Genomic DNA, 119,856 nt, shown 5'->3' on the forward strand with positions numbered 1-119,856 from the left:
AGTATTGACCACACAGAACTGTATTTAATTTCACTTATAGCATATGACCTCTGGGAATGCAGTACGAGCTCACTGAACTGAAGTGTGTGTCTGCCTCTATATGAAATGAGAAATTCACCCAATAAACACATTTCTGAAGCACGTGACTTCATGGTCCACTGGATGTGTTGTAATCTGCACCACAAACGTCTAAGGCTTATAGGGACAAATTCAGATTTGCATTGGTATGTAGGGCAATCATGTTAGTACAAAGTGGCATTTCAATTAGGGCTGTCAATTGATTTTAATGTTTAATCTTATGTAGGCTAATCAATCTAATCTAATCAATTGTTTATTAGTCGCACATCAAATTAAGCTGAGAAGTTACCCACAAAAGCTCATTTCAAGTCATTACTGTGACACATTAGAAAAGCATGTAATAGATATTACAAAAAGAAGCTTTTTATTTCCATTTTTTCAACTATCCCTTTAATTAGAGGATTTTTACATTTACATTTAGTCATTAAGCAGACGATTTTATCCAAAGCGACTAAAAAATGTTTTTTTTTAATTAATATAGATTTTTTTTTTAATTGTTTTATTAGTATGCAAATATGAAATATTTTTTATAGTGGTGTCAAACGATTAATTGCAATTAAGCTTACTCAAAAATACAAATTTTGTTTACATAATATATGTGCTGTGTATATTTAATATGTAACAACACGGTTATTAATCATGAGAAGTTTGATGTATTGCACATCTACAGTCAATGTGAACTTAACAAATGCAAAGTGATATTAAATGAAGATTAAGCTCTCTGACTGTGGAAGGTGGAAAAGTATGATTATAGTATTTGATCAGTGATTCACTTCATGTTACGTGGGCATTTCTGTTTGATCACTGTAGTCTTCAGCTTTCGTTGTCATTGTGACATGCACTGTAAAATTAATAAAAACATTTATTTATCAAATAAATTCAGCCTAGGTGACCCCAGTATTTTGAATGGTAGAGTAGAATGATATAATTTAATTAGAACAAATGACTCATGCATTATTAATTAATTAATGAAACATATTTTCGAAATGATTTAATAAATTCATGGTTTACGTCACTGTAAAACTGCATATTTTGAATATTTGTTATCAAAAAATCAAGGTTATTTAAAAATAAAATTCTATACAGTACTTTTAAATATTTTTGTCAAACGGTGTTCTCCGTGAGCCTCTGCAGCAGTTCCCAGACGGCAGATGTCCAGCACTGTCCGCAGACAGCTGCTCAACACGGTGCCGGAAAAACAGAAACTCTTTCAGGTATGATTGTCACTTTTCTGTAATACATTGTCATCTCTCAAATGATGAACTAATGTTCTTGTCCCATAAAGTCTTTGCTAATAATTTGCATTCTCCCTAAAGGCCTAACAGTGCATATTGTGCTCAGATCGTATTGTTTTGTACACGTTTGTGATTTATCATGTTTCATAGGTGCCTATCAAAATGTTGATTTATGTTTCATTTTTAGGAGGCCAATGGGATTCTGGTTCATCTGAAGGGAGGAGTCGGTGACACTGTTCTTTATTGTGCAACTATGGGTCTCACAGTACTAGGTATATAACTGCAGGGTGTTATGGGTAATTGCTGCAGTACATGGTTGCTTAGGTCCTACCATGTTACTGTGTGTTTGTAAGGGTGCTATGCATGCTGGGTAGTGCCCACACCCAATGTCTATATATGGTCTATTCTTCTCTGTACAAGCCGCATTATTTGATGTGATGTTTAATACGTGCCTTAGCAAGCACAGATATTTTGTTGAGTTAATAATCAAGATAAACTTTAATTGCTGATCATTTATGTGTCACTTTTCAGGAACGGCATATGTCATGAACTAGTAAAGGCAGCACTCCCTCAGAAGAAGGACTGATACCAGCTCCTCTCCTCATTTCTGTGATGTCATTAGCTTTTTACACAATATATTTATTCCTTAACTTGGAAGGTAAAAGGGACCAAATTGATTTGAATAAAAAAAAAACTATGGCCTTCATTAACAGACAAATCCTGATTGTTGCACTTTACTCATTAAAAATTAAAAGAGGTAAGAAAAGAAAAAGGAAACAAAAAATTGCATAAAGAAAATTATTTTAGGAAAATTATTATTTTCCCATTGCATATTCATTTCTAAAAGTGTACATACTGTCTGAAGTGAAGTGTTAATTGATGAGGGGTGTTTGTGACTCACGGCGCAGCATGTCTGTTTCTTGGATGTCTTTAAAGGTTCCTAAGAAACAAACAGCAATGTGTACTTTTTTTGTACTTCAAAACAATATGTTTTCAAGGCATATGAAATAATTTCCAAATGTGTGTAATATACATCAGAGAAATGTTTTCCCTACTAGAGGTTCAGCGTTGCAGGAACGGTTGATCATTTGAGCTGTGAAGCCTGTCTCAACATTGGTGGTCTATACTGTTATTCATATGGAAATTTACCCCATGCATTATGAACAATATGCCCTTTATGCCCTGATAAAAATGTCTTGGCTCATTGCAGAAGTTGGAACAGGTATGCAAATAATTGCATGCTAATTATAAAACTATAAAGCACAGGAGCATTGATTTTGCAAGCAATCTATAAGCACGAATAGATTTGTTAACTGTTCCTCACTAACAATTAGAATTAGGAGATGATCAAATTAAAAACAGTCCTGAACTCAGCTTAAAAAAAATAATAATTATAAACAATGATCAAAAATAAAACTCTACCTTGACTCCCAGTTGGCACCCATGTGTTTCTAAATGGCTAAATATTTATTTATCAGATTGGTAACAGAAAACTCTTCTTTTATGAATTCATAATGAGATCAATGGTGTAGTTTTGGAGGGGGAATGAGCGTATTAATTTATAAGTTGTGTTGAACATCTCCATCTGCTTTGTGTGTTACCCGATTCGACCACTAGAGGGCTACATATCCATATAAATGGTAATACATTGTTGAAAACTGAACTACGAGCTGAATTTCATGTCAACGGTACAGATGCTGCGATGATATAAGTACATAAACTAAAATATTATATATATACACACACACACACACACACACACACACACACACACACACACACACACACACACACACACACACACACATATATATATAGCTTCTGTTTTCTATTGCTGAAACACATTTATTCAAATCCTGATATCTGTGTGTAAAGGGTTTGGTGTTACACTTTATTTAAAAAATATATTTTTAAAACGAATATTTATAAACAGCTAAGATGTTCAAAAAATTAAAATAAAATAAAATAAAAAATAAATTCCTTATAAGCTTGATTTTCCAACCGAGTTAATATCACAGAGAGAACAAAAACACTGTAATATTATTAAACAAGTTTTAACCAACCACAAAAGTTCGTTCTTGTCACAATTAGTGACGTTGGCGTGAAGATATCACCATAGTTACCGCTGGCGCGCTTTTCGTTAGGACCGTTGAGCGATACATTGTAAACATAAGTGTAATTATTTATCAAGGCACTGTGTATTAACATGTCGAATTGTATACAAAATTATTTAGTGTAATCTTTATGTTATTTTGTTTTGCTATAGTTGTCGTTTGTGCTAATAACTAGGAATACGGTGCTAGGAATACCGTAAAATAATCATTTAATTGCTTTGTTGGTTATTTGTAACATCCTAACATTGTAATCGAGTTGTTTCATTGTGTGTCCGCAAAGGCTATATAATTTGTCCCGTAATAGCGGTTTCTTTTGATTTTCGTCAGGAGTATGTATTCCATATTAAGCCCTGCTGAAACTCGAAACACTGGTGAGTGACGTGCTGCAGGAATGCCGAAAATATGCGTGTCTTTCCAAAAGCGCATCCCAACACATCCTTCACACAGGCGCGTGACGTCAGAGCTCGGGGCTCGGGATCAGCCCCCTCTTAAGAAGCGCATTCTAGTCTGAGATCCCGTCCATTTGGAAACAGCTTTCACGAGCTGTGGGATCTCTCCTCTTCATCTCCATCACTGCAGCATCACGGAGAGCCTCTGCCTTTCTGAACAGAGCTTTGAAATCCCTTTGCATCTGGGCGAGTTTCCCCATCTTCATTCACCAGTTTTGTGATGTATTGAAAGTTTTTGGAAACTTTGGGGAGTTTGGTAAGTGCTCGGTTTTTTTCCGTTTATTGATTAACCTATTTAAATGTATTTATGGAGGAAGATGTTATTGCTCATAAACTTGAGACGTGGTAGATAAATGTGAAATCATGAATATGCACACTGACCCATTTTCAGCAGCTCTGATCACTTTTTCCACAGACGCTGTTTGGTGATTTCATTCCCCCCCCCCATCACTCTGTCTTTGTGCTCTTTTAGAGTAGAATGGGATGATACAGAAGTTTATTTACCTAATTCACTTAAATAATACAGGTAAAGTGGGACCTCTGGCAAAGTAGCTCCTTTCTCTGTACAGTGTGGTGGAGATCTAATATAAACACAATAAAAGGTTTCTGAGATGTGCTGAGTGTATCTGGCATCATATTTTAAAATAACTACAATAAAAATACAAATAAATGATCAAAAAGTATCCCACTTTACCTTTTTCACCACATGAAGAGGTTTTTAAGACTCATCTTTGATTATTCATTCAAATTTACTTGATTTCTTATGCTATTATAAAACCGAACCCAAAATAGGCACAATGTCTGTTAAAGGTTTGGTTCATGCATGTCCGTTCACCTTATTTGTTTTATTTTTTATTCTTTTAAAAATGATAACATTTTAAGTTTAACATTTGCATAAGACCAATATCTTTGTTCCTGTATGTCTTTTTTTCTTCTTCATTTCACTATACTTTTGCCCTAGTTGGTCCAAAATGGTTCTGCTTTGTGACAAATGCCTTTTTCAAAAGTGTAGATGTAGACTCTCAATTAATATGGGGTTGTATAATGACTGGAAAAATGTTGAGCAAAGTAGCATCACATCGCACTGCTTGAAATTAGTTTTGAAGAGTGAAAACAAATTACTCAGTTAAAACAACATGTACCTATTGTGCAATTATTTTGTGAGCTGCTTTTAACATGCAATATATGTATGTAAAACAGAGACCAAGCACATTGCCAAAGTTTCGAGGCAGAGCATGAAAATCAGGATGTGAAGTCTGAATCACAACAGGGGGCGCAGGAACCCTGCAGAAACGTTTTTCCACTCCTGATGTGTAGGATCCTAAATCAGGCAAATTTCCAGACAGTTGCAATACAGTCTATGAGCTCACAGTTTCCAACCTTAAACAGATGTATCAGCAGATTACATTGAGCATATGCAGTTTATGTCAATGTCACCTTTATTTATATGGCGCTTTAAACAAAATACATTGCGTCAAAGCAACTGAACAACATTCATTAGGAAAACAGTGTCAATAATGCAAAAATGATAGTTAAAGGCAGTTCATCATTGGATTCAGTTATGTCATCTCTGTTCAGATGTAGTTCTGTTTATAATAGTTTTTCCATTAAAAAGTTGAAGGGGATGTTTTTCTAAGACCCACAGTGAGTTATTTTACTTAGCGTCCTTGTTTTATAAATCATTTTCAAAATATTTGGACTATTAACCATGGAAAGCCAATTTTCTTGAGAAACAGCTAGAATTTTGAATAATAAAAAAAAAATTAAAATCAGATTTGAATGAGATCTCTTGCAGTGAACTATGCTGGAGTTGAGTGTATAGCCTTTTTTCGGATTGATTTATGAGCAAAGTGTGTGTGTAACTTGGTTGATTTTTCAGATCGATTGATGTTCTGCTGATACTGGGGTGAAGATGTCGGTCAGGCGTTTGGCAGCGGCCGCTCTCCTAACACTCACAGTACTCACATCAGTGAGAGCTCAAGGTAAAAAAAAAAGCCAACAAATCCCCCATTCACCCTGGTAGATTAAAAATACAACAGTTTACATCATAGTCTATTATATTTTAAAATATATGAATATAAATTGTACAATAACAGTTGTCTATTTTGATGTGTTCATTGTTTTTTAATTTTCTTTTTATTGTTTAATTTTCATTCTATTCATATGTCCATAAAAATGAACAAAAATCGTTTGTTAATGATTAAATATTATTAATAATAAATTCACATTAATGTGAATAAATGTGCATTTTGATGTGTAATGTCTCTGTTTAGACAAAGGACTTTTACTGTCCTAAAAGATTAGTTTTAAACATTTGGTGGTGTTTATGCTAGTGGAAATGGAAATGCATGATATCACAGGATATTTAATGACATCTAATTGTTTTTCAGCAGCTTATTTTTCCAGAAATCTCCACTGTAATGTTTTCAATAATGAGGTAGAACAGTCAAATCCAGCAAAGGTTTAGTATATGAATAGGACTTGAGGACCATGATTGGCTGCAGGATACATCTCAGCCAGAGATTCACATTCAACTTTTTCCTCTTGTGAAACACTTTTTAATGTATTTTAGTATTTATGTGCTTCAGTAACCAAGTTCTTTGTAGGTTTGAACAGTCTTAAATTCAGAAAAACTGCCATTTCCAATCATTGAATAAATAACGGGGCGTTAAAGCACACATCGCCATTGTTCAGTGGAAAATATGGAATATTTTACAGCTTTTATTTGAAAAAAAAAAAAAATATCTTGATGTCGAGGCCAAGTTTCCATTCTCCGCTTTCCGCACACTTAGGGAACAAAAAGACAAAATATGAGCCTTTTTTTTCTTAGGAAAGTGAGAGCAAGAAATAATTAGCCTTTTGCCGGCCCCTCCCCCAAAACGGCCATTGTCCAATCACACATCATAGCAACCGTTACTATGTGAGGCAGTTCCGACAAACTTTGACTCCAAGCAAGACGGTGAAGCGGTGCGCCCACGGTGTTTGTAAATCGGACACTAGAATAGAGCTGTAATCGGGCCTTAAAAGCCCGATTTCGGCCCGAGCCAATCAAGTACATTTTGATTGACAGCGTTTTAAAAGCCCGAACCCATTTACAGCCCGACATTATTCAAATGTACGCACGCACACAGCTCTTTTGCCTTTTATCAAGAATGAGTCATTTATACATGTTTTAACATAATTTATACATCACTAACGTAATAGGCCACTTGGAAGTTTGAACAAAGAAATAAAATAAGTCCTCTGTGACATCATAACATCACAGAACTCTAAATAACCCTAGGTATAGACTCATTTAGCCTATAAATAGGCCAACGCACCAATAAAATTTTTAATTAAGATAAATTCTAAATTAAGATGGGTATTTGGCAATAACGAAATTAATTAAGATAAAGACTCATGCCTTATTTGCTTCGCCATAGCAGCTGAAATTTAATAAAAGAATAATGCCAACATTAGCCTATATAGGCTAGCCTATATGTCTACATTATGCATTTAAGACTCAATTAGTATTTAGTTATCATTTTTAAAACCTTTACTCACCAAGATAATAATAAAAATAGCTACTCGCAATAGACAATAATAGACCATAACATATGAAAGAGAACTTTCCCGGCAGTGCAAGAGTGTTGCATTTGCAGTGTTGCATTTGAGGTACAGGTCATGGTGTTTCTCAGATTTCGCTTTTTTTCCCTCCACAGCATACTGTAACCCCTTTTGCCTCGATCTGGAGGATATCGCGGAGGTATTACTCACAAAAAGGTCACTGACATGCACGGGTATACCTCTTCCCGTCATGGCAATCTGTCGCGCTGGTCGTGTTTGACCATTTGTTTGTCGGAAGTAGCAACAGTAACTAAGGGGGGCGGGGCTCGGCGAAAGGCTAATTGTGTTTCTTCTCAATGCTGCATTATGCAAAAATAACAAAAGCATGTTAAACATGTTGCACAAAAAGAAAACTGGACAGCCAGACAAGTACCTTAACCAACACTCTCACTTTCATATTTGACATGATAATTATCAGCACAGCGAACTAAATGTTGTTAACTGATGCTCCAAAGAGCTTGAATTGGTGAATAGACGAGGAATTTTAGTTGCACCAAATTTAAAAAAGAAGAAGAAGGAAAATCTAGAATGGGTGATGAATGAGTGGTGTGTATTTGATCGTGGATGTGTGCGATAGTGGTTGTGTTGGACCCATTTGGAGTCAGAAATGGAACCGATTGTGACATCTGGTCGGCCAGGTTGGTAAATCTTGATTTTGGTGAGCCTGTTCCCGGTCAAGCTTAAGCCCTGGTCAAAATTTGACCAGAGCTGCGGCTTCACAAAATATTTTATTGTGATATTCCAACATGTGCATGACCCATATGTTCCACACAGATACTGACCTTCCAAACACAATACAACACAAAATACAAGAATATCACTTTAAAATATTTCCATGTCCTCTACATGTGCGTCTTGTACATGAAGTCCTTTAAGTCCCACAAGTTGTTGCAGACAACTTTTCATGTACAAGTGCATGAGTCCTCTAGTTCATCTAGTCTGGTGCATCCCGTATTGCATAACCTCTTGTAACTATCCTTTATCTTTATATTTCATTAAAGGTTGTCGTTGTGCATCCTTTTAAGCAGTTTGCAATGAAAAGTGACTACGTTAATGCAACTGCACTCAAAATGTGCATTTAAGTACTTTGTACAATCTATTCAAACAGTTCAGCACAGTGTGTTTGGCTGTGTTGGATTGACTGCAATGAATGCATGCAAGTCACAAGTTATGGCCCCATGTAATGTTTTGTCAAGGTCTTTGTGGAACGTGCTTTATGTGTCTATGCTTGAGTAGTCAATGGCCCTAAGGTCAGACAGCTCAAACAGATGTCATTTTGACCCAAAATGGCTGTCGTCCACTTTGTTCCATGTTGCCTTGAGTCCTTCCTCAACAGTGAACTTCACTGTTGGGATTTTGTCCATAAACGTGTGCTCTTATTCAATACAGCTTTTGGAATGGTTTCTTGGAAATAACTTGATTAACCTTCTATTTCCACAGTAACTCCTCCGTCAGACTTGAGGTTTACTATATTAAATGAAAACACAGTGCAAATGACATGGAAGCAACCGTTGTCAAGAATTGAGGGCTTGAGAGTATTAGTCACATCGGATACAGGTAGGTGAAAATGTAAAAGCACTGCACATGTTGAAATTATAGCGCCAGCATGAATCTATTGCAACCGATTGTACTTCTGTGATGTGTTTCAGAATGAAAATGTATATTCCACATAGGAAAATAAATGAAAGAACCATTTTTTTCCCAATTGGCAATGATCTGGATTCTAAAAAAGTTGACAGTCCATACCAAAAAGAAAGTGTAGTTTGAAAGTAGCTTTTGCCCTTATGTGGACTTTAAAGGGGTCATATGATGCTTTTTTAAAGAACATTATTTTGTGTATTCGGTGTAACAGAATATGTTGACATGCTTAAAAGTAAAAAAAAAAAAAAAACATTATTTTTGAAATACTGTACATTATTATAGGTCATCTATGCTCCGCCTCTCTTTGTCCCCCCATCTGATAAGCAGTCTGCACTGATTGGCCAACTGACCCAGTGCATTGTGATTGGCCAATCACCGCAAGCACTCATCAAAAAATGTAATGCCCCTTTCCATAATCGCAAACTTCCTCTTCGCCTAGATACATACAGCATCTCCCTGACATTATTGCTTCAGCACTAACTGTGTTACTGAAACCACGTCTTATTTCTTTGCTTGAACATTTGGATGGCATTACGCAAATATTTCCACATAGTGACGTAGACATGTGGGGTCGTTTTTGAATGAGCCATTTGAGGGTGCCGTGGCAGAGTCTTAACTTTGATAAAGAATATCTCTTTGGATTTGAGACTTTAGTCTTTGCAACTTTACAGATCTTCTTCATGCACCAAGAGCTTGTAACACTCCAAAGAGAATTTTTTTTTTAAAATCGCATCATATGACCCCTTTAAAGATCTGGGTAGTGCTAAGGGTTGTTCAGACCTGCAATTGTCGTCTTATAATCTACTGCCATTGTGCCCTTGAGCAAAGCACATAACCTCAAGTTGCTCAAGGGGAACTGTCCCTGTAGTAAGTGTTCTGTACAGTATGTTGCTTGAGATAAGAAAGCATCTGGTAAATGGCAAGTTACTTTTAAACTCACTGCTATAGGCAACCCTTGGGAAATGTGTTCTGGCATGCCCTTCAAATATGATTTAACATGGACTGTTACTCATCGCTTGTCTTGGGAAGTCATTAATGTTTGTCTAATCCAGCTCTTGTGTGTCTAGACTAGATTTATCTACTTATAAATTAAGGTTGGCTAGACGTTATCTTCATGTAGACTGTATATCATGATATGACACATAAACATTTTAAATACGAATGTTCCCTTCTCTCTGTAGAAGAGCCTGTTAAGGAATTCACACTTCCTCCAACCTCAACCAAAACCTCCATCAGAGATTTGACCCCCGATGTGGATTATGTTGTAACGATAATTTCATATTTTGGATCGGAGGAGAGTATACCAATCTCTGGTCAAATAACAAGTAAGTGGCAAGTCATCTTATTCCTTGAGTTTGTCCTTTAGTATATCATGTTGATGGTTCACACTTTCATGGAGGGCCTATAGGAAATTTTCAAATTGTGGTTTAGAAAAGTCTTTGAAAATTATTTTGTTTATTTCTAGGTTTATTTGGGGAAAATCCTTCTATACTTTACATTGTACACTTACATATTAGAAATGATTTCTTGTGATTGGAATCCCTATAAAATAGTTATATTATTTAGTTATATTATTTATTATATTTATAGATAAAATATCAGTATGGAGTAATCAGAAATGACTGGAGAAGGCATGGGAATTAATTGGCCAAAAGGCCTTTTAATGGAAGGAATTAATTTGCTTTAATATATTTATTTATTTTTTTGTTTCTGTTTTAGTCCAATCAAGTGGTTTTGAAGGAGGTACCAGGAAACCTCAGGTCTCCGATGCAGTCAGTAAGTACACACCTCCAGGCTCTTTCCATTGCTATGTGATCACTGCATTTTATCGGGAGTTTCTATATAAGTCATAATGCAAATGTGTAAATGTCTTTGTTTCTTTCCAAATTTATGACTCCTGATAATAATTTAGCTTGTTAGTCAGCATTAACTTTTCCAGACTTGACAAACTGAGCCAACATTTCCAGCATGAGTTTTGGGTGAGAGTTTGTAAGTGGCAACTTTGCCCCTTATTTGAAATAAAAAACCCAAACCCCTCGCAATGCAGAAAGTGGAAAGCATTACAGCTCTTCTCTTTACAAGAGTGCTGTGACCTCGTCCTCCAGATGAATGTGAACAGCTTTACTTTTCCTTTCTTACATTAAGCAGAAGTGGAAAATCCAACCACCCCTCACCCTCGCCCCAAATACCATAATGGTTAGTTAGCATGCCTTCTGCAGATGACTCGCTAACAAAATCCAGTTGTAACGCTCCAGTGCTTCCCTTCTGCTGGCGCAAGTGGAAAATAAGTGAATGTAATTACTGTAATAAAGTAAGGCAAGCTATGTTATGTAATCAATTTCCTGTCCTGTCCCGTCTGCTACAAAAGTTTGGCAACATCTCACCAAAGATGTAGCAGACACAATCCGTTCAAGGGCATAAAATCCCATGAATTGTGGTTGAGGGCAAATATGATTAAAAGAAGAGGAATTTTTCCAAACCGTGTGGAGGAATGGAATTCAATTATGGAGTTCAAGAGTGGGGGAAGGACAAGTGATGACTCGCCTAATAACATTATGAATAGAGACACACTCAGCCCATATGTCAACGAGGAATGAATTGTAACCAATGTCTATTGCATAATAGATAAATGTGGTGCTGTTATGCAGAATGTTCCCCTTCTTATTTGTACATGTAAATTTTTGTATGTTTTGTTTTAACACATAAACCTTTTCAACATTTATGACATGCAAATCCACTGAATCTGCATGATGTTATAATACTAAGATATTTGGTCTTTTTCTGAAATAGAAAAAGAGGTCAGAGTTTTGAGTTCTGTGCCAAGCTTAGCATCCTTTTCATAAATTCATCCCCTTTTCCAAAGTCCGATCTGTCTAGAATTTCTTAGGTTCTGACTTCTAACTCTTTTTCCCAGAATGCTCAGCAAGTGCCATTACCGACCTTGTCTTCCTGGTGGACGGCTCTTGGAGTGTCGGGCGGGAAAATTTTAAATTCATCAGCAGTTTCATAGCAGCCATGGCAGGCGCATTTGACCTCGGAGAGGACAAGACTAGAGTTGGTGTGGTTCAGTATAGCACGGACACCAGAACTGAGTTTAACCTTAACCAGTATTTCAAACGGCCTGAGCTGCTCAGAGCCATTAACAGTCTGCCATACAAGGGTGGCAACACCATGACAGGTACCAAATTCGCCCTTATGTATTCATACTGAAACCTGCAAATAATATTACTGCTGAACAACAAAGTTATAATGTGAGTTTCAAGTCTAAGTGATTCTTTTGGGATTTTTGTGCAGGCGAAGCCCTGGACTACCTGCTAAAAAACATGTTCACGGAGACTGCCGGTGCTCGTAAGGGATTCCCCAGAGTTGTTGTAGTTATCACAGATGGGAAATCTCAGGACCCGGTGGAGGGTTACGCCAAGAGGTTGAAGAATGCTGGAGTTGAAATTTTTACTTTGGGTATGTGGTCATTCATCACTGCTGTTTTTCATGGTCTGGATTTCTTCTGCATTCTCATAGGACTGGGTAGCTTTCAAGAAATCCATAAACATAGAAGAAATCATTGAAATTCTGAGAAATAATACATTTTTTATTATTTTTATTCAGGGATCAATGAAGCAGATGAGGAAGAGCTGAAAAAAATGTCTTCAACTCCCTACAGAACGCACGTGTACATGGTGCCAAACTTCGATATGATCAAAGCTGTGGAGAAATCGCTCATCACACAGGTGTGCACCAGTGTGGATGACCAGCTCAATTCGCTGGCTAGCGGCGAGGAAGGTAAACAAACAATAACAATTGTAAATCTGTTTTAGCAGGTTTATTAAACACAACCCAGAGCATCAAACACAACCCCATTTTTCCTCTTTTTGTTTATTTGCAGTCATTGAACCAGCATCAAACTTGCAAGTCACAGAGGTTGCGTCCAAGTCAATGCGGGTGACGTGGGATGCATCTATAGGGGAGGTGACTGGATACAAGGTGCAGATGGTTCCCATGCTGGCTGGCAGCAAACGTCAGGAGCTGTACGTTGGGCCGACTCAGACCTCTGTGAATGTGAGAGATTTGTCCCCTGATACAGAGTATGAGATCAGCCTGTTTGCACTCAAAGGTCTAATGCCCAGCGAGGCTGTTATGGCAATGGAGAAAACCCAGCCATTAAAATTATCGTTAGGTGAGGAAAAATCAGCACTATTTCAATATCCATTATATTCCATTGATTTAATAGCTGTTTGACCCACAAACCTTTTTTTTTTTTCTAGAATGCTCTCTCGGTGTGGATGTACAAGCTGACGTCGTTCTACTGGTTGACGGTTCCTATAGTATCGGACTGTCAAACTTTGCTAAAGTTCGATCTTTCTTGGAAGTCCTGGTCAACACCTTTGACATCGGGCCGAACAAGGTTCAAATCAGCTTGGTGCAGTACAGCAGAGACCCACACACTGAGTTCTACCTGAACACCCATCATGATCTGAGTGCTGTGGTCAAAGCCGTGAGATCTTTCCCCTACCGCGGAGGCTCCACGAACACCGGCAAAGCTATGACATACGTGAGAGAGAGGATTTTTGTTCCAACCAGAGGCGCTCGTGCGAACGTACCTCGAGTTACGATTCTGATCACCGATGGGAAGTCCTCAGATGCTTTCAAAGACCCGGCGAATAAGCTTAGGAACACGGATGTAGAGATTTTCGCAGTGGGTGTAAAAGACGCTGTCCGCTCTGAGCTTGAGGCGATTGCTAATTCTCCAGTGGAGACCCATGTGTACACCGTGGATGACTTTGATGCTTTTCAGAGGATTTCCAACGAGCTAACCCAGTCCATCTGTCTGAGAATTGCGCAAGAGCTTCTAAACATCAAGAGGAGAAGTGAGTAGTGTCCGATTTTACCACTAACTGCTGTTAAATTTGTTGGACTCTGGGTCTGGATGTGCATAGAACCATATGTCTCGAACTCTGGTTTTGCACCAATTTGTACTAAAGTTTGAAGGGTTGGTTTACCCAAAGATTAAAATTCTGTCATCATTTACTTACCCTAATGTTGTTCTAAAATCTTATGCTCAAGACTTTCTTTCTTTCGTGGATCACAAAAGAACTTATTTAACAGAATATCCAAGCTACTCATTCCAAACCAGCTCCAAAGCAAACAAACATCAAAGAGTTCTAGTTGTGTGATGTATTATAAATTCTATAAAGTCATACCATAGCTTGGCGTTGGAAAAATCTATTAGGTAATACATAGCCCCGAGTCTGTTATTTGTTGTAACCTTTTTTTGACAATAAACTGGGATTTGAACAAAGTTCTCTTAGTTAATCAAAGGGAGGTGTCTAATATATTTCGGTTCTGCTCTCTCTTTTAGGTCTGATTGCACCCAGGTCTCTGACCTTTTCAGAGGTGACCTCCAGGAGTTTCCGAGCTTCTTGGGTAACAGATGCTGTGGATGTGCAGTCATATCTGGTGCAATACAGGCCAGATGCCGATAAAGAAGCAGGCTACATCTCTGTTTCTGTGCCAGGAGACACCACTACGATTGCCTTACATCATCTTACTCCAGTCACAAAGTACGAGGTCAAAGTTTATGCCCAATATGAGAAAGGCGAAAGCTTTCCTCTGTCAGACTTTGAGACCACACTAGAAGGTGAGTATCTGTTCTATATAAAAGTTAGCTAAGCTCATCAGTATTGATGTTCCTTTTGGGACTTTTAAAGGAATGGTTTACTCAAATGTTGTTCTTTATGACTTTTTTTCTCTGTGCAACACAGTGTTGACAGTTTTTTTTAATACTGACCATTGTATCTGGTGTCTTTTGGAATAACTGTTGCTTTAAAAGTTGCACCTTTTTGTGACTCTTGTTTTTCAATTTGTGCAGAACAAGGATCTGTGAACAACCTGAGGGTGTCCGAGGAGACCACCAGCAGTTTCCGTGTCTCATGGGGGGCAGCTCCTGGTTCAGTGGTGCGGTACAGACTCACGTATGTCCCATACGACTCGGTCCGAGGGGATATCGAGTTGCTAGAAACTGCAACAGTTAGCCCTGAGACAACCATTGTTTTGCAGCAACTTTACCCACTTACTACCTACCATGTCTCTGTGGCAGCCGAATACCCATCAGGCGTTGGGCCACAGATGCAGATTGATGGAACGACCAAAGAAGGTGAATGGAACAATGTAGAGACTTCCTCTCCTAAATACTATGTCCAGCCAGGGTGATTGATCATTTGAAGGCATAATACCAAATTATTATGAGTCTGAATTCCTTTTACTGGAATTTTAATTGAGAAAGTGCCAGTTCAGATTTGTTTTAATTTATTTATTCAGGTCAATGTAAAATGTCCACAGTAAACTGGATTTAGATTTGTTTAAGAGGGATTCCCACTCATTCTTTCATTTTCATTGGTTATTTTCCAGGATTTTTTATATCAGAAAACTGGTGTAAAGTTTTGAGCAGCCAAACACCCTAAGTGAATGGAAAATCAAAGTTGATTTTGACAAAAACTCAATGAGACCTTTCCCAGAATTTCTTTCATTGAGTTGGCAAAAAATATCTGTTTGGATAGGCAGAACCTCTGGGTTCTTTATCAAGTCTGAGAGTAGTTAGTGTCAAAGCATTAGCCAGCTGCATCTTAAGAGCTGCCTACAGCGATGCAGCTGCAGTCTGTCCAAAGTTGTAATCTGCAAAGGATAAATCCCAGGTCATGACTTTTGACGCCTGTGTTAAAATGGAGTTTTATCTCTGCATTGTCTCTGTTCCAGTCAACAGATTCGTTTTCTAACTCCTATTTCATCAGTTTCTTAGTAAGTAAAAGTAAACATTTTTAGGAAGTGTGTAGAGATCAGACTTGTTACTTTTCACCTGGTAGATGATAAAACATCTGAAAAGCAACGTTAGACTTACATTGAAGGAGGGAGCATTAGAGTTACTTTGTTTTTAACGGCTTTCTCTTCTTACATCTGATAGAACGTGGCTCGCCGAGAGACCTGCGTGTTTCTGATGAGACAGTGTCGTCCATGCAGCTGTCCTGGGCTGCTGCGCCAGGAAGAGTCACTCAGTATCGCGTGTTCTACCAGCAAACAGAAGGTGGTGAGATGAAGGAAGTGTCGGTTAAGGGGGACACCACAGTGACCTTGTTAAAGAATCTCCAGCCAGGCACAGAATACCAGCTGGCTGTGAGAGCACGCTACTCCTCTGGGTTAGGAGAGCCACTGCAGGGCACAGGAACCACACTAGAAGGTATGGGCATGCACTTACAGTACATAACATTCCCCTAAGAAACACACAATATGTGCAATGTTATCTTGAGGACATAACCCATTTTAGGGGTAGTGTGGTGCAATGGTGAAAGCTCAGGGACTGTAACAGGAAGCTTGCTGGTTCAATCCCAACAAAGGAGAGAGCTGTGAGCCAGAACAAAAATCACACAAAAATTCTTCTGAAACCATAGCTAATATAATGTAAGATAGCTAAGAATGTAGCGAAAATTATGTGTACTACTTTTCTTTTTGCCAGTTCCTATTTATTTGAATTGTTGATCATTAAATATCATTAGTAAATGATAACATATGGTGGGATCAAACCAGCTAATTTCCAGTTACATGTACAATGTCTTTAACTCCAGGCTTCTGTGTGCTACTTTGGATAAATGCATGTGCAAAATGGCATTTAGCACTAAGTCTTCTGAGTACCAGAGGATAAATCCCAGACATAGCTATTGAACCCCCTGTGAGTGCATTGCAGTGCAAAATTTGAGTACTGTACATTTCTTTGGATCAGTTGAGAAAGTGCAGCCTTGGAAAGACTAGGGGCATTTTAACATCCTCGGCTCCTGTCAGAAAGGGTATACAAATAGGTTGAACAGAGTCGAGTGATTATACTGTTCCTTCTTTCATTCAGCCCAGATGAACAGTTCAAAGTTTTTTGGGGGATTCAGAGGATCAAATCTTAAACTACAGCAACATGGCTACAGTATCTGCAAATGAAATTACCTGGACAAAAACTTGCCCATGTTCTCAAATCACTAAATTCCAGTAATGTTATGTCACTGAACCTTCAGTGTCAGATTTGAGGGCCAAAGATCAGAGCCCAGAAGTAGTTAAGTGATGGAAAACCTGTTAAGGTGATAGTTTACCCAAAAATCTAAATTATGTCATCATTGAGCATGAAATAAGTACTCTGGGCTGTCAGTAGTACTCCTAAATGAAGACGTGTAGAGACCACAAATGTTTTCTGAAGCTATAACTCTTAATCTGTTTCAATCATGAGGACCTGGTATGGCTCAAATAAAATTATTAACAGTTTTTCTTGGTATGTTTGCTCAATTGTTTTTGTATTCACTGCCATTGCCCAGCTGATGGTCATAAATATGGAAGATGAGCATAAAGGCCATGTGACAGAAACAGATAAGCATCTGAAGACTTTTGGATATATTGCCTAAGTGGTGCTTTTTTGTCTGTTGTGGCGAGATATACGAGTTTGGAAAAACATGAGGGTGAGTAATTTTAGGATGAATTATTCTTTAAATGAAAATACCTGAGTTTGTTTTCGGTAGGTTAGAGATTTGGCCTGGGTTGTTCTCCTCTGTGGACCATGTAGTGGTTTGTGTAGCATGCAGAAGTCCTGTTATCAAAATCTGACTATCATTGGACAGACACTGAAGATTGTGACAAGGTTAATTTCAGTTCCTCCATCCATCCATTGAGATCTGGTCAGTGGGAGATGGACTAAATGAAGCTCTTTAAAGCAGATAGTTACATAAAGCAGGATCTATGCAGCTCTGGAGTAAAGAGTAGAGCAGTCACCCAGACATCTCAGTTCCTTCCTTTGAATCCTCAAGAGGATTTGCATAAAGAGGAGCATGAAGGACTTCCGTTCCTTCCCCAATCTGATGCAGGTCTGTGTTGACCAGGCTCTGGTCCCGTTTATGACCTAGCATGTCCATTTGTAGAGCTTTCCAGCAAATCACTGAGAATGCCTTGAGAGATTCAGTATAAAAAAGGGAAATGCTATGTGGCGCTATAATAGTTCTCATATTTCTTACTTAAATGTTATTTTTGTTGTTTTAAAGATGCATTTAACTAAAGAATTTTGTTTTATTTTAAAGTCAAAAGGGGAAAGGCAACCCATTGTAGTTCTAAAATAACTAGTTGAAATAAAATGTCTTTTAAAAAAGCTCTTCAGGATAATTGAAGTGACGTGCAAAATGACTTGTCTTGTATCTGCTGAATCCATTGCTCTAAAAATGTGTCTGTGACATCACTGAGTGAAAACCATGAAACTAAAATCAGCTGTTTTGTTTCACCATCTCACAGAAGATTGAAAAATGAATCAAAAGGGTTTCCATCTGCTCATACACAAAGAGGAATCGAGAGACGTGAGGAGTTATCATAATGTAAACTCAAAGGCGTGCACATGTGGCATGCATTACCTGCCTTGTACTTTAGATTAGATTATTTCCAAAGGGATATTATTTGTATTATATTCTCATCAGAGTAGCACCTGGCCAGTTGAAGGGCGACAGAATACATAGCAGGACACTATAGTGTTACATACAGATAATTTACATTTATTCATTTAGCAGATACTTTTTTCCACAGCGAATTACAGTTGAGCAATACAACAGATGGTAATTTAAAATAAAGACTCAATCAGCTAGAAACAAATGGGCCAAAAGGTGACTTTGTTCTCCAGCACCTGGGTATCCTCAGAGAAGGATTGTCCTTCCTGTTTGCCATCTGTCAAACTGACTAATGCATTCAAGCTGCCCTATAGGTGTCCGACCTGTGACCTTAGTGATGAGCATAAAGCACAGATGAAGGGGACAACCAAAAGCTCTCTCAGCACCTGTGCTTTTCCAGTGATTGACATGAGGTTAAACTTCAAAAACACTGCAGAAAATGTAGTGCATGTGTTTGGTCTGTCTCAGCTTTGGATTTCAGAGCAGCACGGGATGCTGGTTTTTTGAATGGAATTGCATGATATAAAAGATCATTTGAATTTCAAGTCTCTTTTAAAGACAGAGTCAAATGAAATCCTGCTGTTGGACTACAGAGAAAGTCATATAAAAATGGCATGTTGAACAAGGTGCACTCTTACCAATTTGTGAAAATTGAGAGGACTGAGAGAAATGAAGAACTACTAGGGATTTGAGAAGGTATCAGACATCTGAGGAGGGTACTTAATGGTGGTTTTGTGGGGATCTGCCTTGTTTTGGAAAAAAGCAGGCTGGCAAGCATCTACTCCTCTGCCTCTTCTCCAAAGTCTCAGAATCCTGCTGTGAGTGTATTTATTATTTCTCATGTGTACTAGCACATTGGTTTCCCCAATAATGGACATTGTATACAGACCCTCATGTCATTTCCAAACCTGCGTGACTTTCAAGGTGATCAAGGACTGTCAAGCTCCAAAACTAGGATATTTCCTAAAATTAAAATAATGAAAAAAGATTGTTACTTGAAATAAAATAAACATTTACTGAAATAATATTAAATAATTAAATATTAAATTAAATAAAAATTTAATAGTACAATTTAAGTAATATTTTTTTAAATAGATTTTATGGTTTTCATTTTACTTTTAGATAACTATAATAACCTTGTGTTATTATAACAAATTTCTAATGTGCTAAACTAAAACTAAACTAACATTTATTATATGGAAATTATAAATAAAAACTAAAATATAATATAGTTTTTAAATGATAAAACAGACATATTTGAACAGACATATACAGAAACATCTTTACTTCACAAAAAAATGCATGAAGATCATACTTTATATCTGATGGTACATCAATCTTCCTGAGACACTGTCATTTAAGTAAAAGTATTTCATAATATGTTGTAAAAAATGTGAGTTTGTGAAGTTTATCTGCATGACAGAATACTTTTGGGACTCGGTAGTGGGTTTTGTAAGATGTGTGTGTGTTGGCTGTAGACTTTATGACCAAGTGTAGTTTCAGCTGAATGAATTAGTGCTCATTGCAGTCCTGACACACCTGCACCAATGACACCAGAGACGTCATGAGAAATGGTCCATCTGCTTCTAGATATATATCAGATTATGGCCCAGGGTAATTCTGCTAAAATACAGCTTGGAATGAAATCTTTATCTTGCTTTGTGGAGAGTAAGTAAATAGACAATTTATCCAATGCAACTTTTAACTTTGCTCCTGAGCTTTCACTTAATCACACCAGCAACATTTCTAAATTTCATCCCATAATTTGTGTTTGTTAAAGTCAGTTTTTGTGTGTTGCCTGCAGAAGTGGGTTCAGCGAGAGACTTGATAACCAGTGATGTAACAGACACCAGCTTCATGGCATCATGGACAGCCGCTCCAGGAAGGGTGAGGCACTATCGTGTTCGATGGAGGTCTATGTTCTCTGAGGAGTCTGGGGAGAACATGGTGCACGGGGATGTGACCAGCACGCTTTTGGAGAACCTCACTCCTGAAACACGGTACCAGGTGTCTGTGCTTGCATCGTACGACAGAGGCGATGGAGAACCACTTGTGGGAGAGGAGACCACCGATGGTACGTAAACCTGATGTAGTTGTTATTTTGTTATCGTAGTAACCCCATATTCTCTAAATCAGACGTGTGAGAAGGAACCTTGGGAGTGCATGAGCTGATTAAAGCTAATAACTCATCAAATCATAAAAAAATTAAATAGGGATGCACAATTAATTTAAATAAAATGTAAATTGCGATATAGCTTTTAAGGCTGCATTTTAGTCTGATGCACTGCATGTTTCAGAGTAAAGCATTACATTGTGTTTAATTTCCATTTTTGTTACAATAACAAAACATACAGTAGGCTTCATGTGAAATTGCATACTTCACTGCCATAAAGTGGTCGAAAACCATGTGAAAAGCATAGTATGTCCATATTTACAATACTGATGTACTGATGGACACTTTACTATCCTATGAGGCCTATTTGTGAATAGCAGTGAGGTCACATGACAAAGACAACATGACGGATGTAGTATGTCCACATTACATTCACACCTTACTATATATTCATACTATACAGAATGCACTTTTTCGTGAAAAGTTGCAAAGTAATTTCTTGTAATCACTGTAAATGTTTGGAAGATTTAATAGTGTATAGAACTCATGAAATATAAAACAATTTGGGATGATTGGCTTGTTAAAGGAAGCTGGAGGCTAGGTTGGAGGCAGAATTATGGTTATCTATAAATCTAGCATCTTTCATGAAAGAAAAAGGTAATACAGAAGTGACAGGACATGCATGCCAGTACCTCAGGCATAGCCATTTAAAGTGCATAAATCGAAGGAAAAGAATGGAAAAGGATGATAAACCTTTGTTTAAAATTATTTAATGTTAGCGTGACTATTTCAAGTTGCGGTTTTGCACTTGGCACCGAATCTTGGCGAGTACAGTACGTTTTAAGTTTCTGTGCAGTAGTCACTTGCCTCCGCGTGGAAAAAGTGAGCTGATCGCAGCACGGGTGCAGTGAACATCGCTGCGGGAAAGAGCAGATTTAAAGGGTTGCATGTGTGCAAGGCTGCCCATAATATGAGCCGTATGTCGATTGGGACGCTGGATGAAGCGTGGATGCGTTTTCACTGCCCAACCTAAATCGTACAAACTCGTGGAAACATAACACCAGTGTAGGGATTGAGAGAGCATTGGAAGAAGGAAAACGTTGCTTCCTTTTGGCTTGCTTGTGGTTTCACATTGACCATCCCTAACCATCCCAGCTTGTCTCTTTTCATTTCACTTGTCAGTTTTTGATTTATTCAGGCCGTTGAGCAATTTAGTTAAAGTTTCTTGTGTTTATCCATTTGTAGCATCTGCGTCTGCCAAGGCTGTACTGGTGTCTGATGAAACTGAACGCACCATGCGTGTGACATGGAAAGCTGCTCCAGGCCCCGTGGTCAGCTACAGGCTCACGTATGTCCCTGAAGTCGGCGGTAAAGAGATGACGATGAAGATCCCCGCTAACGTCGCCACCACCGTGTTGAGGAAACTGCAGCCCCTGACCACCTACAACATCAAAGTGCTTCCCATTTACAAACGAGGAGAAGGAAAAGCAAGGCAAGGAGTAGGAACCACACGTACGTTGGCCAATAATTCAAAGCCCATGAATCACAGATACAGTATGTGCAGACACAGGCACACATCACCACTTAGAGTACACTGCAAAAAATGATGCTCATCCAAAGTGTTTTGGTCTTGTTTGAGTACAAAAATCTAAGTTCTTAAATCAAGATTAAATTATTTGAGAAGTGAAAAGACTTAAGATATCTAAAAAATAGCTTAATATTAGTTAAGTTTATACTTTAAAAATAAAAAAATTATCTGCCAGTGGGTCAAGAAATTGACTTTATTCTAAGGGAAACGAGATTGCTTTTCAGACCCTATTGGCAGTTTTTTCTTGTTTTAAGCAAAAACTTTTCCTTTTGATAAGCTTTTCATCAAAAAAAAAAAAAAAAAATTCAAGATGTTCTCCAGTATTTTTGTCTTGTTTTTTAGTCCAAATATAAAAAAAACTCCTCAATTAAGATACATTTACTTGCGAAGCAAAATTACTGAAGATATTAAGTTGTTTTGTTGTTTTCTGTAAAGAATGTATTAAGATTAAACGAGTTTAAGCGTAAAACAAGAAAATCTAAAAATGCCAATAGGGTCAGAAAATTACACTTAATTCAAAGCAAAAGATAATTTTCCTGATATTTTTTCTTGTTCTAATCAAAAACTCACTAAATTTTGATTCATTTTTCAGAAAATAAGACTTAATATCTTAGATCATTCTGCTGCTCAAGTAAAAGTTTCTTTATTTAAGAATGTTTAGATATTTGGTATGGTGTAGTATTACTATGGTGTAGTATTATGGATTAGAACAAAGCACTACCATTAACGTGTTCAACTTCAGTGCATAACTCCTCCTAAATAGATTTTGCTACATGAATTAATTTTTATTTAAGTATTCTTAATTATGATCAAACTTAAGATTTTCACCTTGAATGATAAAACAGGAAAAAAACACAGACTTAAATTGGAAGAAGGACCTGAGCCGTGTCTAAACTTTTGGTTGGGTCCACTAAACAATTACACTAGTAACTGCAAAACAATGTGCTAAAGAGCATCCTAAACACCTTTGCAACTGCATAGCAAGGTCCTGAAAACCTCCCAAAGCGCCTTAGTCACATTATTTATTTATTTATAATTTTAAATCTAGTGATTAAATTAGCAAATGCTGATATCTGTTATTCTTCATCCTGCAGTGTCACGATTTAAAGCCCCAAGAAACCTTAAGACCTCTGAACCAACCAAAACCAGTTTCCGTGTATCCTGGGATCCCGCTCCCGGTGATGTACAAGGGTACAAAGTCACTTTCCATCCCAGTGGTAATGATATTGATCTGGGAGAATATCTAGTTGGGCCTTACGACAACACAGTTGTTCTAGAGGAACTCAGGTAATGTTTAGCATCAACTTCAGATGTTTCTCTTCACATAAAGATGCTAATCGTAGTTTCTCGTTTTTGGGTGACACATATGGTTTAAGTTTTGTCCTTCATTCACAGAGCTGGAACTAAATACTCCGTTGCTGTTTTTGGCATGTTTGATGGAGGTCAAAGTGTGCCGTTGGCAGGGGAGGAGAAGACCACCCTCTCTGATGCACCTGAATCTCATCCTGTTGATTTCTCCGGTATAATCTCTGCACATCATGCATGCTGTAACATCACATATGAATGTTTTTACCATGCACTTTCTGTTGAGAAATAAAAGAGTTTTAAAGAAACCGAAAAACAAAAAAACAAGTCAAGTGTACAAAAAAAAAAAAAAAAAAATTCCATTAAAGCAGAATTGAGTAAGGGAGTCTAGATAGATTTATTAGTGCAGTACAAATATTAGAAATAATAGAATGATATGTTTTAATAAATAAGTGCATGATAAATATAAAATACATAAATATTAAGTCTATAAAATTATGACAATTATTAATCTCAAACTGAGATCAAGTGTATAATTTGAAGTTGGGGGCTCAGAATCTTTGGCAGCACATTTCACCAGCAACAGTGTCTTGAGTTTGATTCTGGCAGCTATCGGCAGGCAGTTTTAAGACTTGAGCATAGTCATAATGTCAAAGACTTTCCAGAGGTTAGTCGTGCAGCAGTGAGGAGTTAAGCAGCAGATGCAGGGAGGATGATGGGATTAGTTGTGAAACGACAAGAGCAAAGGTCACGCGAGGGCACTGTTTTCCACGTGTATCAGCAGGACCTGACTGCAAACTAGCCCAAACCAGTGATCTGGTCAAGCTGGATGACTCTAGGGTTCTAAAAGTCCAAATAGTCCTAAATACTTGTTATATTATAATGTGATTCATCAGGAAATGAAACATTCGAATGGAATTTTTTAAAAATTATTTCATCAAAGTAATGCAACTTTTTATTATATCTCATATCTCATACAATAATTGTATTCACCATGTCATAATCAGTACTTTCATCTCATCTGGCAACATATCTTGTGTATGAGAGTTTGCCTGTTTTTTCCTCCCTCTTTTTTAGCACCATGACCAAGAGTTCATGGAAAACAAAAAAAGCTCTGTTTTCAGTTCTGCACTATTTCATAGAAGAAAGAGAAGGTCACTGAATAGCACAAGATTAGGAAAGTGTTATGTAGCAGATTAAACTAAGAGTGGTATAACAGATCATAACAGCTTATGGTGGCTTTTAAACATTTGTAAATAATTTTTCTATTTTTAATTTTTTTTTTTTTTTTTTGCGAACACATTACCCCCCCCCCCCCCCCTTTTTTTGTAATGTCAATCAGGTAAGATCATTCTGCCATTATTTTTTTTTCTTATTTCTGTTTTCCATTTTATTTAATGTATTATTTTTTTATATAGTTATATTTTTATTAGTTCTAGTATCCGGTCTTCCAAATCTAATCAGTTTGACCAAGACTGTTTTTAAACTTTTCGTTTACAACGATTGATCAATTACCATCCTGGACCAGCTAAAACCAGCTACAGTCTGCTGGCACTTGATTTTATCTCGATTTTCCTGCAAGAAATCGGTTCCACCACACTCTTTATTATGTCTAATTATTTTATGAGCATGCTTGTAAATAAATCAATTTCACAAGCTATTTTTCACTTGCAGACCATGTGTGATGTGTCCAGAGAGATCACCAGTGCTCAAGCCTCAGTTTTGGGGCTCCTCTCACATTCAATAGGTATCTGAAGTGTTACGGAGGTGGAATTCGCAAAAGAGAAGAAGCTCGTATTTCATACATCACAAAGGGCTGCTTATTTTCTCTTTAGAACAGAAGCAGTTACAATTCCAGGAAAATGGCTTCCAGGGCCAGATGCAAAAATGGATTTGGATGCAACGCAAGACTGAAGATTCAAAGAAGAAAACTAGAAATTGCATGAAAAAGAGTCTGTAGCTTTAAGAAATCAACAAGAAATAAAAGTGTTCTCTAAATGTGTGATGCTTTTAAGTTATTGCAGTGTTAATGTGCTTTTTTATTTGCTGTGAGCATGTGTACACGTCTTTTCTCATCGCTCTCCTGTTGAACTCTGCCTTCCATCAACAATTAAACAATCACAACTAAGCTCTTCTTGGTGTTTCTCGCTGGTGTTTTACTTACAGAAAAACAGTGTGTAACCACAGCCAAGGCTGATATTGTATTGCTGGTTGATGGATCCTGGAGTATCGGCCGTTTGAACTTCAAAACCATCCGGTCTTTTATCGGTCGAATGGTGGGCGTCTTTGACATTGGAACCGACAAGGTTCAAATCGGCAAGTCTCTTGTGCTTCTGTTTACTTAATCTTTTCAGATATATTGAAGGTATATTCATGCGTCTGGACTCCAGATGTGAGCTTTATGCTAGGGCGCCATATTGAGTTATTACCGATCATTTTCTCACTTGCATCGTAATGGTGTGTGCTTCTCTCACAGGTTTGGCTCAGTACAGCGGGGATCCCAAAACCGAGTGGCATTTGAATGCCCACGCCACCCGTGAATCCCTGCAGGATGCAGTGGCCAACTTACCCTACAAAGGCGGAAACACAATGACGGGTACCAACTCGGAATTCTCAAAACAACATTTAATTGTGATTTGTGTCACTAATGTCACTCGTGGTACCAAAATGATTTTTTTAAATTATAGAAAAAACAAAAAGTTCCTGCAACAGTTGAGTTATAGAAGTAAAAAGCCCCATAGGGGAAGTTTTTTTTAGCAATGGCTTATAAACCTTTAAAGATAGACTTACTGTGTGGTATCAGGTTGCAAATTGATGGTATATGCTTTTGTTAAAGCTGTCATCCTGCATAATTTTAACTTATTTGTTAAATAATCATGTTTAACAGCAGAATTCCTGGTGAAAGACTACATTACCCATGATTCTGCAGAGAAATCTACACCAATCAGAGACAAGCATGATTGGCTTGTTTCAATTCATGTATTATAGGAATCATATGAAGCTCAATCCACATTAAAACTATTGAAAAATTGTGACTGCAGATGCCGTCAGATGAAACCAACCTGCTTCTTGTGTTTCCAAAGGTATGGCCTTGAACTACATCCTCCAGAACAACTTCAAACCAAATGTGGGTATGAGACCCGATTCTCGTAAAATTGGTGTCCTTATTACCGACGGCAAATCTCAGGATGAGATTGTAGTGAATTCTCAGAAACTGCGTGACTCAGACATTGAGCTGTATGCCATTGGTAAGTTCTTTTCTTCTTTACATTGTTGGAATTCTGTCAGTTCAGTCTCAATTGAAAATGAAAGTCTGCATGCTAATAAGAGACACTCGACCCAGAGCTCTACTTTTCATTTGGCAAGATTACAGTTTAATCTACATCTTGTTGACCCAGCTGAACTAACTGAGATCTTTCAATAATGATCTTCTCTTGGCTCCTAGGTGTGAAAAATGCTGATGAAAATGAGTTGCGATCCATTGCCTCGGACCCAGATGAAATCCACATGTACAATGTCAACGACTTCTCCTTCTTGTTGGACATCGTGGACGACCTCACTGTCAACCTCTGTAATAGTGTTAAAGGCCCAGGTACAGTCACGCACTTGACTAGTGCATGCTTTGAATGCAAAACGGTCTATGAATCTAAACAAATCTGCCAAGGATCTGTTCTACAGACTAGAATGAAAAAACTAAGAGCTCCCAAAGTTTGGCTCAGCTAAATTGCTTGAACTCTTGCCATCCATTTTTGATTTGCACTCGTGTTTTCCCAGACGGTTCTTTGTTTTTTTATTAATAATCTTGCTGAAAAGACTGTGAGGAAAAACTGTAGGTTGCACTCCAATCCTCCTTGGGGGATAACAGTGATTTACAGAACCATGAGACTTGTGATATATAACCCATTTAACCTTTTGCAAGAAGCTAATAGGCCTGAGGAAGATTTATAGTCTAACTGTAAACTGGTTTGAAAGCCATTTGACACCACTGCTCATATTTTCCCATTGCTTTCTATGAACCAGGCGGCGGCCCAGGGACGCCCACTGACCTGGTGACTTCTGAGGTCACGCATTACTCCTTCCGTGCTACCTGGATGCCACCCGACGAGCCAGTGGAGAGGTTTCGTATCGAGTATGTCCCCGCTGCTGGAGGAACGACTGAAGTGGTGAGCATTAAAAACACATATATCCAGCTCGTGTTCGATTCATAATGCATGCACACTTCACAGTCTTCACAGACTCATTTATTAACTTACAGACTCTTGCATCCCGTGCATAACTTTACACTTTAACTGCCTTCTGGTTCCTGCTGCCTGCATAAGGAGCTGCTTCATAAAGCAATCTCCGAACCATCACAGAACGTCAAAAATCTCTTATTTGGTTTGGGTGGAGGTTGGCACCTCATTCCAACAGAGAGGAACAGAGAGGGTCAAGGTTTTGAAAAAAGCCACACTCAGGCATGTTATGAAGAAACAACAAGGCGTTGATTGTTTAGTGACTGTAGCTGGCTCACATTGATTCTGGTAAAGTTTGACATTAGCATGTTGCCAGGTTAATGACACAATACTATAAAAAGCTTAAATATATATAGCAGTTATATAAAAAAAAAATATCAACAGTTTTCAGTAATTTTGAATTAAATATTTAAGTATAATCTGCATTTCACTTAATTTGTCTGGCATGTATTTTTATGTTAAGCTTGTTGCAGTGCTTCAGGGATTTATTTTTCACAATGTTGCCTTCAAAATTGGCAAAAACAAGTTGCCTTAGAAAGCATTAATATTTCTATTTAAATTATGCGCCGGGAGTACATCTATGATGCCTTAAAATGCTGTCTAGGTATATGTGGGTATCATTTATTTATTATTGTACCCTTTGCATGTTCACCGTAAAAGTAAAGTTTGATGAAGAGTAACATTTGACATTTAATTTCCACATCTCTACATACCTCTTGTGTAACCTTAATAACTTCTATAGGACAGGACAGCTTTCATATAATGTTCATTCAGAGCTATGCAGCTTGTCATATTTTATTTTAATGTATATGCTGTGTTTATATGGCTTAAAAGTATCATGTATCAGTATGGGGTGAACTGAATCCCATAAATCACACAACATGCCCTGCGTGTTCCCGCACTGAATTCTGACCTCTTAGAACCTGCAACTTCACAGAGATGATTTCAGATGGCCACGTTTCACCCCTCCATCTTGTGTAATACCCCTTTCAGCAGATAATCACCTCTCCCTGATGATGTTTTACAGATGTTCGCTGATGGCGAAGAAAACACAGTTGTCCTGGTCAACTTGAACCCCATGACCGAGTATATTGTCAGGGTCTATGGAGTGATCGGTGAGGAGAGCAGCGAGCCTTTGAAAGGAACCGAAACCACATGTAAGTTAACCTTTCCTGTTGTTTTTTTGCACTCGTCCTCCTACTGTTCAGTCTCTGTCTGATGAAACCCACTACATAAACATATCTTTACCTCAACCACTGGAAACTGGAGCTTCTTCTTTGCATACCGAGCTATATTTCAAAACCTTATTAGCTACATTCTAACCGAAATTTGAATTTTATACCGCATAGTAACCGTTCAGAACACTCTAGCAAACACCACTTTCATTTCCTTAACTAAATATTGTTTTATTTATAATTGAAACTGCCTGCATTTTCCACCGACTATTGAATGACCAAGCTTGTCAATGCCTTTTCCGCAAAAGACAGATGCATTGAATTTGGCCTGAACAAGACATCTTGTAAGTCTTAAATAGTGATGTCTGAAAATGTGTCTAGGTAGTCAGCTACGTATTGTTTGGAGCAGAGAAAATATAAATATTTTCAAAGATATATACTGCAGTTCCTATAACATACAGTTTTAATGCTGGTTTCCACATCGCAAATACAAAAGTGGTCCCTCGTCAACAGCTTAGTTTTGGTCTAATAGACAGACAAAGTGAACTTGAATCATTTTTACAGATTTAAAGAAAACAGAACATCTTTATTGGCTATTCTAACTTCATAGTTTGTCGTTTTTACATTTCTCACTATAATGTTTATGATCAGCATTACAAGGCCTTATCCCATCGTAAAGAGAGCCTTATCGTTTTATCATGAGCCACTTGGATGCAATAATCTGCTGTGGTCACTGTGGCTTTAGCTTTATGGTCATTTAATGCTCATGTTTGACCAAAGTGTGAATGCTGATGAGAAATCACAACGTTTTATTATTCTTTGTCAGCTGTATTTTAGATTAAATCAGTTTCCTTCTTTTGGATTTCTACAGTGCCCCTACCTGCTGTCACCAGCATGACAGTGTACGACGAGGCCATGACGTCCATGCGGGTCAGATGGGAGTTAGTGAGTGGAGCCAGCGGGTACTTGCTGATCTACAACACCATCAACGCCAGCGTGCCCTCTGGAAAGATGGAGGTGAGTGCCTGTCGCACTGAAGTCTTCCAGAACACCCTCCAGACGATCTCTCAAAATTTCCACCTCTGCTTTATTAAAGCTCAAGGCAAAGTAAACCCACTTCTGTCAGCAGCTCCCTTAGCAGAGCCAGAAGGTCTAGGCAGGGAGCAACTGTTTTACAATGCTGTACAGGCCTATAGGATATAAAATATTATTTTTCATTTTAATTCCATAACGTGACAAACAACATCAATTTATTATTATTTAGAAGTATTTAAATAGTGTTATTTATTTTATAGTACATTGTATATTACAGTACAATATATATTATTATTTTGAATGATTAGCTTTCATTTAAATTTCAGTAAATTTATTATTTGCTTTTTTATTAGTATTTAAAAAATATTTCTATTGAGCTTGAATATTTTTTTTATGAATTTAGTTAGTTTCTAGGGAAACATTTCTAATTTTCATTTAAGATTATTTTTTCCCCCTAATATTTATTAAATATCAGCTTTATTTACATTTATATTTTTTGATAGTTCTAATTTGAATTTAGTTTTTTTGTTTAATTTAAGTATGACTAACCTTTTCATTTAATAAAAATATAATTATTCTAAAATAAAATTTAGTCAACATACAGGATATTCACTGAGGTTTTTTTTTCTCCAATATGTAATAAAGGAAACTCCTCTGGAGTTTCAGAAAAGTGTTTAAACTTTGCTCAGAGTTTCGAAGATAAATGCTGATGTCTGCAGTCAGTATCAACCAGTATCAAGCATTCCTCATCAGATACCTTTAAACCAAACCATCTGATCTGCTATTCACATCCACTGTAGATTTTTACTCTTCTTGTACTGTATGTCAACTAATTTTTATTTTAAGAGACATGTGAGACTAAGTTGATTATTAAATTAGCCTTAACCTAAAACTCCTTTTGGTCTACTGAGAAGTGAAAGAGCGAACTCTGAGCAATAAAATCTTCCTTTAGCGGGTCTACAAAATGCAGACTAGCCCAACACACAAGCTTTTGGCAAAAACAATTTTTATTGGGAGGGAAAGTCACAACCATCATCCCAGGAGATCAGTCTGATCTAATTTAGTCTGGAGGAGACATACCTTAACAAACACGAGTGTGTTTATGCCAGGTGCTCCTCACAAAAAGTCTTGTCTCGCTGGGCCATTGCTTTGCTAATGTCCATCCTTTTAACATCCCTCCATCCTGCAGATGCGAGTAGCTGCAGATGTGAATGATGTCCAGCTATTGCAGCTGCTTCCAAACACGGCGTATTCGATCTCCCTGTTCGCCCTACATGAAGAGGCGGCCAGCGAACCACTCATCGACAGAGGAGTCACTCGTACGCTAGTCTTCACTTTATTTTCAGATGGTTTCATTCTGTTATTGTTAATATGTAGTATATGTTTTTTTATAAATCAAATGCATCTTTTTCTCTCCTAGTGCCTCTGCCTCCAGCAGGTGAGCTGAGAATCTCGGAAGTGACTCACAGCTCTATGCGTCTCACCTGGGATGCAGCTCCTGGGAACGTCAGGAAGTACATCATCACCTACAAGCGAGAGGATGGAGAGCTGAAAGAGGTGATCAAAAAAAATCTAAGATTTAATATGATTTAGTAATCAAAACTCACTAAATTACAAATCTCTAAAATGTCCCATGAATCATTTGTAGATTTTAAAAAATGATTCTAATTAATAATAAAAAAACAGTTCTTGAACATACATTGCTAGTCAAGTTTTTTGAAAGAAATAAATACTTTCTTTATTCACCAAGAATGCATTTAGGTGATCAAAAGTAAACTAAAGTCATTTATGATGTGACAAAATCTATTTCAAAGAAATGCTATTATTTTCTGTTCTGTTCTTCTCAATTTATCAAAGAATCCTGAAAAAAAAAATATTAAGCAGCATAACTGTTTTCAGTATTGATATTAATAATAAATGTTTCTTGAGCAGCAAATCACCATATTAGAATGATTTCTGAAGATCATGTGACACTGAAGACTGGAGATTAATGATGCTGAAAATACAGCTTTGATCACTGGAATAAATGACATTTTAAATATATTCAAATAGAAAACAGTTAAATATATTTCACAATGTTACTGTTTTTATTATATTTTTGATCCAAGAAATACAACCTTGGTGAGCAGAAGAGATTTTATTTATCCCCTAAACATACCAAATATTACCCTTTAAATGTGTCAAATAATTATAATCGCGGTTTAATGGACTTTTTTCTATGATGGATAGTTTAAAGTTGAGAAATAGCATGAGCTATTTGTAAGTAATGTGAGATTAAAGAAGACTCGAGCAGTAGATTAGCATAGAGAAACTTTAGCTTTTGGTCAGAGGTTATTGTAGAGAAGGTTTTGCTTACAAATGGTTCATTAGGTAGGACTAAGACCCCATATTTACCTCATTGTGAGGTAATCATGAACTGACCCTGGTTAGATGGCAGGGATTTGACTTTTCCCATGCCCCCTGTCTCTCTGCAGCGATGCTTTTATGGATATTTCCAAAATACTGCCATTTTTTCCAAAAGGAGTCTTTTATCTTTGAAGATCTACCGAGATGAACCAGTGGAACTATTTGAGGAGTTCCGAAAGGTCATGTCCAAGCAAACTTGTTGATTGGATGCAGACCATTGTTTATCTATTCTTGGACGTACTCTGGAATGAGGTTAAAATGACCGGATTCACTGAGCCGAACTCTGAATCCATCTTTGGAACCATACAAGGCAAAACATTGCTATTGCTGTTTATTATACTTGGGGATTTAAGTATGACGTACATGATTCATCAAATGATGTGTCCTGTTTAAGAAAGATGTGTTGTTACTTTATCAAGTGATCAGACTTTGACTCTGGAGTGTAATAAAAAATAACAAAGGAAAAAGCCCTTAGGTTAAGAAATATCCCTTAAGTTAAAAGGTTAAGCAAACTCTTAGTTCCTTAAGGGTCCACTAAAGATTTCTTAAGTATATCCCTTTAACTCCTTAGGTTTTCCCTTAAGTTTTGTTACTCTATGCATTGCAAAAAGTCCTTAGTAACAGTTTCGCCCTAAAACAAATTAAATGACCAAAATAAATCATTTGCTGAACTGTTAATTGAGGGTTAGGGTTAAGAACCAAGGCACATTGTTAATCATGTAAATTAGGTATTATAAATATTTAAAGTATGATATGATTTGTTTCTTGTCAAGGCAACTTTCAACGGACTAAGGTGAAGTCAGTAAATATATTAGCAAAGATTTGGGACAAATGTAATTTAAGGATTCAGAATAGTAAGATCACTTATGGGTTTAATGTAATCAGACACAGCACATCAGAGACTTGAGCCAATAAGTGACCACTAAGAACAAGACAGCTAGGAATACACTAAGAAATCATAGCAACCACATAGCAACATCCACAAGATTTTTGAATAATAACATTGATTTTTGCACAGGAAAATTCCTTCAGAAAATTTAGTTTGGTAGTGTCCTTGTTTTAAAAGTTCTGTCAAAAAAAGAATGAAAAACACCCAGTTTTCACTCTGTTGCACCAACACAGATTACAGTCCTTGAGTAACGAATGGAGTCCAGGCAAGTTGGCTTGTCAGAAGCATCTGTTATTCATTTTTCCTTGATATGCATTAATGTTAATGTTGACGTTGGTTTTTGACAGGTTGAGGTCAACAGTGACATCACCACTCTAGTTCTCACCAGCCTCCGCTCTCAAACGGAGTATGATGTTGCCGTCACTCCCGTCTACGATGAGGGTCCAGGAAATCCCATGCTTGGCAACGCAATAACTGGTGAGCTTATAATCCTCACTGATCTTCAAAATGACACCAAATGACCGATGATGTTGGTTTGGCAGCAGCAATTACTTCACGGCTGCTGGGTTTTGTTTGCTACGTTGGTATTGAACTATGTGAATTACTGGCTACAAGACCTGCAATTTCAGCAGGTCTTTTCGAACTGTCTGTCTGGATAATGACTGCCATGTGTGACGCCATCCTTACCCAAGCCACGTGTTCATGACTTTATCAGTCCCAAGGGTAAAATCCTTTATCAGTCCCATCTGATCTGCAAGTCCGCTGACAAGCAAACCTTTTCCTTTTACACAGGAATATGTTTGCTTGCTCCAACTTGTCAGTTCAAATGGTTCACAGTCCCCCTGTTCAGACCAGTTTCTATATGCCACATACTTTCTCTGTTGACATTCAGATGTGGTTCCTGCGCCCAAGAACTTGGTGTTTTCTGAGGTGGATCAGACTTCATTCAGGGCCACATGGGAGCATGGAGCACCAGACGTCGAACTGTACCGCATCGGTTGGACAAAACAGGGCGAGAAAAACTTCAAATACGTATGTATTTGGAGATGCAACCCTCACCCTTAAAAATAAAGGTTCCCAAAGTTTTTTTATACAGTGATTCCATAGAACCTTTTTTGGGATTCCCAAAGAACCTTTTTAGTGAAAAATTCTTAAAATAACAATTTTCAAAGAACTTAAAATAACTATTTTCCCCCACTAAAAACAACAATGGAAACGTTCCTGGATGTTGCAGGTTCTTCATCGACCCATTGATGGCAAAACAGAACCTGTATTTTTAAGAGTGTACCATTGATTTTAAAGCAACATCAAATTACATTTTCATTACAAATGTAACGAACTCTCTTAAATAATATCTGAGCCTCACTGGAATTTATCTTTGTAGGAAATCATGAGTCGTGAAGAGACAAGCCACGTTTTGACAAATTTAGACCCAGACACAATGTATGATGTCACGGTCACAGCCATCTACCCTGATGAGTCGGAGAGCGAGGATCTGATGGGGAGCCAACGCACATGTGAGACAAACACTTTTTTATCTATTTTAGACTCTTGAGTAGTGGGACAGAATCAGCCTACAAAACTGAGTAAATGGCAGTTTATGTATAAAGAAATTAAAAACTTATTTTGTCTCAACAAATCTGTTTTTTCCTTGCCAATCACTGAATATGCCAAAACTTTTATATGCAAAAATATGTCAAATACACTACTGTTCAAAAATGTTGGGTCAGTAATGTCTTGTTATTAATTAATAGTTTTTTTTTCAGCAAGATTGCATTTAATGGACATTTATAGATTAAAAATGTCAAACAATTTCCTAATAATTTGTTTGATGGAGACATATGGCTGTGACACAGAAAATAGTATTTCTTTAAAATATACATATATTTATACTTTTGTTGTTCTTTAATTAAAATATGTTCTAGCTGTTGACAGTACAATGTGTTGTTTATCCTTTTCTAGTGTCAAGGGTCATTACACCTGGTATGTTGATTCAAAAAAGATCAAATGTGATTGTTAATGTAAATGCTAATGAGGATGATAAAAACAGGAAGATACGAACTGCATGTGCATTTTTATGTTTCACCAGAAACTCATCCACCATCATTTGTCAATCGTCATTCATCATTGCCATTTCATCACTATCATTTTGTCATCATTGTCATCTTCTTTCAGTCATAAACACGCATGCAAAACATGCCCGACAGCATTGTTTTTGTTGCAAATGACCATTTCTACATCCCAAAAACCCATGCGTCTCCATCCTCCTTTCAGGACCACCCATGTTGCTCATGTAACCAACCTAATGACTTGGGATGGGAATCAATAACCAATTCCAAAAAAATAATATATTGATAATATATATATATATGTATATATATATATATATTTTTTTTTGAAGGATTTTCATGGTCTTTGGATTCATCAAGTGGAACCAGAACCAGAATTGTTAAATTCCTCATGATTCCCATCCATAATAGTTTTAGCTGCAGTTCCAAAGCCAGACTTTGCTGATTGACCTTTGTATCTGCTCCCAGTGCCCACTGGACCACCACAAAACCTCCAGGTTTTCAACGCCACCACTACATCTCTAACCGTGAAATGGGACCATGCGCCAGGCCCCGTCCAGAACTACAAAATCACCTACCAACCCCTTGCGGGTGGAAAACCATTGTCTGTAAGTTCAGCTGTCCCCAATCCCCCACCACTGAGATGTTTTGAAGCAAAACATGGGTAATCTTCCAATTATAATGATGAGTTTCAGAATCGGTTTTAAGGAAGTTCAAGGCCTGTGTGTTAATCATTACAGCAACCAAATGGGAACGTTATGACAGGAAGTCATTACTAACAGACATATTTCTGATGTGAACTATCACAACATGTTTGTTATGTGGGGTGGTGCTAGCGCAGTGGATAAGACACATGTCTTTGGTGTGAGAGACCCGGGTTCGAATCCACTGTGAGACACCAATGTGTCCCTGAGCAAGACACTTAACCCCTAGTTGCTCCAGAGGTGTGCGACCTCTGACATATGTGGCAATTGTAAGTCGCTTTGGATAAAAGCGTCAGCTAAGTGAATAAATGTATAAATGTATGTAGACCTCAAGGATAGTAAACGCATTACTGTTATATATTTAATGTTAAGTCACTTGAGATGAAAAGCTCAGCAAACATTTACTAGCTGTAACTGTATTAGAACTGAACAATGGCACTGGCACCAGTTTTGTTTTTAATGCAGGATGATGCTTACTGCTGGTCACACAAAAACTAGTGCAAATTTTTTGTTAAAGTCACCTCTTGTCCATGTGAAATATTTTATCCAAGAGTTTTTAACTGTGTTTAAGTGTGTGTAATTTTGTTAACTAGTTACTTAGGCTTAATTTATTTCTCATCAACCCTTTAGCAGTGGAATGCTAACAGGCTAAATAAATTTTTTATTTGGAAATTCCTGATTATGTAAGCAAAATGGGTTGCAAATGCTATTTATTGCTGTTTTACTGTTGCACCACATTCAGACGGTGATGTTCTCATTTCATGGAAACCACTGAACACCAAAACATGTCTGACTATTGATGTCTTTCCCAATCAGGCTCAAGTTGGTGGAAAGAAGAACAGCATCATTCTTCAGAAGCTGACCCCTGATACACCTTATTCCGTAACCGTGGCTGCCGTCTATCGCACCGGAGAAAGTAAAGATATTTCCGGCCAAGGAAAAACAAGTAAGGGGCTCCAAGAAAATCGTTTCAACATCCTGAAGTATTTTATGACTCAAATTGGGAAGCAAAAACAATGATAAACTCATTTAGGGAGGATGCATTGCATAAAACATCTAGGTTTTTTGCTCACATCTGGAGATTTGTCAGATCATTTGAGATGTTATGCAGTGAAAATGAGATTGCATTATGTAACACTGTGCGTTGTGTTCCTATAGAAGCCTTAGGAGGAGTGAGAAACCTGCAGGTTTTGAACCCCACCATGACAACGCTGAATGTTCGTTGGGAGCCGGCAGAAGGAAAAGTGAAGGAGTATCAGGTCATCTACGTCCCTGCGGCAGGCGGTGCCGAAAGCATGGTAGGAAATCTAGAATCAACTAAAGAGTAAACTATAAGTTAATGTTCAGATCAATCACAAATATTGATTTGCAGTGGAAGTGATTTGCAATGTTTAAACAGAACTTATAATGTATGTTCTTTAATGGCAACAGGAGCAGGTATCAGGAACCACCACCAACACAGTTCTGAGAGGCCTTCAGTCTGACACGCTTTACACCGTGACCTTAATTCCTGTTTATGCAGAGGGTGATGGCCAGAGAATGTCTGAGAATGGAAAAACAAGTGAGTTTCTCTCAGAAACATCTGTGTCTTACTTTCAATATCTTGCTTTCAATGATTAAGAATGAATGATAGGTGACTATGAGCTTACGCCCAACTATATAAGCCAACAAAGGTTCTTCATAAGAAGAGGTTCTTTGTTTTGCTCAATGTGCTGTAAACAATCATTGAAGAATGTTTATTTTTAGGAGTGAATATGCATATTTCACTACTCTGTCTAAACTCCAGTCTAGAAGTACGATCTGGATTTTGCTTCATTCACTTGATGCCAAAACAGTGAAATGGAAATTTTCTTTACAGGGGCTCTGGGTGGTGTGAAGAACCTGAGGGTCACCGACCCAACCATGACCTCTCTGAATGTAAAATGGGACCCTGCGGACGGGGCCGTGCGTCAGTACAAAGTCTTCTTCGTCCCTGCCGCTGGAGGATCCGAAGCGATGGTGGAGCTTTGTCTATTTTTAAATAAATATAAATAATTATTTGCTACAAACACTACAATGATGTATACTTAAAACAGTATTAACTTAGAAGTGAGGTTTTGTGCATAATTGTCATAAAAAAGTTTTGTCTCAATGCAAAAAAGTAAAATATTATGCATATATTATTTTGATTTTGGAGTAAAATTTCATGAGATTCATAAAATATGGTGTTGAAAATAGTGAAAATACAGATTTCTTGAGGCATCACTCAAATTATTTTTCCTATTGCTATAAATAGGAACAACTACCTGGGGCCCAAACTTCAATAGTATTACGAAACCTGCAGCCTGATACTCCATACACGATATCTGTGGTTCCAGTGTATCCTGCCACAGAGGGCAGACGCCAGTCTGACAATGGAAGGACATGTGTGTATCAACCTTGCTTCTTATTTATGTATCTATGCACTGACACACTATCTCTGTTACAAAACTATTGTCTATCTCACTGTAGTGCCTCTTGGAGGTGTTCGAAACCTCCGTGTCATTGATCCCACCTTCACAACACTCACTGCCACATGGGATGCCGCTGACGGGAACGTACAGGGCTACAAAGTGTTATACGTGCCCACCAACGGAGGAACCGAGCTCATGGTAGGAATAAATGAATATTTCAAAGTTTGTTTTTGCAGTGATGATGTCACAAGTGGAAATCTCTCTAAAATCTAATGGCATGGCTTGCAGACAGACGTATATACACATAGTCTTCCTTTGAGGTCCAGAGATGAGAGAGTGATGTAATGAAACTCTAATTGAATTCTCATTATGCTCAAAAACCTGCTGGGAAAGTTTACAACTGTGTGCTCAAATGTTTAGACAGAGTTGGAGTAAACTGTGAAAACAATTTGTTTGGCGAGCTATAAAGAGAGAGTTTTCTTTTAGTTTACAAGTTTAGTTTTCTTTATCTCTTTAGATGGGCAGACCTTGTGCGACCAGTCTTTGTTAAAACAAACTAAGGTGCCTTAGTTGGAATGGTTTTGAAGAGGATATAGTGTGCTGAGCTCCAGTTTCTATATTCTTTCAGGAACAAGTATCTGAGAGCACCACAACATTAGTGTTGAGTAAACTCCTGCCAGACACCATGTACACAGTGACTGTTTTGCCAGTGTATGCTGAAGGAGATGGTCCTCAACTCTCTGAGAAGGGGAAGACTAGTAAGTGACTCCAAAATGACATTGGCCACACTGAGGAATATTTGAAGAAGGTTTGGTCACATTTCATTGATGTTGAGTCAACTTTGTTGTTGTGTCTTTAGAACCGTTGGGCAGTGTGAGGAACCTACAGGTAACAGATCCAACTATCAGCACCCTGAACGTACGCTGGGAGCCGGCTGAAGGCAATGTGCGGGAATACATCATCATTTACATTCCTGCCGGAAGCCAAGATCAAGAAGTGGTGAGAATGATTTCCATGGATGTTCCAGAAATAGTAAAGGAAACTGTAGTTTCAGTTGAAAATCTCACACTCATTTTAATTTGGTTTTGTAAATTGAGGTTTTTGGAGCTTATTATATAAATGATCTGTTCAGTGTCAAGGGGTAGGGGAGAAAATATTCCCCTAAGGATTGGGACACCACTACAATGCTGTCACACATCATCATTTGTCATCTAGCTCTTACAATACACACATATACTGGTGTGCATTAGAGCCTTTAATTATCGTTCTGTATTAATGAGCTGCTTACTGACACACACACATATCGGAAATCACGCAGCTCACACATCCAGGAAAAAATTAACTTGTCAACGCTGCCCCACGACTTTTATTAAAAACAATTTAAATACTGAATCGCTACATTATATTTTCCAGCGACGAGAGGATACAATCGCTGTTTTTATGTAAACTCACTCTAAAAAGATAAACGAACAGACGCGAATACACGCAACTTCTATTTCTCTTTTTTTCTCGAATAGGCTATATTTGAGAAAATGGTTTAGCGATTTGTAATTATTGGGGGGATTAGCCCCCATCAATGTCTACGGCAGTTCTGATCCCTGATCATATGCTGTGGCACTATCATGCAGTCTGTAATGATATGACCTTAGCAAATATTAGCGATTTTTTTCAAACATTTATTTGAGTAACATGACCGTTAATATGAACTCACAATTGAATGTAACATAAACAAATTATTACTTTTCGTTAAAATCTTTATTTATGCCAAAAAAGCTTACATTTATGTGTCTTTTTGTTCGCTGTAGCTGCCATGTTGCCGAGATAATTCATACCCCTTTGTTTGAAGTTTGGTCCCGAAAAATCTTCGTTTGAAGGGCTATCTGGCCCTTCCCCTTAACCCTACCCCTCCAACCAAAAGATAATCAAGACAGGGGAAGGGCTAAGGGGTAGAATTGGGATTGGGTCCTAAGCTCTGCAATCAGTGCTGATGTTTCCATTCTAGAGTTGAAAACAGGCTGTATATTTTTTTACTGAAATGCTGCTGTCTTGGAAAGTATTTTAATTCTCAATACCTTTGATTTTGCCTGAGCAGGATCAAGTCTCTGGAACCACCACCTCAACTGTTCTGAAGAACTTGGAGCCCGACACAACCTACACTGTGACTTTAGTACCAGTATATCATGAGATGGAGGGCAAACCTCTTTCGGAGAATGGAAGAACAAGTGAGTTCATTTTGGAAATATACTATAGCGCATCTTTGAATAAACTTGGCCACAAATTGAAATGTCTGGCTATTGTTTACCTAAGTTTATATATCTGAGTTTTTTTTTAGGACCATTGGGTGGAGTTCGCAACCTTCAGGTTACCGATCCTACCAGCAGCACCCTAAATGTGCGATGGGAGCATGCTGATGGAAACCCCCGCAACTACAAGGTTTTCTATGTCCCACAGCCTGGAGACACTGAGAAGATGGTACGTTGTGATGAAATAACTTTTAATAGTTTATATGAAGGACCTTTCACATTATGTGATCAAATCTCTTGTTTTCTGTGATCAGGAACTAGTTTCTGGTGGCACAACAAGTACCGTCCTACGTAATCTCAATGCTAACACAGTGTACAAGGTCACACTGTTGCCTATGTATGAAAATGATGTGGAAGGAAAACGTCAGTCAGAAAATGGAAAGACAAGTGAGTCTAGATGTTTGTCATTTACCATTTTGGGATGGAGAACTGATCTGCCTCTTTGAGAAATCCCTGCTTATTATTTTGAGATGGTTCACCATGTCTGTTTTATTAATGCAGAACCTTTGGGAAGTGTGAAGAACCTCCAGGTGACAGACCCAACTGTGAACTCTTTGAGAGTGCGATGGGACCCTGCAGATGGAGATGTTCGTCAGTACAACATCATCTATGTGCCTGTTGCCGGTGGTGCTTCAAGCATGGTAATAGCCTAAATCCAAATTTGTCTCAAGTTTATCCAATTGGTTTGCTTGTTAATAACTAGTTTGTGGTTGTACTGATGTACTCCTCAGACCCAAGTGTCGGGAGTGTCTACCAATACTATTCTGAGAAACCTGCAACCAGACACACAGTACAGGGTCACTGTAGTACCAGTATATGCCGATGACGAAGGAAAGAAACAGTCAGAGAATGGAAAAACAAGTGCGTACCTGCAATGTCAAGTTTGGATGTTACTCTGTTAGCACACAACATTCTTAATTTCAGTTCTCTCAATTCTCAGAGCCTCTGGGTGGGGTAAAAAACCTGAAGGTCACCGATCCTACAACCAGCTCATTGAAAGTGCGTTGGGAGCCCGCCGAGGGTAACGTCCGGCAGTATCGAATCTTCTACGTCCCAGCAACTGGTGGTGCTGAAGACATGGTAAGAGCGGCTCTCCGAAAGAGGCCCTACTGTATTTCTGGACGTGCAACTGATCTTCAATAACTTTGTTTAAATTTCATGTGTCAACAGGAGCAAGTTTCTGGAGGCACCACCAATACCGTACTGAGGAACCTTCTGTCAGACACGGTCTATACAGTGACTGTGGTTCCTGTTTATCCAGAGGGAGAGGGTCTCCGGCAGTCTGAGAAAGGAAAGACACGTAAGAAATGCATCACTATTACTATCACACAAAAATCGTGAGGTGCCAAGTGATCAAATCGAGTGGCTTGTTGAGTAGAGCTGCATTTTGACTTTTCTGAGTTTTCAGACTTTTTTCTGAGTTTTATATACTTTACCACTTATTGTAATTGAAGAATCAACACAATTTATACATATTTGGGTTGCACTTTATTTTATAGTACTTGTACTTGCATGTACTTATAGCATACTTACACTGTATTTATCTAAGAAAATTCTGGTAATACAGGGTACCTACATGGGGTAGGGTTAGGTTTAGGGTTAGGTTCAGCATTGGTACCTAGTTATTACATAGATATTGTAATACCCTGTCTGCGCCGTTGTCTAATGCTTTGCTCAGCATTCATTCCAGAACTTTACTGAGCTTCCTCCTGTTAAAATGGCTATGTGAGCTGTTTGAATTCCTCTGCTGTTTTGTAAGTTCCTTGTTGTCATTCTGTTTTGTGTCTTTTTATTGAACACATTCTTGCCCTCTTTCACAGTTCCAAGAGTCCCACCCCGGAATATCCAGGTCTACAACCCAAGTCCCAACAGTCTGAACGTGCGCTGGGAACCAGCCTCGGGTCAGGTGCAGCAGTACAAGGTCGTCTATGCCCCACTGAGTGGGATCCGACCTCTTGAGTCTGTGAGTGATGCACAATTCTGCATATTTATATGCATTTTAGGGACACCTTTATGCAAAATTACATAATTTATACATTTAATGTATATTCAATCTATGTGTGTTCCTTGCAAATCAGTTACAACTGATTTGCAAAACTGATTTACAACAGTTTACAACAACAGATAATTTTAAGATTATATAATAAAAAAAACAACAAGGACCTCAATTAACTCAAACACGTAAATTTACACAAAATGCTGCTAATAAACCCAAAACAAAGGCAATGAATTGAAAGCATAGTGATAAACAGCAGTATTTAACTAAATATTTATTAAACTACAGCAAGTGAAATGGCTTTTGTGAACCCTACTGGGGGATGATGCATATGAATCTGGGAATCTATTTATTTGAACAAGTTCATTGCTACAACAAACCATCTGAAAATCGATTCACTGAAATTAATTAGACTTTCCAATACTACTTCAGAGAAAAAGAGAGAGAGGAAAAGTTTAGGATAACATGTTTGTTTACTGCCTCGGCTTGCATGGTAATGTAGAATTTTTATTTGAGGTCCATTGCTACTTAATGAACATTTACTGAACAGCTACTTAATTTCTGTTTTTGCTACTGTCAAGGAATTTTAAGTTAGTTGCAATGTTAATTAAAGTCATTACTCAGGATGTTTAGCACCTACTCTTTTGCTCTTAAGCATCATTTATGGTATTTGTCATAGACCACTTTAGAAGATGCATAGAGTCTCTCAGGCTCACAGGTGTCCTGTCTACATAATTAAACAAAACATGTTGGGACACGAAAGAGAAATTTTCATATCCTTATGCTGACCCATATTTGTCAAACCTATCATTTTGAGCCAGAACTGATGCTGTCATAAGCGATGGTGTATGGAAAATATGCAGCTGCCATCAGTGATGTGAAGCCTACAAATAAGAAACAAATGAGCAGATGGGGTGATAATCCTGCTGGGTGTTGACAGGTAGTTTATGGGGTTTCCCCGTCACCCCCAAAACTAGTCTCTCTTCAGGTCCTGCCGCTCCCCGGAGGCAATTACACTGATCCGACAGTATTTATGTAGCATTTAACCCCATGAGCACATCTGTTTGCATTACATATCAATTTGGAAATGTTATTTAGCTCTGCTAATCTAAACAGGGGCTTAACAGTGACGTCATTATACAACCCGAATTCCGGAAAAGTTGGGACGTTTTTAAAATTTGAATAAAATGAAAAGTAAAAGACTTTCAAATCACATGAGCCAATATTTTATTCACAATAGAACATAGATAACATAGCAAATGTTTAAACTGAGAAAGTTTACAATTTTATGCACAAAATGAGCTCATTTCAATTTTGATTTCTGCTACAGGTCTCAAAATAGTTGGGACGGGGCATGTTTACCATGGTGTAGCATCTCCTTTTCTTTTCAAAACAGTTTGAAGACGTCTGGGCATTGAGGCTATGAGTTGCTGGAGTTTTGCTGTTGGAATTTGGTCCCATTCTTGCCTTATATAGATTTCCAGCTGCTGAAGAGTTCGTGGTCGTCTTTGACGTATTTTTCGTTTAATGATGCGCCAAATGTTCTCTATAGGTGAAAGATCTGGACTGCAGGCAGGCCAGGTTAGCACCCGGACTCTTCTACGACGAAGCCATGCTGTTGTTATAGCTGCAGTATGTGGTTTTGCATTGTCCTGCTGAAATAAACAAGGCCTTCCTTGAAATAGACGTTGTTTGGAGGGAAGCGTATGTTGCTCTAAAACCTTTATATACCTTTCAGCATTCACAGAGCCTTCCAAAACATGCAAGCTGCCCATACCGTATGCACTTATGCACCCCCATACCATCAGAGATGCTGGCTTTTGAACTGAACGCTGATAACATGCTGGAAGGTCTCCCTCCTCTTTAGCCCGGAGGACACGGCGTCCGTGATTTCCAACAAGAATGTCAAATTTGGACTCGTCTGACCATAAAACACTATTCCACTTTGAAATAGTCCATTTTAAATGAGCCTTGGCCCACAGGACACGACGGCGCTTCTGGACCATGTTCACATATGGCTTCCATTTTGCATGATAGAGCTTTAGTTGGCATCTGCTGATGGCACGGCGGATTGTGTTTACCGACAGTGGTTTCTGAAAGTATTCCTGGGCCCATTTAGTAATGTCATTGACACAATCATGCCGATGAGTGATGCAGTGTCGTCTGAGAGCCCGAAGACCACGGGCATCCAATAAAGGTCTCCGGCCTTGTCCCTTACGCACAGAGATTTCTCCAGTTTCTCTGAATCTTTTGATGATGTTATGCACTGTAGGTGATGAGATTTGCAAAGCCTTTGCAATTTGACGTTGAGGAACATTGTTTTTAAAGTTTTCCACAATTTTTTTACGCAGTCTTTCACAGATTGGAGAGCCTCTGCCCATCTTTACTTCTGAGAGACTCTGCTTCTCTAAGACAAAGCTTTTATAGCTAATCATGTTACAGACCTGATATCAATTAACTTAATTAATCACTAGATGTTCTCCCAGCTGAATCTTTTCAAAACTGCTTGCTTTTTTAGCCATTTGTTGCCCCCGTGCCAACTTTTTTGAGACCTGTAGCAGGCATTAAATTTTAAATGAGCTAATTAAGTGGATAAAAGTGTAAAATTTCTCAGTTTAAACATTTGCTACGTTATCTATGTTCTATTGTGAATAAAATATTGGCTCATGTGATTTGAAATTCCTTTAGTTTTCATTTTATTAAAATTTAAAAAACGTCCCAACTTTTCCGGAATTCGGGTTGTATCTATTCGCTTTGCCAGATTAGTAATGTCTACGCTGGGTTGCCATACAGTGGATGTTTGTGAATATGCTTGTCTTTGTTTTATCTAAACGATGGTCTTCTCCACAGGTTCTTGTTCCTGGCAACATCAACAGTGCTTTCCTGGATCAGCTCATCCCGGATACGCCGTACTCTGTGAATGTCATGGCAGTATATGCTGATGGAGAAGGCCCAGGAATTGATGGAAAAGGAAAAACATGTGAGCTTGTGCTTTATGGCATAAAATGGAAATTCACTCTGTTTATTAAATGTATGTTATTAGATCTTATTGTAAATTAATATGTATTTATTTATTTTTTCAGTACCACGAGCTGGACCCAGGAACATGAGGGTCTTCGAAACCACCACAAGTACGATTAGCATCGGTTGGGATCATGCTGAGGGTCCTGTACAACAATATACGATTGCCTATGCTCCATTGACGGGAGATCCCATCACAGAATTTGTGTGTACAATTCCACTGATTATTGCTCTATATTTTTAGATATTCACTCCTTCATTACTTTTGATTATAGGATTCTTTCAATCTGCACTACAGTGAGTTCTACAACACAAAGTGAACTTAAATTTGAAATTAACCTTATTTACTTTCTTGATGAATGCTTCTTATGATACTGTGCATGATTCATCATGTTATTCTAACCAAACCAGTTTGATTTCTCATTTGATTATCAGTTGTGGTTATTAAACCAAAAATTATACATCTTATGGTCTTCTCTGCAGACTGTTGTTCCTGGTAACAGAAACAATGCCATCCTTCAAAATCTTCTTCCTGACACCCCGTACAACATCACAGTTACAGCAGTTTATCCTGAGGGACCTGGCGGATCCCTAAACGGAAATGGAAGAACACGTTAGTCACACAAACTTTAAAACATGCCTTACTTTGATTTCTCACGTTTCGATGCATTTTCTGTGATTGCTATGCAAAGAAAGCTTATGTTTAGGAGTAACTAACTAAAAGTTGCTACATTAATTGTTTAATGAATTTTTCAATAGCATAACAGTATTTCAGATTTAAAAAATAAAAAAGTTGTACTACCTTAAATTATAAGTATTATGTAGCTTGGCAAGCTACAGTTATTTTAGTATTATTTATATGCTATTATAGTTTTTACTGATGTTTTTAATTAGCTTTTATTTTATATTTTCAGTTTTCATTTTAATTTTAGTGTAATTTTTAGCAATGTTGATATGCATTTTTCTCATTTTTATTACTTTTTCAAACATAAGTATTTAGATTTCTTTTATTTTTGTTTAGTTTAAATGTTTATTTATTTCCCATTAATAATTTTAGTGCGTCAACTTTCAGATAATTGCCAATTTTAGTTTTATTTTCAAGTACAAGAAAATTCCCTGAAACTGCATCTTACCAAAGCAAGCAGACATATCTGAACGCTAAGATATTCTCAAGGGTTAAAGGTGAATATGAGAAATTAATTGCTGGTAGGGAATGGTGGAGAGTTTGGGAAACTCTCCATGCTTGAATCACCGTGCTTGAATGTTGTTTGTGTTGGCCATAAGCTAGCTTTAAATCTTCAAGTTAGAATGGGCTAGAATCCAGAACATACTTCAGCTACCAGCAATTCAGCACATTATAATTTTATTTGATGATTTAAACACTATTGCTATGATATTTAGTGGTTTTTAACCAAAAGTCTTACTTACTTTGGATCTCATGTTCAGTTGGGATGTTGGCGCCTCAGAACCTGCGTGTCTCAGACGAGTGGTACACGCGCTTCCGTGTGTCCTGGGATCCAGCTCCAACTCCGGTCATGGGCTACAAACTAGTCTATCAACCAACAGGTACCAAATACTGTGGGAGCTCTGCATGCTGATTAAAATTTAAACGTAGGATTCATCAATGCACTTTCGTCTGCTAAATGTTTTTTTGGCATTCCTCCGTTAGATAAAGATGAGTCTTTGGAGGTGTTTGTTGGTGACGTCAACAGCTATACTCTACATAATCTGCTTCCCGGCACAACATATGATGTTCAGGTGTACGCCCAATATGATGGTGGTGTCAGCAAACCTCTCACGGGACAAGGAACAACTTGTAGGTTTCAGATGTTTGGAATGATTTGTAAAGTGTTGGTTTTATGGTTGCATCAGCAAAATTTACAATTTGAGTGTGACATTTCTGTGCACCCTTCAGTGTACCTCAATGTGACCAACCTGGAGACGTACAACGTTGGCTATGACAGGTTCTGCATCAAATGGGCTCCTCACCGTGCCGCCACGTCTTACAGAATCAAGCTGAACCCCCTGGATCGTGAGTCAGGATCTTTTCATTCACTGCCTTCATTATGTATACACTACCATTCAGTCAGTAAGAAGCGTGGTTTTGTTTGATTTATTTATATATTCAGAAAGATGCATTGAATTGCTCAAAAGTGACAGTAAAGACATTATAACGTATCACGGTTTCCACAAAAATATGAAGCAGCACAAAATTTACATTACATTTACATGACGCTTTTATCCAAAGCGACTTAAAATTGCTGTATATATATATATATATCAGAGGTCGCACGGCTCTAGAGCAACTAGGGGTTAAGTGTCTTGCTCAGGGACACATTGGTGTCTCACAGTGGATTCGAACCCGGGTCTCTCACACCAAAGGCATGTGTCTTGTCCACTGCGCCAACACCACCCCATTTATGAAAAAGTCAGCTTTGGCATCATAGAAATAAATTATATGGAAGATATTTTCAGCAAATTCACAAATGCTGCCAGTTTTATTTTGCAATAGTTATAAAATGTACCTGAAGTACATTGTTTGATCTGTTTCCAGCGGCGGCTAAAGGTCAGCAGGAGATCACCATCACTGCAGGCCAGAGTCATTACTGTTTTGATGGTTTGAGTCCAGACTCGCTCTACAGCGCCACCGTGTTTGTCCAGACGCCCAATCTAGAGGGGCCCGGAGTCAGTACCAGGGAACGCACCCGTAAGTTCAGTCTTTGTCTAAAAATGAGCAGATATTCATCCTCCTACTGAATTGAAACGTTAATGTCTTCTGACTTCTTTTGGTTTCTTAAGGTGTTAAACCCACGCCTGTGCCAACAAAACCCCCTACTCCCCCTCCACCACCCACTATTCCACCCGGCTGGGCAGGTAAGTGCCTTCAGCCACTGCTTAAGAAATGCATATTTCATTTATATATCTCAAATCATGTTAATTTTCACAGTTTTAATGGCAGAAGGTTTCCAATAGCAAGCAGTACTCATGTTTTCTTCAGAAAGTGTACAGCCCATGTTAGTCATTAGATCGTGAAGAGCGGTTTGAAAACAGTGGAATAAAATGTCCAGAGCTTTTATGGATACATGCCTTGCAAACATGCTGTAGATCTGCTTCTTTGGAATGAGTTTGGATCAAATTAATATCAGTTTTAAAGCCATGGAGAAAATCCTATACTAATAAAAAACAGATTCTTTCTTTTTATCTTCAATTCATAAAAAATATCTCTAAATTCACACGGGGCCACTCTCAAAACCTGTTTATTTATCACATGAGAGGCCTACAAGTGGCCAAAAGCTTCAATTTGCAATGGTTTCCACTCCAGAGGAGTCAGCTGGATTTAAGTACAGAAAGATGTGGACTAATCCACCTAGGATTATAAATTTAGGAAAGACATTTTTTGAAAATCTGAGAATGATGCTTAATGACGTGGAGAGGACAATGTAACTGTCAATGATGTTGTTGAAAATTATACCGTTAATTAGTTCCTTTTTAGACCTTCTGAATTTCATATGTATTTAATTTTTGCATCGTTTCTCAAGAAAGTGTGACCAGTTATGACAGTAATTACAGCATGGAGGTTCATTAGATAGTTTTTTTTTCAGTGATTGTGTTTGTTAGTGAGGTTTTATTACCCTTTTTCCACGCTTGTGTAAAAGTTTAATTAGAAACAAGAGCTGTTCTTGCGTGCTGCAGTTCATGGAGTTGTTTATGTGTTCTCAGTATGCAAAGGAGCGAAGGCAGATGTGGTTTTCCTCATCGATGGCTCCTGGAGTATCGGAGATGATAGTTTTAGCAAAGTGATCCAGTTTGTCTTTAGCGTCACTGGCGCGTTTGACGTCATCGGTCCATCGGGAATGCAGGTATCTCATCTTGTTTGTGACTTTGAGAAATGCAAAATCTTGTTTGACAATCCAGTCATCTCTGGGTCAGATGCATATATTCCATTGTTGAATCCTTGTTGCGGTTTAATTGTATTGCAATATGTTTTTTCCGAAAGGTTTCATTCGTGCAGTACAGTGATGATGCAAAGACAGAGTTCAAACTCAACGCATATAATGATAAAGGCACCACACTTTCCGCTCTGAATCTCATCCGCTACAGAGGAGGAAACACTAAGACAGGTATCACTCAAACACACCTGAACATTCATAGCTTCCTTTTTCATCTTAATACACTTTCTTTTAAAGTTATTGGGGGAATCGCACAAAAATGTGTTGCCCCAATAATACGAAAAGAAGAAATGATATTTTAGTATTTATTTTTATTTAAATTAATATAAAATATTTTGATTAAGCATCAGTTTAATTTGGAACAATAAACAAAACCATGATGTATGCTTTTTATTTTATATTATATATTGCTATTATTATTATACTTTTTATTCATTTATAAATATATATATATTAGGGGTGTAACGGTACGCAAAAATCACGGTTCGGTGCGTACCTCGGTTTTAAAGTCACGGTTCGGTTCATTTTCGGTACAGTAAGGGAAAGAAATGCAAACATTTAACTGCAGGTTGTTTATTACTATAAACTTTTTAAAAATTTGTTTACACTTTTTTAAAATACTTTTTAATAAAATATATATAAAATAAAAAAAGAATAAGAAATAAAATACTGCTGCAAAGTTCTCCACTAAATAAAATACTCTCAGTCTCAAACCAATATCATAATAAAATATAATGAAAAATAAAAAACTATGATTACAGTGCAGCATTACCAATCCCAGCTTGTAGGCCTGCTCATATTTTAAAAATATATATAACTTTTCCAAAGTGACCTGCTCAGATTTCGTTATTGTGTTGGATCGATCAGAATTAAGAGCAAAGGTCTGTTTAAATGCAGACGGGAGCTGCGTTTGAATAACAATCGTTTTTTCCTAGTTGTAGTGATGTTCACACTCGCGTGATGCCTTTTGAAAACCTTAGGCCGGTGACACCCTTGCATATTGCACCTGTCAAACATCGTCTATTTTGCAGTCAATACTGTTGACGGTGTCCTTTATCAGTAGGCTTTATATTTATGCTCAACATGAAGTATAGATATTGTGGTCGTGAAGACAAGATCCTGGTCTGTCGGCGGTCTCCCTCTATGTCACCTACAAAAGGAGCAGCGCGTCAGGCACGATTCTGGTGTGTAAAGACACAGAAAACGCGAAGCAGCCATCACGCAGCAGAAACGCACGCTCACCCCACACAGCCAGTGTGTCACCGGCCTTAGAATCAGCTGCAGGGTGGGATTTGCGCTGAACGCGGAGACTTTCGCCACTTAATATGTTCGTTTGTAAACACGAAAATGTATATGTTCTGCACACAAAATATTGCATTTCGGTCATTCGGTACACACGTGCACCGTACCGAAAGCCCTGTACCGAAACGGTCCGGTACGAATACACGTAACGTTACACCCCTAATATATCTATACATCTATATATATCTATATATCTATATATATATATACATATATATATATAATTTATTTTTATTTTTTTACTTTTAGTTTGATTTCTTTTAACTTTGTGGCTAAAGATGGATTTTTACATTCTTCTTGATGTTGAGTAGATTTTGGCCAGGCTTACTGTTAAGAATTAGCAGTGACTGGAATATAGACAGAGATATATTTGTTTAACTTATGAGGGAAGAGATTTGTTGATGTTGTTTGCTCTCCTTTAACATCCCAGGCGTGGCTCTGAAGCATGTTAATGAGAGGGTCTTCACTCTAGACAGTGGAATGAGGAGGAACGTACCGAAGGTTGTGGTGGCCGTAACAGATGGACGTTCTCAGGATGAAGTGAAGAAGAATGCTGCCAAGCTACAGCACGCTGGTATGACTCACTGCTAAACTTATAGGTTATGACATAAACATGAGCTCATTTCCCTATGACCTCATCAACACCTATTCAGGATTCAAACACTGATCAATGACTGTGAACTGCACCAGTATGCAGAGCTCTGACAATCGTTGAAGGTGCAGTAGCAAATCAGCAAATCACAATCTAATTATGTCTATTTTAATTCAAAGGAAAATTCACTAACACTTTCCGTATAGAATATGGTCACTTTAAGATAAATGTGCTGATGTAGATTGTGCCGTTTTCAGGTTACAGTGTGTTTGTTATTGGCGTGGCTGACGTGGACTTCGTCGAACTGCAGAACATCGCAAGCAAACCAAGCGAGCGTCACGTCTTTGTGGTGGATGACTTTGATGCCTTCGCCACCATTCAGGACAACCTGGTCACATTCATCTGTGAAACTGCAACATCCAGTGAGAAAATACCACAGTTTGTGGTACTTTACATATGATACTTTTAAGAGAAATTTTACAGCTGATCTGTTCAAACTAAGTTAATGTGTTTACGTGTTGCTTCCACAGACTGTCCATTGATCTATGTAAATGGATTCACATCACCAGGTATGCATGTGTTATATGCATTGCACAAATTGCATTTATTTGATCAAAAATACAGTAAAAACATTTGTGATATTGTGAAATATTATTACAATTTAAAATAACGTTTTCTATTTTAATATATTTTTAAAAGTTATTTATTCCTGTGATCAAAGCTGTATTTTCAGCATCATTACTCAAGTCTTCAGAGTCACATGATCCTTCAGAAATTCATTCTAATATGCTGATTTGCTGCCCAAGAATAATTTCTGATAATTATCAATGTTGAAAACAGTTGTGCTGCTTCAAATTTTTGTGGAAACAGTGATTCACTTATTTCAGAATTATTTTATGAATATAATATTTAAAAATAGAAGCATTTATTTTAAATATACTGTATATATTTTTGTAACATTATAAATGTCTTTGCTATGACTTTTGATCAATTTAATGGATCCTTGCTGACCCCAAACTTTTGAACAGTAGTTTAATACATGTGTTTGTGTATGTAGACCAGTAACATGATTTATATATCTTCCCAGGATTCAGAATGCTGGAAGCTTTCAATCTGACTGAGAAGATGTACGCTAGTACCAAAGGTGTCTCTATGGAGCCCGGTTCCTACAACAGCTACACCGCCTACAGGCTCCACAAGAACGCTTTTCTCAACCAGCCCTCATCGTGAGTTCAAACCTCTCTTCAATGCTGATTTTGTGTACAATTTAGTACTCATCAAATCATCAAGCAAGACTTTGAAGAAGGAGTGCACTTTCTTTCATTCTATTACTTCTGTGGAACACAAAAGGAAAAGTTTAGCTCTTTCCATAGAGTGAAAGTAATCAGTAACCAGTCTCTGTAACACGTGGTGATCTGTTATGGGATACTGTATGGAAGAACTAACAGATTTTTGTTCAATGACATCAAACCTGATGTTACGCGTCTTGACATACTATATTTGAATGTTTATATATTTGAATATTTGGACTGTTTTTCAGATAATTTTTTCAGCTTGTAAAGCAGCATGAACATTGTGCCTTACATCTCTTTTTATATTGTTCTGAAAGTCATGAAAGTATTTCTTTCACTAAAAATAATAAGACATGTTATCATTTTTAATCATTTCTTAAGATGACACTGGCAGCATTCTTGTGTACAGACGTCACTTGAAAATAGTGTGGTATTAGAGCGAGTCATTAGAGGAGTGTAGGGTTAAACTGAGAGCTTTGTTGGCTTTTGTTGTTGCATGTTGTTGCTTGCCCAGGAAAGCATTCAAAGCCACAGTTCTCCCACATACTTCCTTAATTATTGTACCATACGTACAAGTACTGATAAAATACTGGATCAAATAAATCCCCTCACTTTGACCTGCCAGCGCTGATGTCTGCAGAAAAAAAATAAAAAGATCTTCCTCTTTGCGCTGGCTGATTGTCAACTTTATTACAGGTATATTCATCCTGATGGTCTTCCTTCCACATACACTATCATTCTGATGTTCCGACTGTTGCCGGACTCACCGACCGAGGCCTTCGATATCTGGCAGGTGTCAGACAAAAATCACAAACCAGAGACTGGCGTCACCATCGACCGTAAGTGGGACTGTTTCAGTATTAGTAACCCTCCTTTATGGCAGTTTGTATGAGAATCAATGTCTTCAAAGTCCTGAATGGGAAATTAATATATCAGTAGTTTATTGAGATTAAACAGAGCAAATAAAGTCTTCTGTTACTCACATTTTTCATCAGCCTGGTTGTACTAATATTTCAGATTTGTTTATGCTTTGACAACATTTTTACTGGCCTCATAACAAACAAAATTGTTTTTTAGGAACATTTTCAGAAATGCCTGGAAAGCAAATTGATTAGGTTTTTCAAAAAGATCTAATGTAACTCCAACAACAACACATTTTTTTTTTCTGGAATAAAAAAGAGAAGTGATTTGTTTATAAACTTTAATCAATTCCAGTGGATGCTTCCAATGCCGTCATAAATCTTAAATCTGTCAGCCAGCTAGATAACTATATCATTGTTGTGCGTTTAAATCTGCAGATTTCTTAATAACAGTAATTCCTTTTACAGAAAACCACATGTTGAAGTTTGCAAAGATTACAAACTCCTTATCCTTATTGTTGAGTCCTGCACACTATCCACATTCATTCCTCTAGACTTTTATTTTGTCAACAGTTGTGAGTCCTTTAATTTCTCCTGATGAATTTAAGGAAAAACATCTGAGACTAGGTTGATACTTATATAACACATCTGAGATCTCCACTGAAAAAGTAATAAAATGCTCCTAGGCTTCATTCTCGCTGTCCCAGTAATCAGATTTTGCCAAATTCACCACATGCCCTTTAGTCCAACAACTTGTCCTATCATATCTATCTATTTACTGTAGAGAATTTTGTTTGTTCTAGTTTGTTGTTGTTTTTGGAATATTTAATTCTTTTCTCTATTTTCTCAGCATCCGCCCAAACTGTGTCATTTTATAATAAGGATACAACAGGAGAGATTCAACGAGCCACATTTAAAAATGATCAAGTTAAGAGGATCTTCCATGGAAGCTTCCATAAGGTAAACTATGCTTTTATACATGCTGAGTAAATGGTATTGTATGTTGCATAGTGCATCAATCTTTACAGTTGTCTTCAGATAATAATCTAGTATGGTTTGTCCTTGTACAATGATTTGTGATGCTTTTTCATAAGAGGCCTATATCATAGATAGCCTTTAGCACAAATGTGCTGCTTGTGATACCATGAAATGGTGAATACTTGGCTCATTTATAATTATTGGGTTATGCACAAATAAAAAAATCCCAATAAAAACCCAAACACAGGCCATGTTAAAAATGGAAATTGGTAGCAATTGGTGGCGATGTGTGCCTGCATTCTCCACCGCCTATGTTGGCCACATACACAGAGCCAAACTGTGTGAGGTCTTCAGCAAAGTGGGTTCAAAACAAGAATGGAGCAAAACATGCACAGATGTCCACAGATATAGATCAAGGGAGCCGGTTCTTTCAAGAAGACAATGGTTTTCAACTGCAGAATAGAAATGTAGGACAAAGAGAGATTGCTGTCAGGAAGTTCATCCACTGAGGATTTGAATCTGAAAGCCACTTGTTTCAACATCAAAAGTTCTGTTCAAACATCAAAGTTCATGCATCATTTAAAAAATTCTACCGCTGAATGTGTTCCACATGACACAGCTTATTTGCATATAGTTTGAATATTTACATCACTGCACAGCCTCTTCAGCCACCTGTTTTTCTCATTCATCTAAAATATAATAACAACATAATATAAGTTCTGTTCAAACATCAAATTTCCATAATTTTTTAAAAATTATTATTCGAACCCGGGTCTCTCACGCCAAAGGCATGTGTCTTATCCACTGCGCCAACACCACCCCACATATACAGACTTGGTGAACTAATAAAGAAATCAGTTGAGGTCTGTTTTTATATCAGCTGTTTTTGTTATATTTAGTTTTGCCGTTGTAAATCTTTAGTTTTAAACTCATATTATATTAAGTGAATTTGTTTTTGCACTGATGCCAGACTTATCATTCATTTGTTATGAATTGATCTTTTGGTTCGAATTCAATGCTGCTGAAGTACTTTTTCGTTTGTAACGTGTTTAATTTACTGGATTGGCCAAAGCCGGCATAACTGCATGATTATTTAGTATATAAAAATTTTGCCATTGAATTTCTTTGCACAGGCCTGTCTTAAATAGAGCAGAGTGGGTGCAAAATCTCCCCTGCTGCATCATATGGCAGTTTCTAATGAAAGCAAATGGAGTGGCATAAGCATTCATCCTTGAGCTTGACGAATTGTTCATGCCTCAGATCTTTCCTGCTAGGAAGGAAATGATGTCTGAATTTCAGAGAAGAAATATGTTTTGTAAGAGCTGCATGGTTCTGGGCGTCATTTACTCATGCGGGTGGCTTTTTGGTCTAGATAAACAAACATTTAGATTGTCTGTTTGACTCCGTGAAGCTGGTTTAAAAATTTTATTTACATTTTTTTGCTGGCTCTGTATGTGGTGCAAGTAATGGGATTTTAACAGCAAGACTATAACTCATAAAGGAATATTTCAACCAAAAATGAAATTCTGTCATCATTTACTCAAAGTTGTGTGACTTTCTTTCTTCTGTGGTTCTTTTTGGACCCCTGGACAACAGCCTTATTCCAAATGTCCTTGATTTTTCACGGAAGAAAGTCATATGGAGATTTATATCACCATGAGGGTGAGTAAATGCTGACAGAAGTTATTTTCTGATCAAATCTTTTAACACCAAACATGAGCATAAAGAGAGCTCTCAAGCAGCCTAGAGAAAGCGAGAGTGGCCAGCAGAGATGTATCATTCTTCAGATATCTTCAGTGGATTTGGCCGAAATGGAGGACAGCTCTGTTTTGAAAGGTCTGTCCAAACGTGCGGCAGATTCAGTTGAAATGTTTCGTCTGTTTAAAAGATCCTGCTTTCCTCTGAATGGCCACAGGTGGCCATTAAAGAAGACGTTTGAGGACAGCTGCCAGTGATCAGATCAAAATGAGCAAAATCAAATGATTGTAATCAGTTTCAACAAGACTGAAAAATAGAAAAACAGTGAGCAGATTATAAACAGCAGGGACTGTTCAAAGTTCACAATGCCATACTTATACAGCACTTTTGTTGCAATATGTGAAAATTCTGTATACATGGAATATTAGCTAATAAAAAAACGATAAAATAACTGATAAAAAAATGGATGAAACTATTTATGAAATATGCTTAACAATTATAATAGTATGTTGCAATTATAATATTACAAAAATGTCATACTGCTTGATAAAGGCTGTACAGAAATTGTGAGATTAATCATGATTACTATTGATAGCACTAATAAATCAGCATATAGTTTTGTGGAAAAATGGAAAGTAAATATTTTTAGATAATATATATTTTAATAAATTAATTATATTGTATTATACAATATATGAATAAAAATACAAAATAACCAATTACCTTATTTTAGAAAAAAATATTGCTAAATTAATTGTGATTATTGTATTGCCACCAGTATTTTTGAGAAAAAAATATTTTATAACAATAATATTTTAACATAATTACTAATTATAGTATATAAGCAATTTTTTTGGTTTATTGTGAGTTTAATTCTGATTACTTTATTCTTTTGACAGCATTTGTTTTTAACAATAAGAGAAAAACCAGCTTAACATTTTGTGAAAAAGTAGGGGCCTAAATATTTTCAACCATATAATATTGATGTATTAATATAATATATAAGATATGATTGTAATCATTTTTAACAATAACACTTTTAACTAATTTAATAATAAAACCATTAATTTTACAAAAAAATATTTTTATTTATGTAAAAAACCCTAGTATAGTATACAAAGCATTAAAGTTTGACATGGATAATCATTGCAGATCTGTTTCTGAAGTTTTTTTTTAATGTAAAATAATTATATTATTAGTGTGTATGCAGTTAGCTGTATGATATTTTTCCATATGGAATATAATAATTGAGAACAGAACCCAGAGACCTCCAGGCTAAACAGAAAACAATCATGTGCCACAGGACCGCTTTAGATAATACGTACCACATTTGTGTAGACGTCTAGTGATGTCATGCTTGGTTTGATATTGACAAGGTTTGATAGGTGGCTTGTGATGAGACAAGAAAAAAAACTGGTTTAGATGTTCACAGAAAGATGGTGGTCTGGCTCCATAACAATCAATGCATCGTTCTAATAAGTATCATGTCTTTTTGGCTTTGTTTAGCACAATAGTGAGGTAAATATCAGTGTATCTCAGGCCTGCAGCATGTTTACTGATACTGACCGATCCTTTGTGGTCAGATCAGAATCGCATCTCCTCTATATGCTGACCGCAAATTTCCCGTCCATTCCTGATCCATAGCATCAGTCCTGCTAGAGCTCCTCCATTAGCTTGTGGTGGAGAAATGCGATTATATCGCAGCATTCAGCTGGTGCTTAAGACTTGCAGCCTGACGGTCCATGGCATAAGGAGAAACAACTTCATCATGCGCTGTGGTGAACAGGGAATATCAGTGTACAGTACATTGATCGTGTGGATCAGAGAGCTGAAAAACTCTGAGGGGGCAATACATTACGAAACACAGTGCCAACCAGGACCGATCACATGCATGCAGAGCAACACTATAAGCACGACTGATGAATCAGAGGATTCTAGGCCATGTAGTTCAAAGTTTATGAGTACTTTCAACCATTTTGAGCAACCTGTGTTGTAACCTCACTTTCTGATTTTTGATAATTTTGATCATTGTGGTCTAAAGTTCCTCAGAATTGAGGAAGTTCAAGAAGAGTAAAGAAACAAAGCTGCATTTATTTGTTAAAAATTGCAGTAAAATCAGTGATATTGTGAAATATTATTTTTATTTAAAATAACTGTTTTCTATTTTAATATACTTTAAAATGTAATTTATTGCTGTGATTAAACAGGAAAGAATCCAGCATTCAGCATCATTACTCCAGTCTTCAGTATCACATCCTTCAGAAATCATTCTAATATGCTGATTTGATGCTCAAGAAACATTTCTGATTATTATCAGTGTTGAAAACAGTTGTGCTGCTTCATATTTTTGTGGAAACAGTTTTCTTTAAAATAATTCTTAATTTCAAATGAACAGCATTTATTTTAATAAAAATCTTTTGTTAGTGTGGACAATATGTTTTGAGAAAATTCTGCTATGTTGAGCTTCATTTGCATAGATTGGATACCAGTTTACAAGTTTAGTATACATCTGTGCCAAAGAGGTTCAGCAATTTAGTGAATTCTGTAGAGGAAGGGGCTGATTCACATCAGATGGGAAATCTACTGGATGATTTGACAAACCCACTGTCCCAATGTATTTAAGCATTAATATGTGATGATGTATTTGTTTACACTCTTGTTAGCTGCTGTTGATTTTTCCCAAATTTCCCTGTAAAAGTGTTTTACAATGGACTTGCTGTTATCGTCGCCTTGAGCGTGTCAAGATTAATTTTGTGCTGAAGGAACTTGCAGGTTTTTATATGCGCCTCTGGCCAGAACACTCCTTTTGAACAGAGAGACTCCCAGAAATCCCTAATTAAGGCCCGAAGCTCTTGGAGTTTAAAACAACAATAGAAAACTGCCAACTGAGACTAATTTAATGGCTCTGCTTAAGATGATGCAAGTTCTTCCTTTAAAATGACCTCTGAGTCTGTTATAAGCTTGAACATCTAACAGTCTTCTTTTATTCCAGCTCCACATCCTGGTGTCTTCCAAGAGCGTCAAACTGAACCTGGACTGCCAGGAAGTGGCTGAAAAGGAGATTAAACCAGCCGGAAACACATCAACAGATGGATTTCAAGTGCTTGGAAAGATGTCCAAATCTATTGGATCGAAAGGAGAATCTGCAACAGTGAGCCCAAATGCGCAAACACTGTTAGAAATAAAGGTTCCAAAAGATGGTTTTTAAAGCCATAGAACCGTTTTTGATTCTCCATAAAAACTTTCAGTAAACAGATCTTAAATGAACATTTTTTTCTTTGTGTGAAGAACATTTTGATTATCTAAAGCACCTTTTTCAACTATAAAGAACCTTTTTTGCATTGGATAGATTCAATGGATGTTAAAAGGTTCTTCATGGAACCATCAATGCCAATAAGGAACCTTTATTTTTAAGAGCATCTTGTGTACAAAAACACAACTTTTGTTATCAGACATTGACCTTGAGCTCACCGATCTCGCTCTTTCCAGCCTGGATCCTTTTAATGGGTGTCTGAGCTCCATATCTGAAAATGTAAACTTTTTTTAAAGTTATGTGTAACATCCGTTTTCTCTCTGCTTGGGCAGTTTCAGCTCCAGCTGTTTGACATTGTGTGCAGTCTCGGCTGGACCAGCAGGGACAGATGTTGTGAGCTTCCTTCAATGGTAAGAGAAGACTTTAAGAAAGCCTCTAGACATCAGTTGCCGGTTGCACCAGCTTTGCGCAAGTTACAACTTAGCCTAGTTTTGATGGAAAGGCGCAGGTTGCAACTTACACACTGCTGAATATTTTAACATTGCACTTTTAAACATTTGAAGTTGAAAAGTAACTCTATTTACAGTATAAATTAAATATTTACAAAAGTCTCCAACCAGGAGTAATGATTGAAATGAAATAGCAATTTGACTGGATTGTGTCTTTAAGCTCTTAATTTACATGACGGACTTCAATCCTTTGGACATAATGTATATTATAATGCTGACATTTACACTCATTTACATTTTAAAAGACAGAGCATTATGTGAATAAGTGACTTTGTTAGCTGCTTTTCAGCACAACCCTGATCTAAACAGTGTGCCTCTATGTGCATTCATCAGTGCTGTGCATGTCAGATAAAATCAGAATAAATAATTGTCATATATTATGCAATGTATCAATATTTATCTGTCAATACTTACTAGTTTCAAATACAATTTCTGAATGCTATTTGAACATAAATTATTATGTATTTTAGTGTGTGTTTGTATCATCATGTAGTAACATATTTCAATGGAAAATATTTTACTGTTTGTTACAGTATGTCAAGAATAAATAGAAATAAACTTCTGTTTACTAGGCTGCTATTGAAACACTGAGAGTAATTGTCATAGTATGCGACTATGCATTACATCAGTGCAAGCAAATAAAGTACAGAGTTAGTTACAGACTAGCAAGTAAAATTAGTTTGAAAACTATTTTAACTCAGAAATGGCTAGTAAATTTCACAAATAATTATAAAGAAACCGCAAGCAACACGTTTTGAAGTAGAAAGAATGAAATCAGATCTTGTAAAACATGCTCCAGTTATCTTCGAAAAACTTTTTTTTTTCCCAGTGTAGTTGCTTAGTCTCTAGTGTGGACTTCCCGAATTAATTAAGAACTTATGAACAGCTGGTGCAAACCTAGCCAGGGTTACACAAAGGTGAAACACAAGAATGCTGGGTTAAATTTCAGGTACGGATGACCTACGAACCACACTGTTTATATCCGACCCATGCCTTTGATCATTGTGGCTTTAACCAAGGCAATTAACCCCAGACTGCTCCAGAGAGGTTTGCTGTAGTCACTTTGGATTGAAAACAAATGACAAGCCAATGGACTCTCACGCACATCTCCTACATCTTTTTTAGCTTCATCCACCCAAGCAGATCTGTCATACTATTCCATATGTGTCTGATTCGTCCCTGTTGACCAGATTCAAACATGACGTTTAACATGTGTTCAGCCAAACCGCTCGCTATTGTTAGAGCATTTCCTTTCTTTGATCTCTCGTTGTGCGCTCTTCCATTTTATTTGGTTTGTCAACAGCAGACAAGACGAGATGTTTCACTGTCATTCATTTGTGGTTCTTAGTTGTGAAGTGTGAAATTGTTGAACTCGAGTGCCTTCGCACTTCCATTATGTGTGCCTATTAAGACATGAGACCATGAGAGCAGCTGTGTTCAAACTCTTTATTGTAGTTTTATTCTTCAATAAACCAATTATTAGTATGGTACTTCTGGCAGTCAAAACACAAGAGGTTTTAATTAGCTGTGTTGTAGCTATGTGACCCGTCCTGACGCCCAAAGCCAAAGCATGATGAAACAAAAACAAAGATTTATGTAAAGAAAAAAAAAAGATAGTTTTTCATACATTTTCCATAGTGGACATCTACCATTTTATTTAGTGTTTCAACGTAACAACTTGATGCAAAACCTTTTTATTTTTTTATTATTATTTAATTTTTATTTGATGGACACAGAGTAATCGCTGTAGTAAGTTCAATTGCTTAAACGTACAATCTTTTAGTTATCAGCCCATTTTTAACGTGCCTCTCTGATCATTTAATAGCTAAGGGTCCGTGAGCTAAACATTCACACAATCCATGTATATCAGAAAATAGTTTGTAGTTGGTTGATGGTCACTGATGTTGTTGCATATGATGCCATTTGTTCTTACATTTTTTGTTTCCTCTGTAATTCAGAGAGATGAATCCAAATGTCCACCTCTTCCCAATGCCTGCACGTGCACCTCAGACAGTTTGGGACCTCAGGGGCCTCAGGGGCCAGTGGTGAGTCAACTATATGTGCATGAGGGATTATCTTTTTAAAATGCACAAATTACCATAAACTACCGGAAAATAAACAGTCTGAACATGGGATAAATCCAGGTTTAAAATAATTGTTCAGTTTGTTGACATATAATAGTAAAAGGATTTTATTTTGGATATAGAATTTTGTTGTTCATAAATTAAACAATACTATCAACAGCCAGTCAAAAAAAAAGGTTTTAGGAACAAAATGCTAAATATATATATCAAGCGGATGATATACTGTTTTAACAAACTCTTCTATAAAAATGTTCAGAATATAGATTTGATGTATGTAAGTGCCGCTGAAGTGGGGATTTCTGACTCGTTTTGAGATAATATCGTTTAAAGATATATATTGTAATTGAAATTCAGATGCAAATAGATAAACTGTGTTTTCTCTGTAATTTCTCCACACATTTTTTCTTTTCCAGGGTGCACCTGGAAGCAAAGGACCACGAGGGGAAAGAGGAGAACCCGGTCAAGTCGTGAGTAATCTGATTATCTTTTCTTGTTAAGTCAGAATGGTCTTAATTATCTGTACATTACAGATAATTAATCAAGCTTATCTAGAAGATTAAATATTGCCATCTTCATACTGTATGTTTATTCTCTCTGTTCCTGCAGGGTTCGATGGGCCCACGTGGAGAGATGGGTTTGCTGGGTCCCATGGGCCCTCCAGGACCACAGGGCCCTAGTGGGCTCTCCATCCCTGGCGAGGCTGTAAGTCCATCTCAGTTTTCATCATGCATCCATTTTCTCACACAGTCAGAAGTCAGTAGCTGGCTGTAAATCCTTCCGCACACCAAACAGGGATTATTCAGGTTATTTATTACCCCAGGAGTTGTAGCGAAGGCATAATTATAGCAGCGAGCTCTGGATTCAGCATTCCTGCGTGTCTGGGGGCTTGACACTCATCAGAGCACTTTAAACTGCCTGATCCTGCTGCTAGTACACAAATCTCACTTGATGTATTCCCCTCTCTGTTTCAGCTGCTGTGTTTTAGTGCTGTTTGCAAGCAACACTATTACTATTGCTCATACTTGGGGTTAAAGGTTCAAAACAAACCTGTTTGAGTGGTTCCACAAATCATATGATGTGTGGATTTCACGTTAGCTTCAAGTTGAATTTTGTTGAACAACTTGAATTTGCTACATTTACTAATTTAAAGCTCCTTTTTGGAAGGGACCTTTGAGAAAGAAGTGCCTCATTCATCATTACACTACTGTGTACACTACATTACACTATCATGTGACTAATGATGAAGCAGGGACTAAAGGCCCGTTCACACCAAGAACAATAATTATAAAGATAACTATACATCCACACCAACGAACAATAACAGTCTGCACTGTGCACTGCAGTTTTGTTTTCTGCCACTTTAAATACTTGTGAGATTTGATTGGCTGTCAATGTTTTTATCCGGAATAAAAAAACATTCTAAAATTAATTCTAACTTTATTATTCAACTGTGTTGTTATCAGTATTGTTGTGGTGTGGACTTCTCTGTTATTGTCCTTAGTGTGAACACACCTTAAAGCCATACTTAGAGAACTAGACTTAACAACACCCTAGCAACCATATAGCAACACAATAAAACCACCCACAAAACTGCAGCATGATGGCAGTCACTTTTGCACGCTTTCCCTCTTGTTTTCCCTCTCATCCTTGTTCTCTGATATATGATTTTAACTTTTCTTTGGATCACATTGAAGCTTTTTTACCAAATCTTTGGACACTCTTTTGACAGGTCTTTCTCCTTTTATTTCCTCCATGCAGGGTCGTCCAGGTCCAAAGGGGGATCCAGGTGATGCTGGCCTAACTGGACAGAAAGTAAGTGTTGCTCTGGAGAGTCGTCCGAGTCTTAGGGGGGAAAAGAGAGGACTTTTCGCTCTCTGTATCCTGCTCAACCTCTCTGGATGAGCTCCTTGTGGCAAACATTAGATCATAACAAAGGAAGGGGATGGCTAGGAGGCAGCGCTGAGAAATGGTTGTAGATCACGAGATAAAATGTGGGTTTAGGCTGTAATTGTTCAGAGCCCTAATTGGTACCACTTTGTGGTTCTTCATTAAACTCTCCCCTTCTTTTTGTTGGACTGTTTGTAGCATGTGTGGAGCTAGTGAAGAGGATCATGTGACTGATTTTTTTGACATAATAATTATCTTAAAGAAGACAAACAGCAGAAGACTGTCTAATTGGCAGTGTTGGGAAGGTTACTTTGGAAATGTAATAGGTTACAGATTACAAGTTACCCTGTTTAAAATGTAATAGTAGTGTAACTTTTTCAATTACTTTATTAAAGTAATGTAACTAATTACTTTTGAGTACTTTTTGATTACTTTTCTAAATTTGTGAAAATTAAAGAATAATAAATAAAAGCATATTACAACTTAAATACAGTTATCTAATAAGCATGTGACGTATTCTGTGTAATAAAATCCTACACATTGGTGTTTTTTTTTTAACTGCTGTCTCTTTGTATATGATGATAGTTTTCTCAAAATAAGTAAAATGCACATGAAGTGACACAGAGCAGTTCTAGAAATTATGTTTATGTGCTCGTGTACTCCTATATTGAGGCGGCAGAGGTTGAAAACACTGCGAGCTTCAGTAGGCCTATGTGTAGTAAATGAAACCTTTGCCATTAATTTACAGAAGGGGCGGACTGGGAAAAAAATTCAGACTGGAAAATTCAAACTCATACAAACAAATTCATGGACAAAACTATTTTTTATCTATTTTAAATCTTTAGTTTGGGGACATGCAAAATAATTAAAAGTTCTCTCCTGAACTGCACCTTCACTTCCATTTTTCTCTTCAGTCTCTTTATTTTGCACTGTTATCCATCTCTCTCGTGACTTTAATACTCAAGATTGAACAAAACTATACTTTACAATACAATACTCTCCAATACTACAATATCTTTATAGAAAAATCCTAATACTGTACACGAGTCATATTTTTCCCTTACAAAAATTAACCATGCTTTTATTAGCCTATATAAAAGTAAAATAACCTTATTTAATTTTTTTTTTTTGCAAATGGATTTGTATTTATTTTTAAATAAATACATTTGTAAAATAATTTTACATTTTTGGTTATCACAGTTAAACAATAGTAACCATTTTCTCTGGATTTATAGTTAAATATTAAAATGTTAATTTTGTTGTTGTCTGTCGTAGCTCCCCCTAAACCTATAAAAAAAATCTGAATTTTTTTCAGCTAAATTACTACTGTAACATCACAACAGATAATAATGATGTCCTTTCTATAGTATTTTGAGTGATGACTGATGAGCAACGTGCTGCTGCTTGATTAAATAAATTAAAAAAAAACTAAGACAAAAAAGCATCTTTACAGATGAAACTGACCTAAAACCCTGAACAGTAGTTCTGCTTCTCTGCTCCAGCTGTGCGCTTCCATAGTCTCCCTCTCTCGCATTGATTACTTGGAGTCTGATCCAAACCATTTGGCGGAGGCGCGGAGAGCGCGCGAGTCATGACTAACAATTCATGATTTATTAGAGATTTAATTATCAAATGGCGGATTCGCAAATGATCGCTTTAGTACATTCGGCAGGCAATTATACAATAATGATATTAAATAGTGGGGCAAAATTGGCTGCCAGGAATTGTCCCGGTTCTCCCGGTGTCCAGTCCGCGCCTGATTTCCACAGACACGCAGAATGTGCAAGTCATATATTGCATTTGTGGGGCTTAATATTCACATACACTAGTCCATGTCATGTTTTGATTCAAGTGTACTAACCTACTTTTGATTTAGTCATCCAAAATGTGGCATATTCCATCCGTTTTTATGACTGGATTCTACGAACCAGACTGTATTTCCGCATCCCGGAAATTATTAGGGCGATATGTCTCAGAATAGTCAGTGCAATTTGGGAAATAAATCAGTTAAATCTGTATGTGGATGCGTGTAAACATTAAAATGTAATTCCCTTTGTAATCGTTAAAAAATTCATAAGTAACTGTAATTTAATTACTCATTTTTTCATAGTAACTGTAACTAATTACAGTTACAATAATTTTGTAATTAAATTACGTAACGCCGTTACATGTAACTAGTTACTCCCCAACACTGCTAATTGGTTTGTATTGTATTGTATTGTAGATTAACTTCCTTAAATCATTTACTCACTTTCATGTTGTTCCAAAACTGAATTTCTTCCATTCAACACAAAATGTTTTGCTAAATATTTCATGATTTGAAGTAAACTCAACATAGACACCATAAAAGAATCCTAAAAGTCCATACGACTTGTGTGCTATATTTAAATCTGAAGATCCAAATCCAAAGATAACGTATTATATAACCAAATAAATCACTATTTAAATAAGACTTGATGGCTGCATAGGGAGTGATATAATGATATAGTTAAATAACATTTTACTTACATGTTAAGATTTCTGAAGCAATGTGAATGCAAAATATTCAATTATTTAGTTTATATAAAACACTATGTAAAAATATATATATATAAATAAAATAAATATATATATATATATATATATATATATATATATATATATATATATATATATATACTACATTTTATACATTTGTAGAGTACAATTTTGTGCATAAATTATGTATAGCTATAATATCTTTATGCTGATTTTTCTTTTGTGCATAAATTATGTATAGCTATACTTTATGCTGATTTTAATATTTTGTATTATGTTTACTTTATAATAATAATAATAATAATATATTCTGGCATCATGTACTCATTCACATTATTACATGTTGTTCCAAAACCGTTTGAGTTTATTTCTTCCATGAATCTTTAGTTTTGGACTTAAAAGACACCTTGAAAGTCATAAAAGTTCATGAAACTTGTGCTCTGTTCAAATCTGAAGCCAAACTTTAACTTTGAGACTGAATAGATCGCTATTCAACTGAGATCTGAATAGGAGGGGAATTTATTTTGGCAAATAATTACTTAAATTTTTAGTCTGTTACCCATATGACTTCAGAAGACTTATGGACTACATTTATAGTGATTTTTTTTATTGTCGATTTTTAAGCTCGGAAACTTCAGTGCCCATTTGTCACGCTGTCTGGTCTCTGTTTTCCTGAGTCTCCACTAGTGGTCTCACTTCTTCATAGGCACCTCACCGTAGGCACTACAATTCCCACAAAGCCTTGTCCCTTCATCACAGTAATTGCACTCCTGTTAATTGCACTCAGGTGTCTTCACTTGATAGTCATTACCCTGCCTATATTAACCGGTCTTTTTCTGTTTGTCTTCATGGAGTCCTTTCATTCCGTCACCCAGTTTCCTCGCCTTCCGAGTTTCCTCATCTTCCGAGTTTCCTGTTCCAGTTCCTTCCCTGTTTGTTTATTGTTGGATGGATTATGGTTTTGACCCCTGCTTGTTGGATGCTGATTTGGATTACCATTAAATACCACACTGCATTTGGATCTCTCGTCTCCTGTGTTTCTCTGGGTTCCGATCGTAACAGAAGGACTCCATCAATGTCGAGATCCAGCAGTGTGGGTCTTCATTCCCATTCCCCAGCCAGTATGATGGAGCGGAGGGCAAGATTCATAAAATTAACCACCCTCCGCCAAGAGGGCAATGAGGAGGGTGCTATGGCACATGTGTTCTGGACCCTGGCGGATGGTATGGGATATAATGATGTGGCCCTTAAAGACATTTTCAACACCGGCCTGGATGACCCAGTACCTCGTATGGAAATGGATCAGTTGGACGCGTTTGGTTTCTGGGAATTCGTTTTCTACTTGCAGCATCGGCTTCCGTGGGATGCCCCAGTCACTCCTGTCTCTCCCGGTGGGATGGCCGATTCTGGACCGGGGTCTGCAAACAGGAGGACCGCCAACCCAGCGCCACTGCACAAGATGGCCGCCAACCCAGCGCTACCGCACAACGTGGTCACCAGCCCAATGTCACGGTTCAAAATGGCCACCAGCACAGCGCCATAGCACAAGGTGGTTGCCAGCCCAGCGTCACGGTGCAAGATGACCGCCAGCCCAGCGCCACAGCACAAGGTGGTCGCCAGTCCAGCGTCACGGCACAAGATGGCCGCCAGCCCAGCACCACAGCACAAGGTGGTCGCCTGCCCAGCACCACGGTGCAAGATGGCTTCCAGCCCAGCGTCACAGCACAAGATGGCCACAAGCCCAGCACCATGGTGCAAGATGGCCGCCAGCCCAGTGCCACACCACAAGATGGCCACAAGCAAAGTGCCACACCACAAGATGGCCGGCAGCCCAGCGCCACTGTCCAAGATGGCCGCCAGCCCAGTGCCACTGCCCAAGATGGCCGTTGGCCCTGTATCATGGCACAAGATGACAGCCAAAGTTGACCCTCCAGAGTAGAGTCAGGTTCCCGTTGACCCTCCAGAGTCGAGTCAGGTTCCCGTTGACCGTCCAGAGTCGAGTCAGGTTCCCGTTGACCCTCCAGAGTCGGGTCAGGTTCCCGTTGACACTCCAGAGTCGGGTCAGGTCACCGTTGACCCTCCAGAGTCAGGTCAAGTCACCGTTATCACTCCAGAGTCAGGTCAAGTCACCGTTGACACTCCGGAGTCATGTCCTTTTCTTGTCACAGAAATTACCAGAGTCTCTCCACGCCTCTGCGGAACAACCAGAGCCTCTCCATGTCTCTGCTGAACTACTAGAGCCTCTCCTTGTCTCGGCTGAACTACCAGAGCCTCTCCTCGTTTCTGCAGAACTTCCAGAGCCTCGTCACGTCTCAGCCGAACTCTCTGAGCGATCAACTGATCCTGTCGTGGCCACGGAGGCCACCCTTAACTTGTTCATGTTCTCTGTTTCAGACTTGCCTAACCAGAATTGCTCTCCTGTGTCATCGATCCCACTGTGGTGGTCTTCTGCGCCGCCTGGGTGGGCTTCTGTCTCGACCGCACGGATGTGGTGGTCTTCTGCGCCGCCCGGGTGGGCTTATGTCTCGACAGCACGGATGTGGGGGTCTTCTGCGCCGCCCTGGTGGGCTTCTGTCTCGACCGCACGGATGTGGTGGTCTTCTGCGCCGCCTGGGTGGGCTTCTGTCTCGACCGCACGGATGCGGTGGTCTTCTGCACCGCCCTGGTGGGCTTCTGTCTCGACCGCATGGCTCCAATTCCACCTTGCTCCTCTCTGGATTCCTGCCCTGTCTGAACATTATGCCCTTCCTGGACTTGTGTTTTGTTTTTATTTTTTGCTCTTCTTCTCTCTGTTTCCATCTATGGACCTGGCCCTCCGTCCCTCCCCCTGATCCTCCGCCGGTCCACCTCCCTCCTGGGCTCCTTGTTTTTTGCACTTCTTGTCTCTGTTTCCCCATTTTACCTGGCCCTCCGTCCCTCCCCCTCGTCCTCCGCCGCTCCACCTCCCTCCTGGTCTCTGTGTTCCTTGGTCTCTTCTTGTGTTCAGGTGGAGCATCTGGTAGCTGCTCCGTGGACGAGGGGGTAATGTCACACTGTCTGGTCTCTGTTTCCCTGAGTCTCACTTCTTCATAGGCACCTCACCGTAGGCACTACAATTCCCACAAAGCCTTGTCCCTTCATCACAGTAATTGCACTCCTGTTAATTGCACTCAGGTGTCTTCACTTGATAGTCATTACCCTGCCTATATTAACCGGTCTTTTTCTGTTTGTCTTCATGGAGTCCTTTCATTCTGTCACCCAGTTTCCTCGCCTTCCGAGTTTCCTTGTCTTCCGAGTTTCCTGTTCCCGTTCCTGTTCCTTCCCTGTTTGTTTATTGTTGGATGGATTATGGTTTTGACCCCTGCTTGTTGGATGCTGATTTAGATTACCCATTAAATACCACACTGCATTTGGATCTCTCGTCTCCTGTGTTTCTCTGGGTTCCGATCGTAACACCATTATGTAAAAGAACATAAATCTACAGTAAGGAAAGTGTGGAAGATTTGGAATGACAAGGGTGATTATAAGACAAATCAAAATGCATTGAACATTGAACATTGACAACCGGACAATTAACACTGGTTCCTGATCCAGTTTGAAAGCAGGAGAGATGTTTATTTATTTTTTTTATTATTAATTAATTTAGTTAATTAGCAAATTAAGAGGAAGACAAGAAAGGTAGTCGTTTTTCCTCACTGTTGTGGTTATATTGCAAGGTCATTTTGTGAATTCTCCAGGATGGACTGCGATATCCGATCCCTCTTAATGAAGAGTGGGCTGAGTTGTGCAGGTGACCATGTTGGAGGAGTTGCTAAAATAGCATGCATTTAATGGCTTGCAGAGAATGCAGCCGGGGTTTATGACGGCCAATAAAATGGATCTGGAATATATTAAGTACCCTGTAAATCTAATGCCAAGACATCAAAAGAGACGCAGGATTGATAAAGAGAAAGAAAGCAAGCAAGCTAGCAAGAAAGAGATGGAGGATATCTTGTGTGTTGGTGGGAAATTGTTTGTGTAAATTAGTTTGATTTGTTTGGTCGGAGGTAAGCGACCTGTGATAATATGAACCTGATGTGAGACTCTGGCACTGAGACTATTAGTTTAAGTTTTCCCTTTTCTTCCGTTCTTTCTCTAAGGGTCCACCGGGACCAGCTGGTGCCATCGGGCCAATTGGACCTGCTGGAATACGGGTGCGTGAAAACTTTTCAGTGTACAACACGTTAGGCTGAAACTCATGAAAACTTACCTTTCAAGCATTTTTCCCTCCAAAATCAAATGAAAAAAAAAGACTTCATTTGTGAAGTATTTAATCTTTAAATCATGAATAGCTGTACTGCCTTTAATTTATGCTTTATTTTTAATAATTATAAATGTATTATTATTATTCATTATATTTTAAGAATAAAAAATGTATTCTATTATTTTAGAATAAATATATATTTATAATACCGTAATTATGAAAATGCTACTGCTAATAATAACACTTATTATTATTATTATTATTATTATAATACTGTAAAGCACTTTGGTCAACTTTGTTTTAAAATTACTAAATTTTACATACTGTAAAAATATAATAAATGTACAGTTGAGTTGAGAATTCTTATAATTGGTATTTTTTACTGAAAATAATGAATTATTTAATAATTAAAATGTTGTAATTTCCCTCTCATTACTGTAATACAGTATTAAAAACTAATATCACAATGCAAAACATCTCAGTAGTTCGTTAAATAAGCTTCATGTTCTTCATTTTCATTTGGGGTTCAAATAAAACACAGATGTTTCTTTGAGAGTCTCATTAAGATGTGATTCATGTGGATCTGAATGAACGTGTGACATCAGTCTAATGTAGATCTGTGCATGTATGTTATCAACGCAGGGACCCCCAGGGAAGGAGGGGCCAGTGGGACCCATGGGCCCACAAGGACCTATGGTATGTTCTTGATTTTTTTGTGGGAGAGGAGAGGGAGTGTTGTTGTTAAATTTGTTTTCTTTTACTCAGATGTGAGACTGTATTGCAGACATCTGTTTTGCTGAAGACCAGAGCTGTTATTCTTTTATTTAGGGACCCCCAGGATCCCCTGGAATGCCGGGACCTACTGGAAAGCCTGGAAAGAATGGAGATACCGGTGTTCCGGTATGAAACCTTTAGGTTTACATAGACATATAACAGCACGATACTGATACTGACACTAATTTGCTTAATTAGTCCAAAACAACAACAACAACAACAACAAAAAACACTTAACTATAATATATCTATTATTTGAGAGCTGAAGTCTCCTGCTGATTTTCCTTCAAGAAAAAAACCCCAGTAGTCTCATCTGTTTCTTCTAAACTTCTAGATCTCTGAAACTGTGCTCAGATTTGCCAAGATTTAGTCAAATCAGAAATCTCAATTTGAACTCAATCATTTCTTATCAAAGTCTTTCAAGAGCAAGCGATCTGATCTGCTGTTTACATTCAATTTACAGATGAATACTCGCTGTATAACAACTAGTGACTCATTGAAATCTGTTTTTAGTCTATTTTGACTGTTTAGCAGAAACATCTGATTAAAAGTTTATTTTACATGTTGCTTTGAATAGTTAAATGTTTAGTCTTACAAAACACGAGTGGCACCATTCTAACCAGTTTTAACCAAACACATTAAGACTATTTCTGACCTTGTTTCCCCAAAAGTTAAGAAAGGAAATAGTCTTAACACGATCCACATTGTTTGCAAATCAGTTCAATAATTATTTACTCAGATGCACAGTGTGGTTTCAGGCATAAGTCAGGAGCAAGCCAGTGATTTTAGTTCATGTTTGGATATGTCACAGTCTATTTAAAGAGAAATATGGTTTTCATTCATACAGGGACCTGCTGGGGTTAAAGGAGACAAAGGAGACAGAGTGAGTGATGATTTTAATATCTGCTTTCATCATTTCGCAAGAGTCTGAGTGGAGGAGACGCTAACATCTCATATTTATCCTCCTAGGGAGACATCGCATCCCAGAGCATGATGCGCTCTATTGCCAGACAAGTGTGCGAACAGCTCGTGAACGGTAATGCATTTTGTCCAGAAGAATTTTCTGAAGCAAAGAATTTTTGTAATTTATGCAATAAAATAAATTGCAAATATATAGTACACTACTGCTCAAAAGTTTTTGGAAAGTCTCTTCTGCTCACCAAAGCTGCATTTATTTGATGAAAAAATACAGTAAAAGCAGAAATGTTGTGAAATATTATTACAGTTTAAAGTAACTGTTTTCTATTATATATATTGTAGAATGTAATTTATTCCTGTGATGTAAAGCTGTATTTTCAGCATCGTTACTCCAGTCTTCAGCGTCACATGATCCTTCAGATATCATTCTAATATGCTGATTTGCAGCTCAGGAAACATTTCTTATTATTATCAATGTTGAAAAAAAAACTGGATTTTTTTTTTCAGGATTCTTGATGAATTGGAAGTTCAAAAGAACAGCATTTATTCGAAACATTATGAATGTTACATTTCATTACAATCTGCTGTTTCATGGTTTGCATTTTACAGGACAAATGGGTCGATTCAACGATGTGTTGAACCAGATCCCCAGCAACTATCACAGCAACAGTCCTGGGCCTTCTGGCCCTCCTGGACCTCCCGGACCCATGGGACCACGCGGAGAGCCCGGTCGGATAGGCAGAAATGGCCTTCCTGGAAGTCCAGGGTTGCCTGGTCAACAGGGAGAACGAGGTACCTGAAACAACAGCCAAAACTAAAACATAAACAGAAAACCATGCCAAATACAACCATGTGATTTTAATCAGCCTCAAGAACTGTGGTTAGTTTGGACTTCTGCCCTCGCCGTACAGTATATGCAGAAATGCTGAAACAAATAATTGATGTCTAGTGAGCTGCCATGCGGTTTACTGCCTAAATTAATAGGAAACACTGTCTCGTACACTTTTAAAAGTAAAGCTTCTTTGTTGGGATTGATGGTTCCATGATGAACTTTTAATATTCATTGAATCTTTCCATTCCACAGTTTCCATTCTACAAGTTCTTTAGATTTTTAAGTACATTTTAAGGTACATTTAAGAAGTGTTCTTTATGGACCCAAAATGGATCTTCCATGGCATTGCTTTAGATATGCATCTGTCAGCATTTCTGCGTTCAGATGTTTGTCTATGGCACATTTAGCAGTGTGTTACAGATGCATATTTGCAGCTATGTGTTTGTGTTGGGGGATATTTATATATCTGTGTTTATGTGTTTTTATCAGGACCAGCCGGAGAAAAGGGAGACAGAGGAAGTCCAGGCATTGGAGAGAAAGGACAGAGAGGAGCCACTGGACCACCTGGTATGTTTCATGTACTAAAACCTAGCTTGTGTAGCTCATTTGATGAGGAATACAGTCATGAAAAACCTAGAAATGGCAGAGAAAATTGTTATTTTATGAAGTTTTTACCCTTTTTCTTAGTAGGAGATTATGCTATATTTGAACTCAACCTCTGCCACTTTAATTTTTAGGTACAGAGCTATTAGATGTGTTGCGTTTTAAGTTACGCAACACTTAAAAAATGAGTGGACATAACTCTTCCAGACTTTTCCCTCAAAGAAACTGTATGTCAGTTTCATGTCAAATAACATTCATTTATATTGTGCTTTATACAGTACAGATTTTTTCAAAATAGCTTCACAGAAATAAACAAGAAAATAGCAGTGTTGTAAAATTTCAACAGTTAGAAAATTACATCAGTTTCAGCTGTAAAGTGGCTAGATTCATATAGGGATTGTTCATACAATTCTGTTTAGTGATGCTAATAGTGCTTAAAATCTGAAATGTACTGTATGTATAACTTCTGCACCAAAAATTATGCAATTTAAAGTTGAAAAAATACATAAATATTTTGAACATTAAACTAACTCAATATTCAGATAACTTGAATTCAACAATGATTTAGTCAAGTTCTACAACTGTCATTATCGCAAAAGTCCCTTAATTATGAAATAGTGTTATTATCCAATGAAAGACAATAGTGTTATTATCCAATTCAGTTCTCATCCAGCAGTAACACTGGAGTCAAATTGATCATATTTCTGAAATTTAATTTTAAGTCCCCTGTTTGGAAACAGAAAAAAAATGTCACAAAACTGTATTATTATTATTTTATATAGATGATACTTCTGAAAGTTAATTCTCTTTTAAGCCCCTATTTATGTCACATTTAAAGGTTGTTTTCTGAGACAGTATTTTTCCTGATTCTGTAGGCCCACCTGGTGAGTCCAGAGTCGGCTCTCCTGGTTCAACTGGCCCTCCGGGCAGCCGCGGACCTCCCGGTCGCAACGGTGTCAGCGGTGTACGTGGTCCGCCCGGCCCACCTGGCTACTGTGACTCCTCTCAGTGTGTCGGTATCCCGTATAATGGACAAGGTTACAGAGGTACGTCTCTCATGCTCTAGCTGTCCCCATTGCATGTCAGTAGAAATCACATTAATAGCATGTGTAGTATAACGCAGTGCATGAACTGAGCAGTAGATAATGTAGCCAGTTGCAGCAAAGTATGCAGATTATCATGGGTGAATCTCATCAAACCTTTCAGGAACATGCGTAAGTCATGTTTCACTCCAAAATCTAAATAATCTTTTTGAAAGAAGTCTCTTCTGCTCACCAAGGCTGCATTTATTTTACCAAAATACAATAAAACCTGTAATATTGTGAAATATTATTACAATTTAAAATAACTGTATTCTGTTGTGATATTTTTTAAAGGGGTCATGAACTGAGAAATCAAAATTCCCTTGATCTTTAGACATATAAGATGTAATTTTACTGTAAAAACATTGTCTAAAAACAGCTTATATTGAACCTGATCTGCCAAAACGACAGCTTGTGGAATGAGGCACTTTATGACATAATAGTGTGTCTAAACCCTGCCTCCACAGAAAAAGGTCAACACCTGCTTCTACATCACTGCCTGTTTAGCCCCGCCCAATAATTCTACATCACTGCCTGTTTAGCCCCACCCACCAATTCACGCATGTAGTGTAAATAAAGAGAGCAGCAAAAAAACATCAGTAAGAACTTGGTCCTTTGTTGACTTCATTTCACAGCGGATTAGTTTAAAAACAAAGCACATTTTTTAGAAAGATTGCAACTAAAAGACTATGCTGTGCCGACTATACTGGATCTGACAGTAATGTCGCAGCACACAGGTGTGAGTAACTCTTTTTATTATGTGCTCACTATTTCTTTGTTATTATAGATAATTTAATATGTACTATTTATGAGTTTTAAACCTAAATCACAGCAGCATCCATCTATGAAGGCTGTAGCTGTCAGACACACACAACTGAGTTTACTTCCGAGTCAATCCATCACGTCTATTCAGACAGAGCGTTCTGATGAGGGGGGCAAAACAGGACAGAAAATAGACTATTACTTCTCAATTATGATGTTGTTGTTTTTTTTATCTAAAAATCTGTAAAGATATTCAGAACATTTATTCCCATTTCTGTAATGCACAAAACATTAGGAATTGCAAGTCTTTAAAAGCCATATGCTAAGTTTATGTGAGACACAGATCAAAATTTGGCCCAAGTTGTAATTTCATGATAAGTCAGTGATTGAGTCTGTATGCTGAATTGAGAATCAAACAAATGTTTTGTAAACACAGAGTCATATGATTCATTAAAAATATCTGACTCAAAAAAGTGATTCTTTAAAAACGTGGACATTGTATTCAGTTTCCAGGTTTTTCTTTGAACAAAGTTCTCGTATGACATGTGGACTACCTTTATTAAATGTTTTCATCCTTTTTAAAGCGTCAGTTTGCATTGACATTGCAATTGCATACATATCATAACTAGGACAGTCTTTCTACACAAAAAAAGGCTTTAGAACGACTTAAGAATAAATAATTGTCCTATAAATAAGCATAATTTTCTTTCATTTTCATGCACTTACAATTAAAAAAATATATATATTATTCTGATTTCGGAATGAAACATAATCCGGATTCTCACCTTCTCAGTATCACAGTGTCAAAAGCTGATTTTCAGTTTGTGATTTGTCTGGCAAAGAATTCTAACCCCGTCTTTGACCTGTTCCAGGTTCATAAACTTTCTAAACCACCTGTGCTGCTTACACTTTGAAATCCTGAGAAAATCACATGTTATTGGGCTCTGTGCGGATAACCAACCACGGAGATGATTAAGTGAACACTATTGAATAAAAGCAAACAAATCTGCGGATGGGTACTAACAACAACTTACAGCCACGGGCATCAGTGACGGCAGCCAAAACGACCCAAAACAAGCTGCAGCCGGCTGGAGACGCATGAACAAAACACACCAGCAACCACGACAAATACTAACCAGGTGGATCTGTAGCCAAAACAACTGTCCTTTAGCATGTTAACTCCAAGAGTTGTTTATCTGGACATAAACTAATCATGCCTAGTAAGTGAATCCCAGTCCACTAAAAAGCAATAGTTTTAACCCTTGTAGTGAGCTTGAATTCAACTGCTTGCTGAATGCCGACACCAGTGCCTCTTGTTTTACTTCGTGCCTTAAGTAATCTCACAGACCTTTGCTCAGGGCCAGTTTCTTTTTGTACATTGGACCCTGGAGGTTTCTTTTCTTTTCTCTTTAAGTATGTATGTATGTATACACTCATCTTGCCAGTATCATTTCCTAAAGTTTCATTTCTGTATCAGCAAAGATCTTTTCTCTTTCATTTGGCTGTTAGTAAGGGTTTAGATGAATATCTGAATGGGCATATGGTTGAGTTCTTGATTTAAATTTACATGTTGATATTATTCTTTAGCATGCCAACTTGCCCATATCAGCCGCCACTTGTTTTAATTTTACAATGTCTGTAAATATAGGATAAATTCAGGTACAACGGATTACTTTTTGCCATTTAAGATGACTGGGAAAAATGGTCCAATTATCCTGAATTAACCCTATATTCAAACACTGGGGTCCAAAAGTCTGAAACATCATTGAATCAATGTTTTGGGATTTTGAAGATCATGGTTGCTAAAGTTTTATGTAGGCTATTTAACATTATTTATGAATTAATCCAAAATTGGTCAGATTGAATTCAAGTAATTTATGTTGTCAGCATGTGCAGTGGATGGGAACCAATGACCTTGTGTGAGTTGTGGGAAAATAAAAATAAAAAGTTGATCTTTCATCTAGGTAGCTTAACAATCAAATTGTTTTGCTGATGTAATTTGGAAACATTTTTACTTGAGTTTTCAGGCTTTTGGATCCTGCTGTGCAAAAGTATTAGGACACTATTATTTTCAACAACAAAAAATTGTTTTAAGTCTATTTCTATATTTTGGTTTAGTGTATCTATTTCTATATTTTGCTAAACATTCCTCTTGCCATTCATTAATTGTAATAATCCAGTGAGATTTTAACAACTGATAGAAATAACTGACTTAAACCATTTTTTGATGGTGAAAATACTAGTGGAAATACTGACCCATTTATATTTCATCAATAAGCACTTTCTAACCCTTTGCACTTACTGTAGCCACATAGAGGAAGGTAACATTTGCATTTTGCTTGTTGAGTGACTCAACTGGCCACTGCCGTATCTCCAAGCAGAACAGTATCCACCTGATGCCGAGCAAATAGTCCCAATCCCAGAAGAAGACTTTGAGATTTCACCAAACCAACGGCGCAAGAGGTCGCTGCCTGAGACGGGATCTGAAATGAAAGCGTGGTAAAAAAAAAAAAAAAGGCTTGGAGGGGGGGTTCATTGGATCATGTTATTTGTTTGTTGATGTTTCAACGGCATGTACAGATAATTTAACCCTTCAAATCCTTTGTGAGTTCAGCTGATCAGACCCTTGAATCTCATAATATAACCTCAAAGCTTCTTTCTGTACTCCATCGCTTGTAAAATAGCATTGAATATGTGTACGGTTGGAATCAATGACACATCGCAGCGTGCAAGTGAAAGGTGTTTGATAATTTATTAACATTGAAGTGTTTCCAAAGATCATTGCCCTTTCCAGTCATCTGCATATTCACCATTCATCACTTATGTACCAATACACATTATTATTCATTACTGTCTTCATTCACCTGAGAGATTGTCTTTTTGTTGTTGTTTTTTTGTTAACATCTGCAGTAAAACATGCCCTCCGTCACAATATTATAAATCAGATATTGATCATGTTGGATGAATGTTTGATTTAACCTCACAGTTGATTTTTACCAAAGGTGGAATTGCATGTCTGTGGTGTATATTTAGTATGTTTTTGTTTTTTAATTTTCATTTGTAGTTGTTTTTCCTTTTTTTAATTCAGAATATAGTTGTTGTAATTGTTGTTTTATCAGTATCAAATGCAGTTTTGGCATTTGCGTGCAAGACTATATATACATATATAGTATTGCTGCTTCATGTTTGTAACTGCACATTGTGAATTCCACAGCCTTATTTTCTTATTTATTTCTGAAACAGAGGAGGCATTTTTCAATAAAACTACTGAAAATATTAAGTGTGACAATTTTGTATAAGTAGAATCTTGCATGAGATTTACATTTTATTGCTAGTGTCATTTGATAAAGGATTTAACACCCAAACTATGATTAAATGGCTTACAAAATCAAAAGCAGGCTTTTAGCTAATGTGTGAAATATAAATCCTTATATGTTACTAAAAGCTGAAAGAATCTAGAGTGCCTTCATTGCTTTCAAGCCAAAGTTATACGTTATTGGCTTTTATTTGACCCACCCCAACTTTACTGTTTCAAAATGAAATGTTTCAAAGCATCAATGAAGTCTGTTTTTCAAAGCAAATATAAGTGTTTGCAGTGCAGCAAAAATGTTTTAATAATGTTTTAGCCCAATTGAGATCATTACTCATGATGTCAATCTGTATGCCAATCAGAAGGGCTAATTTTCCTAAAAATTAGACTCGTGCTTTTTGAGTGTTTTTTTGTGTGTGTACATTCATGGTCTGTGGTTAACTTGAGACTTTTGTTCTACAATACAAATGACCAGTTATGCTTCAAACGTGAATTCTGAAGCTGCTGTGTTTGATTGTTGATCCATCAAACTTGTAAATACATTCTTCAACCGAGACTAAATGGAACTGAAAAAAAATATTTATTTAATGGTTTTCAAACACTCCCTCCATCTGCCATTGGTCATTTGAATCAGCTGTTGTTTGACTCAATTAATTGCAAAAATGTATAGAGAAAAAAAGGTCAACACAATGGCCGCCTAGCATGCATCGTAATTTTTGCCTTTATTTCCTGTGACCAATACAGCTTGTTTTCCTTTTAAGGAGCAGATTTCACCTTTGCAGCCATTGTAATCCGGGTACTAAATTTCACATGACTAATATTAAATGCATGTGTACAAAGTCTTTTTCTCCCATAAGGAACCACTTGAAAATGGACTGGAAGCTTCTATTAGGGGCTTCATTGATTTATCACCAAAACTGATGCATAATAGCTCACATTTAATGTTGTCAAGACACATGAATGTGTCCAAGATCCAAATAAATTCACTGATTTAGAGAAGCGTCTCATAACTGTGAGCAGCTTCCAGCAGTGCAGGTCAGGAATTTAATTTGAAAGGTTGACGGACCTGACGGCGTACTGCAGTGTTTGGGAACGGATGCGTTTGAAGTCCGTCCAGACATGTGAGAGGAATGCAGCTTGACCCCTGACAGCATCAAAACGATAATGATACTTTAGCCTACCGAAGCACATTATGATGCTCACCAGATCTGAAAATTATTAAAAAGGCTTAAACTAGGGTCATCATACGTCCTCTTCTCTAAATTGCCTAAAATGACGGTGTTTTCGCGTTGTATTCCTAGTAGTTTTTTCATACTTTCTGAAGGTAATGATTGAAAGATAGTTCGACCAATAGGGTGCAGGCAATATACATAATCGACCAATCACGAGTCTCGATTTCTGCTGCGACATTTAGATGGTACACTCTTAGAAGAAAAGGTTCTATATCAGGCGCTACATATTTGGAACCCCTAAAAGGTTCTTTTTAAGGGTTCAATCAAAAGAACCCTTTAGTGTTCTTTGTAACCAAAAAGGTTTTATATGGAACCTTTTAGTGGTTCATTCATGATTATTTATTTTGTCCTTTCCGGATTAAATATTTCATATAATTGACAAACATCAAGACCCTAAAATGTAAAAATGTAATTCACATAAAAACGTCACCCATGAATACTGAAAAACACACACCCAAAGTGCATAGAAATAGTCATTTATTTTATTAACAAAAATAATTACTATTACTGAAAGAATGCTACTGTAATTTCAAATATTCAAGGCTTTAAATGTACAAATCAACATTAAAAAACCAACCATTTAAAAAATCTCATAAATAATGAAAATAGAGTTTCACCTATATCTACATATTACAAAATAAGTCCATTATAAAATTACATTAATCTATCACTAATAAATAATGCAAATATACAGATTCATCTAAATTCTCATCAGGGTTAGAACAACATCAAGTACCTCAAAACTACAAATCCATTTTAATATAACTCACAATGGAAATATACAGATATAGAAGTACTTCAAATCTACAATTTCATATTAATATCACTCATAAAGAATGTGAATACATAGATTAAAATTCAGATCAACATTTCAGAACATCAAGTACTTCAAATCTACAAATTTATATTAATTTCACTCATAAAGAATTGTAATTACAGATTCAAATTCAGATCAGCATTTCAGAATAACATCAAACGCCTCATATTTACAAATTTACATTAGCACTATTCACGAAATATCAAAGTATTATGATAATTTATTATACATTTTGAGCACTGGACCGACAGTTTTTTTTTTGTTTGTTTTTTTTGGCTTCTGGAGAGTTTAAACAGGTATTGCTCAACAAAATTCATCATGTGAGTGATGTGCTTGGGGTATTCCACACTGAATATGAAATAAGTAGCAAAGATGCACTCCATTGCCTCCATCACATCCATTTCTGCGCTCACAATGTTGACACCCTCCATATTGATGCTGGCTCTTTTTGCATGGTGGGGGTTTGAAGCTTCATGAAAAACTATAGTCGGAGTTGGCTTTACTGGTTCCTGCAAGTTGGAAAAACATATAAATTATTTGTGAAATAACTTAGAATCTTGCATACTTTCTTCCAAACAATCAGGGATGTGACTGACCATTTTTTACCACAGTGGAAAGGGCCAATTCACTTGCTAGGTTGCACACGCAACTCACAAACAATCATGACCACAGAAACTTTGTGATCAATGCAATATTCATTAATAAAATAGCTTGGATAGCATACTGAAAAACTAAAAAGCAACAATGTATCTGTTTTTGTTTAAGTCAGCTTGGGAGTTCGGAGCGTGAATCATTTGAATCAGTCTGGGAGTTCAAAGCGGGTTCGCGAATCATTTGAGTCATTTTGGGGATCGCGAATCATTTGAGTCAGTTTGGGAGATCGGAGCGGGTTCGCGGATCATTTGAATCAGTCTGGGAGTTCAAAGCGGGTTCGCGAATCATTTGAGTCAGTTTGGGGATCACGAATCATTTGAGTCAGTTTGGGAGATCGGAGCGGGTTCGCGGATCATTTGAATCAGTTCGGGAGTTCGTAGTAGGTTCGCGAATCATTTGAGTCAGTTTGGGGATCACGAATCATTTGAGTCAGTTCGGGAGTTCGTAGCGGGTTCGCGAATCATTTAAATCAGTTTTGGGATCTCGAATCATTTGAGTGAGTTCGGGAGTTCGGAGCGGGTTCGCGAATAATTTGAGTCAGTTTGGGGATCGCGAATCATTTGAGTGAGTTCGGGAGTTCGGAGCGGGTTCGCGAATAATTTGAGTCAGTTTGGGGATCGCGAATCATTTTACTCAGTTTGGGAGTTCGGAGCGGGATCGCGAATCATTTGAGTCAGTTTGGGAGTTCGTAGCGGGTTCGCGAATCATTTGAGTCAGTTCGGGAGTTCGGAGCGGAATGAGTCAGTTCGGGAGTTCAAAGCGGGTTCGCGAATCATTTGAGTCAGTTCTGAAGGCAAAAGTGGGTCAACCCGGTACTAGCAAGGTGTACCTAATAAAGTGGCCAATGAGTGTAAAATGTATGAAACCCCAGATATAATCCTGGCCAGAACTTCTGGGCACCCTGCTTAAACTTCAGAAATCGTGTGCTATGTTCCTATTTTTTGGGACTGACAACAAGAGTCAGTTTTTCAATTTTTTACAAAATTTTTGTATTATTATTATTAATAATAAGAATTATTATTATATAAGTGCATACCAAATGAATTTCCGAATTTGCCATTCGACAATAAATCTCTAATAAATAATAATCCGCGCCTCCACCAAGACTCGCACAGATGGAGCAGGGAGGTAAATCTACTGACCTGTTCAAGTGCAGGTCAGTTTCATCTGTAAATAGGCTAATGTAGTTTTGTCTTTTTTAACTCAGTTAAACATTAAACTGCTAGCAGTAGCTCCCATTACTCATCCTCTCAAAATACTGTAAAGAACATCAGTATAATCTATTGTAATATTACAGTTAATTTAGCAGACAAATATTCATATCGTTTTATAATAGGTTTAAAGGGAGCTGGGCGGACAACAACACAACCCTTAAGAAAATTAATGATGTTTTACTATAAATAAATCCAAAAATAATGGTTGCTATATTATTAAACCACGATAACCACAAATTAACCATGGTTTTGCTAAACTAACCATTATCTAACCACGGAATTTGTTAGAAAACTAAATACAAATGGTAATCCATTTGCCAAAAAACTTGTACTTTTACTAAAATAAAATATGGCCAAGAAGTAAGATGAAATTTTGATAATTTATAATGGAAGTCAGTGAGTTCATAAAAGTATAGCACATACTTACATAATATGCATATAAATATCTGTTGCCACTCTACATATCCAAATAATATATTTTAGTAAGATAAGATGTAAGAGTAATGCTTTATTTTATGATCAAAGCTCTGTAGTATTAAAACATATAATGCAATGCAATACGATGATGATTGAGAGATGAACAAATAAAGGTTTTAAGAAGCATCATTCCACAGAGACTGCTCTTGTAAAAGTGTTCAATGATTTGTGGATGCTGGTGATTCAGCAGTGTTAATTTTATTGGACTTAACTGCGGCTTTTGACACAATAGATCACACGGTAATCACACGGTCATTATTACTATTTATTTTTATATATATATATATATATATATATATATATATATATATATATATATATATATATATATATAATTTTTTTTTTTTTAATCAGTTTGTCCTAATATTGTTTTATTGTTTTATTGAGATGGTGTAAAGCACATTTGGTCAACATGTGTTGTTTGAATGGTGCTATACAAATAAAAGTGACATTGACATAAACGTTCCTCAAAAGATGGATCTAAGATGTTTCCGAGGCTTGGGAAGATCATTCCTCCACTGAGTAACAGTGAAGGTAAAGATTCTGGAAACAAACTTTCTTCAAAAGCCTTCTTGATCATTGCAATTTAACATGATTTATCACTGCGGTAAGTGTTAATCTTGAAATATAAAAGTTATGTTGATCGTTTATAGGCTTCAGCTTTACTGGTCACTGGGTTCAGAAACTTTTAAGTAAAATATAATTGTCATTTTTGGCTGAAATATTTTTTAAACACAGTGGCAACCATCAACAAACTGCCAATGAATAGATTATGAAAGCTTCCCTCTGGGAAAACCGGGCTCATCATGGCCCATTTGGGTTTAACGTGAGCAGATTGTTCAGATACACCCTGGAACATCACCGAGCTGAAGAAAGAGCTCAAGCCTCCTGCAGGGAGTTTCCAACACTCACTGATGACTGCCTCCAAAAACCAGAGGGGTATCGACGAGAAAAAACCCAACACTGTTCTTTTCAGCCTTTTCATCGCTGAGCTGAAACTCATATTGATGCGACGCCCAAACATGACTTCATGGAAAGAAAGCAGTAGGAATCTGGCAGTTCTTGCTGCTCGCGCAGCAGAAGGGGGTCCAACCGCTCCAATTAGTTTCAGTGTGTGCTTGTCTGCAGAAATTAATATCCTGATATCCTTACCGACATACGAGAACAAGACCAAAGATGAATGAAATGCTTGGACTCAGACCTGAGTGAGAGCTGATTGGAGGTGGACGGTATTTTTAATTCAGTCATAGACACTTTCCTCTCAGTTCTATATCTCAAGCATGACATCATTTGAGATCATTCTTAGAGCCAATAGTTAGTCAAAGCAAGCAGTAGGAAAAAGTATTTAAACACAAAAGGCTTTTTTGGGGAAGTTTAATTATGGAAATCTATTATAAAGCTGCTTGGTAAGGTTGTTGACATTATCAGGTCAAATGGAAAAGGTTGAAGTGTCTTTTGTGGCTATTTCAAAGTAGGATAGCACAATATCTAGCTAACCAAATGTGATTATTTAACCATAAAAGCCTCTGATTTAAATAAATGAAAAGGGTTTGAAATGAAGGGGTTGCACTATTGTGCAATAAATATATATTATAACATTACAAAAACCACATCTGCATTAAAATAGCACTTTAATGTAAAACAAACACTGATCTCATCAAATATGTCCAACAATGTTAATACATACTGTTAAATTGTGTTTGCAATGGCATAGTAATAAAAATATTGTGTAGACCTTATGAAATTGATGAAAAAGTTCCCTTGAAACGTATTGCGGAGAAAATGTAATCCTGACTTCAGTCGCAGAAGGGTTAGCTCATAATTAACACACTGTTAGAAATATCAGCCATTCGAACGGCTAGTCTTCTTCTTTTCAGGATTCTTTGATGCATAGAAAGTTTAAATGTACAGTTGAAATAGAAATGCAACATTATAAATGTCACTTTTGATAAGTTTAATGTCATTGTTTAATAAAACTGTCGTTTGTAAGTTAACAGTGCGTGTTTTAATGTATGTTGCAATGCCCAGTTGATTTGTAATTATTTTCTGTGGTAATCGACAAATGCTGTTCACTAACTTTTGAAACTGGAAGATGCCTAAAAGAAGACAGTTTTAGTATTTAGAAAGAAGTGTCAGTGTTTCAACATTTCAAATCCTGAAAACCGCTCTGTGACATAATAACACACAGTCACAGAAGGCACGATGGTTTGTTGGGAGTTCATTGTGGTTTTTGTGCTGTAAGAACAAACCTTGAGCAGCTAAAGGTGTTTGGCAGATCAGGGTGGTCTGTGTCCTTCAGTCCAAATGAACTCAATCGAGGCTCATTTCCTCTCTATGCAGTTTTGGACTTTTCATTAAGTAGACCTGCTGGAGACCCTCTCTGTTGTGTGTCAGAACATCTGGGACATGTCGGAGCCATTTACAAAAAAACGCAAGCATAGAGTATGAAAGAAGTCTTGGCAAATCTTAAACTTTAGCATGTAACTTGACTTTTGTTGAGGAAACGTTTTTGTTGACCAAACGTCCATGCATACTGTTTCAAAAAATTACCCAAATGATCAAATAAGCAACCGCAGCTTCAAAAACAAGCCAAATAGCCTATTATCTGTTTATTTATTATCATCTATATTATTTATTACCAATAAATGAGCTTTCAACATTTTTATTTGAAAAGCAAAAAAATAAGTTATTTTACAAAAATCAGCAAACTGCAACAAAGTCGGAGTACAAGCGCCATCCACTCATTTCCAAACACCTGAGAGCAGAACATGACTAGAGAGATGGAAAAGGAGAAAAAGACAAGATGTTTAAGTGAGGGCTGTAACGGGGCACATATCAATACAACTACTGTATTAGTATTAGTATAGGCCTATTTATTATTATTATAGCCTTTGGTGATTAATACATTATAAAAACATTGTTTGTAGAAATTAAAAAAGGACCTTATAAAAGATAGTCATCCCACTCCTCTCTTAATCTTACTACTGTCATCGCTTGAATAACCGCGCTACGGCACTAATATTGCACTGATTGGCTATTAGCAGTGTGGAGTTTCAGTCAGTGCATTAAATTCATAAAGAAACAATGTTGCTTGTCAGATTTTCCTAAAAAGCAACTATATTTTTTTAAATAAGCCCATAAAACTGCAACACACGACAGAATTTTAATACGCAACTTAACAAAAAAAGAAGCCCAAAGCTGCATATTATAAGCGGACTTGGCAATCATTGCTATGACTGACAGTAAAACATGAAGCAGTGGATGGAACAAAACATCTGACAAGCCGATGTCAAAAATATAGATGTGAATAAAGTGATTCAGACTCAATTCAGAGTAATAAATCTACAGCAAGAAACAAGTTGGTGTTGGCTGAATATATTAGCAGTTTCTACAGTAAAAAAAAAAAAAAAAAAAAACTAAAAATATTTCAGTATATTTAATTCATTATTGAATTGTTGTACCATTATTAAAAAAAACGTGTTTAATTTGTAACTGGTTAAGAATTTAAATGTCTAAATTTCCTTCACTTGCTTTATATTTCAGTAAAAAACTTTCTGATAGTCATTTTATAATAAATCCAAAAGCAAGACGTGAAAAAACTAGAGTTGAAGTGGCAACTGATGGCGCATGTTAATGCCACTATCATTATTGACACTTTTGCAATTAAATTGTTTTGGAGTTTCTAACAAGAATAAGGCTGAAGAGGATTCAGTGAGGGTCTCAAGAGTCTCTACATATATACATACTGATACTGTATACAGCAACATCAAATTACATTTCACTGGAAGTTCATGAGCTTGCTTATCTTATGCAGAGCAGAAGTTCTAAAGAATGCTATGTGCATACTCAATTAGTGGCGTAATTTGCTGAGGCGTTTATTGAATTAGAAGACATTATGAATTTAGCTGTAATATATTCTTATAGCTAGGATTTAATTTAGACAGAATCTTAATACACTAATAATAATCTGAGCTCCACTTGAGCCATTAAAATCTGCCTTAAGTGCATCTTTTTAACCTACTGAATAGGTTTAACTTATTAGGACCCATAAACAAAGGCATTTGTTTGAATCACAATCCATGAGTCCATTTACTGTGAAATACAATTGGGATGAGATGTTAGCTCCCATATGTGAATAAACAACTGACCCGCTTTGATTGAATCAAGTGACTCATAATAAAACCCATGTGTCTGTCTGATTTGATATGAGACTGGCACACATTGTCTTGAAAATGAAAAGACGCATGATTGAGCCAAATGTTTTCAATTGCGTGTCACTTTCCCTAAATGTCACGGCATAATGTTTTTATGAATTTGTTTACTCTGGTTATGAGGAGATATATGCTTGAGGTCTTGCAGTTTGACTGATTCAGCAGCCTTTCTTCGTTCTGGATGATTCCAGCTGTGGAAGAACAAGGACATCCTCAAAGCTCCTTCCAGTCTGCTGCATAGTGCAAGTGGTGCTCATTAAGGCAAGGATCACTATCACTATTACACATACTTAGGGTTAAAATAAACTTTGGCAATGCTACAGATCAATTGATAGCTTAAATTATTCTTTCTTAAGTGATTAGACTTATGATTCTTGCAGCAACCACAGAACAATGTTCTAGCAACACCATGAAGACCGTAGCATGGCCAAACATGACTTTCATGTTCTTCTAAATATGTAAAAGAAATTCCAAACAGCTGATAAAAACATCACAATAATCCACTCCAGTCCATCAGTTAATGTCTTTTGAAGTGAAAAGCTGCGTGTTTGTAAGAAACAAATCAATCATTAAAACATTTTAACATCAAAACTGTTACTTCTGGCCCAAAATGCAAGTCTATAATTCATAATAACACTTCCTTCAGTGAAAACGCCCATCCTCTTTTGTCCTCTCACATCAAAATTCACTAACAAATTTGTTTAGAATCTTTTCTGGATTGCAAACAGTGTTTGATCTCTGCATATTTCTCTCCTGATTCAGACTAGACAACTATTTCACTGGAGGAAGCAATATTATAGATAGAGGACTCAGTACAGTACAGGTCAGCAGTTTGAAGTTAAAAACATCTTAATGATGGATTTGTTTTTTATAAACACAGCTTCATGTTAATGTTAATTGATGGACTGGAGTGGTGTGGATTACTTGTGGATTACTGTGATGTTTTTATTAAGGATGTCCAGATCCGATCACGGGATCGGAAATCGGGCCCGATCACATGGTTTCAGACTCGATCGGAATCGGACGTTACCTCCCAATCAGGACTCGGATATATACAGTATATAATAAAGGTGTGAATAAATATAGATTTAAACTAAAAGAGACAGGATAGTCTGCGCATGATCTGGTGTTTTATTCGGACCCAGAATAAGGCGAGATGAACATCAAGGAGCGCTAAACACTCTCATGCAGTGTGCGTTTCATTCATCCTCAAAGCCAGAGGGCACTCTTGCGCAGAAAGTCATATAAGGAAATTCCTAATATGGGCAAAAGTGTCCAGCTATCGCTGTATGAAAACAGTTATTTTCACATAAAAACTGAAACTTTTGGAAACACAAAGACATTAATATACGATTACGACAATATATGGTTTTTCAAGTCATCTCCAGCAGGTGATAAATAAAGTATATGAACAATGCAGTGCTGATTGACATAGCATTTATTACAGTATAGAAACTATTCTACCTTATTATGTGATAAACAGTGTTTGTAGTATATAAACAAATCATTATTATTTGTTATCGTCCAATAGTTATAGATTTTTAAGCCAATTAAAAGCTAGAAATTAGAGAAAAATGTAAGTTGCCTATACTACCAGTCAGAAGTTTTTGAACAGTTAGCTTGTTAATGTTGTTTAATTAAAGAAGTCTCTTCTGTTCACAAAGCCTTCATTTATTTGATCCAAAGTACACCAAAACAGTAAATTTCTGAAATATTTTTACTAGCCTATTTAAAATAGCTGTTTTATATTTGAATATATTTAAAAATGTAATTTATTGAACACACTGGATCTGTTTTTTCGCTCTTCTTTATTCTTTTTTTATGTATTATAGAAGTATCGGATCGGGACTCGGTATCTGCAGATACTCAAAATCAAATGACTCGGACTCGAGGGCAAAAAAATCTGATAGGGACATCCCTAGTTTTTATTAGCTGTTTGGACTCTCATTCTGACGGCACCCATTCACTGCAGAGCATCCATTGGTGATCAAGTGATGTAATGCTACATTTCTCCAAATCTGATGAAGAAATCTTGCATGGCCTAAGGATGAGGACATTTTCAGCAAATTTTCCTTTTGGGGTGGACCATTCCTTTAATTGACTCACTTTTCTTTTTCAACTACAGCAAATTAACAAATTAAACTCTTTTTCGACTACAGCATTTTAAAGTGACGTGATTTATCAAGTGATCTACAGTATAATAGACTTTCCACGATCGTCCCCAAAGAAGTATTCTGCGTTTGGCATGAGAACGGCCATCTGTCAGAAATAAGTGGGGTCACAGGGATGATTTCACTCCGCTGTAATTAGATGCATGTGCCCACCAAAACACCTAGCTTGATTTTTACTAATGATTGTAGATCAGTTCGATTCAAACAAGCGTTGGAGCTGCGAGAATGCTGAGTAATTCTCTTTCCATTTCACAGCGATTATTCATGTTACACAAAACTCTCCGATGTGTCGTTATCCAGCATTTATGTTCATCATTTGACTTTAATCGGCTGGATTTCCTGATGCACAGACTCAGCAGGTGAACTTTGGGAAGGGGTTTCTCTAAGGACAATCATAAAACAATCTTTATGAGTTGGATATGTTTTGTTCTTAGGTTTCACCACTGAAAAAATGCTTTGTTCATTAATTACTCTAGTAATCTTCTTGAGAGAAATTGGTTGTTTCTTTTACCTTTGGGCAGCCTTTTGCCCTGCATGTTAGAATAATTTCTGAAGGATCATGTGAGACTTCAGACTGCAGTAATGATGCCGAAAATTCACAGGAATAAATTACAGTTTCAGTATATTGAAATAGAAAACAGTTATTTTAAAGAAATAGTTCAGACAAAAATTTGGTGTTAATTTACTAATTTAATTTATTTTGGACTAGAACAGTAAAGACGATTTTTAGCTGAAACCGTGGTCCTTGGTGATTCATAGAATGCAAGTCAACATTTTAAACTAGTCTTTATCAGCTTAGTGTTTTACATAAACTGTAAATCTCTAATTTTGCAGCAGAGTGGGAACTGTTTCCTCAGTTCAGTGAATGCCTGAGGAACTGGAGTGCTGACTGAGTTGGCAAAAACCAGCATCACAGGATCATATATTTTGGCTCATTTTGAGTCTGACTGTCAGGCATGAAAGTGCGTTTTGATTGAGTAACTTGTAGATCTGTGTTGGTCGAGCCATAAGACCCATAAGACTTCATAAGACCTATTGAATTAACTATCCCTTTCAAATTGAAAATCTGGGTAAAATCATAAAATATATATTTAAAGGCATTTGAAATGTAGCAAAAATTATGACGGAGGCGTGGTTTTCAAAACCATAATATGGTCATAATATGGCCATCATATATTAAAAAGAAAAATAGTTGCTCTGTTAGATTTAATAAAAACAGTCCCCTGGGACATAGAAGTGCCCACATTTGAAGAAACACCCAATTACAGAGGCATGTGCCTCATCCAGAACCATGATGTATGTGGACTCGCTGAAAGAGTGAAATATTTCAGGCGATTTTTATTCTAAATTACATAATGAAAATATCAGATTATTTTAAGGTGTAAAATAAGACTGGTTCTCAAAAAGGCAACTCAATAAATGCTGCTAAGCAAGCAACCAAACAGACATGTAAACAGTATCATGAATAATACAATTTGTTATTATTACATCAAAGCTCCTACAGTAAAACCATAAAACCAATGCTGACAAACCTTGAAACCAAATTGGAATTGGATTCATACCACCAAACTGAAGATGCATGTGAGATGCTAATGTGTAATGTGTAAAACTCAACCCACCGCCTTTCCCAATTATGAATGGTGTCTCTCTCAACAGCTAGTAATAAATCAAGCACAGTTGAGCTCAAGAGTGAAAGAACTCTCAAACTACAATTAAGTGTACTTTACAGCAGTGAGAACAGCAGCCAGTTATCAAGACCTCAAGTCTGCAAAATCAGTAGCAGCGCTCTGTGTTCTGACGCGGCCTGTGGAGAGATTAATGATGCCTGCAGTTCTGTTGACTTTGGAGACGACTGCAGAGCCAGTCTGATGGAAAAAAAACGCCATTGATTAATGGCAGGAAATGTGCCTTCCTGATAAAGCTAAATCATTCATACATGGGTCAGACTTTGGCAACTTTTGACCTTTCAAAAGTTACACATCACTGACATTTTTCATCAAGTTCCGGGCGGACTTGGGTTTGGGTTCATTTTGACATTGAATAAGTGCTTTTTCAGATATGTTCATGTTGACTCTCGCTGATCAAGTGACATTTCTCTGTGAGTGAGAGAGAGATTTCATTGCGCAAGAAAAACAGTTAAAGTCTTTAGCACAATTCGGACGTGATTTGTTTCCTAAACAACATTTAAATCATTATTTATTTGGCTGACTGGAATGGGATGTGATCGTGGGAGAATCTGTAGTTTGGAAATTTGGCAGAATCCAAAAGGTTCAATGGGCAGTCAGAAGATTCACACAAAATGTGAAAGTTACCTTAAGTTACAGTGTTTCACAAAGGTCAAAATAAACGAAGAGAAGTGTTGAGAAAATATAATATCTGGAATTAGATTTGTCAAAGGTCATGTTAGAAGAAAAACGGTAGGGAACTTGCTCCATAATTATTACAGAGAATGTGCAAAAAATAAAAAATAAAATAAAAAAACGATTTAGATTCCGATGGGATTGAAATCAAAAAGAACCTGCATCAGCACAATGCAAATTTACTCAGTTGATCCTTTCTGAATAAGGCTATAGTCGTACTTTCCATTACAGTGTTCATGATGTGGTGCAATTATATTTAATAGCAATGAAAAACATACTTAATATGCAACCATGCTTTCAAATAGCTTGTGATTACGTATTGTTTTCATTGTTTTCACGAATGAAAACAACAGGTGAAAAATGGACATAGAACCCAAGACTAGAATATCAGAGGCAGAGGCTGGTAAGCAGCTGCACAGAACAACATTGCAATGTGCTATAAACCACCCAGAACACCCCAACAACCTCATAGCAATATGCTAAAGAAATACTCAAAATGCCCTAGCAACTGCACAAAAATCCAAAAGCACACAACAGCATAGATATCCTCTACCAAGAACCACTCACATTAGTGCAATAAAATTATAATGTAACTTGCTTTTTTACTTGAAATGGGCTATAAACCACCCAGAACACACCAGCAACCACATAGGAACTAGCTATAAACCACCCATAACTCCCTATAGCAACCACATAGGAATATGCAAAATAAAAAATAATAATTATAAAACTCAAAGCACAATAGCAACTGCATGGCAACATGCTAATACCCATCAGAACACCTCAGCAACTGCATAAACCAGACATTTTCTTCAGAAACTGTAATTGTATTTTTTTCTCCATGTTGATGTGAACTGAACAGGATTACAACACACTGGAATTCTTCCGGCTGAGTCTGCAGTTTCAGGCTGAATTTGGCTGCATGTGGAGACAGTTGAGTGAAGTGAGGTAAGAAAAGGGACTGAACGTCATGAGAAAATGTAGTTTGGAAGTTGGAGTCTCAGTGAAAGAGAACTTGTCTAATGTCTTCTGGGAGGAAATGCTCTGGTTCATCCAGGAAGGTGGTTACCAAAGAATACAAACTCTCTTTCTTCTGAGAAATAAAGTGAGAAACTGTGGAGTTCAAAAGCGTAGTGAGAGGGAGAGATAGATTCTAGCCCTGCCCACCATCTGCCATTGGTCAGACAAGCAGCCAAAACCTCACACCATTGGTGGACATGTCAAACCACTCAAAGAAACAGAGCAATGTTTGAACACACCTGCATGAGTGCAGAGGCTCTGTGAGAAAGCACCTGTACTTTCCCCAGCTCTCAGATTGCTTTCAAGAAGGAATTTTTCCATTTTGGAAATATTTTGATTATATTATAGATAATATTATATTATATTTTTTAGCACAGTGTCAGGGCAATGTGAAAAAAATGAAAAAAATGGGAAAACAGTTTTTCAAACGGCTAACTACTGTACATCCTAAACATTTTTTATTGTATTTTTAATTATAAATTCATATATCTATTATATATTTATATATCTATATAAAACATAAATCTGCACTCAAGTTTAACAAACCACTAAATACATATTTATGAATATTTGAATGTATTTTCTTAGTAAATTTGGCTTATTTGTTAGTTAAATGGGACCTTAAGTTTTTTATGTAGATTATATATATATATATTAATTTAAATAATTAACGCAACTTTGACTTCCTTTTTAAAAAAAAATAATTTAAAAAGTTAATTAATTTTATCTTCCTCAAGCTCACGCATTGTTTCATTTTGAAAAGATGTCTACAAAATAATCAATTCACAGAAACCATGGTCTCCTTAGTATTCACTAGGTTTATAGAGCAGCAAAGGAAACCATTCCACAATGTGCATGTTTTGAAAACATTTTCTATGCTACTAGTTTCAAGTATATAAGAAGAGTTCAGATGCAAAAGCCTCCATAAGTGCTATCTGAAATTTTCTTATGAGCTTTTTTTTTTTCAAGCTCGTATTTAAGTTCAGTAATTTAACTTAAATGACAATTAATAGGTAATTTTCATTGCCAGTAATGTGAAATAAGTGAACATAAACATACAAGCTTGATAAAAATGATCATTATTGAAGGAAATTTCAGATGGCACTTAGAGGATTTTTCATCTGAACTCTTCATATTTAGAATAACCTAAAAAACTGCATCAAACAGAGGGGCGTGTTTTACTAATAATTTGTTTATTTTTGCACAAGGCACTACATCGTTTGAATTATTTTGGTGTTATCAGAATACATAACACTTTAAAATTAAACATACCAAAATAATTGAGTAAAAATTCAATAAAAGCCAATGTCATGTATGTATTTGTGGTGGTATGGAATACTATTTTATAAAGGTTTCGAGGAAATAAAAAAAGTTAAATTACTTAAATAGTTAATTTATAAATATTGTTATTTTTAAAGTTTAATGTTAACTTATTTCTACTCAGTTTTATTTATTAATGTACCAGATGCAGTTACTCATTTTTACTACATTTTTTAGAGTGTATCCTCCATCTGTTTGCATCTGTAGATTTCTTCTAAATTCACCAATTTAGATTTCTACATTTCAGGGGGAAAGACTCTTGATGTAAGTCAATAACTGGGGACGTTCTGTATGCAAATTAGGCGTCAACAAGTTAAAATGCGCACATTTGCATCTAATTGACAGGGAAATGCAGGTAAATAGGATAAACAAGATAACTAAAGCATATCACCTGGTGGTGACATATGCTTATTTTATTAACTTATTTTATTACATGGCTTGGTTGAATTCCAATGTAGAATGCGGTCTGTTATAACCAACAGACCGCTGTGCGGAGCATAACAGACCGTTGCCATGAAAAACAGAGCGTTGCTATGGACTCACAGGATTCTAACCGTAGAGACGGAGCGGACTATTTTCTTTAGAGGAAGCAATCGGGTTTAACAATCGGGGGAGAGGGAGAGGGAGCGCTTCAGAACTCCTGACCTGATATTTAGATACTATATTTCAATAAATATATTTGTTTGACAGGGAAGCTGTGTGCAAACAGAAATATATATTATTTTTCAAAAATAAAAAAAAGCATCCCAGAAAAAAGGGCACTTTCTCTCCAGGAATAAAAAGGGCAGGTGCTCAAGCCCCCTTTCATGTCTATGTGTGCACGTGCCTGTATATATATATATATATATATATTTTTTTTTTTTTTATGATCATGGCAGCATTAACTCAGAACATGGCCAAATGATTTATGGTGTTAACATGAACTTTCACCATTTCGAATCTGAGTCTGGATGTCATTGGATGTCAGTGATAGTGTATCTCATGTGATTATTTGAACACAATATTTTACCACATGCATTATTATGGTGACTAGGAGAAACCGCCTTGAAAATTACCCTTGACCTCTAGCCTGTGTAACTGAACCCAGCATGGTTTGTTATCAATTCAAGCTCATAAAATTAAAAGTGTGCAAGTAGATCTGTGTCTGTGCCTGAAAGTTATACGCACACAAAGACTGCCAGACCGCAACACACATGCTTTAGTCATTATAACATCACAACACAGTGTATAGATCCCCTAATCCCCGTATATATCACTGAGGGAAAACCAAAGAGCTTTATGGACTGGAACAACAAAGATCTGTGTTGTGTCACAACATTTCCTCTGGAAAATATTCTGCTAATGTGCAAACAGGGCAGATTGCAAAATCTTATAATGTGATTATGATCAGACATTGTCTAGGACAGGAGTTATGATTCAAGGTCACTTTGATCTTTTGAAATCATTTAAAAAATGTTCCAGACATAAACACAAATCAAAAGCCTCACATTCCTTCTGAATGCAGACATACTTTCCAGTATCACTTATTCATAATCTGTTTCATTCTTTAATGACACATTAACAGCACCAATGCTATATATTTTTGTTCAGTAAAACTGTAGTTTAGGATACACATACACAAGAGTTTTCCCTCGATAAACTACTATTTACTGTAAACTAAACTACAACAAACTATAACTAGTATGAACAACTAGTTAATAGTGAGAATCAATCCTTAAAATAAGTTACCTTCTGTTCTTTAGCCCTCTGATGCAAGAATTTGTAAATCACAAAGATTTTGATAACACTTTAAAGTTTGATTTATTAATATTGGTTAACGCATTAGGTATCACAGACTATGTTAAATAATTGTATTTTATGTATTATGTTTAATAAAATGTCTGATATATGATGTTTAAATTTATTTATGTATATATCAGGATTATTTTAGTTAGCTGAATCTAAATTTAAAACTATATATAAAAAACCTATTACTATAAATAAAATAAAAAATAAATTAATAAATATGAATAAAAAAAATGCAGCCAGTGGTCAAGGCAAATTTAGTTTAACTAAATAAAATGAATGAAAAAACTTAAAAAGTAAAAAAAAAAATGACACTAAAAATGAAATTTCTTGTGACAGTTTGAGTATACACACACACACTCACACACACATGTATCAATATTAATTTTAAGCGCTGTAAAAAAATATTGTTAGTACATGGCCAATGCATTATTTACAGTTCATTAATATGCAGTATTTGACAATCATTTTTGTTCGTACCATAATGGAGGGTTCTGAAAATATTAACACATGGGAAGTATGATTGGTTACATTTTATAACTTGTATGCGTGATGTGAGGAGATTGAAATATAAGCCAACCTGATGTAATTACTGCTCAGGGCTAAGAAGCGTTTCTGACAATTGTCTGGTTTCATGGTGAATGAAGTCAGAGAACAGAATACGTCATCCTTCTCCATCAGGGTACTGTGTGCTGGGCTAACATAAACAGTCGATGCTGAAAAACAGCCTTTCAAAAAAAAAAAAAAAATTCACAGGAAAAGAAAATTTGAAAAAGACATCAAAGAGCAAATGAGCACAAGAATGATCAATCTGTCTTTTCACAAATCAAGAAAACACATGATCTTCTGTCTGAATTGTTGCAGAAGAAACAAACATTGCAACAGGTTTGTTTTCTCGGAGACGTACATGAGGAGGTGACTAATGTTCATGATATACATGAAACACTTCAGGATTCCTGTTCGTCCATGGAAGGCGTGATTTCCTTAGATGGCCTTTGAATAATGAGGCAATCATCTCGTTTGGCTCCAAGGTCAGAAGAACAGACGGTGAAGGCCTTCAATTACATTACAAAACAAACTGGAGATTTAGGGACTTCAAGGGAAAACCCGAAGTCCAGACTCTTTTGTAACCAGTCTCCGGAAAAAGATGATTTGGGCCATGTTTCAGAAAACAATAGGTTAAAAGCAAAAAAAAAAATAAAAATTACAATAAAGTGCCAAAACCAGCCTATTTACCCTTATGTGATTCTAAATGCTTTTGACTCTCTTTCCTCCATGAAAAGTGATTTACAATCAAAAAAATGGGCACATAATGACAGTTAATGTACAATGACTACACACACACACACTATTGTTTTACATAATTGAGGTTAATATTATTATAATTATTATTAATATTATTATTAACGCAAGGTGTGAAAGCATTGCGAGTTTCACACACAATTATAGAACGACTGCATTTGTGGCTGAGCAAGATTAATGTTTCTGAATGACCGGAATACCTGTAGCCAATAGGAATGTGCCTCTGTCATTGCATGACGTGTCCTCAGTGCACCACAGACTGAGTTACTTCAGGTAAGTTCATATCGGGACCATAGACTGTATACTTCAGTTTCGCTGTATAACCACATATAACCTCTCAGATCTTGCAGTACAACTGACAAGCTCTCAAATTCAAATCGACAAGCTCTCGAGTTTTGCTACTATTTTACATTCATATTTCAGCCCCTCCCTGCTTCATACAGTACTACATATCATTGACGTTAATAAATCTTTAATACATCAGCTCATCCATGAAAATGATTTCTGCCCGAGTCCCGTCAGACTGCATCGGCTGTGGAAATAAAGACAACCACTCCCATGATTCAATAATTAATCACGGTGCCATCAAACTTTGCCTTTGTTTCTTTGTTTGTTTTGAATGTGCACCCTCTAACCTTCTGTGCCTTTAAGGGTATGTTATTTTATTGGTCAAAGTGGAATGTCTGTAGTATAGTTTTAAGGGATGATAACAGACTCTAAAATGCAAAATACAATGACAAACACAACATGTGCGGCATGTCTGGCTTTATGGATGTAGACATGCACGTAAACTAAGAGTGCTAGGATCAGCCATCCATCATTATGTTCCTTCTCAAAAAAACAAAACTAAAATCCTCTTTTGGCTATCCGCTCCTTTGGTTTTCAGTCTTCCTTCACCATTTTTGGTTCACTGGCCTCTGTCGATTCCCATCGGCCAGCTGTTGACGAGAGAGAGGCGAGTCTCTGTTTGTGTACAGAGTGGAGAGCAGCATCTAAGAAGGGAAAGGCAGTCTTACGCTTAAATGAGTCGTCTGTGTCAAACCTTTGAGAGATGCTGTTTTTCCTCACAGTTTTTTTTTTTTTTTTGACAGTCCAAATGTTACAATCTTCCAATTGGAAGTGAATGTCTCTCTATTAATCTAAAGCATAAAGTAATGTTGGCTCTACACATCATCTGGCATTCACTGTCCTCGGGGAGAAAATGTTCTCATCCTCCCGTAGCCAGGACGAAGACTAAATGAATGGAAAAAGAAGTGTCATATAATATGCAAGCTTTACATTTTGTGCAGGCCAGTCAGGTTCTTCCACGCCAGACTCAGAAAAGCATTTCTATATGGACCTCAGAAAACATTGTCATGCATGCAGGAAGAGAAAAGGGCCCCATTACAAAAATGTTTGTCTTAGAAGATTGCAAGGCTGTACGCTTGATATTACACACCTGCTACTTTTTAAAGTGGCTGTACTTATTATTTAGAAAGCAGTATCAACATAAATTAAGATGTGATTGGATCTGCATTTCATATCCTTGCCTGGAATGCAAGCTAACACTATATTTTCACTTCACATTTGTAATAGTTTTGCATTCAAATTACATAAAGGAGATATACATAGGATTTAAAACAGATAGATCACAAAAAAATCTAATTTAAACCTGAGCTTAGAGGATAACTGCACGAGAAAGAAGCACAGAATTAGAAATGTTTACACCATCTTATGCAAATTGTGCACTGTTTCTAGGTGATTCATCAAATGGAAGTAAATTTTCTTACTTCCATTAAAGCTCAAGGTACTTTTTGGATCATCTCAAACTTCATCAGGTTTTGTTCGTGTAGCTCCAAAAGTGCTGCTGTCATTAAAATAAAATAGGCACACACCAAATACTGAGACATTGTTTCAAATACATGGTCGTTTTCAGTTAAATATTTCACCCAGATTGCTATTCATTTGCAATTAAAAATGCATTCAATTATAAACTGCAATAGGGAAGCATCTTCATAGTGGCCTCAGACCTTTGCACCTCTCTTTATATACCAGAATCAGAATCTCGACACATTTCTAATGCCCAGTTTATGTCCAACTCTACTCAGAGGTGCTATGTTGAAATATCATTGTCATCTCTCTTTATGTGCATTTGCTCATGCTTTCTGTGGAAAAGCAGGTCAATCAGTAAGACGAAGCATATGGCTCTATTTGCAAAATCATATGGTAAAGGTAGTCACTTTTTTTTTTTTTTTTTACAAATGAAATAAACACCATTGATTTCTCCATATGTGGCCATGAACCTTCCCTAAAATTACAGTGCTGGCTTTGGAAATAGGCTGTGTTTGGAATAGCAAACTTTTTACTTTTACTATTTCCGCAGTGCAAGTCTTCAGTCTTAATTTTTTGTTGAGTCTTAGATCCATTTTGGTAATGGTTTTCTACAGTATGTGCTGCGGGTTGATTTTACTCTACTGCAGGGCAACTCATTTTATGTTTTTAGAAGATTTCAAGGCATTTCCTACAGAAAAGTGCTGCTGCAGAAAAACAACAGCTAGGGAAACTCTGTTTATCATAATAATATTCAAAGAAAATAACCTGATGACCTACTAAATTTGTCAATGTGCAGTATACAACTAGAGCACAGAGCATGAAATACATAAAATGTAATGCATTAGATACATCTAGTGCCGCAAATGAACCAGAAGGAACATTTACAGTGATTTCAACATCAATTTGTTGACTCGTTGCTTAAACAGACTGCCAAATGTTAAGAGATCTGTACAGAAAATTGGATTTAAGATTAAAATACCTTTGTATTTCCTGCAATAGAACAGGAAATTAAACATGTAACATAATGAGGACATGTGACTATATTGAGGCAGACAGTATTACAGTAAGAAATGCAATTTAGGTTATAAAAAAATTGTGAGAACATTGCTTTGAATATGTTTCGAAAATACTGAAATGTCCAGTTTTCAATTTGGCATAATTACAAAACTGTCACAAACATCTTCAGTTTCTGTTTTCATAGACTTTTAGTTTGTATTTATAAGTTTCCTGTGTTTGATTTTCACAGCTTCACTTTTGTTGTCATAGTTTTCAGCTGTGTATCGTTAACTAACCTTGTTTGTGTCTGTACGTTAGTTCCCCTTTTTCCTGTGTTTGTTGTCCGGTCTTGTTTGAATTAGTGTTTGCATCGACCTTCTGTCCTGTTAACATTTATTTATTATAAAATATTTTCTTATAATTTTCTTCATTGTTCGTTTGTAATGCTAGCTGACTAAAACGTTATTTAAAGGTTACAGCATTCTTATAACATCACAAGGACATTTCAGGAATGTTGATTTCAGAACGTTTTCTCTCAACGTTATAACAGTTTATATCAAATATTAAAGTAAACATTACTTTTAAGAACGCCTTACCCTGACATTTTGAGAACATTCCATCAGCTGTGTGCCTGCATATTGTTTCCCATTCTACCTTTTAAAAAAATAGTAGAAGTATTTATTTATACATCATGCAGTGTGACAGGTTTTCATGGCAAAGCAGTAGGGGAACTGTTTTGGGTTCCCCAAAGGACCTTTCAACTAAAAGTTATAAAAAAAATAATAATAATAAAAAATAAAAAAAAACTTTTGTCCAAAGGAAAGTTTCAATTGATTTTAAAGGTTCTTCATGGAACTAATAACATGAGCCAATAAGAAACCTTTATTTTTAAGAGACAGATTTCATACACTGCACATTGTGATGTTACACATTGTTCCTGTTTTGTGTAATTTTGTGCCCAAGGGCTGCAGTAAACACCTGTCAAAGTTACGGAAGCCAGGCGTTAGTGTGAGCGAGATACTGCTGCTTTCAGCCATTTATGAGACTGGATGAGGGGACATTGTGAGGCAGCACACGGTTTTTACAGGCTTCCTATGCAGCTCAGATAATTTTACCAGCCCAAAAAAGGCAGTGCTGGCAAGTAACTACTGTAGGTAGAGGATTCACTAAATAAATAACGGCACTAGCTTCGAAGCATTTTTGACGACTCGAACAGAAGCATTTTCCAGCAGCGGTTAGGGCATGTTTCCATTAGAGTCACTGACCGATGCAAAGTATTTCCCGGAGACCTGGCGTCTGCATTCAGAGCTTTGATTGGATAAATCATCTTGGCAGCGTCTAGTAGAGCTCTGCTGTCAGGAAAGTTTTTCAGCATTCAGACAGTTTTCATAGGAACTCTTTGAATCCAGACGCTACCTGTAAACTCTCAGTAAAGCAGCTGTCTCTGTAGAAACTGTCAAACAGCAGAACAACACTCCACTGTTATTTACAAACTAAGAGCTTTTACTACGCAATCACAGTTACGCAATATGCAAAAAATAAACAGCGCAGAGAAGATAAGCTACTGTACAGCTGGAATAAGACATTTGACATCTCGAAAGACATACCTGAGTAAATGAAAGTTAAATGAATAAAAATAAGCAGAATGAGTGGTGCTTGCCTGTACAAAATGCAAGCATGTTTCTAGTGTGTTCTGTCAAAGCTGTATGATATTTTGACCTTTAAACATGAGTATTTATTTCTTGTTCTCTACGTAAATGTCTATTATATCTATAAACAAGTTTTGTTTTTTTAAAGACTATTTGTTTTTTACACTTGTTTTTAAATCCAAAGACTAATTAGTGCATGGCTTAAATGAAGTCTTAGATCTTTTATCGCCTGCCAGATTTGAGTCCAGTTCCTTAGAAAAATAATAGCACAACAACAATACTTCTCAACAATACGTAAGATTTGAATTATTAGCTCAAACAGTTATGCATCCAAGTATAATACTCATGGGTTTGTTTCAATCACTAACCTTATGGTGGGATCAAAGTAATATTGATGTTTGCCAGGGCACTTTAGAAAATGCGAAATTCATGTGTTCTCAAGCAAATCTAGCAAATGAGACTCAAAAGTACCTTTGTAGAAGCCACCTACTGGAGACGTCAGGACAGTGCTGGTCTAATAATTCATTATCTGTCAACTTTGTCCTCAGGAGTTTGACACTGGAATTTTTATGCACCAGTTTACAGCTTTACAGGTAAGACTACAGCCAGACATGCTGCACGAATGGAAATTTGGTGGAGGCAGTCATCCTTCTTCACCCAATAAAACTTTTATGATAAACGTCTGATTTTAACCTGCAGTTAAAAGTTTAAGAAGGAAGTATCTGGCTTCGTAAATGTATTTAAGTCACACATGCATGCATATCAAAAGACTAAACACTTTACAGACTACATGACGAACGTGTTCGTTGGAAGGACAAGGATATCTGTACAGTATGTACAGTTCATCAGCATGTGTATGTGTGTGTATTTGTGAACGTCATGCTCGTGAAGAATCCACTCTCTTAAACTATAGCAAGTTCAGGTTTATGCTTGGACCTTTGAACGTTAAAGCTGGAAAAAGAGCATTTGGGGTTTTTTCAAATGCAGGGAGACCAGCAGCTGATGTTAATTTAGACCGTAAGCGATCCTGATCTGGTGGGATCTCTGTGCCATGGAGCACAAGTAAATCCACCGACTCCAAGGTTTTCCGCTCTGGAGATGGCCATGATGTCAGTGGAAATATTTACGGTTTCTCTCACTAAGCCACTCTGGGAGTCATATGTGCCCACCCTCGTGGACGGTCTGGATGGCCATGTCAGAATTGACCAAATAAAAATGATTTCAAATTTTGTTTGTCAACCAGGTCTTCGTTAGATTTCTTTGTTTAATATAAGAACACTCATCCGTTGGGTTGCTGTCATCACTGTCCCTACATCGATGTTTACTAGAAAATGTACAAAACTCTGTCGAAATGATTATGAAAATTATGAGGGGATAAACAATCGAATTACACGCATTATTCTGTGCTAGTAGATTTGCAAGACCTCAGCTGTCAATCTACTGTATTTTTTTCTTTCTCAAAGTTGTAATAAAGATTATTGTTTCATCCAGTTTCAGACGTTTTTACTTTATTTTACTTAATTATGTTACTTGTTATTTCTTTAATTATTTGTGAAGTTTCTCAGCTAACATGGAATGTTCTTACAACTTTCACTGATATCTTTGAAAAGTGAAATGTTAGGACTAAACATTCTTAAAGTAATGTTTATGGAACGTTCTAAAATCATTCTTATGATGTTATTTGATGAACATTCTATGAAATGTGTTTCGTGACAAGAATGGGACATTTCAACATTCTTAGAACATCAGAAATAAATGTTCAAATAAAGTTATAGTTTAGGTGGAAATGAATTTATTAGAATGTATTCTTTCATAACTTTAAATAGTGCTATAATCATAAAAGAAAGCTACATATACTCAAATAACATATTTTAGATTAGAAAGATGTAAGATTTTTTTTTGTATCTTTTAAACATTAGAATCACAAGAAGAAACCTGGCCATGTCGGTTACAAGCAGTTTAATGAAAGTAAATTGCCAAAAATGTAATTACCAAAAAAATAAAAAAAATACTAAATACATTTCAGTGATTAGCACTTTTTCGATTTTAGAGGACGATTTTGGGCAAATAGAGTCTGTTCCTCACACAGAACAAATTGCATATAAATCATATGACTTCAGAAGACTTGGAATATAGCTTGTGAGTCATTTTGACCACTTTTATGATACTTTTTTTTTTGGTCTTTTCAGGGGTTTGGTAGTATAAATCACAATTTACTATGTAGAACCAAACGTCTGCTATTCTGCCTAACATCTCCTTTTGTGTAGTGTGTTTGAGTCAGACCGCACAGGAAGACAGAACAAGATCTCTTTTGCTGTCCAAAGCAGTTTTTCAACCACACTGATCTCTAAGCAGCAGAGCATCTTTCCATAGATCTGCGTTCATGGCAGAAACAGCGTCTCGCCCTCTCTCCGCCTCAGTGGAAAAACCAATCAGATACATCATGCTTCTTAAACCACCACGTTCTGTCTGTATTCATACAAATATAACTTTTATAACTTTTTATAGTCTCCTTTTATGAGAACTGCACTTATGAGGGACTTCTATAAGGTGACGCATCTGGATTAAAAAATCCATTCATTCATTCATCTTTAGTTTTCAACACCTGTTTTTTGGATGCATCAAGCAGGGAAACTGGACGGCTTACTGTTATATGTTTTATGTCAATCAGCATCAAAGTTATCAGCTTACTATGAAATATGGACAAAAGCAGCTGATATTGATGTCAGATCAGTATCATTCACTTGAATGAATGAACTCAGATGATGAAAGTATTCTGAGTTTTCAGTTCTGAAGATAATGTATTTTCATTGCACATTCTCAAACTCTTTTAATTCAGAAGAGCAAGGAAGAGCTGGTTTTCCATAATATGACCCCTTGAAGGCAGGAGTTGACCCTAAGCAGATTGAGAAAGCTGAAGTTTGTTGTAAATCCAGATACTGTCCACTCTGGACAAAAACACACCAAAAGAAAACTTTCCATGGAGGCAAAAATAGCAAAACAATGTTATACGTAACTCCTGTTATGTGTAAAACAGTGTTGTTTCAGTTTAGAAGGACTTACATGTAAGTCTTCTACAACTATACGATAGAGAACTGAGAACTGTTTTTGTCTGTGGGGACCAAAGCAACATTGGAGCCCACTGACTTTCATTGTATGGACAGTTATTTGTGCCATTATTCATGTAAACTGAAGCTACTTAATTGTTTCCAAAACTATACAATATTTAGAAAAATGTGGGTAACCAAGTTTATGGTAGCCATCGACTTATTTAGTATTTTTTTCCCCTTTCCTTTTTTTGTTCTTGTTTTTTTTTTCACAGAAGAAAGAAAGCCATACAGTTTTAAAACAACATGAGGGTGAGTAAATGACAGAATAATCATTTTTGGCCAAACTGTCTTTAAAGGGAAAGAAAAGAAATAAAACCCAAAAGAAAAAAAAAGAATGAAAGAAAATTCTGTCATTTAATCACCCTTAAGCTGTTCAAAAACTTTCTGTCTTCTATGGAACATAAAAGATATTTTGAGTAATGTTAAAAAAATAAATATTTGAGGTTCCCATTGATTTCCATAGAATGAGAAAGATTTCATATTTAACTCTTTCACCGCCATTGTTTTTTTTTTTTTGTGTTCCCAAAAAAAAATATTTTTGGAAAATTCTATCAATTGTGCAGAAAGAGTTAAAGTCAAGAAATACGAGAGCTTAAAAAGAAAAAACGACAACCATTATACCAACAAAAATGTTGTTTTGGGTAGCTTACTATGACGACTACCTAAACCTCATAATGGTGTATAGTACCAAATTATTTTTCTTTATAAAAGAGAAACAGTAGAGTTTGACGTGAACCCTTTACAGCTTTAGAGAACACTGTCAGTAAAGCACAAGAGGAACGCTGATTGTCTGTATGTATCCAGATCGCAGATATCGCCAGTCCACTAATTCCTACCATATGTGGAATATACAGGAAATCTACAGGGCAGAATGAGTGTTCAGCAGAACAAAGCAGTCATTAAGAGACTTGTGCTGACAAACGTGAGCTTCCATAAACAATCACTGAGCTCGTTCTCCCATGATGCTCTACAGGTGTCTGCTAACACTGGATCTTTCAGAAGTAAACATGAGAGGCACTTACACATTCAGAAGTCACTGCTATGATGCTAGGGTGTTATGAGGGGGTTTAGGCTGTTGCTATGCAGTTGTCCCAGCTCAAGCCTCTGTGACCTTCTGGTTTCTAGATTTGGCTTGGATCGTTCTTTCTGTTCTTTAGATATCAAATCCAGACCTCGAGTGAACAAGCCTGTTCAAGGGTTTTTACTGGCTTTTCCTCATCTGTTAATTACTTGATTTGGCTGCATTATTCAAACACATCTACAGTCACAATACAGTCAGGATGTAGCCTGACTTGTCACCTCAAAAAAGAAAAGAAACAAGGCTCACAAAACCGAGTTTAAGACCAGCTGGATGTCCCAAAATCAGCCTCTGCGGTCCGCTAACACACACACACACACACACACACACACATACTTCTATTTTATAAACATGTGACAATTAGAATAAGCTGTTATGCTGACTGGCTATTTTTTTTACTTTTAAACCGCTGGTGGGGAAAGACTTAATCCGACAGGAAAGTGAAGAAGCAACAGGAGTCCATGGGAAGAACGGAGTGCAGTGATGGAGTTAAATGCATAACTTAAGCGTCTCACACTCCTGAGAGGCAGATTGGTAACAAAACTCTTGCCAAGAATATTACAGTATGGTAGCATTAGGATAGACAGGATAGACCACAGGAGTGGTTTATGTGTCTTAGAGAGACCCGGAAAATGTGATGTGGCTTCCTCTATACTGCTTACCCACCTCCGAATAGCTAGTATAATAATATACAGCTGGTTCATGAAACAGCGAACGTCATTAAAAAGCTAGAATTATGCTGTGCATTGATGTGTGCTTCATGTCATTGCATAATAGCGTTGGAGTTATTTGACCCATCTATAAACTTCCTTTTATATACAGATTCAAATATGTTTAGAGTGATGGATGTGTGCTGAAAGACCATCGGTCTGAAACATAAATTTCAATGTCTTGAGTTTTCCCATCATTAATAATCAACAGATCAATCGCTCCTCCAGGTGAGATGGATGAGCCGCCTCTGCAGGTGTGATTTATGTCTGTCCATGATCTTCTTCAGGGTTCATATACAGTTCATTCAGGTGGAATCTGCAGCATGTGGACCATTTGGACACAATACTACAAAGACACTGCAGTACATTTTACACATACTTCTGGTTTTGGAAAGACTTCACAAAAAATCTAATAAAATTCACAATTGAATCAAGAATCCCTTTAAATTCCAGTTCAGTTGCAGAATTTCAAATGAATTTGAACTGAGGTGGTAAACAGAATGCAGAATTGCAGTTTAAATTTGAATGTAAAGTAGAAGGATTAAAATGTTTAGATTTTCTAGTTAAAACTTACTTGAATTTAAAATTTTGTCAGTACATATTAGTTTATATTATACATGGGGGAAGTCGTGGCCTAGTGGTTAGGGAGTTTGACTCCTAACCCTAGGGTTGTGGGTTCAAGTCCCAGGCTGGCAATACCACGACTGAGGTGCCCTTGAGCAAGGCACTGAACCACAAACTGCTCTCTGGGTGCCACAGCATAAATGGTTGTTGTGTGTGTGTGTGTGTGTGTGCGTGTGTGCGTGCGTGCGCGCATGCACGCACTCTTTGGATGGGTTAAATGCAGAGTACAAATTCTGAGTATGGGTCACTTCACTTTCATATTAGAAAACAGCGCTGGGAATGTATTGCTTGAGCCTCTGAACGGTGCTGAAGGTAAACTGTGTCATGACGCAGCGGCTAATGGCTGGCACTTGCGTGTGTTCTGCATTTGTTTTGCTAAGCACCTGCTGTGTTTGTTTGCTACAGCTGCTTTGTGTTTTTTTGGTTTTATATGTAAATACAAACTAATTGCGCTGTAATGCTGGTAATGCTAATCTGAGGTGGAAATCAGATGCTGTCTGCTAGCTGTTGGTCACAACATGAAGTCAGAACTAACTCAGAACTAATTTCTTTCTTTTTTCTTTTTGGAAAATGAAAATTTAACATCCTCTGAAAAGGGCTTATCTTCTTTGCTGAAGTCCCCAAGTTCATTTGAGTGAGGGAAAACTATAAAAAATGATATCAATTATTGTAAGAAGTTGAGAAATGGTGATGTTCTGGTGAATAATAGAGTGAGAAACCTTCATCACAGCGCATTCCTCATCGAGTTCATTTCATCCTTTCGTCTCTCGTCAGGTCAGATCTGAAGAACGGATGTCGTGCCAAACAGATGAAGAGAAAATCCACTGAACGGGTGGAGCAGAAAGATGGATGTTTATTTAGGAGATGTTACTGTTCTGATTCAGGATCCCGTTTTCTTTTCCTTATTTTCTTTTCAGTATGGTAAGTGATTTCCTCAGAACACCTCGTACATTCATGAAGGATTTAAGATGCACCTTAAGTTTTCATTTGCTTTGTTTACACTGACTGGTTGTTATTTACAGTGTAAAAATGTCTGTCCATTTGGCAATCAGGTTTAATTATTTATCTGCATTCAGTTTTTTCATCATAACTGCTGACACTTAATAAAATAAATAACTGGACTGCATTAATTGCATAAAACTAGATATTTAAATGGTTTTTGCCTGTGCTGCCACATGTTGCCAAGAGTAAATCAGTACAAACGCCAGATGCCTGACGCGTTTACACATAAAAAAAAAAAAAGAGTTAGGCCTAAACTAATTTTTTTTTATTATTATTAAAATTGCATATAGAATTTCCACCCATTTGGATTTCTAAGTTTTAAAATAGACAATGTGATGCATATTGGTCAGTCATGCATAAATGAAACAGGTCAGATTTCAATAATAGTACTAATAAACTGACTGTTTTAAATAAACAATAATCAGTTTATATAATATTTGTAAATATTTTATACATTTACATTTATATATTTATCACTAATAAATTAATATTTCTTGTTCCACAACTAGCAACGTTTAACCCCGTTCATACTTTTTAACTGAATAAATAACATTTTCACAATAAACAGATTTATGCTGATTCTAAGCAATTTAAAGAAATGCGTTTTGAAAATATGATTATTTTAAATAAAATCAGTCGCAAATTATATATAGCTTGTCATATTTTAACCTCGTTCATACTAACTACCTCTTTTCTGATTTATGCTGATTCTATGCAATTTGAATAAATGCATTTTGAAAATATGATTTTCAATTTTAAAACAGTGTAATCCAAATGGATGGAAATGCAATTATAATGCATAGATCTTAAATTTAGGTGCACATATTTTGGAGTTTGGTCCATTTAGTTCATCAGCATCTCAGCTCTTCACACACGGTAGACGTCGTGGCTCCGGGGCCAGTGAAACACTCCTGTGGTGTAATGCAGGACAGAGCTTGTGTTTCTGTGTTCTCTGAGGGAGAGCAGTTGAGTGGGATCATGCAATGATTCCAGCCAGGAATACTGACTGAGAAAAAGCATTCGTGAAGGCAAACAAACTGCAGATTTACAGATTTACTCCAATTTACACATCCCTGATTAGGTACAAGAAGTGGCTCATGAGAAATACAGGCTTTTAACAGCATAAGTATAATGCCGCAGTTGGGGAACTTAGAAAGACAATGAATAAAACACATGCACTCGGAGACATGGAGATTGCATAAAACCTGGCAATCAGATTGGAGCTTAACGTTTCTGTGTACAGTATCAAACAGATGGTCCTTACTGCGAATTTCGCTTTGAGTTTTGGTTGGAGAAAGTGGAGTGACATAAAAATAGACATATTTCATGCAGTAGTCCAGAGGTTTGAGCTCAGAGCTTGTGTGTGAAGGTTCAGGGTTCAGTGACCAGGTGGTTTTGTTCAGAATCGCAGGTTGTAGTGAACTTAATGTCTTAATAAAGCCACTTTGGATAAAAGCATCGACTAAATGACAATGCGATGTAATTTAATCAGGCAGCTGTTGAGTCTGCGAGGAACTGATTTCAACATGCCATCTGTGAAAGTTTTAAGAAAAACATGATAATTATTGAAGGCTGAAGTATTTTTTCCAACATCTGAGTTGTGTTTTCTCTCTGTTTACGTTCTTTTATCACTAATCTTTGTCAGCCAGCCAGATGCTTTGTCTGTCCCCTGCAGACTTTCGCTTTTGACCACATGCAACTTTTGACAAAGAACAATAATGGCAAACACTTTCCTCTACTTTGTTTAAACGCAAGAATTTGTTTGCTCACGAATAGTGATTTTTAATTTATCATGATCAGAAACACGTTCAGCTGTTTTACACACATTTCTAAGACCATGTGTTTCAAAACATACATCATGATTGTCACAAGATGAGTCTCACATGCAGAGTTACAGTCCAAAGGGGTGAAATTCACAAAATCTAGAAAAAGGTTTATTTTTTTATGCAACATGCAGTGCATTCGTTTTTCTTTTAATTTTTGGGTAAATTTATAACCTAGGCCTTTTTACTTTTTTATTTACTTGAACATATAAAGAATATAACTATAAAGAATAATTAATTCCGATGCTCTTAGTGTCACAATGTGCACAAAATGACAAATCTGAAAGTGTGTTTGATATTTCCTGTAGTCAAGATAGCACATACAGTACCATACTGGCAGATGTGCTCTGGAAATTTAGCAATTACAAAAAACATAAATCGCAAGGAAACTTAGTAGCAGAAGAAAAGCCTTGCAGGGCTTCTGTAAATGTTTTCAAATCCCAGATGAGCCTGGAAATTAATCATCTTGCTCATTTTAAATAGAATTTCATGAAAAACAAATATTGTTATTTTAGGTGAGGATTTGAGTGATTCATAGAGTGATATTTTCCTCCATTCCTGACCCATTAGTAACTTGGAAAATGTGGATTGGAAAGAAGGGGGTGAGATGCTTTATCAAATGACATACAATAACAAGGAAAAGGTCTATTTCATTAATAACACTTATGAAATCTTTTGTTTAGAGGTTTGGATCCAGTGCGATTGCAATTCCTTTAGTTATAAGCAGGATATTTGCCAGGGTTTAGGCCTGACCAATTTAGGAAATGTATTTTTGCTGTGCTCTGACTTGCTCATAAAAGAAAATTATGACAACCAGTTTATTTGTTATCAAGGTGAGCATGTCTATCAATATTAATAGACTGCAGATGAAGTTTTGCATGCGTGTCACATAAACAGATTCTCATATTGCATTATGCAATATCAAGTATGCATATTTAGAATAAGTATTACATTTTGGTCTATAACTTATCCCACACCGTTTGTCCTACGAACACCAATAATACCACAAATTACACTGCATGCTTTTAAGGAGGTGTTCTGTTGCTTTAAGAGATCAAATGAGATTTGCACGTGCAAAGCATCACTCAGAAATTTCAGAAAATGAAAAATCAAGTTTTTTGTTAAACCCCAAAGGATGATTTGCATCCATTACCACAGGAAAACAATTCTCAGTACTGACTAGATTAATACCCCAAAATCACACTGTCTATTACAAAAAAAAAAAAAACCAAAGCAATATGTGCAAACACGTGAAGTGTAATCATAAAATAAATAAACAAACGTTATTGCATTGTGATCAATTATCTAAATCTTATTTAACCCGTGAATACTATTGTATAATAAGAAATGATGTCATTTAATATGATATTTTTATTGCATTTCCAGCCAGTGCACCTTATACAGCCAAATAGCAGCCTAATCTCACTTAGGTGCTGTTAGCACATCTGTCTGGAATGATCCGATCACATGTCAGTCGAGACAGATGGCTGTTTACACCTGGTACTAACATGTCTCAAATGTTTACATTGTTTTAGATTGAGAAGTTGCTTTCATTTAAACTGGCAAAGTTTGATTGCATGTGAGGTGATTCGACGGCCTGCGGTGTTGATGTATCAAGATACATTAGCGTTTACACATGCACTACACATGCAGTCTGACCGGGAAGTAACACAATGAATTAAACAATTTGACACACAAATGAAAATTTGCTGAAAATGCACTCACTCAATGTACTCAATTTTCACTAAATTTTCATTCTTCATGAATGTACAACAGGACCGCACACTTGTGATGTGTGACCAAGCATTCACAACTTGTGTATAGTATGTTTCTGGTAAAAAAAAAAAAATTGGTTTAACTTTGTTTTTAATCCAGATACAGAAGTATCATTTGAAATGATCAGTGTTTCCCTGCGATGTGGAAAACTGAAGACTTTCCAGAGAAGCAGCCTAAGTGGATTTTTCCCTATGAAAAAAAGTGAAGTGGTGGCCAGCGAGGAAAGAGCATTTATACTTCATTGCCTGTGCACCTATTTAAAGTGGAACGGTGAAACAGACTTTATAGTGAGTAACGTCCAAAAAACAAGCCGACAGTTATTCAGGAGGATCCAGCAACGTTCAGTTTCCACGTTCAGAAATTGGGTCACTGGATATCCTCAATGAAAGAAAAAAGGATTCATTTGTACTGTATGTGGAATTTCATAATTCTACTGGCTAAAGCAGGCTAATTGTTTTTGGGACGGGCTGGTGGCTTGCTTTAAACCCTAGGACGCTCTCACACTACAATCCACTTGATGTCAATGTTTGTTTGGTTTGTGCGAATACAGTTTGGTTGATTCTGGTGCATTTTGCCATTTATTTGGAAACAGTCCATCCTTATTTGCAGAAGTGATTTATAATTTTAATTTTGATATGCTACTGTTCGCCAGGTTTATTATTAATGTGTTCTCTCTTTCTTTCTTTCTTTCTTTCTGCACTTTTCACACTTTATTTATTTTCCATTTTCTTTCCCACTTTCTGTAATTTTTTGCTCTCTTTGCACTTTCACAATTTTTCCCACATGCACTTTCATGCTTTTGCACTCTCTGTAGTCTTTTCACCCTTTTTTGCACTTTATTTCATTTTCACTTTCAGTAGTTTCTTTCTTTCACACTTTTTTGCACTTTCTTTTGCACTCTTTCACATTCACTTTTTCATTCTTTCACACATTATCTATTTCCTTTCTTTCTGTCACACTTTGTTTTGCACTTTCTTTCAGCTTTCTGTTTGTGCTTCCTCTCACTTTTTGCACTTTTATTTTGCACTTTTCTTTCACATTTTCTCATTTCCTTTCTTTTGCACATTAAACAACTTAAACTCATTTCATTTCAGCTAATTTTCAAGACAAAATTTCTCATTTTCATTTACTTTAACTTAAACTAAACTAAACCTGAAAAAAATCTAAACTATATAGACCTATTATTTTTTTTTTTTTAAATCTAAAGGTACTAAAATGACAAAACATTACCAAAACTAAAATTTAAATTAAAATGGAACATAACAAATAAACATTCAAAATATTAATAAAAAGTAGTCTTTTTACTTCCAAATGTCTTGATTAATTCAGTGTATTACTTGCAGTCTCCTTGTTATTATTTACAAAGCAATCCATACTAGCAATTTATTAGTGAAAACTTTTTCTACCCCATGATCTTTTTCAGTGTAAGTAGTCAAAAAGCAGCAGGTAACTTGCTACATCATTTTCAGATAAGTTGTGTGAGAGAACATTGTTTCAATTCAGACGGGATTAAAATGTCAAAGTGATCTAGTCCCTCCAAATAGGCCTGTGAAGTCCCAGCACATCCTCGCTGTATAATGTTTGGCATGCGAATGAATCAAAGCTTCACCGCAGGCGAGACACAGCATGGTGTGAATCAGAACCATGATTTTACAACTGATCCAAGACTACATGCCAACACAAAGACATCAACAAGCACACATGCAGACATTCGGTTGCAGGTTCACACACATACATACTTCTGAACAAATCCACCTAATCCCTTCTTTGCTCAGGTGTGCTTGACTGTTCGCTTTAACACAAAGAGGAGTGTTTCATCTTTCATCAGGCTGCTCTCATCTAATGTGAGTAGGATTCACCTTGTTGAGTGTTGATAGTGATCTGTCATTTACAACACGTGTTATAGCAAGAACTCTCCAACAGACTCAGTATAACTAATCTGAAACTGCTATTTTGATACACAACAGAGCTACAACAATGTAGTTCATAGTGCAGGTTATTCAGAATAATAATCTATTCACTGATTCATAAATTCAACAAAATAGGTGTTGTATGGCATTTTAATTTTTACAGAATGAAAAAATGATGCACATGAAAAAAATTATATAAGTAATAATGTAGCAGTATATTATTTATTATTAATATTTGAATATAAAAATGATAAACATGAAAATGTATATATATATTATAATTAATGTTTTATATGAATTAATATTTATATGGATACTTTTACTTTACTTATAAACATGAAAAATTACATATAAAATATACATTTTATTTACAAAAGTAAGCATGGCAGATAAAACATGTCTAAAAATGTAATGTTACTATAAAATATCAGGTTCAAAACATTATAGTCTGCTTAGTAGCTAACTTTTATATGTTTTCACTGTTGAAGAGCAGTAGCTTGAAAAAAATTATAAAGTTGCAAAGTCGCTTTCCTGGCACTGTTACAATCAGGCGAGTTTCAGCTCCAGATTGTGTCCGCAAAGTCTTAGCAGTTGTCAAAGCTTAATGTGTTTTATTGCCAAAACTGTTGCATGCATTGAGAGAAATTTACACTAAGCAGATGTTACTAAAATGACTTTACCACAAAACGCCACAAGGGCCATAAATGTCTTATTTACTGATTCAGCACACTTTAGACTAGTTATAACATGAAAACTTACGTGAAATAATTTTGTAGTAATATTTTATATGCACTGATATTTAAAATTAACATTTTACTTTAAAAATTATGAAAAACTGAAACATGAAAAATAAAAATAAAATGTATAAACACGACATTTTCATGTAAAGTAGGCCTATCAGATCATACAACAAGTCTGCTGAAGTTGCTAGCTTTTTCAAGTGCTTTTAATAAACTTTCCTTGAACTGGTGCATTAATGTTAATCATTACATTTTTTCCAAGTTATATCGTATTTTTTTATTTTATTTTGTAATTCGGCCATACAGTTTCTGATAAATACATTCACATTTATATTTACATTTACAGAGCGATCCAATAGTAGTTTACAGTAAACATTTAGGAGTAAGATACTGCATCTAAATCTACATGATCCATGGTGCTCTGCATGGTTAAAGCTGCGACGGTTAAGTGTTGAACGTGAACGTGCAGTAAATCACTTTAATTAATGTCAGAGACACAGACAGAGAGAGGCTTCATGTGGTTGCCACTGCTCTCCATATTTCACATTTATATACTCTCACATGACTTCTTCTGTTTAATTTAGTTGACAGACGCTGTGCTAATTAAGATAAATTGGAGTTAGATTAATCAAAAGCACGTTCTTGGTTTCTAACTCAGTAACCGGCTCTCATCTCAGAAACACTGATCAGACGCTCTGAGATCAGAACATGGAGCCCATTTGAAAAGAAGGTTCAGACATTTCTGGGGAGTTGTTTAGAGGGTTAGAGGTTCACAAAGTATTCAAATTTGGCATGTATTTAACCCCGATTGAAGTGACTGGAATTGTGTTTTTCACCTGGCGGATGATAAAACAGGCCAAAAACAACAGACTTACTTTGAAGGAGGCAAGCAAGGTCAGAAAAAACGAACAGAATGGCACACGGATTCAAGATAAAGGTGCAAACATTGCCTCTGCACAATTCAATCAAATCGATTACGGCTGTTGTAATTAAAAATAAATGAGAAAAATGAATGAAAATGTGTCAGTTCGTGGACTTTTTAGTGATTGTGATGCGAGTTTTGCAGTTGATAAGCCTTGAACGGACACGTTTGTCTGTACAGCCAGAATATGAAGTGATTTCCCAAAACTCAAAACAATGTTTTTACATCTGTTGTATTCATTGATATTAATAATCATTATTACGATGTCAAGAGTAATAAATGAAAATAATGATTTTTGTCAATATTGCAGCTCTACCTTGTAATGAGTTCCAATTGAACTCTTTAGCGATTGCATGGCAACACCCTAGCAATGTGTTTTTTTGTTTGTTTGTTTTTTACTTTGCATGGGCTAACATTAATTTTTTTTACACTTAGTTCAAATGTGTTAAAGACCGTAGAGTCTCTCTTCATCTGTAATTAGGTTGGAAATATGAGCCTCTGTCTCTGGTAAAGGATTCCTGCTCTGCATGTTGTTTTCATGTTATTAAAGCGATGCCAGCAAACAACCGTTAAAGCCGCATAATTGCTCCTGCTATTGTGACATCATTCACTAATGGGGAGCTTAAAGAATTAAGAAGAACTCTTTCTGGCCATTTCCCCCTCATGACTTCATCAATACTGCATTTTTATAACTCCTTCTGCAGCCTCAGGAAACTGCATTTTATTGTAGCAGTTTACCAACAAGATTTTATATGAGACTTCATGGAAAATGGCTCTTCCAAGAACGCCAAGTGATTCACGGTTGTGTAACGGCATTCAGATATTTGACTACATACCAGCTCTGGGTGATTTTTCACTGAGTGTCACTCGAGTTTAAATAATTTACAGCTACCTGTCTGCCTATTTGTCCATACACCCATCTCTCTATCTATTTGTGCATTTGTCCATCTGTCCATGCAAACATCCATCTATGCCTATCTATCTATGTTGCAAGGATAGATAGATAGATAGATAGATAGATAGATAGATAGATAGATAGATAGATAGATAGATAGATAGATAGATAGACTAATTAAAACACTGTATAGGAAGCATTAATCATTCATTTAATACTTAGTCTGTTTTTAATTTCAGAGGTGTTTTCAAGAAAGGACAGCTAATTCTGAAAAATGGTAAAAATCAAGCCAAACGCATGAATGTGAGCAGACATCTGAGCTAATGTCTAGGATCAGGAGCCTTTTCTGTGGGGTAAGAAAAGGAAATTGCGCCCCCTACTGATCTCAACTCTGCTTTCTGACTCTGTTCTGAGGCTCACAGGCTTTTTTCCATCAACATGAACACGTGCCAGCATGCTGCTCCTAAATCAGATGACCTTGGCACCGGGACACAGCCGACAGTCTCAGAGCAAAAGAGCCATCCGTCACACTGCAGACAGTCTGCCTGTCACTCATGTCTCTGAAAACCCAGAATGATGTCTCAGGGAGCCATATGGAGATGAGATCCATTATTTACTCCAAGAGGAGTTGTGATTCATGGGTTAGTGATGTGAGTTAATGAATCTTGAATGAGACGGACCTCCTGTATGGCAGCCGCCCTCCTCACTGAGCGTTTTTGTGAAAGTTTCAAGGTCCGTCTGAGAGAGCAAATCCTCCTCGGTGATCGTTCGAAGGTGCCCAAGGTGTCTGTCGGCTTTGTGCACAAAAGAGGGAAGTGAACACATTCCATAGTGGTGAAACAAAGCTGTTTTCCAAACCACTGAAAGTGTTTACAGATGTGCAGTCAAATTTTACATCTTGAAAGTCATCTCAGCACCAATGACTCTTAAATATATAACATTAAAAACTGCTGCAATTCTGTCAGCGAGCACAAAAGGCTTTTCAAGAGAATAAAACACACACACACAAACACTAACTTAACTTGATGAAATGTAAATCTCTGTGACACAGCAATGTTCATTTGTGGCGTTTTCTTAGGCACTGAGAGGGGGAGGAAAATAATCATAGCACATGTCCTCAGACTCGCAGACTTGTGCATGGAGACCAGATGCTGCTCCAGCGGGACTGTGTCTGGAATCGGCCTGCTGGGAATTGGTTAGTCAATCCCAGACGCAGAGGCCTCGTTTACACCTGGTACTGACACCGGCTGATCTGAACACAACTGGCTTAATACAGTTCTGTCATGACAACTCTCGGAGGGATTGGCAGGGTAATGTACATGACCATGTTAATGTATTTGGTCTTGGCGGAATAGATCTGCTTCACCGAGTACCGAGACTTGCTACTTCCAATACATCCACAACATGCTGCTGTAAGTGTGTAAGAAATACTGCTGCTGCACATAACACATATGAATAACCCCCATATATCATACATAAATCACCCCGAAACAAATCTATACAGGTGGAGCTGGGGAAGGTGGAGGGTTTCTGAATTGCGCTGCCAACTGATACGGCAAACAAAAAACAGGTATTTCAAATTTTGAGCAGCAAGCTCATTGGCTACCGATACAGGAGAAAACCAATCAGCTGCCATGTGACAATGATGTCACCAAGTCAGATTGAACTAGACCTATCAGACTGTGTCATATAGAGTTTAATGCCAGAACTGCATTTTAACTTTTGTTACAATTATTTATGAAAATGCATTATAATGTACATTATGAATACCTTTATAATGCACATTTCTACAATGTTTTTCAATTCTTTTCCGTCATTTAAACCGCACAATGTAATTGAGCATGCAAAACTGCATAATTCATTTAAAATGAATACATTACACCAAATAATATAAACCAGAAATATAGATGTGCTTGTATAATTACAGTAAATTGTCTGAGTTTCAAGAACAAGTCAGTCGTTTCAAAACGTAAATGCATTGTTCTCATTGAATCTGAAGGCTAGGTAAATATTAGGCTAGACAAAGTAAACATAAAATACTGCAATGGTTTTGTATTTCATTGTGATTTTGCAATGCCTGGCGCAAGTGAGTTGATTCGTGCCAGGTCAACTCAAGGTCCAGTGCAACATAGTAGCCGAATACTGATGATGACAAAGTCAAAGATGGGAGGTTAATGGTTGTTCAAGCAGCTGAAAGACTGAATACATGAACAGACCTTGAGTGACAGATGGGGAGTGAACAATATGCTCGGTAGAGAACAAGCGGTAAGGAAGTGCATGCTGGTTGTGGAGACCGTGTAGGATTTGATGTTTTATTCAGATGTTTCTACAAAAATTGATATATAGAAAACAGAGAATGGTCCCTGTGGAAAGGAAAATGGAAATTGTATTTTCGGCCTTGATTAGTTTAATTGTATGTGCTGAAATGTGGCTTATAATTAGGACTGTCAATGCCAAAACCCAAATGATTACAGTGTCAGAATAAAGTATTAAATAGAGGAAAGGTGGCTTTAGAGGTACATATATCCCTCCTTCCTGCATTTAGCATGAGTTTGTCAGATTTCCTCACACAGATGCTCTTCTTGCATGCTGTTTTTTGAAACATTGCTACACGTTTTACAGCATCTATTTTTCAGCATCCTACTACGTCAGAGCTGTTCTTGACCCTTGTTCTGTTTAGCTGCACTCCATCTAGCTGTTCTTTATAGTTTGTTTATAATTATGTGGATTATATTTCATACAGAATCTCAGACAAACAGATTTCGTGTTTCATGCAGACTCAATGGTGTATGAGAGCCAAAAAAGAAAAAGAAGAGAGTTCAGCGAATGACCTTCAATGACTCCAAGTCAGTCAGGTAAAACAAACAGATGTCTTCTTTTTGGTGGGAGGTGCACACCCGAAACAAACATAAACGCTATTTCTATACAGTTTAGATGAAGGCTACCATAATTCAGCTTTATTTTATGTTCTTGGACAAAAA

The 119,856-nt window shown here is 36.8% G+C and overlaps 1 protein-coding gene and 1 long non-coding RNA gene across 5 annotated transcripts; both read left to right on the forward strand.

Annotated features, from left to right (window-relative positions):
* The first annotated feature begins 4,069 nt into the window (after positions 1-4,069).
* On the forward strand, positions 4,070-79,235 carry LOC132092106 (collagen alpha-1(XII) chain-like). 4 transcript variants are annotated; one of them, XM_059498191.1, is made up of 79 exons: positions 4,070-4,132; positions 5,756-5,858; positions 8,923-9,039; positions 10,305-10,448; positions 10,843-10,899; positions 12,038-12,301; positions 12,418-12,582; positions 12,730-12,903; positions 13,007-13,297; positions 13,386-13,988; positions 14,480-14,758; positions 14,990-15,274; positions 16,079-16,351; positions 20,377-20,646; positions 21,931-22,197; positions 23,368-23,560; positions 23,669-23,793; positions 25,745-25,894; positions 26,055-26,174; positions 26,662-26,826; positions 27,024-27,170; positions 27,599-27,741; positions 28,838-28,967; positions 29,857-30,002; positions 31,210-31,339; positions 31,441-31,577; positions 33,663-33,792; positions 34,208-34,347; positions 34,700-34,832; positions 35,278-35,298; positions 35,853-35,992; positions 36,905-37,034; positions 37,247-37,386; positions 37,520-37,649; positions 37,947-38,086; positions 38,364-38,493; positions 38,579-38,718; positions 39,149-39,278; positions 39,380-39,519; positions 40,613-40,742; positions 40,853-40,992; positions 41,078-41,210; positions 41,325-41,464; positions 41,555-41,684; positions 41,764-41,903; positions 41,994-42,123; positions 42,644-42,786; positions 45,670-45,799; positions 45,903-46,045; positions 46,324-46,453; positions 47,287-47,406; positions 47,510-47,656; positions 47,756-47,872; positions 48,395-48,547; positions 48,640-48,714; positions 49,561-49,700; positions 49,838-49,961; positions 51,523-51,666; positions 51,942-52,106; positions 52,215-52,253; positions 52,772-52,910; positions 53,673-53,815; positions 54,687-54,796; positions 59,505-59,663; positions 60,098-60,175; positions 62,233-62,319; positions 62,772-62,825; positions 62,965-63,060; positions 64,117-64,170; positions 70,881-70,934; positions 71,627-71,680; positions 71,813-71,884; positions 72,606-72,641; positions 72,728-72,794; positions 73,286-73,468; positions 73,998-74,075; positions 74,987-75,157; positions 78,337-78,507; positions 78,557-79,235. In XM_059498191.1, exons 2-78 carry the CDS (start codon positions 5,789-5,791, stop codon positions 78,456-78,458), a joined length of 10,959 nt encoding a protein of 3,652 aa, XP_059354174.1. In that variant the 5' UTR covers positions 4,070-4,132; positions 5,756-5,788; the 3' UTR covers positions 78,459-78,507; positions 78,557-79,235. The 4 variants fall into 4 exon arrangements, with proteins under 4 accessions (XP_059354174.1, XP_059354175.1, XP_059354176.1 ...); XM_059498192.1 differs by lacking the exon at positions 35,278-35,298; XM_059498193.1 differs by lacking the exons at positions 78,337-78,507; positions 78,557-79,235 and adding an exon at positions 76,828-78,195.
* A 29,352-nt stretch (positions 79,236-108,587) lies between these two features.
* Positions 108,588-118,168, forward strand: LOC132091768 (uncharacterized). The gene is made up of 3 exons (XR_009422123.1): positions 108,588-108,728; positions 117,115-117,228; positions 117,329-118,168. It is a non-coding gene; the product is annotated as an uncharacterized LOC132091768 (long non-coding RNA).
* The last annotated feature ends 1,688 nt before the right edge of the window (positions 118,169-119,856 follow it).

Source organism: Carassius carassius, chromosome 18 (genome assembly GCF_963082965.1).
Source record: "Carassius carassius chromosome 18, fCarCar2.1, whole genome shotgun sequence".
Classification (NCBI taxonomy): domain Eukaryota; kingdom Metazoa; phylum Chordata; class Actinopteri; order Cypriniformes; family Cyprinidae; genus Carassius; species Carassius carassius.

Bases quoted from the DNA above. Each gene is read 5' to 3' on its own strand.
- LOC132092106 (XM_059498191.1), top strand. From the start codon at position 5,789: ATGTCGGTCAGGCGTTTGGCAGCGGCCGCTCTCCTAACACTCACAGTA. The intron at 12,904-13,006 runs GTAAACAAACAA...GTTTATTTGCAG, and splicing joins GCTGGCTAGCGGCGAGGAAG to TCATTGAACCAGCATCAAAC. The intron at 20,647-21,930 runs GTACGTAAACCT...ATCCATTTGTAG, and splicing joins GGGAGAGGAGACCACCGATG to CATCTGCGTCTGCCAAGGCT.